General features: G+C 44.2%; 20 protein-coding genes across 21 annotated transcripts; 6 read left to right on the top strand and 14 right to left on the bottom strand.

The window, feature by feature from the left end:
• On the top strand, positions 4,429-7,584 carry LOC8055256. The gene is made up of 2 exons (XM_002458595.2): positions 4,429-4,816; positions 6,144-7,584. Exons 1-2 carry the CDS (start codon positions 4,762-4,764, stop codon positions 7,109-7,111), a joined length of 1,023 nt encoding a protein of 340 aa, XP_002458640.1. The 5' UTR covers positions 4,429-4,761; the 3' UTR covers positions 7,112-7,584.
• LOC8055254 (DNA-(apurinic or apyrimidinic site) lyase, chloroplastic) lies at positions 8,340-18,252 on the bottom strand. Its single transcript, XM_021457365.1, has 18 exons — positions 18,090-18,252; positions 17,442-17,598; positions 17,269-17,366; positions 17,104-17,183; positions 16,490-16,729; positions 16,150-16,406; positions 15,892-16,002; positions 14,934-15,071; positions 14,805-14,852; positions 13,876-13,956; positions 13,260-13,419; positions 11,033-11,379; positions 10,747-10,854; positions 10,445-10,582; positions 10,308-10,355; positions 10,028-10,108; positions 8,960-9,113; positions 8,340-8,777 (listed from the first exon to the last, which is right to left on the bottom strand). Exons 1-18 carry the CDS (start codon positions 18,131-18,133, stop codon positions 8,656-8,658), a joined length of 2,412 nt encoding a protein of 803 aa, XP_021313040.1. The 5' UTR covers positions 18,134-18,252; the 3' UTR covers positions 8,340-8,655.
• On the bottom strand, positions 20,904-22,099 carry LOC8055253. Its single transcript, XM_002456447.2, has one exon. It carries the CDS (start codon positions 21,940-21,942, stop codon positions 21,085-21,087), a length of 858 nt encoding a protein of 285 aa, XP_002456492.1. The 5' UTR covers positions 21,943-22,099; the 3' UTR covers positions 20,904-21,084.
• Positions 23,476-24,159, bottom strand: LOC8055252. Its single transcript, XM_002456446.2, has 2 exons — positions 23,784-24,159; positions 23,476-23,685 (listed from the first exon to the last, which is right to left on the bottom strand). The coding sequence occupies exons 1-2, from the start codon at positions 24,094-24,096 to the stop codon at positions 23,663-23,665; spliced, it is 336 nt and encodes a 111-aa protein (XP_002456491.1). The 5' UTR covers positions 24,097-24,159; the 3' UTR covers positions 23,476-23,662.
• On the bottom strand, positions 31,117-31,534 carry LOC8055251 (non-specific lipid transfer protein-like 1). The gene is made up of 2 exons (XM_002456445.2): positions 31,237-31,534; positions 31,117-31,145 (listed from the first exon to the last, which is right to left on the bottom strand). Exons 1-2 carry the CDS (start codon positions 31,532-31,534, stop codon positions 31,117-31,119), a joined length of 327 nt encoding a protein of 108 aa, XP_002456490.2.
• Positions 32,188-36,684, bottom strand: LOC8055250 (probable inactive purple acid phosphatase 27). Its single transcript, XM_002456444.2, has 13 exons — positions 36,090-36,684; positions 35,850-35,937; positions 35,025-35,294; positions 34,796-34,904; positions 34,576-34,693; positions 34,254-34,386; positions 33,979-34,166; positions 33,687-33,873; positions 33,535-33,602; positions 33,271-33,364; positions 32,962-33,153; positions 32,709-32,789; positions 32,188-32,535 (listed from the first exon to the last, which is right to left on the bottom strand). Exons 1-13 carry the CDS (start codon positions 36,395-36,397, stop codon positions 32,440-32,442), a joined length of 1,932 nt encoding a protein of 643 aa, XP_002456489.1. The 5' UTR covers positions 36,398-36,684; the 3' UTR covers positions 32,188-32,439.
• Positions 38,231-44,832, bottom strand: LOC110433403 (probable inactive purple acid phosphatase 27). Its single transcript, XM_021455430.1, has 13 exons — positions 44,068-44,832; positions 43,863-43,950; positions 41,214-41,483; positions 40,996-41,104; positions 40,764-40,881; positions 40,550-40,682; positions 40,163-40,350; positions 39,861-40,047; positions 39,701-39,768; positions 39,289-39,382; positions 38,980-39,168; positions 38,712-38,792; positions 38,231-38,498 (listed from the first exon to the last, which is right to left on the bottom strand). The coding sequence occupies exons 1-13, from the start codon at positions 44,538-44,540 to the stop codon at positions 38,406-38,408; spliced, it is 2,091 nt and encodes a 696-aa protein (XP_021311105.1). The 5' UTR covers positions 44,541-44,832; the 3' UTR covers positions 38,231-38,405.
• On the bottom strand, positions 46,994-49,077 carry LOC8082398 (pentatricopeptide repeat-containing protein At1g33350). The gene has a single exon (XM_002456443.2). It carries the CDS (start codon positions 48,995-48,997, stop codon positions 47,228-47,230), a length of 1,770 nt encoding a protein of 589 aa, XP_002456488.1. The 5' UTR covers positions 48,998-49,077; the 3' UTR covers positions 46,994-47,227.
• LOC8082397 (protein MICRORCHIDIA 6) lies at positions 51,484-57,190 on the top strand. Its single transcript, XM_021457320.1, has 18 exons — positions 51,484-51,632; positions 52,546-52,922; positions 53,017-53,091; positions 53,178-53,212; positions 53,327-53,408; positions 53,646-53,735; positions 53,821-53,896; positions 53,982-54,060; positions 54,141-54,275; positions 54,553-54,651; positions 54,942-55,043; positions 55,115-55,261; positions 55,376-55,468; positions 55,568-55,731; positions 55,852-56,320; positions 56,431-56,507; positions 56,613-56,655; positions 56,771-57,190. Exons 2-18 carry the CDS (start codon positions 52,577-52,579, stop codon positions 56,870-56,872), a joined length of 2,214 nt encoding a protein of 737 aa, XP_021312995.1. The 5' UTR covers positions 51,484-51,632; positions 52,546-52,576; the 3' UTR covers positions 56,873-57,190.
• LOC8055249 lies at positions 57,472-58,998 on the top strand. The gene has a single exon (XM_002458593.2). It carries the CDS (start codon positions 57,758-57,760, stop codon positions 58,739-58,741), a length of 984 nt encoding a protein of 327 aa, XP_002458638.1. The 5' UTR covers positions 57,472-57,757; the 3' UTR covers positions 58,742-58,998.
• LOC8055248 (phosphoglycerate kinase, chloroplastic) lies at positions 60,738-66,774 on the bottom strand. The gene is made up of 2 exons (XM_021457321.1): positions 66,337-66,774; positions 60,738-62,765 (listed from the first exon to the last, which is right to left on the bottom strand). The coding sequence occupies exons 1-2, from the start codon at positions 66,772-66,774 to the stop codon at positions 62,517-62,519; spliced, it is 687 nt and encodes a 228-aa protein (XP_021312996.1). The 3' UTR covers positions 60,738-62,516.
• On the bottom strand, positions 75,665-78,166 carry LOC8082396 (metacaspase-5). The gene is made up of 2 exons (XM_002456441.2): positions 77,622-78,166; positions 75,665-76,811 (listed from the first exon to the last, which is right to left on the bottom strand). Exons 1-2 carry the CDS (start codon positions 77,971-77,973, stop codon positions 75,904-75,906), a joined length of 1,260 nt encoding a protein of 419 aa, XP_002456486.1. The 5' UTR covers positions 77,974-78,166; the 3' UTR covers positions 75,665-75,903.
• Positions 88,583-91,436, bottom strand: LOC8055246. Its single transcript, XM_021457894.1, has 5 exons — positions 90,698-91,436; positions 90,548-90,605; positions 90,358-90,441; positions 90,062-90,197; positions 88,583-89,122 (listed from the first exon to the last, which is right to left on the bottom strand). The coding sequence occupies exons 1-5, from the start codon at positions 91,302-91,304 to the stop codon at positions 88,850-88,852; spliced, it is 1,158 nt and encodes a 385-aa protein (XP_021313569.1). The 5' UTR covers positions 91,305-91,436; the 3' UTR covers positions 88,583-88,849.
• On the bottom strand, positions 96,039-100,056 carry LOC8082395 (probable disease resistance protein At1g61300). The gene is made up of 2 exons (XM_002456438.2): positions 99,464-100,056; positions 96,039-99,154 (listed from the first exon to the last, which is right to left on the bottom strand). Exon 2 carries the CDS (start codon positions 99,139-99,141, stop codon positions 96,448-96,450), a length of 2,694 nt encoding a protein of 897 aa, XP_002456483.1. The 5' UTR covers positions 99,142-99,154; positions 99,464-100,056; the 3' UTR covers positions 96,039-96,447.
• LOC8055244 (disease resistance RPP13-like protein 4) lies at positions 102,167-106,445 on the top strand. 2 transcript variants are annotated; one of them, XM_021457099.1, is made up of 3 exons: positions 102,724-103,796; positions 103,897-103,984; positions 104,172-106,445. In XM_021457099.1, the coding sequence occupies exon 3, from the start codon at positions 104,190-104,192 to the stop codon at positions 106,056-106,058; it is 1,869 nt and encodes a 622-aa protein (XP_021312774.1). In that variant the 5' UTR covers positions 102,724-103,796; positions 103,897-103,984; positions 104,172-104,189; the 3' UTR covers positions 106,059-106,445. The 2 variants fall into 2 exon arrangements, with proteins under 2 accessions (XP_002458636.1, XP_021312774.1); XM_002458591.2 differs by lacking the exons at positions 102,724-103,796; positions 103,897-103,984 and adding an exon at positions 102,167-102,338.
• Positions 106,574-108,206, bottom strand: LOC8082394 (probable disease resistance protein At5g45440). The gene has a single exon (XM_002456437.2). The coding sequence runs from the start codon at positions 108,105-108,107 to the stop codon at positions 106,869-106,871; it is 1,239 nt and encodes a 412-aa protein (XP_002456482.1). The 5' UTR covers positions 108,108-108,206; the 3' UTR covers positions 106,574-106,868.
• On the top strand, positions 108,285-110,764 carry LOC8082393. The gene is made up of 2 exons (XM_002458590.2): positions 108,285-108,791; positions 108,931-110,764. Exons 1-2 carry the CDS (start codon positions 108,411-108,413, stop codon positions 110,626-110,628), a joined length of 2,079 nt encoding a protein of 692 aa, XP_002458635.1. The 5' UTR covers positions 108,285-108,410; the 3' UTR covers positions 110,629-110,764.
• Positions 110,913-112,290, top strand: LOC8055243. Its single transcript, XM_002458589.2, has one exon. The coding sequence runs from the start codon at positions 111,012-111,014 to the stop codon at positions 111,726-111,728; it is 717 nt and encodes a 238-aa protein (XP_002458634.2). The 5' UTR covers positions 110,913-111,011; the 3' UTR covers positions 111,729-112,290.
• Positions 114,929-116,156, bottom strand: LOC110433355. Its single transcript, XM_021455274.1, has one exon. It carries the CDS (start codon positions 115,965-115,967, stop codon positions 115,389-115,391), a length of 579 nt encoding a protein of 192 aa, XP_021310949.1. The 5' UTR covers positions 115,968-116,156; the 3' UTR covers positions 114,929-115,388.
• Positions 116,294-119,281, bottom strand: LOC8082392 (protein CHLOROPLAST ENHANCING STRESS TOLERANCE, chloroplastic). The gene is made up of 6 exons (XM_021455273.1): positions 118,902-119,281; positions 118,774-118,818; positions 118,336-118,449; positions 117,288-117,368; positions 116,802-116,975; positions 116,294-116,650 (listed from the first exon to the last, which is right to left on the bottom strand). Exons 1-6 carry the CDS (start codon positions 119,211-119,213, stop codon positions 116,561-116,563), a joined length of 816 nt encoding a protein of 271 aa, XP_021310948.1. The 5' UTR covers positions 119,214-119,281; the 3' UTR covers positions 116,294-116,560.

Below are 124,332 nucleotides of genomic sequence, written 5' to 3'. Positions count from 1 at the left end.
GAAATCGGATGTCTCCGAGAGACGAGTTCGAACCTGAAATGCTGAAACAGATCAGCGTGTGTATTTGTGGGCACCTTGTGTGATAGACTGATAGACGGGCGACACCGTTTCGCTCTTGCCCGTGTAACTGGGCCCTACAGTAACAGGCCTAATTATCCCACGAGTTGGGCGGCTAATCTGGGCCACGGCCTCACACATTTCATGAAGTGTGCAGAATTACACAACCCCTGTGGCTCTGTGCCTACTCCTGTAGCTATTTTCAAACACACATTTGCCGCAAGACTTTTTATAACTATAAACAAGGCCCTGGTCTATAGCCTAGCCGTGTGGGCAAATTCGTGCCAGCGGCGTAGTCACGTCTGTCCAGGTACTATCCCCTTTCAAAAAGAGAGAAATCTAACTGTCGAGTACTATCCCTTTTTGGGAGAAATAGCCCTAGCGGCGCAGCTGAAGCACGGACCCAAATCTTTATACGTTCAAGTAGGTGTTTAGATGCTTTCTAAATTTTTTAGTCTACAAGACACATGACACAGGTCCCCAAACAAGTTTACACAGTTTTAGGCTCTTTACAGCCAAGTTTACAAACCCCTGTTTAGATCCATTCTTCCAAAAAGTGCTCATTTCTCAAAAATTTTGGCTATTTGGCTGCATCTAAACAGGCCCTCAGCAAGAAACCTCTCTACGTTCTTGTAGCGCTCGATTGAGCGAGCACAGTACTCGCTCAAAGCAAGTATAATAGCAAGCTAAATAATGAGGGGAGAAAAGAGAAGAAACGAGCTTACAGCTGGGTTAGATATAAGAATAAAAAAAATTATGAAAGAAACGGGTGAAACTTGTATTAATAATGAAGAACTTAGAGCATCTCCAAGAGCCTTTCTAAATCTCACTTTCTAAATTATCATTTGGAGAGTCATTTGCATAAAAATCGTTTTCTATATTTTTTTACTTTCCAACAGTTTTGCTAAATCTCATGCGCACTCTAGAGAGTCATTCTTGTCTTCTATATTTGGCTAGCGAAAAACCCGGAATAGACAATGGCTATATTTGGATGACCATTTAGAGAAGCTGTTGGAGGGTAGTTTTTCACCAAAATTGCTATTCCTAGCATTTAGGAAGAATATACAAAGTCTCTTGGACATGCTCTAAGGTCTTAATTCCCTAGGTGAAAAGTTGTTAGATACTTTAGCACTTTCATTTGTATTTACTAATTATTGTCTAACGTGAACTATCTAAGCTTAAAAGATTCGTCTCGTAAATTATAAATAAACTATGTAATTAATTATTTTTAAATCTATATCTAATGTTATATACATGCATCTAAAGATTTGATATGATGAAAATTTTTTAAATCTTTTTTGAAATTAAATAAGGGCTAACTGTTACATACTCCCTTTATTCTAAAATAGAAGTTAGCCTTTTTTAACTTTGAAGGTATATAAAAGAATAATAATTATAATATATAATTAGTCGCACGGAACGCTGCCTACGTCGCGTACAATTCCAGTCCATGGACAGGCTATTTTGGGCCTTGTTTAGTTCCTCAAGTATTTTGCAAAAAATCCAAAAACCCAAAATCTTGAGCAGCCTACCAAAACTCTAACACCAAATGTTTTTGGTTTTGGTGTTTACTTCCCAAAAATTTTTGCAAAATTTTTTAGATTTTCTATCACATCAAATCTTGCGGCACATGTATAAAGCATTAAATATAGATAAAAAATAACTAATTGCATAGTTTATATGTAATTTGCGAGATGAATCTTTTGAGCCTAATTATTCTATTATTGGATAATTTTTGTCAAATACAAACGAAAGTGCTACAGTGTCCATTTTGCAAAAAAATTTGGAACTAAACAAGGGCCAAAATATTTTGGGCATGTTTACTTCCAAAATGCAAAATAGCAAAAATTTTTGCATTTTGTCCAAAATATTTTGGAACTAAACAAGGCCTTGGTCTACGGCGGTGAGAGGGTCGGCGACGAATGGGCGGCCGACAGGCTATGCTGGGAAGCGCGCAGGCTCTCTGGCTCTGCCCGCCGGGTCCGGTCCGAGCGTCGGCTGCCCCTCTCTTCGTACCACAGCAGTCGGGCAAGTACCACAAGTTCTCATCGCTGTCGCCCAGTCGACATCGCCTCCTGCTTTATCGGGTGGCGCGCACGCGATTATCCATGGCTTCTTCCTTTTCCTTCTTTCAGCCCTGTCTGATGTGGCGCTATATTAATGAAGAAAGAGATGATAAGAGTTTTATAGAAGTAGAGAGAGTTTCATCCCTATAAAACTCCTATGCACTGTTTTCAAAATATTGATGTGTTGGAAACTGTGACATGAAACTCCCATTGAAGATGGCCTCAAGATTTTTGACTTTCGGTTTCAGGGGAGGGGACTGCGTGTTGTTTTATTTCTTTTAAAAAATTTAAAAGTGGTTAGTTCATCACACTGTGCTGCATTAATTCTCTTCGAGTACTTGCGGCTTCGTCGTGGAGACTTTTTTTTTTTTGACAAGGTCGTCGTGGAGACTTGAGCAGTTCTCATCATGTCAACAAACAAACCTGTCATTCTCACAGAAAGTGTCATTTTTCTATTTTCTAAAACATTAAATATCTTCAACTTTAACAATATATATAAAATTTTAATATTTGTGTTGTATACTTAATATATTTAGATAAATCATTAAATTTATTTTATAATATAATTATTTAAGATACAAATATTATTAATAATTTTTATAAATCTCTAGCTAAATTTAACAATTTTTTATCTATATAAAAGCAATATTTTTTAGACGGGGAAGTATCACTCTAGAAGCAGAAACAACACATGAAGCAACCTTGCGAACCTCTAATGTTATACGATAGAAATAATAGAGCACTTACAATGCAAGAAAACTGTTAGTAGTTTCTATACCATAGAACATCATACCAAGAAAAAAAAAGAAATTATCTTTCTCAATATGAAATTCTCAATAACATAATTATAGAGTTATATCATAGAAACTATGTTTGCTCTCCTAACATAGCTACGATAGTTTCTTGTCCATTAATATCTATGAAGATCTTATTTCTTAGTTAGACTTGATTTCTTAGATTTTTTTCTCTCTCTCTACTAAATCACTTGCCATATGAATAAATTACTGGAGTGACCTTAGTTGTGTGAAACATATAGACCCACGTAGGCCACATAGCAACTGTACATTTTGTCGTACCTCTGCTCGCCCACAGATAGTGACGGACGTGGGCTGTCGCGTAGCATCTATTTGTTTGATTTAATGTTTATGTATAAGTTTTTTTATGTTATTACTATTATTCTTAAGTTTTAAGTAAATACAGATATTATATTATATATATTTTAATTATTTGGCTCATGAGCAAAGTTAGCTTATTATTTTAACGAACCAAGTCGAATCTAGCTCGTTATCTAACACTACTCATGTCCTAGTCCCAACAACTATCTAAACGCCACCTCATGAATGCAAAAGTTTTCATAGCTTCTCGATAGCATTTAATTACATAAGGTAAATAACCAATTGAGCGTACTGAGTTTTATCCGTGCTAAACTCATCTCTTCTTTTTTTTTAAAAAAAAATAATATCATGTCATAAAAAACTTGCACGACCCCATGTTATGCACGTAGACTCCACGCCGCCACACATGACGATGCTATGCTTGACCCGTTTGGTTTAGCTCCACCAGATCCAAGAGTTATTTTGTACCAAATGAAATAAAATGAAACAGGTGAGGAGCTTTTTTAAAACATGCTCTCAAACGAGTGGACGAGGGATGGAGCCGAAATTATAGCTTCTCTTAGATCTCAACTGTTCCGGTGGATCTTGCACGGGATTACATGAGAGCGTGTTTTAAAGAATTCTGCATGGTTTATCGGAACAACTTTAACTCCACCTATAGAACTATTTATGAAGCTAAAGTAAAAAGATAGTTTCACTAGTGAAATAGAATTGCGTCAAATGAGATCTAATATATTAGTTACTCTCTCTATTCTAAATTATAATAAATTACAAGATATTTTATTTTTTTAGAGAAGTACATTTTTCGATACAATTAAGGCCTTGTTTAGTTCGTAAAAACTTTTGAAAAACAACACTGTAGCACTTTCATTTTTATTTAACAAATATTATAACTAAGTTTAAAAGATTCGTCTCGCGATCTACAGATGAACTGTGCAATTAGTTTTTGTTTTCATATATATTTAATGTATCATGCATGTGTCGCAAGATTCGATGTGACGGGGAATTTTGAAAAAATTTTGGGAACTAAACAAGGCCTAACATTATGTGTAAATACAGAAAAAAAATTAAGTAGGTAAAGAAGATGTCAAAACAGAACCGTCAAACGGAGGCGGACGGAAGCAGCACATGGAGAAAATCCCAGCGCCAGAGCTTTCGGCGGCGGTACACGGCTACACGCCCGCCTGTTCCGGCAAAAACGTGCGGACGCACAATAAAAATCCCAGCTTTTCCTCCCGCCCCTCGGCGCCGGCCGCGAGCGAAACCAACAACGCCACCCAAACCGGCAAACCGCCTCCTCCCCCTCCCGCGGGCCTTTCGCCGCTCGCCTGACTCGTTCGCGTTCCCACTCCACGCCGACTTAACCGGGCGCGCCGTATCCGGTGGGCGGCAGCTTGCGCCGTTCGGGTCGCGTCCGCGCGCGCTGGGGGTGGAGGGGAGGGAGGGAGTCCGGGCGCCTTTTCTCGCGTGTTCCGCCGTGGGTTGGGCTGACGGAGGAGAGGAGAGGTCCGCAGCGGCCGTCCATGGCGGAGAGGCGGCCGATCTACAGAGAGCCCCGGCGGCCGCCGCGCTCTCAGGGTACGTTCCTCGATCGCTGCCCGTCCTGTTTCTGGTTTGGGCGGGTTAGATTGGTTGCGCCGTTCCTCGGCTCCCTGATTTTGTCGAGTGGTTTCTTTTGGATTTTTCACAGTTTCACATGTAAATGTGTCTGGAATTCCGGGTTGGGTAGCGAATCCGAAATCCCCCTCTTTCTTTTGATCCGAGTGTCCCTGCCCAAAATGCCAATGCTGGCGAGCAGAGACAGTCCGCGAACAGTTGGCTCTCGTGTCACGGTGTCAGTATTTGATGCCGTTTCTGGTGATGCGTTCGTGTGGGTGGCACTTGCGGCTTTGCTTCTCTCTCTTGAAAATGACGTGCGAGGTACCAACTGTCTTCAGGAAACTCACATCGAACTCGAATGCACTGAGTCATTCCATTTACGTGTGCCACCTGCACCGCCTTCAATCCAGAAAAAAACTAACCTGTATGCCTTTTCGCGTGCGAATGATATATTCTTCTAATTCCCTGGTAGTAATCTTGATCAGTTTATGTGCTTGATCATTACATCTTCTGTAAAGGAGAACCTATTCCATTTTAGCAAGAATGCTTATATGACATAATAGCACACTTTACTAGCAATTTTGGAGACCATTTGGTGAATGACATTGAAACAGCTTGGTGAGTATTTAAACCGGACGATGGTCAACGGTCATCTGTACACCTACGCTCCCTGCCAGAGCGTGAGTAGGAAATACTTTTAAATATTTAAAACAATAATTTCTTGCCTGACTTTGAAATTCAGGAAAGGTGCTAAGTTTGATGTGTTATGATTTTGTGCACATCTATGGGTATGTGGGACCATGTTAGTTACCATACAGAACACACAATTTATGCTTAAATTCATGGAAGTTTCTTAGCTTACTTTGATATCTATGACTGACCTAAGCTGAACCTGTACTCAGTTTTCCATATAACCCGTAATCTCTATTTGATGCTTTACAAATAAGAACTACATAATTGTTGTGTGTTTTTTTCATCATAAGTTTGTCTGTTTCAATATTTTGCTAGCATTTAAACGAAGTATCCCTTGATTTTTCCTATCACGCAGACAAATTACTGCTAGCTGTTTCTCTGACAGCTACTTATTTTGTTCTGTTATCTGCTGTTGCCCCATTCCTATTATTGTGTTTCTTCTTATCAGTCTTCTTGTTGTAGTGTTTCTTCTGAATTCTGATTGGTATTCATATTCATATACAGAGATAACCGCCAGTATTTTGGTGAAATAAGTCTAGGAGCAAACAGAGGTTCTTTTTCTCCGCATACATTAGTTTTATGTACTCACTAAGTACAGTTTTTGTTATTTCAGGCAGTGGAAATTTCTCAGTTCCATTGTGGGAAAAGAAATTTTGCACTGATGCTTGTGCTATCCCCTGGGCTAAACTGTGTGAGACCAAGAGATTGATGTCTCTGTACAAAAGTGTGGTTGATTGGGATGACTCAGCTGCATTAGAAGCCTTCAATGATGCAAAGGCACGCTTCTGTGCTGTATATCATGGTCAACATTATGATATCCCTTTGCCTGACCCAAACATGTTTATCGATATAGTCAACCCAGATGAATATGTTGATCCTGAATTGGTGGCTGATCTGGAGAAGTCACGTCGCCGTGTTCCCAGAAAAGATAATGGTGTTCCTGATGTCTGGGACTCTTTTATTTTCTCTGATAAGCCTGTTCCAGTTACAGGATGGGGTGACACGGAGACCAGCTTCACTCATGGCCAGCAGCTCTCTGTAAACTGGGACAATCAGTTGAAACACTCAGTTGAATCAAATCATAAGCAGATGTCGGGAAATTGGGATTATTCTGTCAAGCAACCTGCTCAAACAATTGGTCAGCAAAACTCAGGGAACTGGGAAGTGTATGAGGAACAGCAGGATCAAACCAGCAGCCGGGGGGAGCAGACGAATCCTTGCATTACCAGCTGGATCATGAGGGATGGCTCCCAGGATGCTTGGAAGCATGATTACGGCTGGGGTCCTGCAGCTATTCAGACCGATCCATGGGACAACCATCAAGGTAGCTATGAGGTGCCTGACAGCCAGGGTGTATCATATGGACACTGGACTCACTGGAGAGGGCGAAATAATGACTTGGGTAGAAGAAACACTAGGAATAGAGGAGGCCCCATCAGCTCGAAGCCAATGAAATCAAAGTACCAAACGGATGAACACAATGGTGCAAACAATGGTTGGAGGAACTGCCGAGTAAGGAATGATATGCATTATTACTCCTATGAGCAGGCTGATTATACCAAGCAGTCACTAGCTATGTGAGTAAGAAGCTAAGGGGCTTACGGCATTGAGAGAAGATGGCAAGATCCCCTCTGCCGCCCACTACGCTTTGGAGGTGTCAGTAGTTGTACACCAACAATGGTAATGGTGGACATCTTCAGATGAGGTAGAGTAGAGTTAGTAGATCATCTGTAGGTTATGTTCCCCCTACCAGTAGATCATCTGTGGGTTATGTTCCCCCTACCCCTAGTCCCACTTAAGCTGCTGTAGATAGTACTAATTATCAGGCTAATAATTGTTTTGTTTAGCCATTAGCGGCCGTTGTTTGTGTATATATCTGTTTCCATATCTGTAGTTTTGGTTTACTGGCTACTTTGCAGCTTTAGTGTTGCAGCAGTGAGAATAAGGATGGTACCTTACTGATTTGTATGTTGGTGTCGAAATGGCACGAGTAGAAGCTTATATCCTCTACATGGCTACATTGCTTCCTGGTATTGTGATTTTCTCCTTGTACCTATTTCCTGTGGCTCTGTGTTCTGAAGAAACGGCCATGTTCAACGCCTGCATATTATGTAGTTTAATTGAGAAGCTGCAGTCGTATTTAAGTATAATAAGATGCTGTGTCCCTCACATGCTATGCTTCAGTTTTACTTTTTTTTTTCTCGAACACCTATCGGTTTTAGTTGAATTAGTCGTTTCTAAGGTATCGGGAGAGCATTAAATTATGCCAATTTTTTTTTACTACTAGCTTAAAGTTTTGGGTTAAACTGTTCAGTTCATGGAATTTAGATAGGGTTTGTCTGCAATGCCAAAGCTGTGCGCTCGTTTGTCTTTGATGTTATTGTATACAGCAGGCAGAAAACGTCATTCCATAGGAAAGCAGTGTAATCTGTGTGCCCAGCAGGCAGCCAATCCACTTCAACACATGTGGATTGAGAGAAATACATGCACATCCAAACAAGAGTTGTCAGTAATGTGGACTAAGGCTTTGTTTAGATGCGAAAAGATTTTGGATTTCTCTACTGTAGCACTTTCGTTTGTTTATGTCAAATATTGTCTAATCATAGACTAATTAGGATCAAAAGATTCGTCTCACGATTTACAGTTAAACTGTAGAATTAATTTTTATTTTCATCTATATTTAATGTTTCATGCATGTGTCGAAAGATTCAATGTGACTGAGAATCTTAAACAAGGCCTGAGCAGACCCTTCGTCTGGTGGTCATGAATACGGGTAAATGCAAGCTAGACATGCATAGGAGAACAAAGATAGTTCCTTCGCAAACACTCTAAATTCAAGATGCCAAATTGTGAATGTAAAACGATGTGTTATTCGGTCGGTTGCATTCACGAGGTATAAGAACATCAGCTAATAATTGCTCTAGGCTACTTTTAACTTCACGAACACAACGTGAATAGGCGATCCACTACCTCCACAGACCACAGGAGACCACGCGAAGTACCACCACCTGAGTTTGAATAGTTTTCAGCCTACATAAGCAAAATCTTTCTACAAATCTTTTTATTTAGGACGACGCTTAAACTTCATGCTTCAGTTGTCAAATAGCTGAGAGATGCATCAGTGTCTACAACTTAAGCACAAGGCCAATTGGACTGTGATCGCTGAGCGATACATCTGGCAGAGTGTAGGAATCATGGACCTTGTCGGCAATAGACTCTGACGCAAGAAAGTAATCCAGTCTCCAGCCTGTTAAAATTTAGAACAAAAGGTAAAACATCATTCTACATTTCCAGCAAAGAACAAAAACGCTACTTAAAGAGGAGATAGTTTTATTACTACTAGTAGTAGGCTGCTCAAAATAATTACGATTGATAGTGTCACCCCAAAATAATGAGGCTTAGGGACTGCTTTCAAAACACTACACATACCTTTGTTGGTAATGCGCTGGTTTTCACCCCAGAAAGTGTAGGCCACAGCATTCGGGTGTTGTTTACGGAATGTATCAATAAGACCTTCGCTAGAGAAGTTCTCCTCAAATGACTCCCTCTCTTCAACTGTGAAACCTGCAGCCTCGGTTTTTGCCTGAACAAAAAGATTTGAAATGAGTTATCCACCTAAAGGCTACAGCAAGGGACTGGTGCAACAAGAAAGCAAACTGGAAAAGTGGAAAGTAAATGGGAACTTATAGACTGTTAGGAACAGATATTATCCTAGAGCAAACAGGAGCCTTCCTTTGTTTAACTTTTAGCAACAGTGCATATTCAATATCAAGCTATGGAGAACTGACAAGTTCAAGGCTATGTTTTCATGTCAGGTTCTGGATATGCGTAGTATATCTTTCAGAGTTCACTGTTATTTTTCCTTGTCTTTGCTGAAAAAGATTATAAGCTTTGTGTACCTATGATTCTATGAAACATAGTACTGGCATGCTCATGGCAGATCTCAAAGTATTTCCTAGCACCGATATATATATAAAGTATTTCCTAGCACATTAAAAAAGTTATATTGTAACCCTAACAAGGGAATATGTCAATAAACACCTTTTAGTTTCGCAGAAATTTTCTCAGAATGAGAAACCATACGTGTCAGAGGACCAAAAAAAAAGGAACAATGTTCACAAGGACTTAAAAGGCAATTATGTTTCATATCTAATTGTTCTTTTAGTAGAGAACAATATTTAGACACGACACAGTAGAACATCCTAAACAAAAACTTGTTTCTAACTACAGCATGGTATACCTGCCTGTCATGTTCTGTAGAGGATAACAGCTCTTAAAGTATGTGCTATAAACAGGAGGCATATCTCAAAATGTTAAAAAAAGCCGTAATTCCCCTTAAAAAAATTGACACCTAACAATGTACATATATGATAGATCCACAAAAAAATCCACTGGTCTTTTATGGTATCTTGTCATTGAGAACTATGAAAACAGAACAGTAACATGTGCAAACGTTTGCACAATATTCCTAAGGAAAGGGTGAGCAAATACACTTACTTGAGGATTGTGAATGTCAATACTTTCGCGAGCACAGTTTAGATCCCCAGCAACAATTACTGGTTTGGAAGATTCCAGTTTCTGCAGACCAAAAGCGCATCTCAGTTGCACTTTGCAAAGTTATATTTGAAGGGACAAATTGTGAAAGGTGGAGTACAAGCCATGGTGTAGAACAACACATAATAATAAGAATAAAAAGCACAGTACAATTCCTCAATTGACATAAAAAATAACAATGGGTGATACTAAATAAGGACATTGGAAAGCTAAGTGGATGCACCTTTATGAAGTCGCTAAAGCATGGATCCCACTCATTGACCCTGTAATTCTGAAGACCAAGAGGCAATAAAACAAACTTAGATATGCTAAGCAATTGCAGTACAACATAAATGAATATAAAGGAAGAATAGATTTTACCAGTCTACGTAAACCACGGCCAGAATTTGGGACATAAGCATTGACCAAGTAAAAATCATCAAACTCCAAGGTAATAAGCCTGCCCTCCTGATCATGCTCTGGTACACCAAGCCCGTATTGGACTGAGATTGGTTGTACCTGTTAATGCATACGGAAGAACATGGAAAGTGAGGTTAGATATACTATGTATCAACTGATGGTATTCAGATCAAAAGATTTATTGCGACGCTGCTTCCCACTGACTTTTTAGTCAGTACAAAACGGAGGTGCTGGGCATTAACCACAGCAAGAAGAGAACATACCCGTGATATCACAGCAGTTCCTGAATAACCAAGCCTTGCAACACTGCATGACCAATAGGTGTAATCATATTCAGGTACCAGGTTCTTAAAAAGGTCAACATTGCGCTCCTGAAAAGAGAATGAAAACCTGGTCATGACACTGATATGTGCATCATAACGAAAGGTCAACATATCATGGTATACTGGATTATGGAGAAACCCCATGTATTTAAATCAAAGTAACCCACTGCCCAGGGTGAAGCTGTATATAAGAGCGAGTAGCAATGGAAATACCAAAACAACTTACCTGCAAGTGTGTCTCTTGAAGACACAAGACGTCAAAGTTCTCTCTGCCAACCAATTCATCTGCAGAAAACCCTGACTGCACAATAGTTTGAAGTCCATTAACGTTCCAGGACAGAATCTTCATACAATTGGTATCAGTGCCAAGTGGCGGAGGTCTCATTGTCCTTGGATTATAAGCAACCCATTGCGGTCGTCTCTCTTGGTGGGTAAGGCGAGTCCAGGGCTCAGACTTCCGGGCAGGGTAACCACGCTGAGAAGATGTGGATCCCATGTTCGCCGCAGACCTCTGGGCAGGGTAACCACCATGCTGAGACGATGTGGTGCTCATGTTCGCCGCGGCAGACACGACTGCAGAAACAGGAGTTCAGGAACCTTGGAATTGACAAGGCACACAGATAAAACCAAGAATGTAGGTGACAGTTGATCAGGAACATTATAAATCTGACATCAAGAAGTGAATCTATCTAAGCAGAAGAATCCCGAAGCAGAAGGCAAACTCAACTTCATATGCAGAACAAAGGTGTGCTTCTGCTACTACCGGGTTCCCAATTGACCAAACACAACCCCATAGATAAAATCCCAACCGTCCATAGGTGGCATCAGTGGCGAGGCCGCGGGCAAAGGCGGCGGCGCCGCCCAGACGTTGCAGACAGGGCAGCGCGGCGAGATGGCTGCCACGGAACATGCTCAGGCCTGCGGCGCGCATGCTCATGGTCATGGTTGTGGGCGCAGGCGCGAGTCCTACGGCGGGCGTCTGCGCGAGAGAGTCCGGCAGCGGGTGTTCGCGCGCGCAGGGTCGCGAGCGGTGGCGGTCCTGGGCCTGAGGGAGGCACAGTTGCCGGGGACGGGAGAGGCAAGCAGCACAGTCGATCGGGCTAGAAAGAAAATCCATCGCCATCGTTTCCCATCTAGAATTCACGGAACTTGGGAAGCAAGCAAGCAATGCGCATAGAGAGAGAGAGAGAGAGAGAGAGAGAGAGACGCACCCACAGGCGGGGAGATTGGTACAGAGGCCCGCCGCCTTGCCTTGCCGATGATGCCGTCGAGCAGGTGATTTCTTTCTTTTTGATCACCAGGTGATTTCTTTCTGGTTTTGTAAAACCCGCAGGGGAACCTATGGGGGATCTTGGCGAAAGTGGCTCGCGGATATTTGTAGGCGCGTCTCTCTCTCGCCGGAGGCCTGGAACGGACTCAATTTTTGGCCCCTGCCTTGCTGGCTACTCTTGGAGAGATCTGTTCAACAAGAGTACACGCCTCGATGCCATGTCGGTTAGCGGGCATCCTCTGATTTGTCTCTGTTTGGTGGACCCGTGTTAAAAAAGTGCTGGTTAATTGTGACGCTGAGCTAGTTTTAGCAGAACATGCCACAGGCCCACAAGTAATACTTCGTTCCAGTCCTAGGTTACGTCCAAGAACAGTTTCGGCTATGCGTGAAACTGCATCACAGTTTATCTGATGCCATCAGCGGCACAACACATGGCAGGATAGCTTAATGAGCTCAACAGGTTAAGGTTAGTATCCTAAACCAGACAATGATCTTTCCCTGCTGCTCATACTGAGCTGCACAACTGCAGCACAAGATATGAACCATATCTACGTACATCACAAAAGGTGCAGCATCACTAACAGTAGTCGTCCACGAGACACTAATGGATATTCCAATCTGCTCAGTGCATTACAAAGCCTAACTGTTTCACTAATAGTCTGATACAAAAATCACTGATCCTGCCACGGATCTGCACGAACCAAAAAAAAACCCTCAGGAATAAGCATCGCTGTCTGAGAATTACGGCACAGGCTTCAGATTGAATGTTTGGCATAGCCTGTGATACAGCCTACAGCTTCAGTACGAGGCCAAGGGGGCTGTGATCACTGGCAGAGATGTCCGGAAGAATGTATGAATCATGCACTTTTTCAGCGATTGATTCCGACACAAGAAAGTAATCCAGACGCCAACCTTCGATCCACAATGAACAAATCAAAAGAGCAAGTGAAATGGTAAGCGTGATCTTCAGTTACGTTGGAACAACAAATGAATATAGCAATTTTGGCACTCAGAAAACCATGCTAAATTACAGAAGCTTCCATGTGTTGTGGCACAAATTCCTAAAATCCTAGGTATGTTTGTAAGTGGCACATAATCTTAAGGGTGCGTATGAAACAGCACATAAAGTCATAAACACACAATAACAGGTGGCAAAGCCCATATCACCGGTCATAGTACATACCTTTGTTTGTCTTCCGGGCATTATGCCTGTACCCCCAGTAACTATAGGCAACAACACTAGGATGCTGTTTCCGAAACGTATCAACAAACCCTTTGGACAAAAAATTGGTCTCAAATGATTCTCTTTCCTCGTTTGTGAAGCCTGCACTTTTACGGTTTCCCTGGAAAAAAAAGAATTGAAAATGGCTTAAGACCACGTAGAAAAGATAGGTGAAGCAGCTAAAGCAAAACTGGTAACTGGCAACATTTGTCACATATTCCAATCCAATGGAGGCACCAAGTATATACATACATATAGATGAGCAACACGGAGTACAGGTTGCTCAAAAAAACAGCACCATGGCAATGCAATGTAAGGTATCTGTCTCTCACTACTTGGGCAATAATTTGCTTCACTCTTCAAGCTTTCTAATTAAACCGGATAGGAACTCTCAGATCTAACATCTAAAAACAAGGGTCTAAAACCAAGGCCAAATTTCTCTGTAATTCTACTTTATTACAAGGATCATGATGTTTGTAGCATAAAACAAATAGCCAAATATAGGACACAATTAAGTGTAAGACTACAAATTTACAATACATTCAGCACAGAAGAATTCAAACAAATGGTTACTCACGGCAGGGTCATGTATATCAATCTCCTGGTGCGCACAATTAAGGTCACCGGTTAGTATGACAGGCTTCGATTTCTCCAATTCCTGCGCAATTATAAGAGATGTGTATGGTCATATCAGAACTTAGCAACACGAGATCTAAAAAATAATTTGTTGTTAGCTGTGCAACGATCACTACTGAAGCCTGTAAATGAAGGAGGTGAATTTGTGTGAGTAGCATGTGGTGTCTTTTTGCACAGGACAACAGCCATGAAGAATACTAGGGTTTAGAACTTTAGATGGTCATTACTTTGGTAACTAGGAAAACACAAGAATTAGATGGCCATTACTATGAAAAAGTACACTTGGGGTTTTCAAAAATCCCCTGATTTGAAAGGGAATATTTCAATATGCTAGTTTGATTGGTAAAGGGCAAAGAAAAATAAAAGGATATTGATGATAGACAACAAAGAAAAGAGGATGTGCCCTAAAATAGACCCAAAATTAATGTATTAAAATATTTAAAACTGCCACTCTAATTAAATTTGGACATCTTGATACATATTTTATGGGTCTGCCCCTAATTAGAACCTTTGTTTCAATCTTAGTTCTTACTAAGGCTTTGTTATGTGCAAATTTATACAAGGAGACCCATCATTCAAAAGAGTGTTTGGATGAAGTGATTGCTCTAGAAATTTTTAGGTTTAGTCCAACCTGTGCTAAATCCTATGTATTTGAAATTTTGGATCCAAATCCCCCATATCAAAATAACCTAGAAAAAATAGAATCAATGCAATGAAAAAATGACATGAACAAAATGCACACAAAATTAGTTACGTACTTCTGTTTCAGTAAAGACATACTTAACGCTTTGACAGAAGAAGAGGAATAGACAATAAGTAGCATGAGCAAGCTACTTCAAAATAATAATTGGAGTAAAATAAGAGACATACTTTCATGTAGTTACCAAGGGATGGATCCCACTCTGTGACCCTGTAAGTCTGCACAGAAATACATGCTCATGGACTTCAGACTGTAACCTCAGATGATTTATACTAGAAAGAAAAATACTAATTATTTACCAATCTTTTTAGACCATCACCAGAGTTTGGTACATAAGCAGTTAACAGGTAGAAGTCATCGAACTCTACAGTCACAACCCTCCCTTCAGTATCATGGTCTGGTATACCAAGCCCATACTTGATCGAGAGTGGTTTGACCTACAGGCAACACATGACACATGATGAACAGAAAGAAAATATAAAACACAAAAATGTTCACAAAAATCTTGCAGGATGCTAGCATATCCTGCTGATCAAGAAGTTTATGCTTAAGGCTACCATTTAACAAATTGGAGGAGAAGAAGGTTAACAATGATCAAGCCAGGGCCCAGGACCCAGGATCACAATATACAATAAATATATTTGTGTAGTATTGAACTAAATATCAGAAGAAATCGAACAGTGGTTAATCAGGTTGCAATATAGCCCAAGGGAAGAGGAAAGTAATAGTGATTAATCATATATCTTAAATGTTTCTTTCCTTTTTTATTAAAGTATATCTCAGTGAAGCTTGCTTTAGTGTGGGTGGCACAAATTTCTTTCTAGCCATGGCTTAGTGTGAGTGGGGTGTGTTGGGAAGGTTTATTCTGGCCACTCCCATTTGTAAGACTCCTTTTTCTTAAATAAAATGACACACAGCTCTCCTGCATTGTTCGAGAAAAAAAACAGTGAAGCTTGCTTTAGATTTCAGAAATGGAAAACCCAGAAATCTCAAAATTGAAGAGACATAGGTGTGATGGTTCCTAGGTGAGGGAGCGCATCATGGCACTTTGCTCCTTCTTTCCATTTCTTTCAGGTTTCTGTGCAGTTGCTTCTAAAGAAATAAAACATAACAAACCAATAGGTGTTCTCCTTCTTTCCATTTCTTTCAGGTTTCTGTGCAGTTGTAAAGAAATAAAATAGAACAAACCAATAGGTTTTCATAGGTGTTCTGTTTCTACTAGTTACATGTATGAGGCATTGGGTAGGTGGTGCCTACTCTTGAAATTATTGCAGTGCCAGAATAGCCAAGCTTTGACACACTGCAAGTAAAGAAACTATTTGTGTAGCCATCAAGCAAAGTGTCTTTAATAACTTCAACATCCTTCTCCTGCCCAGAACAAAGCAAATATAGTGAATTTACTGTCAGCGAATAATTTAGAAAGGATAGAATGTGCAATGTTAGCAAAATTATCTTGTCATTAACATTTTTTAGGATAACTCCAAATGAACTTAGCAAAAATAACTAAGATTTTGCCTGCATTTTTGTCTCTTGTAAGCATAGCACATCAAAGTCCTCCCTCTGTGCTAATTGCTGCACAGAGAAGCCTCTTGATTTGAGCAATGCTTTCAATCCATTGACATTCCATGACATAATCTTCAGAGCACGTGTATCCTTGCTAAGAGGTGGAGGCCTCATAGTCTTAGGGTTGTATGGAATCCAGCCAGCTTGTGGTTTCTTATGCACGAGTACAGTCCAAGGCTCTGAATCGTCATTAGGAACAGCACCTTGGACTGTGTGGTAGAGTAACAAACAGTTAGCCAAGGGGAAAGTGATCTTTCAACAGCAATAAAGATAAATAAACAAATGTGCATACCGACAAATGTTTCCTTCTGGACAATAGTCTTACTTAGCTTGACATTAGTCACAGAATTCTCCTCAAGGGTGGTACTCTTGCTTGACTTTTGTTTTGTTCTACTTCTTTTCTTGCTAGGTGTTTCAGAAATAATCTCAGAACTTTCTAGTTTTTGTTCAATCACAACAGAAGCACCACTTTTTCTTTTTAAAGGTATCTCCGAGGGGCTAACCAGCTCAATGGATGACTTTCCCTCGTCACCTGTGGAAAGAAACCAAGTTTCTGGCTATTAATAAGCTTCATCAAACACTATTTAAACAAGGACATACATGCGTGACTATGGTCTATAAAGGATCCATCCATGCCCCTGTATTCCCTGTTCCTGCACCATAAAACCTTGCTACGTCGATAGCGAAGCCATGAGAGCTTGAAGATCTCATGCAAGCAAAATTTTCAGAATTGACATATTTGGTTCACTATTTCACTAGCTAACGACATTGTAAGTTTGGGGCAAATCTGACCAAAGTCTTATCTTACTGCTGCAAAGGGCATAATGAATGAAACTAAAGAGTTCTAACACAAAAAAACAAGGATTTAGTTCAAAGCTACTACTACAAGTCTGAACTAACACATACCATTTGCTTCCACGCCCAGAGAATTCATCAAGGCTGATACTAAATCTTTCTTGGTACCTTTCACAGAAACACCCATCCTCCTTCAAGATTTTAGTGCACAAAGAGTTAAAAGAACACATCAATTATCACCAATGGACAAGAAGGGAAGAGTGACGAAGTTTAAACCTCGTGAGCTCCCTGAGCTCCTTGACAGTCATTGATTGGAGCTGGCTAGGGTTGCTCCTCACACTCTCTATCTCCAAATCACTTTCAGCAGCATCTTCCTAGGATCCAAACAGAATGGTATGAAACAAAACTACAGCAGTCGCCTAGTATGAGCACAAGGGAAACAGACTAACCTTCTCTATGACTGGCTGCTCATCTTTGTTGACCTCACTGTTCTTAGAGGCAGCTCTACGCGAATATGTAGCCCGCATTCTGTCCCTCGTGGTGATGAGATTCACTAGTGCAGGTACTCTTGAACTGAAATTCGCACTTCGAAGCCCACAGGTACACCTATTTATAAAAAGATAAGCCAATGTTTAACATCTACCGATGGAGAATTCCAAGCTAAACGATTCTTGTGACAATGAATCCAGGTATGAGGTAGCTGTGGACAAAAATCCTCTTACACTGTTGGAAAATTTCTAGGTTGGCATAGGATTTGGGTTTCACATCATGTGCAAATGAGTTTGAGCTAAAGTAATCATTCCTTCCTTAAAGAAAAAGCCTTAAGCGCACCCGCGCTTGTGACATATGTTCCCCAACCATTTTTTGACAAATTACATAATCCACATCAACGACGCTGTTGACAGTTGAAAGCGCGCAATAAAAGTTCGCGGCCAAACCCTCGATGGGCTCTTCCCCCTCATTGAGGGCCCTTGGATGGCGAAGAATCGAATCGACGCAGTAACGCAGACCAGATGGGATGAACCGACTCGAAGGTAGAAAATGCGCCATAGGAGAGGAGAGGGCAAGAGAGGGTGGGAGGAGGATGGGCACCGTACTGGTAGAGGCGGAGAAGGGAGGCGCCGCGCAGCAGCAGCGGCATCGGTCGGCGAGCAAGTGCGCGGAGACGCCGCGACGTGGAGCGGTAAAAGGAGTGCGCTGCGCTCGGCTCGGCGTGAGGGAATGGGCTGTGGCCTGTGGCCTGTGGCACCTGGGTGGCCGGCCGTGCGGGCGAGCCGGCGAGGGCGACTCATATGCGGCGCGTTTTGGCGTGGTATGGCCTGCTCTGCCGCACTCCTATCCCGCCCGGCCTGGCAAGCCCAGCACTGTAGTTCTGCTTGGTTGGTAGCCGTGCAACATTATACACCTTGAGATCACTAAGGCCTTGTTTAGTTCTCAACAATTTTTTTTTAAAAAAAAATTCCCTATTAGATCAAATTTTATGGCGCATCGAGTATTAAATGTAAATAAAAATAATAATTAATTATACAATTTGTCGGTAATTTATAAGACTAGCAAATATGCACGTGCGGCACGCACGTGTTTATTAAAAACACCATTACACAATTAATATTATGCTAGAAAGACTAAATCATCAGCTTCAATGAGATTCAGACTCCATAAAATTCTATTCCTGATTTCTTCTTAATGTATATATCAATAAAAATAACAATAAAAATCAATAGTGTCTATAAGAAGGATAAAAATATTTTTCTATATATATGAGCAAAGAACACTACCCAATTAGCAATATAACGAAGATTGGATAAGAATAAAAAAATACCTAACCTTCACCTAGTCGTGCTTTATTAATTTGATGACGAAGCGATCGATATATAATTTGATAAAATCATTTTCTAGTTATGTGTACCAAGATTCATGAATCCACAACACTCTTCATAAACAATTGTGACTTGATTGACCTAGTACTCGTAGACAGTCTACAAAATTATCATCATCAACGATTAGGATCAACTGGGCGGTTGTGGTCTCTTCCTTCAAGATTAGGAATATTAACCTAAATCCAAACATCATGATCGGGAAGTTCTGTTCGCGTCGCTTTGGTTGACGATTGGAACTCCCGACTTTAGACTCCCATTTCCCAAGTGCAAACCCTAGCTATTGTCGGTTGAGTGTGTGGTGGCCTTTGCAGAAAGGCCATTGTCCGCGAACATGGTGTTGAGCGTGTCCGCATAGGCCGCCACGTGGTGGGCTGCTAGCGACGAGCGACTTGTGCACGGAGCTTGTAGCGTCGAGGCATCGACAAGAGCCAAGTACCCACAACCTACGTGCAAATTGTAGTTGGGCTGTTGAGGTATCAATTTGATTTATTTGAAAGCTTTTCTGTTTTCTTTGCCTGTTTTGTTAATTTAAATTAGATTTTTTAGTCTATTTGTTAATTTAAATTATATTTTTTTTGTACCAGAAGCTAAAAAAATGATTTAACAATTTATAATTATTTCTTTTATAACACAAAAACAATTAGCAAATCATCACATACTTCACAATGGATAATCCATACCGGCCGCTCGCCAAATACGTGTACATACGTAGTTGTGTGTTCTCGTGCACCTATCATGTGCGTGTGCCGTCCATGTATACTTGATACGTGTGATCCCGAATACACGCTGCCCTGCCGGGGACGGAGATGGACAGATGGTGACGCATGTATGTAAACGATTCTCGTGGGAGCATTTCAGTTGTAAGTAGATGGAGTTACATGAGACATACACGAGATGTTATACGAGTCCTACACAGGATGACGTGGGAGCATTTTAGTTGTAAGTAGATAGAGTTACATGAGACATACACGAGATGTTATACGAGTCCTACACAGGATGACGTGAGATTGAGTCTTAGATTGAGAGGAGTCTTACATCTTATATATGTAAGATCTTAAATAACATAGGGCTTATATAGCATGTCAATTAGATCGAACGGTTATTATGAAGGGAGAGCCTCCTCAAAAACTCGCTCTTTTATAGTGTGATGATGATGATATGATAAATTTTTTAAGCCTATATCCATAATTAGACAATATTTATCAAACACAAACGAAAGTACTACAATGTCCATTTTTACAAAAAAAAGTTTAGAACTAAACAAAGCCTAAAGATAATCTTTTGAGCCTAAGTCTATGATTAGACAATATTTGTAAAATATAAACGAAAATACTATAGTGTCCATTTTGTAAATTTTTTTTAAAAAACTAAACAAGGCCTAAAGACATTTGAGATTGTTGATTGGGCCATAAGTGGGACAGACAGTTTTCTCATGATCTAATCCAAACAGCTTGGTTTAGAACCTTAGAAGTTAGATTGCTTGGTTCAGGACCAAACAAGGTCTTGTTCGGTTGGCCGTAATAAGGACCGATGTTAAAAATATATACTGATATTATGAAAAAAAAAACACTCGTAAAATTCTAGCTGATGCTGATAAGTTCGGGAACGGTGCCAAGTCTATCTTCACTCCCGACATTCATCAAGAACTCAAAATACTTCCCTCCTTAAAACTTTGCCTTAAACTCTGTTTCAGTCGATCCGTTCACGACTTCACGTCAATATGGAATATACACCGCCGATAAACTCAGGCCTTCTTTACTCCCATCTCGAAACATCAAATCTTTAAATCTTTAGATATAGAGTATGAAATATAAATAAAAATAAAAACTAATTACACAATTTAGTCAGAATTGACAAAATAAATTTTTTGAGTCTAATTAGTCCAAACAATAATTACTCTAAATAAACAAAAATGCTACAGTGGGCAAGATGGTGCAAAGGCCAGCGTAATCTGACAATCAACACAGAAACACAATTTTCCTCGAAGAAGTATATGAACAATTACAAGATGAAAGCATTACTAAACGGGGAAACAACAAAGGAGAGTCTTTATTTTCACAAACAAAGGAGAGTTCGGTTGTGGATTCGTTGCACTGCCTACTTCTACTCTAATGTTAAAAAAACAAAAAAAAAAATCTACTCTACTCTGCTTCTATGAAGCGGAGTTCTCATTCGACCGTGTGCACGAGATCGTCGAAGAAGCACGTGCATTCTACAGGAGGAAGTGCTGCAGGTATCGGAGCCCCTCGTCGGCGCACACGTACCGACACTCGCACATCACTCCGAGCCTCACCTTCTCCACCACCTTCTCCTCCCCAGCCAGCTCCACGACCACCTCCGCGTCCAGCTTCGCGCCGCCGCAGCCGGGCGCGGGCAGCCTCGCGGCGACCCCCGCCTCACCTCTGCCGCCGAAGGCGACGGCGCCCGCCGCCCTTGCCGCCGGCACCTTGGCGTCCATCATCAGGACCGCCGCCGCCGCCGCCGCCGCGGGTTCCTCTTCCTCCTCCCCGCGGCCGCGGCGCGCCGTCGTCGTCCGCACCGCCGTCCACCTGACGCGCCACTCCCCCGCCCCGATCGCCGCGTTCCGGTCGCTCAGGTCGACCGCGAACAGGAACAGCCCCGCGGAGTTCTTGACATGGGCGGGGGCGGCCGCCCTGTCCGCGGCGACCAGGAAGGACAGCGTGCTCCCGCCGCCGGCCGTGACGATGTCGACGGCGAAGGAGACGTCCGCGAGTGCGAGGCGCGGGGCCGGGAGCGCGCGGCAGCGGACGGACGCGGAGCGGAACAGCTTGAACAGGCGTCGGTGCGGGGACGAGGAGCACCGCCGGTCGTCGCCGCTGCTTTCGGTGTGGGGAAGGAGGCCCAGCGCGGAGGGGAAGTGCTGCGCGCACAGCCGCGCCCAGAGGTAGTCCGCGGCGAAGGCGGCGTGCCACGAGGTGGACACGCAGGAGGCCGCCGCGAGGGACGCGGCGTCGAGGAGCGGCGCGACGAGGGGGAGCGCCTCCCACGGGGGTGGCGACGGCGGCGCGCGCCGCGCCGGCATTGCTCTCGCCTCGCCGTCGCCGTGCATCTCACAGATTGGGTGGGTGGTTGGCGGAGCTCGTATTCGTAAGCAGCTCGGTGTTCTCGCGGTCTCGCCTTTCACTTTACGTGATTGATCCGTGCGCGTCACTGCGCAGTTTATTAGCGTTCAGCGAGAAGCCGAGAGCGTACGGACGCCGGAGTACGGCAAGGGATGCGGCCATGCGGGGAAGGAACGGGTTGCAACGGGAGAAGGCTGCGCGGAGCGCGGGGCGGTGTGTGCGCGCGGGTGGAGCACACGTGCCCGGGAAGGATCACGGTGGCGCGGCGTGCGCGAGGCGCGTGGCGCGCGAGGAGATGCCTTCGAACGGAGCGCGTCGAGAGAGCGGTGTACGCTGACAAGTACTCCACGCTGTTTTGCAGCCGAGTGATCATGCACAGCTCACCGGGGCATTCGGTTCCGTAATTGGGTCCTTACGGAAATTCGGTTTCTCGAAAAAGAGATGAAATTAGATTTCTCGAAAAATAGATAGGAATCGGTTTTTTTAAAAAAATTGATACCGAGAAAATTCGGTTTCGAAAAAATAGGTACCGACTAGTTCTTTTTAAAAATCGGTGCCGAGAAATACTTTCGGATCTTATGAACATATAATAGCAAGTACAAAAGCTAGTTTTGATATAATTTGAAAATAATTCTTAAAAATAATAGTATCAAATACATCTATATACAAGTCCACAAAATTATATGAGTAGAGTACCATATGTATAAAATATAATAGATTAAAATAGTGCTATTAATAATATAACTACACTTAAACTCAGCACATTTTGGTAAATTCGGTTCCTTATCTCAGTAAATTTGGTTCCTGGAAATTAGAAACCAAACAAGGTACAAAAATTCGGTTTTGGTACTTTCGATTTGGTTCTCGGTATTTTCGGTTTAATTCTCGGTTTTCGGTATTTTGTGCCCAGACTGATGCACAGTATAGCACTTTGAGCGTCTACGATGGTTACCAGATAACTGGTTTAGAAAAAATTGTATTCGTCGTCAAAGAGAAAGATCAAATAGCAAATGGCTTCTAAATAGTTAAATCTAGTACAATTTCTCAAAAACTTCTCTTTCTCAGTTTCCACTATAATATTTATTTTTTATTATTTCTATATCTTATTTATTTAGCTATTTGAAAATTGTATTGTAAATGTCCTTGGAGAGTTTTATTCGCCCTCCTTCCTAGCCTCGAGCCCTCAAGCAAGATGTAACCAACGCGCCGACCCACATGTGAAACAACAACAGCGCGGTGAAGTATGCATACCTATCGAGTGTAGCAGTATGTAGCAATATTGGTTATTAATATGGAACATTAGGACAATCTAAACTCAAATTTAATTTTCTCTGTTGTATCGAGTGAACTTGTAAAATTATTTTTCTTCCCCATATTTTTCTTGGCTTTGGGATTACATCTGTGCCCCGAATAAATTTGTGCGGTTTTTACACATATAAGGATGATATAAAAAAACTTATATTTCCTAATTTATTTTTTCTGTTCCTACTCGTGGAAAATATGGTTCGCAAATCAGTTCCTGAGCAATCATGAATTTTGTGGGGAAGGCTTTATTATTAGCTCAGAATATTTTCGATACATCAATGGAGCTCTTACACCTTATATTAGTCTCAACATGACCTCATATTGTACATCCATCGGAAGGTAGATCAGCTATGGCTGTTGAGATCTAAGGACTACGTCCAGCACTTCCCTCTTGTGATCCGTTCATTTTCTAGGAACCTTGTAGCCTGCAAAAAAATCAAATTAAAAGAAATACCATGGATAGTCACATATAAAGTTCACAATTTACACTATACTTCTATAAATAAACACATAAAACACTTACTTCCACACTGGAAGCCATGCTCAAATGGCCTCTTACATTGCTCAGCAACATACACAACCTTCTCCATGCACACGACCTTCTCAATCTCCTTGGTGACCTTGGCGCACAGGCAAGGAACATTTACCTTCTTGATGACACCACAACAACCATCTGAAGGAGGGACCTTTGGATTCGTTGGAAACATCACGTACCGCTTGCATTCAGTTATCAGGCTTTGGAGGTCATTATCACAACCTCCATCAGCCTGAGAGCCTACGACGGATATGGCTACTATAGAAGAGAGGACTAAGAACAAGCTCGGAAGTTTTGCCATGTTTGCTAGTTCTTGGGTAGCCTATTGAAGGTTACTGAAAGAACTGTATTGTGATATGAGTGATTTTAGAGTACCTGGGTTTATATAGACGTGGTCAGGGAGGGTCACCCAACTTTGTGTCAACTTTATGCCGCACACTCGATATATTGGTATGGTGCTGAGTCAAACTATATGGACAAATGTTAATATTTATGTTGCATGTTATACAAGTGTCAAAATTAGTGTTGCATGTGAGGCAGGTGTCATTTTGATATTATATGCTATACAATACATGTGTCCATCTAGAGTTGCATGTGAGACAAGTGTCAAAACTAGTGCTAGTATATAGACAAGTGTAAACAACTAGGGATTCCATATTTACAAGTGTTAAAGATCAATGATGACATGTAGAAAAGTTGTTCAGGTGAAAACAGAAGTAAGACATAAATGAAAAATAAATGTAATGCAAGAGAGACTGCACATCGACAACCACATATTTCATTAATTTGTTTTGAGTACGGAATATGAATCCAAATATAACAAATGCTAATATTAAAATGGAGACAGTGGCACTTCACAATATTTTGGACTCCAAGTGTTTGCTTGCATACATTTGTTTTGAGTGTGGAATTTGAATTAGAGAAAGAGCTACGCATAATATCTTTTGGATAACGAAAGATATACTTCAGACTAGAGATACGACCATAGGTGATGATCTTCTTTCATCAAAGGTTATAAAGAATTTGGGTTTTTGCTAAATGTTAATCAAATTTGTTGCCAAAAAAGCAAAAAAAAAAACTAAGCAAAATTGAATTTGGTTAATCGATTATTGCAATATGTATTATACGTGTACAAGAGATAATACAACAACATCAATGCATTGAAAACCACCCAACAAGAAATGCATCATGCAATAAAAGAAATTAAAATCAACAAAAAATGTTTCTAACAAATAAAGTCACTTGGATATACATTTGAATATACAAATTAGCATAATTTTACTATTTGATGTAGTAGCACAAAGAAATTTGGTTAAATCAATTAATTCGGTTTACATCATTTTAAAACTGAATAAATCACCAATCACTGAACAACACCAAAGTCTTCGTTGAATAGACCACGACAATTTTGGTTCAATGGATTTTTCGACTAAATTTGTTCGATTAATCGGTTTCAGTTATATTTTGCCCACCCTAATCAAAGGAACAAATATCGATATGTAATAACTCTGGATAATCTAAAGTAAAGTGGGAATCTTGATCAACATAGAACATTTTCTCTTTGGTTTAACAAGAGAATTTGTAAAAATTTATTTCCTTCCTCGTATTTTCTTGGCTTTAGGATATTATTGTAGTGCCCAAAACACCTTTGTGTGTTTTTATGTAATCAAGATAAAAAAACTTATGTCTTCTGATTTACACTACATTTGTGTAATATATCCACATAGAACACATAGTTCCACACTAGATGTTGTGCTCAAATTACTTGCATTACCCGACAATAAACACAACCTTCTCCATGCCTATCGCCTTATTAATCTCCTTGGTCACCTTGAAGCATAGACAAGGAATATTTGACTTCTTAACAACATCACAACAACCATCTAAAGGAGGAGTCTTTGAGTTCGCTGGAGGCATACATTTGTTTTATGCTTGGAAGGACATTCTTGCAGCTTTCATTGGACCTTGTGCCTATGATGGACATGGAAATGAGCATTGTGTGGGAGGAAGTGGAGGAGACCATAGGGGAGGGAGCGGAGGCAATCGAGGGTCATGACCCAGAGAAAGAGAGAGGAATGGGTGTTTGAAGGGTCGAGATGGCGGACTAGAGGGGGGGTGAATAGTCCTTTCTAAAACTTATTACGCCGGCTAACCGAAACGAATGTGGAATTAAAACTATCGGTCTAGCCAAGACTACACCCCTCTATCTAAGTTCTTTAGCACCTTGAAAAGATCCTAAACAAGCAAGCAAGGTGCTACCTTAGCAAGAGCTCACCTAATCAATTCTAGAAGCAAGGTCACACAAACCTATGCAACTAGTACTTTGCAAACCGTGGAAGCTCCTACTCAAACTAGTGAGGCAAAGCGCATAAAGCCTAAGCTCACTAGCAGGCTCAATAACAAGGCAACTAATGCCAAATTAGAGAGCGCAACTTACTTAGCTACACAAACTAAGTAATGTGACTAACAAGGTTACACAAACCAAATTAGTCACGCAAGGGAACTACTTCTAGCTACACAAGCAAGAAGGTAACTAGAAAGCTACACAAGCTAACTAATTACAAGAGAAACTACACAAGCACAATTATATGAATGTAAGAACAAGCTTGTGTTAGGGACTTGCAAACCAACGGGAAGAACAAATGTTGACACGATGATTTTCTCCCGAGGTTCACTTGGTTGCCACCAAGCTACGTCCCCGTTGTGTCGACCAACACTTGGTGGTTCGGCGGCTAAGAGGTGTTACACGAACCTCGTCCTCACTAGGACACCGCAAGAACCTACCCACAAGTGAGGTAGCTCAATGACACACACGATCCAATAGAGTTGCTCTTCGCGATCCCCGCGGGGTGAGCACCGTACCCCTCAATCTCTTCTCCGGAGCACCGCACAATCTCCTTGCGTGCTTCGACGGAGTCACAAGCCACCAAGCCGTCTAGGAGGTGGCAACCTCCAAGAGTAACAAGCACCACCGGCTTGCAACTCGAACACCTAGTGCCACTCGATGCAATCTCTCAATGCAACGCACTAGAAACGCTCACTCACACAATCGGATGATCACTATCAAGCATATGTGAGTTAGAGGCTTCACTAGCACTCCCCAAGCATGGACACTAAGTCCCAAGGGTGCTCAGCACCAGCCAAGGCTGGCCACCACTTCTATTTATAGCCCCAAGGGCTAAACTAGCCGTTGCCCCTTCACTGGGCAAAAAAACGTGGGCACCGGACGCTCACAGGGAGCCACCGGACACTCCACACCTAGCGTCCGGTGCTCAGCTGACCGCCACGTGTCACTAGCCGTTTGAACTCGACCGTTGCCGCCAACGGCTACTGCGCACGCGCGCCTGCACAGCACCACCGGACGCTCTGCAAGTCCACACCGGACGGTCCGGTGCTCACCGGACTCGTGCGCAGAGAGGGTGTCAAACTCGCGACCTCACCGGACGCAAGCCACCGGACGCACCCTGAGCGTCCGGTGCTCACCGGACTCACTCCGGTGCGTCCGGTGCACACCTGCACCACAGACACCACACCGGACGCTCTGGACCAGCGTCCGGTGCCTCTGCACTCAGCGTCCGGTGAGTGTTTCTCAGCGCAATAGAAAATATACACTTAATTTTCTCAAAAGCGCCGAATCCCGCCTCGCAAGCTCGGCGGGAGGGAGAGAGATACCCACACCTCTCTCAACCCTAGGAACACCACCTCCTTTGTAAATGTGCCAACACCACCATGTGCAAGTGTGTTAGCATTTTCACAAACAATTTTCCAAAGGAGTTAGCCTCTCAAACTTGCCACGCCACTCGATCCTAACACGAATGCAAAGTTAGATCGCTCAAGTGGCACTAGATGACCGATATGCAAACAAGTTTGCCCCTCTTGATAGTACGGCCATCTATCCTAAATCCGGTCATAAACTTCTCTACACACCTATGACCGGTGAAATTAAAAAGCCCTAGGTTATACCTTTGCCTTGCGCTTTCCATTTCATCTCCTCCAATGTTGATGCAACACATGCACCAACCAATCACCAAATGATATGATCCACTTCATATCATCATGTGACCGTATTGGTTCATCGATCTTGACCTCACTTGCTCTTCACCGTTGCCTCGGTCCATCGGCACCAAGTCTTGCTCAAGCTTCACCGTCACACGCGGTCCCTCGCTTCAAAGCCTCCGACTTGCCCTTCACTTCTTGCAACCGGTCCATCAAGTCAAGCCTCATCTTGATCTTCTCCACCTTGGTCACATGACTCCATGTCATGTCTCATATGCAATGAGCTCCTCCATCATCACATCATCACCTGTGGACTAATCTCCTGTGTATCTCACATAAACACTATTAGTCCACCTAAGTTGTCACTCAATTACCAAAACCAAACAAGGACCTTTCAGTGTTAGGCTGATAGGATAGGAATTAGCAGGGGTGTATGAGGAGATAAGGTTTTTTTTTAAAAATAGTGTTATAACGTCCGCCTTAGTGCATTTTTGGACTTCTATTTTACATCCGACATTCACCTCGTGGGAGATGTTGGCATGCTAAGATTTTTCTCCACCATTTTTCTATGTATATGGTTCTACAATTTTCATATTGGTAAGTTACATACAAAGGGAAATATCTATATTCGTTGGCAGATTTTTAGTTTTTCTTTCAATTACACGTCTATTGAACTTTCCTATTGATGTGGGCAAAAAATTTTATCCAAAGGTGTAGGTTTCTCCTACTATCTATTTTGAGATTATTTCTACAATCCATGGGATATATCACATAAACAACCGACTCTAACCTTGCATGTAACAAATTCTAGACGCGAATTAAGTGGATGTCACCAGACATCAATTACACGATATGCACGATATGGCATTACCAATCTATCCGAATCCAATTCATTGTTCACATTCTACTCCTACCATGAAACCTTAAAGAAACTAACATAACATTCAAATGGTAAATTGTGAAATCAAGTGGACTATTTGGGCTAAAGATTAAGTGGATCTAGAGAAGGGGACTATAGAATTGACGCCATTGGGGGAATTCTTGAGATCGAGTGGAAGAACAACAAGAAAGGAGGAGGGATAATGGGTTGTGTCACGCGCAGTATAAGGCTATGCCATAGCTTTTTTCTTAATAGAATGATACACAACTCCCATGCATGTTATAGAGAGGATGTCATATGACACCAAAGGATACGGTGTAACACAACTGTATTGTGCATTAATACCACATCATTGGTCAAGAACTTGCTAGTGTGGTCATATCAGTCATGCCACATGCATTGGCATTATCCATTTGCCGCATCAATCTATGATGCGTGACGAAAAGGATTGGTTCTTGGGTACCTAGTTTGGGAGTTGTTGTGATTATATTAATTTTTTGGTCTATCTTTTTTAGGAAGACATGATTATGTTATCTTTGTAGTATTTTATTCCTTAGAGAGATACCATGCATGTATTATTTGATTGAGCTATTTATTTTTTATATAATTATAGCCCACTTTGAAAAAGAACATTTTGGATATATGTTTGGCATAACCCCTCTCTTACTCCTCATTCTTCATGAGAAGTGATTATTTGGAAGAAAATAATTATGTGGCTAGGAGTGATTCTTTTGAATTCTCTTAGGGGCTATTTGGATCCTTCCATTTGGAAGAATTGAAATCTACTTAATAAATTAGGCTAGTTAGCTTGGAATTTGACATTCCACCACTTTCCAAAGTTCACATATAAGTCTATCTTAAATTCATAGGGTGGAAGATGAAAATTGATTCTATAGATCATCATTCTATGTTTCTACTTTGCAACTTATAACACACTTTACAACTTGCTCCTCTATGTTAGAAATACAACACATAGGTATCTTTCTTGTATAGCCGACAATAATATATAAACATAATCTATATACAACCATATTAGCTTAACTAATATGTGTCTAAATTGTGATTTTCAAAATGAATTGAATTCCAATGATCCAAACGGGATCAAGATAATTCTAAATAGAAAGTTACTCTATATGTGAAATGAATTAGAAGAAAGCTACTTTTAGCTCACAACCTCCTAATTTATTTTAGAGAAACTTCACATAATCATCAAATGATCATTTATCTGCAAGATACTATTCAAAAGAGATCCTCCTAGATTCAGCTCTATTCGACAATGCTCCATGTAGTATAAACCACACAGTCTGGTAGGGATGAGACAAGAATCACTTCTCCATTTACATTAGGAGCTGGGAGCTAAGGCTTTGTTTGGCATAGCATCAAGGGTTGATTCTCTACTGAATCCAACAGGAGCTCTGCAAAACAGTTTTTTAGAGAGAAGTGATTCTCTGATGATTTAGTAAGTGATTCTCTAAAATAAACTAATAGGTTGGAAGTTAAAACAAGTAGCTTCTCCTAATTCTCTATCGTGATTTTGAGAGTTTATGCTAAAAATCAAAGAAAACCACTTTTAGCCACAGAATCACTTCTCTTAGAGAATTAGCTTCCATAGAGAATCATAATCAAATGGAGCTCTACCAAACATGCATTAAGAAACTGCTCCCTGTTGTTCTCTATTTAATCATCACCGGAATCACTCTAAGTCAATTCAAACCAGCTCTCTACTCTGCTTCACATAATTGAGCTTTACCAAACAGGCCTTAAAAAGCTCCTCCGAGATAGCTCACAAACATCCCCACGCGTTGCAATGGGACACACAACTTGTTGAGTGATCATTTGTACAACATGTGGCTTGGAGATTTATTAAACAATCACATCATGGTTTCAATTCGTCTCAAAATCGATTGTGTTCTGCGCCTAAGCGTGTGCTGCTCTAACTCATATGGTTACAAGAGGCATATAGAATTCCTTGTTCGGTTGGCTGATAAGCCATGACAAAAAGTACTGTTGACTGATTTGTTATGAGAGAAAAACACTGCTGAAGGACTGGCAAATACGGTGAACGAAGATTGTTATGAGAGAAAAACACTGCTGCTCTAAATCGTAAGTCGCACCGTTTTTGGATACACTACTCAAAGTCGTAGGGCTCGAGAGAGATTGGTTCTGGCGATGATGGAACAATAAACCTTCCTCTCTTTATAATACTACAAATTAGAAATAGAGTAGAGAAGAGAAGGAGAGTAGATAAATAGAGGGCCAGGATCACTTCATACATATATATCATAATATAATACAAGTAAATGCAACATACAAACTTATTTAGGAGACAGTCTGACATACAGACCAAAGTCTCTTCGCCGAAGGTACAGAGGATGTACACACCACCGATGTTCAGGTAGGGACGAAATAGCACCGATGTTCGTCATCTGGATCGATACACGAGCATTAAGCAAGCGCGCCAGGAACGTGATAGCCTTCAAAAAAAAAACAAGCACAATAATCTCAAGTCAGATGTGGAATATAAGCTTTTTACTGTTATTACACACAGTAGGCTAGGCTACTTACTTCCGCACTGGGAGCCAGGCTTGAGGGGCCTCCCGCAGTAGCTGGCGACGTAGACGACCTTGTCCATGGAGATGAGCGTCTCCACCGTCGGGGTGACCTTGGAGCAGAGGCACGGTATGTTCGCCCCCTGGATGACGCCGCAGCAGGCCGCCGACGGCGGGATCTTGGGATCATCCGGGAAGCGAACGTAGTCCTGGCAGTTGGTTATCAGGTCATTCAGGTCCTGGTTGCAGTCGCCCGTCGGCGGGTCCTCGGCCGTCGTCGTCGTCGTCGCCGGCCTCGCCGCCGCCGCGGCCATTGCAAGGCCAAGCAGAACCATGCACGCGACGAACAGCCTTGCCATGTTTCTGGTTGCTACGGGCCGGCGCGCTGCTGCTGCTGCTACCGCCGCTAGTGTAAGTTTTGTAACTGCTGTGGCCTGCACTAGCTTTGCGTGTGGTTTTGCGGGATGGAAGACTCGGTTTATATAGGCATCATCGTATATGCCTTTTGTTTACCGCAGGTTCAGCCGTCCTGCCACGGCAAAGCACAGGTCGGAGGTACATAGAAAAATCGTCAGAGCTGATGATCACGCTTGACTCAAGTCTGGACGCGCTATAATACGCACAAAAAAAAGTACTAATTGGCGTCTAGATGATGGAAGATCTGCTATATTTACAAGGCGTGTGTCGATTCCTCCACTGAATTCCGGTTCAATTCAGGGACCTGGAGACATGATGTAGCTTTCGCTTAATTTTCGTTGTCAGCGCAGCTGGACAGTCGAACTGTGTTGGCGTATATTATGCAGAGCTTAGATGTTGCCGTAATGTTTTAGCATACTTGATGTCGAAAAAAATTTTATTAGTTCCCTACTTTCAATGATTGCGAACTGAGCAAAGGTCAGCTGGTTAAGTTCCTTACAATGGAACATGCCTATCGGATTCGAGTCATCAACGTTGTGCTCATATTTATTCTCGTGCTAATCGGAGAGGCACCTGTGATGAGTTTGTGTCTATATATGTAAGTGGATGCGTGTATACTGAGGTACGTCAAAATAAAATGTTTCAGTAAATTATAACTGTGGCGAAAAAAAAGAGAGAGTTAAAGTGTATTGTAACTGTGCCACGGTGACGATCAGTCCATGAATTGTGTAATTCAGCTCCATTTTTTATAGCATAACAAAAATATAAGTAGCTCCAGTTCCATCTTTTCCATAAACTGCAGCTATGGTTGAACTGGCTGGTTCCGTAGCCTCCTTGCCGGATCTGGCTTCACAATTCTAAATTGGTCCAGAATCTCCATAGTATTTGAGCTTACAAACTGAAGAAAACAGAGTAACAATTGTTCAGAGAGAAATGCCAAAATGGGGATCTTTCGGAATTTTCTGGATTTTTCGTTATTCAATGCCACTTGAATCTCCAAAGTACTATTTCAGTCAAACATGTGAGAAGATAGAAAACATTGAGAAAAGGAAAGGAAATACAAAAACTGACCTGAACCAGCATATCACCTCTTGTGGCATGCACCCTGGCATACCCGAACTCTGAAACTCTTGATAAGCTCCACTTGTTCAACTGATTATTTGAAAATCAAGGCAAGATTGTTAACAAGCATGTATAGTATTGGATATCAATTTATAGTTATAAACTTAAAACTATCTCTCAAATCTCAATGTTCACTGAATAATTATTACAAGAAATCTCATGTATATCATACTTTTTAAAGACTTGTTACTATAATTCTTACCACAATCTTAGGGAACTTGTCCAAGCTAAACCCTCCAGCTCCAACGATGGCATGAACAGGCGCAGTATATTTGCTGTTGTCATAAGTATCAATTCGACTTGCATCCTTCTTTGGCTCGCCTTTGCATATGCTCCGGTATACTGCACAAGTCCTCTCATAGTTGTGTACATGGCCAAAGAAAACCAAATCCACCTACTCACCCAAAAACCAAAACATGATACTATGGTTAGCATATTCAGATCAGCTGGCCATTTCTTTTCATACCAGCCTGATGTAGTTAAGTTTCAGTTTTCAAGTGTGATTTCTTACCTGGTACTTGAGTAAGAGTGGCTCAACAGAGGCCACAAAAATTGGATCTACATTAGCTGGTATTCCGACATGGGATGAATACATCGGTCTATGCCTGCAATTTTCATTGAAGTATGGTGATGGGTATCTGAATAGCACATATTACCGATTCAAGAGAAACAAAGTATAAAACGAAAGAACCTAAGTTTGTAATTTTACTGGGTGGCATGATCCGTCCATAGCCAAGCTACTTCAAAACAAACATGCTTATGTAACGAAACTCACCCAATGAAAATTACCCATGGTGTCCTCGATCTATTGACTGATGACAAATCTTGATTCATCCATTTGTGCTATTCAAACAATAAAATTTTCAGAGACAATACATACATTTCTAAGTCTGAACAATACATGAAAAGTTCCAATTGACTGTATACCTGCTCCGACATCTCTGACCACTTATGCTCAGTTGACATCACGACGAAGTGAATGCTCCCTTGCTCAATTGAATACCATGGCTTATCCTTACTGACAGCTGGCATGTGGAAATATGACTCATATGCAACTCCACATTCACCACCTGAATCTGGGGTCACATATACAGAACCAGACTCTGCATAATCCCTGAGGCAGACAACGCAAGTTCATGGTCAATGATGGTGCATTTGAAGATGCAAATCAACTCCTCAGATTACATTGCAAACTTAAGATTTTAATATTAGCAGTTACCTTTCGTGATTACCAATAGCGGTCATGTAGGGGACTCGAGAAGCGACTGGTGCTATGAGGTTTAGGAAGAAGTCCCATTCAACCAGAAAGCCCGTAGCATAGCTTATGTCTCCTATGTGGAAGACTGAATCGACCTTTCCTGTCTGAATTTCTTTAGCCACTGCCTTGGCCAAAGAAATCGATCCAGGCTGCAAAACGCTTGCCGTGAGAGTTACTACTGAACACAAAACCCAGAGTTAAGCGATTCTGTTTTTCAAGGCAACATTTTGGTCTACCTGAATGTAGTGTTCCACTGATGGGTCCAGCGGAGCCTTCCCCATATCACCATAGATCACAAATGATGTCTCGTCTGAGCCTGCAGCTGGTGGCATTCTGAATTTGTTTGTGCTACTCCAACCCACAGAATCACTGCACAAGCACAAACTCAATATCTGTGTGAACACATGAAACATCCATCTCCTTTGGTTGCCAGAATGTTACTGCAGAACTGGCTGACATTTTAAAGTCATAAACCTTACTAACACCCATGGCATTTTCTAATTCTGAAGCGTTGCTGATCAGTTGTTTGCAAGGATCTTAGTCACAAGAGGACTTTACCTTCCGTAGCGGTAGGTGTAGGACTGAGAAGGCTGGAGGCCGGTCATGACGGCCGTGTGAATGTAGCCAGGGTCATGCCACCCGAAATCCTTGGCAGGGCTTGGTAACAAGGGGCTACCTGCACGGAGATAAGTTTGCCGAAGCAATTCCAGAATCAAACACTGTCACATTTCCCTCAGTAACATCTGCTCTCTAAGATAAACGAACGATCACGACTTACTGCACATATCATTCTGCGTGAACGTTGCCACTTGAGAAGTAGCAGACTTGCCCACTCCGTACTGAACCTGCTGCGGCCTCCGGTCGCCGCTCACCCAGGTAAGCCTCATCTAGCAACACCCAATGCATGCTTCCAGCGCTCAGATACAGTTGCCGTAAAGCTGTTGCTTTTGCAGAAAATCACCAGTAGAATGAACGAAGAAACAACGGTGGGACTGCTCAGTGCTCACCGATGTTGCCGTGGAGTCGGTGCTGGAGAGGTGGCCGTAGAGCGGGCTGGCGGGGTTGGCGAACCGCAGCGCGCCGGACCGCTGGAGGACGCACGGCGTCCGGAAACCGCCGGAGAAGAGCACGAACTCGACATCGGTGCGGAAGTTGACGACGTGGAAGGTGAGCGTGGCGGCGCAGGTGCGGACGCTGCAGGCGCCCGACGCGTCGCGCTTCTGGCATGCCGCGGTCTTGCAGCCCAAGTAGCCAGGGTCGTGCCTCAGGTACTGGGCCTGCGCAACCCCCGGTAAGAGGACCGCGTCAAAATAAGCTCAGACTCAGTTCGGCCCGAAACTTGGCGTCTTTAGCGGCCCATGCATACTTTGGCCCATTATTTGGGACGGCTTTGAGCAACGATGATTCTACTACTAGTAGTACTAGATAGAGTAGCACTTTCTAAGCTCCAATTACACAGCTTGCCCATTTGAACCATGCAACGCACGTGATGCATGTGATGACAATGTATCCATACGGATGACCAATGTTTGCACGCTAGCTAAGGCTTGCTTCATTCATGATATGGATGCCCATTCTTGTGAGACATGTTGCATTGGGCTGGTACCGAAAAATTAATGTCGCTATGATCAAAATACTTAACCAACTAGAGATGCCTTTTCGTAAACTCAGCAACCTCTTAATGAAGAGAACGACTTGAACATGGCAGAAAGAAGTTTGTATAGCAATTATTGGTGGCAAACTAGTACCCTACGTAGGCGTGGATGAACCAGCAAAAAAAACACAGAAGGGTACGGTGAAGCAAGCAGCCGTGCATGCAATGCGAAACTTGCCTTGACAGGGTAGTGGCACAGAAGCGGGAGATGCGCTAGATCGCCGGTCTGGACGTAGTTTTCACCACTCAAACGGCATCTGGAGACACTGCATGCGCAATTGCGCATGCACCAATTCACGGAGAGATCAGAGAGACGATCCGTTCATCCGTTATCAAGTAAATAAATAAACGATCGAAACATCAGCTAGCAGTCAGCTAAAAACAATATTTTGCTAACTTCTTTGTTTTCTAAAATTACCTGGAGTAGTTGGAAGGCGTGATCATGGCGACCCAGTCATCGGCATCGGGCCTGAGGACGCCGGCCACGGTCACCCTGACGAACGCCTCGTCGGGGAGCGGCGCCCCGCCGGTGCTCACGCTGATCGCCAGGTACGGGCTCGGTTTGGAGCACACGCCCAGACTCCTCCGGTTCACCGTCCTGAACTCCGACTTCCCTGCGAAGCTCTCGTGCAGCATCTCCGGCGGCGGCGGCGTCCAGCTCGACACGGCGGTGCAGAGGCCGAGGAACACAAGCAACAACGCGACGCCGGAGCCGGAGAGACCCATCGCAACGTACGCACGCGTCTGGCTACGGCCGCGCACACAAAATGTGCCTCAAGCTAAGATGATTATATTATATATAAGCACCGGGAGGAGCTGATGGATCGAAGGAGGCGCGAGTGCGGCTCGGCGTTTAGGAGACTATTAGGACCACACCAACACTGACATGGGTGTCTTCCCTCTCCCACAGTTACAGGCTTAAAGCTTATATATACCTATGTATGTATATTTAATAATAAATACTCCTAATATAAGACTATTATATTCGTGGGGATATAGCTTTGACTGGATATAAAAGAAAAAAATATATATACTAGAAGTTGTATCTTCATTGCCATTTATAGCTTTGACTCGATAAACTATCTTAACATTGATTAACTTTATAAAAAATATTAACATCATTTATGACATTAAATAAATACATTATAAAAATATATTCAATTATATATCTAGTGATATACTAATTTAATGTCATACATATTAGTTTTTCTTTTCTATGAATTTTGTTAAACTTAAAGTAGTTTGAGTCAGAACAATTCTAAAAGTTGATTTACGTTGAAAAGGGTGTAGAGCCGTGGCGGAACTAGGTGCAACTTTAAGAAGGGGCTAATTTTACCTCATGTAGATCAAATTGTACACATATGCTAGAGCAAATAATCACTAATCATAAATTTGCTGCTAATTAATACTATAAAAACCCAACAAAAATATCAAATAGACTATTAAGTACAGATTATCATTTATAAGTCACATTTAATATTTGTATGTCATATAGCAAATAATTTTGCAGATGAGTATGAAAATTAGAAGAAAAAAGAAGCATTGAACAATGATTATTAGCCTATATAACTACAAAGTATTGAACAATGATTATTAGCCTATATATTAAGTAGTGCTTAGGGGGGCCAAGGCCCAGGTTGGCCTGGCCTGAGCCCCGCCAGTGGTGTAGAGCATGCATGTGGACAATTCTTTCACAAAGGTCACAAAAAATAATTAACTTTGGAAAGCAAGAAACAACAACATAATATTGCGCATTATATAATTCATTTCTGCATATCAATTGAATGGTATCCATAGGGTGTCACACTTGCACTTTTGATATTGGAGTGTGATATTAGGAGTACGTAGTTAATTTTCGAAGGGTCCATATATACACACGGGTATTTTACCCTCTCGAGTCTCGACACCTAAACTGCTTCAGTGGCTATATTTTACTGGCCTTTGAGATTCCTTCAGAGTAAACAATATTATAAGAATTAAAGATTAATATTCTCTAGAGATTAGCATCGTTACCCCATTCTAAAATCTTACCCTAAGCTTTACGATGGACCCTAAACGATATTTATGCAAGTTTTAAATAACTGCTTATGACATCTTAATACTTAAGACTATGGATTAATGATATCTTAGTACTTAAGACTATGGTTTCTGACCTAGAATTCTTATTTTTAAAACTACAAAAGAAATGCTAATAAAATATGTAATAAGCACAAGACTTTCAAATTACCTTGAGGATAAAAATTTTTCAACAAGTAATAATATTAAAAATATGTAATTTAATATAATTTTTTTGATGTAGTAAACACAAGATATGTAATTTAAAAATATATAATAAGCACAATAGTTTCAACTTAACTTGAGGATAAAAATATGTAATTTAAAAAGAGATTTAAAATAAAACCAGATAGAGACTACAAAGTATCTATTATGACTATTGTGTTCGGAAATGAACAAAGGAAAAAAATATGCAATTTAATATAAGTATTTTTTTATTAGTCAAATGTATTAAGCATTAAATAACACTTATGTCTCCTTTCACATGCTGACGGACTAAGGGACTAATTTAAAAGGACCATCTATTGATGTAATGTTGTAGATACACAGTTATCTGTAGAATATACAATAATATATTCTTTAGCACCTATTTACAGTATACAAAAACAAATAGTATTCTTCTTCCAAAAAAGGGAGAATATGTCCCGTTAAATCTTCTTTCTGTTGTGAGCAGCAGCTATTATTGAAGTATCAGGCTCGGTGTCTTGTTTACCGAAGCTCCCTTCACAATCCTAAATTGGTCTCGTACCTCCATCGAACTTGAGTTTACAAACTGAATAAAAAAAGGTTAACAATTATTCAGACTTCAATGCAAATGCAGAACCATTTAAAAACACTAAAGTGGTGTTTCTTATTTTTTTCAACATTTTCTGGGAGTTAGTTGAGTTAACACTCAACTGTGGCACTTTCTTTACCAACGATATTGGGAGTACTTTTAAATATGCTAAAATAGAGGGACGGAAACACAACACCTGGATGAACTCACCTGAACCAGCATATCGGTTCTTGTAGCATGCACCTTGCCATAGCCAAACTCCGAAACCCTTGATAAGCTCCAGGCCTCCCCCTAAATATTTGGACAATGGGAAAATAATATTAACGAGCATATATCAACATCATTCAAGATAATCAATTCCAAATCTTCTCTCGATTCCTAACATTAACTGAATCATTGTTAACACCCTACAACTTCAAGATTCTGCAGTGCCTGCTCTGAACATACAAGCCTGGTTAATTGTTACCATGACTCTTACATTGTTAGGGAAGCTGTCCAAGGTGAACCCTCCTGCTCCAGCAATGACATGAACAGGTGCGGTATAGTTGCTGTTGTCATAGACGTCAATTCCGTTTTTGTCCTTCGTTGGCATGCCTTTGCAATCGCCCTGGTATACCGCACAGGTCCTCTCATAGTTGTGTACATGGCCGAAGAAAACCAAATCCACCTACTCACCGCAGAACCAAATATGTCAGTATGTCACTATAAGCACCATATGGTCATTTTTCTCAGGAATAATGTGGTGCGGTCCATTCTAACTTTTCGAATTTTTAGTGTGATTTCTTACCTGGTAGTTGAACAGGAGTGGCTCAACAGAGGCAACAAAGTTGGAATCCACGTTGGGCAGTATACCACCATGGGAGGAATACATCGGTCTATGCCTGCAATGGTCAGCGAAATGCCAACTGTTATTTCTTGTATCTTGCAGAACAGATTCCAGAATCCAGAGTACAACATAAATAATCCCAGAAGAAAAGGTCCAGTCTCATGCTGCAGCCTTTCTTTCCCCACCTGATCAGTCTTTGGGGTAAAGTTAATTTTGCCCTTAAGGGCATATGCCCTCACTCTCTCACCCATTGGATTCGCTTTGAGAAGTGTGCAAACACACATCCCAATGCAAAACTGCTTTGCGATGTGTGTTTGCACACTCCAGTCTTTGGCCAGGCTATTGTCGGGAGAGAAATGAGTAAGTCACTCACCCAATGAAGATCACCCATGGTGTTCTTGATCTATCAACCGATGACAAATCTTCGTCCATCCAATTATACTGCTCAAACAACAAAGTTTTTTTTTCAGAAAAGGTTTTTGTGTTTCCAAGACTTAAAATCAGAAGTAGAAAATGTACAGATAAGATCATGCCTGCTCTGACTTCTCCGACCACTCATGCTCGGTGGACATCACAAGGAAGTGAACGGTCCCTTGCTCTATAGAATACCATGGCTTATCCTTACTGACAGCAGGCATGGGGAAGTATGATTCGTAGGCGACTCCACATTCACCCCCTGAATCAGGAGTCACATACACGGATGCAGAGTTCGCATAATCCCTGAGGAGGACAATAAGACATCACCAGTTCATGGTAGCATATTTCTGTCACCGTGTAAATTCACTATTGCTAAAAATTGCACTGGAAGTGCAAGATTCTGAATAAAGAAAGTCACCTTTCGTGATTACCAATAGCTGTCATGTAGGACACTTGAGAAGCGAGTGGCGTGATGAGGTGAAGGAAGAAGTCCCACTCGACCAGGAAGCCTGTGGCGTAACTGATGTCTCCTATATGGAAAATGGAGTCCACGTTTCCTGTTTGGATCTCTTTAGCCACTGCCTTGGTCACAGAAATTGATCCAGGCTGCAAAGGTGTCCCATGACCATTAGAACCAGACCCAGTTAATATTTTCCCAGACTTACTACAACCATAACATGGCATACAAGAATGTACAGACTTCGCAGAAAAGATCCAGCCTCAGAGCAGTTTGCGTCAACACTGTATTTTGATCTACCTTATCCCCTTTATTGATTAAAATAAACAGCAGATCCTGCCAGATTACCTGAATGTAGTGTTCAACTGACGGGTCCAGTGGAGCCTTCCCCATATCACCATAGATCACAAAGGATAGCTCATCTGAACCAGCAGCTGGTGGAGTTTTGAACTTAACTCTGTCACTCCAGCCCACAGAATCACTGCACAAATACGAAAGCCACTAATTGCATATCATTTTTTTTTCAAGGATCTTAGCCATGTTTGGAGAATTCAATATCTACCTTCCGTAGCGGTAAGTGTAGGACTGAGATGGCTGGAGCCCAGTCATGACAGCCGAGTGGATGTAGCCGGGGTCATGCCAGCCGAAATCCTTGGCAGGGCTCGGCAGCACGGGGACGCCTGCACGCAGGCAATTTTGTCCGAGGAAACGCCGAATCAGACACGGCGACATGACATTTCATTCTACAGTTCCATTCTCCGAGGATAATAAGGTATAACATATGGATTACTCACTGCACATATCATCCTGCGTGAACGTTGCGACTTCAGAAGTAGATGACTTTCCGTCTCCATACTGCACTTGCTGCGGATTCCCGTCTCCACTCACCCAGGTAAGCTTCATCTGCGACAATAAACGCCCAGGAGGTAAGGGTGCTGTTCAGCTGTTGCAGAGAGCAACGGTGGTGAGTCGAATCGAATGGTGGATTCCTGGAATTGATGGCTCTGCTCACCGAGGTCGCCTTGGAGTCGGTGCTGGAGAGGTGGCCGTAGAGCGGGCTGGCCGGGTTGGCGAACCGGAGCGCGCCGGACCGCTTGAGGAGGCATGGCGTCTTGAAGCCGCCGGAGAAGAGCACGAACTCGACATCGGTACGGAAGTTGACGACGTGGAAGGTGAGCGTGGCGGCGCAGGTGCGGGCCTTGCAGGCGCCGGACGCGTCGCGCTTCCCGCACCCCGCGTTCTTGCAGCCCATGTACCCGGGGTCGCTTGTCAGGTACTGGGACTGCACTTCAGTGTGAGGAAGGTACGAAGCTGAGTATATTATGGGAAAAAAATCCATTCGATCTCTACAAAACTTTTCGGAAGGTCGATTCAACTCTTTTTTTTGAAACGTTATTTCACTCCTTAACACAGTTTTTTTAAAACTTTTTTGAAAGAAAAATTTTGATAATGATTTATGGATCCAAAATAATTTATTATGAAATACATTTCATAATGAATCTAATGATATTTATTTAATATTATAAATATTAATACTTTTCTTTATCTATATAATTAATCGAACATATAGGATACTAAACCGTGACATTATAGTGCTAGAATTGTATACTTTTCATGAACGATGGGAGTATTAAATAAGATCAAATTGTGGTTACATGAAATTTGTGTTGTCGTCGAAGTCAATTGAACTTCTACATAGTCAGGGTTAGACTTATTACCAGATAATATGATAAGCTAGAGCATGATTTTGAGAAATTTGAAGTTGATATCATATCTTTCTAATCTAAAACAAATTGTCTAAAAATTTAGAAACTTTGAATGCGTAGTTTTTTTTTCTAAAAACCATTTAGATATTTTTAAATTGTATCTATAGCCTTTTTGATAAAAGCTGATCTGCCTAAATTATCAACCTAGTCCGATTTAGCTCCATTAAAATTATGATGACGTGGCGTCAAGTAAGATGATTGACGTAACGTCACATTGGCCAGATAGTTGTCAAAACCATGTGGGGAGCAAATTAGGATAGTTCGGTAATGCTCTACTTAAGACGTCCGGAACGGACAGACGCCTCTTTCCCGCACCTACCTGTTCCTTTCGGTCTCTTCCCGTAACCGCTCGTTCCTTCCGCTCCCTTTCTGCACTGTGGCATCTCCATGCCCATGTGCCACAACGCTTCTCTAAAAAGCCACACCTCCGCCCCCACGTGTGTCGTCCAAGTTGTACGCCTCGTTGCTTCCCTCTCCCTCCTCCTGCTCCAGTGTGGAGGTGGCTTCGGCGCGAGCGCGAGCTGTGATCTAGGCTCCTTTCTCTTCTCCGGGCGGTCACCTCCGGCCTCAACTTTGGTGCGGGGATGAGCGCGACTTCGACATGGTCGCAGATCCAGCGGCTCCTTCACCGACACCGGCGTCCTACTCCAACCACCTCGGGCAGCTCCTTCACCAACCTTGGTGGCGCCCCTCCCCTCACACCGGCATCCTCCCCTGCCGGGAGCCCCCAATGCCCACAGATCTGTCGGCCCATGGTGCTCCCTGCGCTAGGGATTTCTCTCCCACCATATGTTGCAATTGTATATTTCAATTGTTTCAAAAGGTTCAAAGGTAAGTTGAAGTTGAATTATATGGATGTTGTAAAAGTAGATCAGAGGATGTTGTATATGTTGCAATTATTTTCAGAGGCATGTTGCAATAGGATGTTTCAAGTTGCAAGTGTTCTTTTTTTGGATGTTGCATATGTGTTTCACATATGTTGCAAGTACATATTCTACATGTTTCATTTCTTTGAGATGTATGTTGCACTCGAGTTTCATATTGCACATGTTTCAAGTTGTTTTGAGAGTCAGGGGCCATCGAGAAGTAGGGAGCGGCGAGATGGTGGACATGGCATGTGGCATGCTTGGAGGCCATCGTCGGGGGGCACGATGGGGTGGGGGTACTCCTACAGGGGCAAGGCGAACGAATGGGGATGGGATTGGGATGAGGTGGAGTTGTGGGGCAAGGTGGGAGCATGTCGGGTGTGCGAGAGGTGTCCTGATGGAAGCTAAGCTCATGTGCGTGTGTGTGGGGAGCGGAAGGGTTGCAGGCGAGTGCACAGACAAGGTAGCAGCACGAGCGTCCGGACGCGAGCACCTGGGTCGGACGTCCGGACGCTAGCACTACCGTTTTAGAAGTTGGGGTAGGTAAAAAAACGTTTTTCAATTGAGGGAAGCAAATTATACTTTGCCGACAAAATTTGGAGGAGATCAAACGGATTTTTTTTTCCAAGAGTTATTCCTGGATCAGAATTGGGCTTAAGAGGCCCTAGGCCCAATAGATGGGAACGGCCATAAAGATCATGTGCAAGGTATTTACGAGTTTGCCGATTTTCGGAAGGAAAAAAAAAGTTTGCCTGTTTGAACCATGCACGCACCAGCCACCAGGCACGGATTTTCTATCACGTTATATCTTTTATATGTCGTTGTCAATACTTTGTTAAGCTATCACATGTCTTCTCATAAACTCAGCAACCTATTAAAAAGGACAAATCTTTGTACTTGAACTGACAGGAGGAAGAGGTTCATTTGCAAAGCAATTCGCAACCACTAGTACTGTCATCAGTAGCTTCTTATAAGGAGTAAGGAGCAGGCAACGAGTATACAAAAACGAAATCTGGAGAACAAGCTCACCTTTACAGGGTAGTGGCAGAGAAGCGGGAGATTCGCCAGGTCGCCGGTCTCCACGTAGTTCACTCCACTCAGAGGACATCCAGCAACGCTGCGCGCGTGCACGCATCATTGCATCACAATGCAATAAGTTGATGCATCGGAGAGAAGAGAACGATGGATCCACGAGAACATGCAAATGCAACGATGAAATCAAAATCGGCCGTACCTGGAGTTGGAAGGCGTGATCATGGCGACCCAGTCGGAGGCGTCGGGCTTGAGGACGCCGGAGACGGTGACCTGGAGGAACGCCTCGTCGGGGATCGCCGCCCCGGCCCCGGCCCCGGCCCCGGCCCCGCCGGTGATGCTGACATTGATGGCCAGGTAGGGGCTCGGGTTGAGGCACGAGTCGAGCTCCTTCCGGTTCACCGTCCTGAACTCCGACTTGCCCGCGTAGCTCTCGTGCATCGTCGTCGTCGTCTCCGGCGCCGGCAGAGGCGCGGCGGCCGCCGAGCACGAGACGGCGGCGGCGCAGTACAGGCCGATGAGCGCGAGCAGCACGGGGAGCAGCGGGGAGCTGCTGGAGCTGGAGCATTGCTGGAAGAAACCCATCGCGACCGACTGCGTCCGGCCGGCCGCGCGTGTGGTGGGCGTGTGGGTGTGGCTTCGTCGTGCGGCCGCGCGCCGCGCGCGAAAAAACATGGAGTGCCTGGAGCGGCCGGCCGGAGAAAGGTTATATGCCGGGCCCGGACGGCACCGGCGGCACCGTCACGTCTCTGCTCATCTTGGCCCGTGTGGACGGCAATTAGCAAGACGTCGCGGTGGACGCATCTCGCAGCGGGAGCGGAGGCACACACACAGAGATCGATGAGAACGCGGTGGGAACGGGCGGAGCTGCCGATTCCTCTCCTTGTGCCGCCCGGCGTCGCGATCGCGATCAGTCACCACTCACCAGAGAGCCGTGCTTATATATACACGAACCAAGTTACGCCAGCCAGCTATGCCCTTTGCTCGCCGTCTGACGGCGAGCGACATAAATGGTGACCGGTGAGACAAGACAACGGTAAAGAGGGTTCGATTTGTGCACACACAGACAGCGTTCATTGTGTGTGGTTTAATGGTGACCGACTGGTAAGTAGTGCACGATGAGCCATGAGGGGCCATCTGTGCGTGTGCGCTTTCGGATGCCACAACGTCTCAACCGAACGCGCAGGCGGAGGGCGGATCGCCGAGAGAACAAGTGCACGTACGGCCGGTGCGTGGCGGCGAAACGAGCCGAGAGAGGACGACCAGAGGCGCATTAATTTGTCGTCACGACAGGCGGTAGTTTTCAGATGGGGACGATTGAAGGCGGAGTACGCGTTGGCTAGCGGATTCACCGGGGTTTGGCACGGCTCGACGATCCTGCAGAATATGCTTCTCCGCGCGAGCAGAGCAGGATCCGCTCGGCGGTGCAAAAACCCATAAATCTTACAGGTCATGTACGCACACGAATTCTCATATACGCACACGCTTCGATCTCTCGGATTCTCGGGATATTTCAAGCATGAATGATGCTGAAAACAACTTGCAGGTATTATGGGATCCAAATTAAAACATGACTTAGCGTGAACGCTGTCCACCGGTACATATCAACCGAGAGGAGCTGATGTACAGTACAGGCGCAGAACAACACCAGGGCGTCACGCCATCGTGCAGTCAAGCTACTGTGATTTATTATCCAAAGGGAATCAGCGACTGATAAGTCTAATTTTCGTATCAGTATGATTCATACTGTATGAACAGAGATCAGAGAGAACTGGCCAGCCACGTTGCCGTGGTCGCATTAGTTAATCATTAGAGAGCTGCGACTGCACCGCATTCTCTTGGGACAGGGGGTATAAGATTTTGGGGGGTAAACCATCAAACATGTCTGAGCAAGTTTCCTCATCAGTCCAGTAATCGAACGGGTTCAGGACAAGTTTCAGGTTGTCATAAATTTTCAGGTCATGTTCCGATGGAATCAAGTTTCCATCGAAGTAAAGTGACAGTTAACACAGATTTCAAACAATTCAAGCAACATTTTCGTTTCATAAAAATAATAATAATTCAAGCAACAGGAGGAAAATGCCTTTATCCAAACTCTTGAAGTAATAAATCCTATAAATTCCAATAATAATCCTGTGCCCAAACAACTCCATACAGGTTCTCAGGCTTCTTACAGGGCTACACCGAAAAGACTGCCCCCAAAGCACGAGGAAACCTCAAGAAATATTTATCTCTTCATATGTGTAGATATACTGATGATTGTTTTTTCTGCTGAGATGAGCGGAACTGCCCATGAACAAAAAAAGGCCCGAGAGGCCAATGCTGATTCTCGATCACAAAGAAAGAGAAAGACGTCCTCAACTTACATCTGCTACTGAGAACGCTTCTGATACATACAACGACTAAGGGCCTGTTTGGCAGGACTCCTATGCTTTTTACTTAAAAAACGGCTTCTCCAGAAAAACGTTTGGCAGTACTCCTCCGGAGGAGCCAGAGCCGGAACCGAAGAGGAGCCCTGCGAAGCAGGCCCTAAGTACAGAAAAGAGAATTCCAGGTTACCAATGTACTGTACAAAGCAATTTCCAGTACCAGTAAGCACATACGACGATCTTTTTTTTTTTTGAGGGTCAACGGGGGGGAGGCGATCCCCACCTGCAACCAATACCATAGTCCAATAAAAGGCAGTGGCAGAGATGGCACCAGGACAGAAGTATTACTGACGCTGGAGCTGGAAACTGTTAGCAACAAAACCATGTCAATATAATTTATTGACAATAGCTGAAGCTACGTGCCTGAGCATGGTCGTGCATAAAAAACAATAGTGGGAGCTGAATCCAAATTTTACTTACTTTCCTTTGAGTATTCTTTTGAAGAACATATCAGCAACATGAAATTTCAAGCTCAAATTTCATCTATCAACTTCAGTTTAATAAGAGTGAAACCCAGATCACAGAACTGCGACTGCAAAAAGTGCATTTGAACTTCAAAGTCATCCAGATGCCAAGGAATTCAATAATGAGCTGGGCTTGCTTAAATAAATTCGAGTGTTTATTCGTATGCACACCTAAATCCTTCTTCCAATATTTCTGTGTATCAATCATCCCACTGGGCCATAGAAGTACAATCCATCTCAATATAATTCCAAAATTCGAGTGGAAGTTTGTATTCATCTTGTTAATTTCCACTTTTGGGTTACAACAAACAACAAGCAGACCTGTCCTATGAATACCTCCACAATGAAACAAATCAAAGAGTCTTGTGTTCACTATTTCTGCCAAATATTTAGAAGTATGGAACCAAGTTAAGAATCAACTGACTGCAGCAGACAAACCCTTTTTTTTTTGGAACAAAAGCTTCACTACTTAGGATAGTTCATTACAATCGGACTGCAGGCATCGCTGCAGGAAGCTTGGGGGGGAGAACCAAACATGAGAATCTAGAGAAGAAGACGCAAAACGGGCACATGTGTGCGCTACAGAATTTGCCTCCCGTCTTACATGAATCAACTCGAAAGAAGTGAAGGCTGAAACTATCTCTTCTATCTCCTTCAGGATTGCTGCAATTTCGGACCGTTGCCTGGTCCTATTCTTCCACAGCGCCACCACTTCTCGAGCATCAGTCTCCCCGATGATGTGTTCCATGGTTCCTTGTGGAATCAGACGCAAACCATCTCGAATCGCCTCCGCTTCAGCTATCAATACCGAGCCCACAGGGCCCAGCCACCGGGCTGATGCCGCACAGAAGTTGCCGCTGCTATCACGGACCACGGCCCCGGCTGCTCCAGTACCGCGATCCTGCAGGAAGGCTCCATCAGAGTTGATCTTCAGCATACCTGGAGCCGGAGGACTCCATCGTGTTGACAGTGGCCTTGTGTTCTTCCACACATCACGCTTCTCCACCAGCCTCATAATCTTCAACACGTCATCCCACTGTCCACCCATAGCATAAAGGTCAGATATCAATGTATACAATCCAGCGTTTTCATCAGATATCTCCAGTGCCAATACTTTCTCCATCCCCTTGACGGCGATCTCAAAATTCTTGAACTTCTTGCATGCCACCAACAATGATGTCCATATGATGACATTTGGTTCCACTTTCATGGTTTTGATAACCTCATAAGCATCCTCCAACAACCCTGCCTTCGCATAGAGATCAACAATGCATCCATAATGATGTATATTTGGCTCAAGTCGATATCTGTCAACCATAAGCTTAAATAGCTCCCTCCCTTTCTCCACCATCCCAGCATTCACACATGCGCTGAGCACAGCTGTAAATGTCATCTCATTTGGTTGCACTCTTCTTTGACACATTTCCTCAAACAGACGAACAGCCTCGGTGTTGCGTAATTGTGAACTCATACCACAAATCATAATTGTCCAGTGTACAACATTCCTTTTAGTCATCCGAGCAAACACACGGGTAGCATAGTCAATGTTGTTGGTCTTGGTGTAGCAATCAATGAGTGCCGTTCCGAGGTGCATACTGGCAGGGATGGAGTGGCGTACAGCATAACCGTGAATGTCCCTGCAGAACAGCGGTAGAAAGCCAGCTGATGCGCAGGACGTGAGGAAGGTGGCGAGCATGGCACAATCCACAGCAATATCGGTGGTGAATGTCATCGTACGGAAGAATGCAAGCCCATCAGCGAGGTGACCATTGGAGAAATAGCAAGCGAGCATGGTGGACCAAGACACAACGTCTTTGTCGGGGATGCCATCGAAGAATGTGCGCGCAGAATCAAGGTCAGAGGAGCGGCACAGTGACGCAAGCATGACGTTGAGGACGTAGAGGTTGCAGGCGGTGGAGGGTATTTGATCGAACAGTTGGTGGGCAGCGGACGGGGAGAGGAGCGAGTAGGAGCGAAGGAGCGAGGAGGCGACGTGGGGGTAGGCGAGGAGGTTGGACCTGAGTAGGTGGCCGTGGAAATGGGTGAGGAGTGGGATAGAAGAAGCGGCGGAGAGCGGCTTCAGGGTGAACACGGCGGCGCGCCAGGCGAAGTAGGATGGTTCCGACGGGCGGAGCCGGAGGCGGAGGAGGGAATAGAGGCGGAGTGCCGAGTACGGGCAGGACGCGCCGCGGAGGGCGCTGAGGATGTCGCCGGCGGCGAGGTGGCGAGTAAGGGACATGGGTGAGACAGCAGTGGCGCGGCGCGGCGCCCGCGCCGGAGCCGCCGCGGCGTGTCCGGATTGGACGTCAGGGCAGGCGGGAATCGTGGCGGTTGCCAGTGGCTCGGCCCAGCGTTGGCATTGGGTCGGGACGGTAGGGCCGCATGTGGGCCGCCCAGTCGACAAGGCCACATTGCTGCAGAAGAGAGGCCCGTTTAGTCCTCTTCTTATATGGACAACGATTGTCAGTTCATCTCCCAGCGGAGTTTCAGTCGATCTCTACCGAATTTCGGTCTCCGAGTCAGATACGAAATACGTGTCCTTGCTGTACAAGATTTGTCAAATCTAGATGGGAATTTGAAGTATATATAGGGGTAATAAGCCATAAAAGCATAAAACAACCTGGACATGCCAAGGAGAGTGAAATATATATGGTATAGTTGACATCCATATCAAGGAAACTAACTGGACTGGCTTTCTTGGTAATTAAGTTTTCTTCATGTGGGATGGACTTGGACTCTGCTTGTCCCATCAAATTCTTGTAGATATTTTTTCTGCAGGCTTGATACTAATTCTAATTAGTATAGGACTCCCAACAGATCTATATTTAGTTCCTACCAAAAAAAGATCTAGAGGTGGTTTCCTAGCCTATAAATATGCAACTTGGGTTCCCTGGTGCCCTTCCTTTACATGTTAGCAGGTTCTAGGGTTTTGTTTTGTCATTGCCATCAAGGTGAAGTGCCAAAAGCAAATTGGCATTGAAGGAGTAATCATATCAAGAACCCTAGAAACCTTGGGGTTGTTTGATTGATCCATATCAAAAGTAAGATCTGCAGTTGGAAGGCAAGAAGAAAAAGATCTCTGGTCATACCAAGACCATTCAAAACCTTGGAGCCCTTTCTTTTATCTGATCTATCAATCTATACCAAACTACAGTTGGGAGGCAACTAGGAAAGATCAAGACTTGACTGCATTCCAGAGGTAAGATTATTATTATTTTTGGTAGAGTGTGTTTGCCTTTTTATCTCTCCTGTTCTTGAAAGACATGATTTGGCTGTGTTCCTTCTTCATTGCTTCTCTCTGTCTTCCATCCTCAAGTTGAGACATGATTTGGCTGTGTTCCTTCTTCATGTTTGATTCTCTCTGTCTTCCATCCTCAAGTTAATCTATATTTAGGACCCTTCCCCTTCTCTAGGATCTCTGTATTTTCAACTGTTCTTTATGCATGTTGCATGGACGGTTGCTTTCTTGTTTGTTCCTTGCCACGGTGAGGCCATCAGGGATTCAGGGTTGAGTGGCGCTCCGCGTTTGGAGGTCGAGCGGGCGGATGCTTGAATGATTTTTGTTTTAACCAATGCATTAACCATGCTAACTGAATGGATAAATATCTAAAATCTAATTCATTTGTCATTTTTTTGGTTCATCCATTTTATCACGTACCTAGACATATTATTATACTGTATGTATCTAGATCTATTGTAAAATAGATGTCTCAAAAATTCAAAACGATTTATAACTTGGAACCGTGGGAGTAATTAGTAAATTGTGATCAAATTATTCGTGAAGATGGTCTCTAATGTAAAATAATAATAATAATAATAATAATAATAATAATAATAATAATAATAATAATAATAATAATAATAATAATAATAATAATAATAATAATAATAATAATAATAATAATAATAATAATAATAATAATAATAATAATAATAATAATAATAAATCTCTAGGCTTTGGGTTTCTTTCCTTTCTCGTGCTGCAGTAGTACCCTGCCATTTTCCATCCTATCATGAGGTACTGTAGCACTGAATCTATGTGACATACGACTTAGCTTTTGCTATTGTTTCGGTTTTCAGTTTAGAATGGCTAAAAGATTGGAGCCTATGCATTGGGTGCTGATCGAGTTGCTGACGACGCTTAGCTGGACTCTAAATACTTGTTTAGATCCAAAAACTTTTTGAATTCGACATTGTAGTACTTTCATTTGTATTTGTAATTATTATTTAATTATGGACTAAATAGGCTTAAAAGATTTATCTTGCAAATTATAAACAAATTGTACAATTAGTTATTTTTAATCTATATTTAGTGCTCAATGCATATGCCGCAAGATTTGATGTGACGAAGATTCTTGAAAAGTTTTTGGTTTTTTGGTGCAACTAGGCTTTATTAAGCAGCTAGGAAATGAAGTTTGGGACTCTCTTACTTAAATGCTCAATGATGTAGCATTCACTCTCTCACACACACAGAGAGCCCACTTAAAAGTTTATAGATATATATGTCCTAGCTAATAAATAAATAATATTATTAAAATGTTAGCTTTATCTCTCTTTATTCCCTTTATTTAGGCTTTATTTAGATGTTGTAGGACACATGCAGTTAGATTGTAATTACATGATTTACAGGTAGACAATTTTTGACTTTTATCTTAGTGACCAACAGGGGGTAAAAAGGGAAATCTATATATTTATCCTAGTGCTCCTCCTTTAAGACTATTTCTCTCTTTTCCTCTTCCTTTTCCTCTTCTTCAACTCCAGCGAGAGATCGGATCGTACCATCACCACCTTCGATCGTGTTTAGCCCTCTTATCCAACTCCGACGATATCCGATACCATCTCTCCCTCTTCGGCGACTCCTCGCCTACGACAAGGTTAGTGTTTTAATTTAAGTTTTGGGTTAGGGTTAGGGTTAAGGTTAGAGATTAGGATTCACAATACCCGAGATTCAAGGAGAAGGGAAGAGAAGTTCCACCTAGTCGTGATGGCCATTGAGGGGGAGAGGTTTCAAGGCTAGGCGTGCCGCGAGCTAGCTGCAAGACTGCAATAGAACATCCATGGGGCACAAGCACAATCAGATGCGTGGTAGCGGAGCTATGTCTCACCAAGTGAATGGGTAAATTTGTTGTTAGCGGTGGTTACGAATTAAGCAGATTAAGGAAAATTTGGTGATGGAAGTGGAGCGATTGTAGGAAGAGGAGACGAACAAGAAGGATAAGTCATAGATCCCAATAGGTTGCCATGGTTATTCATGGGACAAAAAGAAGAATACTTCCCCTTTAGTCTATGGCTAGAAACTCGATTGTATTCTTTCTTATTTTCTTTTTCTCTTTCTTTTTTCTTAGCTTTATTCGCTTTGTATTGTTGCTTTGTTTTTTAATGAAATTTCTTTAGCGTGTTGTACCTCTCTTGTTTGCCAAAAAAGTCTAATATAAAGGGCTAAATAGTGTTGAGAAATAATGAATGGCTTATTTGGATTTTGATACTTTGTCCTTGCTGCAATTGACAAGCTCTAAATGGCTTATGTGAGTTGCTGATATTATTTTGATTTTATTTTTCTTCACCTTTTGTGAATTTTCTTTGTATGGAACACTTCTGCCAATACTATGCTAGCTTTCTAAATTTTCTCTGATTTTTTAAGAAATTAAGAATCCATTGTTGTTTTTCCCTAAATGTCATAGTTGTGATGTATCTCTTGGCATTCTCGATTTTACCATACCTATAGGTTTGCAACCGCACCACGTGTGAATGTCCTCACTAATTGCTTCTACTGTTTCTCTTGAACAGCAACTGTCTTGAGGAAGTGCCGACAGACCACATGGACGCGGAGAGAGACATCAAGCCCTTCGTCTCCCCTATCGTGGCCACCACCATCCAGCGGAGCCTCCACGGCCCCCGCGCTTATCAGCCAACAATATTGTCATTCGAGTGCGGTGGCACTCAAGTGTTACCGCAAATTCAGCCTCAAGCGGTATGTGTCCTGAACCAGGCCGCTTCGGAGCTATCGGGTGGTGTTAGCGACCGGTCCATTAGCGCCGACGAGGCACTCGAGGGTACCTCGGCTTGTCGGCCTTTCTGTGCTCCACCACCACGGTTGAGTAGGAAGTTCTGGGGCGCTGGCGATTATGGTGCAGCGGCGGGGAGGTCTGCCCCACAGCCTCTGGGTATGTCTAACGCTGAAGGTTTTCATGCGAATTCTATTAATTTTTTATAGTATACCTCCTACACTCAATGTTGATCACTTTGCCTTCCTTGTAGGTCTTCAGAATCGCATGTGCGTCCATCCTGAATTTCTCCACTCCAACGCGACTTCACATAAATGGCCGTTTGGAGGTACGCTTTTGTGTTGTTTTAGACTTTTTTCTACTATAATCTTAATTATTATTGCATTGTACCTTATTCTATTTGCTTTGTTACAGCTATAGCCGAGTTGTTGGACAATGCAGTGGATGAGGTAATTGAACACATTTATTATTTTTTTTTAAAAAATTAAACAGATTTACTGTTAAGCCATATACTTTGGTTATTCATAGTTAAATGTGTGACCGGATTATTTTTGGTCAAACAGATAGAAACCGGTGGTGCTACAACGATATTGTTGGATAAAGTCATCGACAAACGGAACGGATCACCAGCTTTACTAATTCAAGGTTCTGATTGTTATATTATAATTAATGTGATACCATTATTTTAAGTGATATTTGATTGGATTAATAATAAACTAAGATACAAACTTATAAACTTCACGGTTTATTATGGAGTTTGTAGGAACTAGAGAGTTTGCTCTTGCTTGCACTATAATGAAGCTTCTTTTAAAAAATTCACCAAATATGGTACATGTATGAATTTGAAACTGACGGAGTGCATAATTTCCGGTTACCATTCAGATGATGGTGGAGGCATGGATCCTGATTCTTTGAGGCGGTGCATGAGCTTTGGATTTTCAGAGAAACAATCAGGGTCTTCGATTGGACAATGTATTGCCAACGTTTTGTTTTATAATCTGCAAGTCATCCCCTGAAACCCATTGTCTAACATTTTGGCATTTATCACTTTGATTAGATGGAAATGGATTTAAGACTAGCACAATGCGGCTTGGGGCAGATGCTATTGTTTTCACTCGTTGCACTAAGAGCAGGTACCATATAACCTCACTTAAATTTCTTTCCTTTTGTGAACCACTTTTTCAATTGAAATAATGCCAAGTTATTACTTGTTTTCAGTGGGCCTACACAATCCATTGGTCTCCTCTCTTACACTTTCTTGGTGGAAACTGGACGTACAGATGTTGTAATTCCTATGGTATGCTATGTGATTTTTTTTATTTGTTTGGCATTGGCATCACTTCCCTTGTTTCTGATGATACATTTTTCTCTTCTTAGGTGGATTATAAATGCAATCTAATGAAAGGACAAACTCAACGACTAGAGCATCATGGTCCGGAGCAATTCTCCTCAAATTTGTCAGTGTTGTTGAAATGGTCCCCTTTTGCAACAGAAGAAGAGCTTATGCAGAATGTATGCTAGACCTTCCATCCGTTTGAAGTCTAGAGATACAATGTTTTGTTTACTCTAAGAAAACTCTAGGTTATAAAACTGACAAACTTAGACTTGAAGGTATAAGCTGGATAAATTACTTTCCATATAAATACATGACAACCATGTTTGAAAAACATTTAAAATAGTAAAATTCAACAGTTTGATGTAGCTACTACAACCTCATTTTAGTATTTGTTAGTAATATATAGGTTATTTAAAATGCTAATGGTTGTTCCACTCTATGGTTGATGAACAGTTCTGCGACATTGGTCCACATGGCACCAAGATTATAGTGTTCAATCTATGGTCCAATGGTGACGGTAATTTGGAGCTCGACTTTGACACGAATCCGGAGGTAAGCATCGAATATACCACTTCAATGATTTAACATGATTATTGTTTTTGTTGTTAAAGTAACATCCTTAACTCTGATGATTACGTCTATTGGAATACTATTGCCAACAATGTAAAACCGATCTTATAAATTTTGTTGTGTTTCGTTGTTTGTTTTTTTCAATAAATAGGAATTTATTTTCTTTGTAGTTGTTTATGCATGTTGTATACTGTCAGAGTGCGTCCTGACAGATTTTTGGTGTTCCCTGCTGGGTTTCTCATCAAAGTTCTTGCTGTTTGCTTGTATTTCAGGATATTATGATTAGTGGAGCGCCAAATCCAGAAGAAATTAGTAACTCTGTAAAAAGGGCTAATGAGAACCATTTGGCAAATCGACTACGCTATTCTCTTAGGGTGAGTATCATATAGTTTAACACTCCTGCACAATACCAGTGACTTGGTTGCTGACATATAGTATTCTGCAGGTCTATACTTCTGTGTTGTATCTGCAGCTACCAGATTACTTTAGGATCATACTTCGAGGGCAAGAAGTTAAGCGTCATCGCATTGCCGCTGACCTAATATATCTTGAATGCATCAGTTATAAACCCCAAATTTGCGGAATAAAAGAGGTTTTCCTTGCTTTATCGTTTCTTAGCCTCACCATTTAACTTGTTGGTTTACTCTTTACTGTATATTAAGAGTTCCGTACTCATGTTCTTGTTTCTCCTTTTTGATTGACTCAGGCTGAGGTTCTTACAACTATTGGATTCTTAAAAGGTGCCCCAACTATTAGCGTGCACGGATTTAATATCTATCACAAAAATCGCCTTATTTTGGTGAGCTCCGTGACCCCTTGCATTGATTCACTTTGCTTATAAGGATGCATACACACAAAACAAATTGACACGATTATCTTTGTCTAAAATGTACTGCAGCCATTTCATAGAGTTCTGAGTAGTGCGAGCAGCAAAGGTAGAAGCGTCTCTGGAGTATTGGAGGTAGACTTCATCAAGCCCACTCATGACAAACAGGACTTTGAGAAGTCACAGCTGTTTCAGAGGCTGATCAACCGCCTGAAGGAAATGACTAACGAGTACTGGTAAGTTCCAGGTTCTTGATACCTGTTCCTCCCAATTTCCAAAATCTATCTATTAGCACCAATTCTTATTTCGCCTCAAATATATATATATCACCATGTAAATGTCTCCATTTTTCTCAGGGATATTTACAGTGAAAAGATTGGATACGTGAAACCGCCACGCGTGAGTGCAGCTCCCACTCCTCCACTTCTTCTTCCTCCTCCTCCTCCAGTAATGCTGCCGATAGCAAATGGCGCCGCTGAACCATCAAAGAGGAGTGCACCTGCTCCTGCTCCTGCTCCGACGCAACCCTTGAGATCGCACGGCAGCTATGTGAATGCAGTTCCAATCGCCTTTGCGCCGCCTGGTTTCCACTCAGCACCTGTCAAAAGAGATGCTGTTGCACCAGGAGCGCCTACGGGCTACTCCTTGTCCTCGCCAAAAGCGCAGGTCATGCAAGTCATCAACCAGACAAGATCTCCATCAATGGCGTCTGGCACGGACTCGTTAGAGACAAGAAAAAGGAGGAACGACGATGCTACCATGACGGTTGCGTCTAAAAAGAAGGCTATGCAGGATTTGGTTGGCAGCAGCTCCGCTACTAATCAGGTTAGCACAGACAACCTTGCTGTTCGTCCATGTTAGTAGCTTGTTGGTGCACGTACTTAAGTACTTTTGCCGCCTTGATTGTTATGCATTGATTTCTCTGGACAAAACAGGTATCTCAGTATATGGGAGAGCGAGAGCTGAAGGAATTTAACTTTTTGAAGTTAGAGAACCAGATGCTCCGTGAAGAGTGAGCCTAACAATCTTTGCTTTGGTGTCATCCTATATACTAGTGATTTTGGCAAAGCTTCTGAATACCGATGTTTTATGTTGTAATTTTTTTTTCTGTATGTAGGTGCGCAGAATTTGAGATGACAGTGAAGGAACTACGGCTCAAGGTAAATTCTCTGCCCACCCTGTACAGTCGTGATGATCATTAGATCAGAGCACATATAAGAATGCATCTTCACTGGACTACGAGTCTGACGAGCCTGAACTCCTTGTGCCGAACAGGAACAGAATCTACGGCTCGAGCTTGAGAAGGCGCAGGAGCAATTCAAGAGCCTACTGAACGAATACGTTTCGTTGTCAGCTGTGCCAAAACAGAAACGATAGGCATCGTCGCTTCTGAAGCCACCGGCCACGGCGGCTTGTGCGCTCGTGCTAGCCAGAGAGCCGAAGGCTAGCAAGCAAGCAGTGATGCTTTTGGACGGCCGGCCGGTGTAGACATAGCGCGAAAGGCCTGTGTACCCAAAGCTCCCAGAAACTCTTTGGTTTCTTCTCCCGTGTCCAGAGTAACTAGACCCTGTCAGATTTTTTTTTAAAAAAAGAAGAGAAGTCTTCTTTTCTGTGTGACAAGAAGTTCTAGTAGTATATGGGAAATTGAGAAACTGAGATGTAAAATGGAAGGAAAAATGTACTGTACCATGTTAATTTTCTGTAGACATTGGTTACGGTATGTAGCCCAGGAAGGCACGGCACGCTCGTGGTTTCCTAATGCGGTTTCAGTCTTTCAGATTTCAGATACTTCGTGTCGAAGTCACCCGCGGGCCGCGGCCTCTTCAAGCCTCAAACTCCAGTCCACTTCTAACCGGGCCCACGGGTCTAACGCATAGCGACGCATCCACGTGAGGCACGCCGCCGACGCGCGCCCGGTCCCGATCTGTCTGTCTCTAGGCTAGATCACCGCTGCCCGCCCGCCCGCCGGCTGGCCGCACTCACTCGACACGCGGTTCGCCACGGCCATTCCACGGCGGATCCCCCACCCAACTTCTGCTGCGCGCAGCGCCGCGGCCCCCCTTTCCTAGCCCCGATTCCACCGGCCGAGCCTTCCTCCACCACCAGCCGCGGCATACCCGCGGACCCGCCTCGCGCTCGCGCGTGAACCCCCCCGAACTCCGCCAAATTCCCCCAAACCCGGGCCGCAAGTCCTCGCCAAATCGCCCCCAAATCAACCGGAGCCGAGGCCGACACAAAGCCGCGCAAGCGCAACCCGCGGCGATGGAGCTGGCGTCGACGGACCTCGCAGCGCTGGGCGCGGCGGACCTGGTGCGCGTCTCGGCGTCGATCCCGCGCGCGGCTCCGCGCACCTTCGCGCTGCTCACCGCCTGCCTCGTCTTCCCGCTCTCCTTCGCCGTGCTGGCGCACTCCCTCTTCACCCACCCCATCCTGCGCCGCATCCAGGGCGCCACCCACAACGAGCTCGCGCAGTGGCTCAGGCTCTTCGCCTACCAGTTCCTCTACCTCATCGTCCTCTTCACCTTCTCCCTCCTCTCCACCGCCGCCGCCGTCTTCACCGTCGCCTCGCTCTACGCCGCCAAGCCGGCCTCCATCTCCGCCTCGCTCACCGCGCTGCCCCCCATCCTGCCCCGCCTCCTCCGCACTTTCCTCTGGGTCTCCCTCCTCATGCTTGCCTACCACCTCGTCTTCGCGCTCACCGTCCTCCTGCTCCTCATCGTCTTCATCCCCAACGCGTCCGAGTCCGCCGCGCCGCCCTCCCTCTCCTTCGTCCTCTTCCTCATCGTCGTCGTCTTCGTCTTCCTCGGGATCCACGTCTACATCTCCGCGCTGTGGCACCTCGCCAGCGTCATCTCCGTGCTCGAGCCGCTCTGCGGGCTCGCCGCCATGGCCAAGAGCAAGCAGCTGCTCCAGGGCCGCACCGGCACTGCGGCCACGCTCGTCGTCTCCTACTTCGCGGTCTGCGGCGTCACCTCGTTGCTATTCCGTGCTGCTGTCGTTAAGGGGCGCGCCGAGGAGGGGAGCTTTGGCCTGGCCTTGCCCGGTCGCCTGCTTGTCGGCGCCGTGCTGGTGTGCGTTCTTGTCTGTGTCAATTTGCTGGGACTGCTCGTGCAGAGCGTCTTCTACTACGCCTGCAAGGCCTTCCACAACCAGCAGATTGACCGGACTGCATTGTATGAGCACCTTGGAGGGTATCTTGGGGAGTACGTGCCACTCAAGAGCAATATCCAGATGGAGAACCTTTGAGATTGGAGCATAGGGCAAGGGTAAGCTGCTCACCTCATTGCTTCATACTAGCTGTTTCCTGTGGATCTTTCTCAAAACATGAGTATGGTTTACAAGGAGCTATCTGGTCTTGTTATTTCTAGTACCCTGTAGTAGTTTATAATCTGTATAAGTTAAAATGCGCAGTATGGAACCAATCTATATGGAATGGAACAGAGATGCATGAACAAGGTTGCCTTTAGTCTCACAAACTGTGTTCTTGTTTATCGTTGCTTTCCTATGAGTCATGCTATTGTTCGTGACTGTGATTCATGATTTAGAGATTGAGGGTTAACATGCACTGACGCACAACTGGTTTGCTCTCTGCTAATGTGAGACTTGATTCTGCTCTGTGGGATGTCCATCCCTTCCGTGATCCATACCGTTTGGTAAAAAATTGCGTTATAGATGCCCATTGTTACTCTAGACAATTTCTGTACATCAAAATCACGAGTTTCCCATTAGGCTTCCTATATATACCTCATGTGTTTGGAATGTTTTGAACATGCTAGCAGAATCCATATTAGTTCATTCTATTGGGAAAATGATTGTACTATCGACTCTTGATCTGTTGATTGCTTGGTTGAACTACAACATCCTGGTATAATGATCCTTTCTTGGGCAAAATTTACTTATCTGTGATTTCCAACCCATGACCATGGCAAGTGTCGCCATGATCTGCAGTATCAGAGCCGCCACCACATCGGGCAAGCCGCATGATGTTTGTTCCTCTTTCCCTTCACAAAACAGTGTGGCATGGGGCTGCACAGGCTTGGCACATGCCGGTGGCGACTGTGCTGGAGTCGAAGAGGGGCGAGAGGGAGAAGGGCGAGGAGAGTGATAGTTGGGATTGGTTGGGGAGATGCAAATTTGAGGGGGGATAAGGGACATATTGGTGGGAAAAGATTGAGGGAGAGCTATTGAGCATCGATGTAGCTAAGAAAAAGACTTCTATCCTCCAATATAACAGTTTTATGAGAAAGCTAAGAACAATACTTATCTCTGGGAATATAACAGTCGTCTGGGATAGTGGGAACATCGTTTGTAGCTATTTTGCTGCTTTTGCCTCATTTTTGCGTATGTTGCTGAAACTTCTGATGAGACATTTGTTGATGCCAAGTCGGAATGCATTATGCTGTGTGACGTGATAAGTGATAACTGTAAAGTAAAGTGGTCATGTAGCCAACTAGCCGTCTTGCGTTTGCAGTTTCTTCTTGCTGTTGAACATCTGATGTAAAACGAGTGTGCTCCTCTTTTTTTTTCCTGTGTATTCCTCTGCTGAACCTCGTTATCTACTAGTGGTTTCTGGTGTATTCCTGATACTGACTGCTGCTGTGTTGGACTGCTGGCCATGGGTTGTGCCTGAGGTTGTGCCGCGCCTGTGACTGCTTATAGATTCATTTTCCCCTTTCTATTGAGCATCTTTGTATATGACTCTTGAGTCTAAGCACGGAGGTGCACTTGTTCTTTGGGAACTGTTTTCGCAATTTTTTGTATTGTGCTTTCCATGATTTAATATAATCCAGGCCTTATAAAAAAGCATAGTTAACACCCAAAAGAGTGTGTTTCTTGTTTTTTTAAAAACAAGCAATTTTAAGTTTAGGGTCCGTTTGGTAGGGATCTAGATTTTTCTAGAAACGTTTTGTATCCAGATTCTCTCTAGAAACATTTCATTGTTGAAATAGGAATCACTTGGTAAGAATCAGTGAAACTTTTGCCTATTGATCTAAATTCTCCTTGAAATGAACTAGAATCACTGCAAAACACCTATTTGACTGATTTTTATTCCTAGTACAAAAACGAGAGACATTATGTTTCTGTCACCAACAGTATTTTTTGACATAGTTTATCAGCTAAACAAACAATGTGAGGTGCTTGATGGTTGGGATGGCATCGCAGATGCGGGTGTCGCCGGTGATGTTTTGGCTATGGTCGAGGGCAGGTTCGGCTAGCTGAAAAAAAAAGCTGACACTGATGCTGTTTTGCTATGAGAGAAGTAGTTAAAGTTGAAAACAGACGGGATAAATCCCGTTTCGTCCGCAACCGTATACTGTATTTTTCCGTTCGTTTTCGTTATTTACGGGATAAACGGAAACGGGACCGAAAACGGGACGGATTAAAACGGGGGCGGGATCGAAAACGGTAGAGCGTTTGTCCGTCCGTATTTGCGGAATCCCGTTTTTTACCGGGATATCCCGTTTTCTATCCCGTTTTTCATAAAAACGGAAAAGTAGCCTAAATAGTCCCTAAGCCCAATATGGCCCAAAATGTCTCTTGTCTTATGCGATGTATGGATAATTCATATTTGTTTGTGTGAATTGTGATCTATGGACTATGAATATGTTCTTATGCGATGTATGGATAATTTATATTTGTGTGAATTATGATCTATGGACTATGGATATGTGGTATTGTATTAATGTGGTTGCTAGTCACTGATCAGTGCATATTTGATATTTGGTATTGCATTTTGGTGTATTTGCGCTATCATATGCGGCTTACATGTTCCGGTTTAAATTTTCGCTTACCGCTCGTTTCCGTCTATTTTTCGATCGTATTTACCCGTTTTCGTATTACGTTTATCCCGCTACCGTTTTCGCTTCCGGTTGTCCGGCTTCCGCTTCCGTTTTCGTCTAAAAATGTAACATCCCTGATGTTACGAACACTAAAAATGGATCATGTCATCATAAGCATTGCAAAGCATATTTGTTAAGCACATTATTATGCATCAACTTAAAATAAGTTTATTTTGGTTGATTGTGCTTAGGGAATTAAAGTGTGTTTATCTGGTGAAGTGATGCTCATGATGGTTGTTTAATCCCTAGTTAAGGAGGGTGGTAAGGAAATAGCTAAGGAAAAAACCCTAATTTCAAACATAGTTTTTACCCCCTTTTGTGTAACTTAAAAACTAAGCAAAATTTGGGGATGAGTTCAAAAGAAAAGTTGTAGATCTTGTCAAGGTGTACAACTTTGCTGTTTTGAGTTTTTGAAGTTTCAGTACAAAATTCAAAGTAATTTTGAAAATACAGATTTCCAGAAATTGTCCCTTTTTCCAATTTTAATCCCTAATTCAAAACCTATTTGGAATTTTGAAAAGTGATCAAAATGAAAGTTGTAGGGCTCATCAAAATGAACAACTTTTATTTTGGGAGTTTTTCAAGTTGTTGAGAAAAATCAAAAGTAATTTTGAAATTTCTTTCTGCCCCAATTTAAATTGGAATTTTTCCCCAAATTGGGATTTTGAAATTCAAACTGTTTTGCCAAATTCACACTTTTCCACTCAGATTTAGCTTTGGTCACCAAAAGGAGTTTTGTAGCTTGTAAAATTCTGCACAACTTCCATTTTGGTGGAATTTTGTCTTCAGTTTAAAATTTGGGCGAATTTTGCAAAACCACAAAACTAGTTGGATAAAGCTCCCTACAGTGACCCGATGAGGATCAGGGGCTCCTCTGTCCCGCCGGCCGCAGAGCGGGCAGAGCCGCGCGCGCGTCCTGTCGCCACGCAGCTGCTTGCCGGCCGCGTCACCGCGCGACGTGGACGTCCGCGACCCCTTCGCCTCGTCCTCTTGAGCGCCCCGCGACCGACGTCGAGTTTCTTCATTTCTGCGACCGAAAACGCCACGCCGATGGAATTCATCTCGCTCCTCCCACCTCAGCCCCGTTGTTGTTTTCCTCTGCTCCGCAGCATCCTTGAGCATCGTCTAAGCCAGCTAATACTCTCTTCCCTCGTCGGACTCGGCCGTGAGCCGGTTTTCCGTCATAGAGCTCCGCCATGGCCGTCATGGGAGCCTGCGCACGTGGCCAGGAGGCCATAAACCTTCTCCGGCCAAGCCACACACACCAGCGCGAGCGCACGAGCCTCAGGATGCTCCCCAACGCTTTCCCTCGCTGCCATCAAGTGTCCATCGGCCGGAAATGAGGTTTTCTCCGACATCCTCTGCTCTGGATTCGCGACCAGGGACTTCGCGCGGCAATTTGAAGTTCTCCAGGGGTCTTTCTGCACAGACTGTGACTCAGGTGAATAGTGCTATAAGGACTTGTTTGTAGATGTTTTGTTGAATGTTTGAAAATTCATATCTGCAGTTTGGCAACTCCAATTTTGGTGAACCAAATTTTGTTGTGCTCCTTGAGATGTCTAGTTTTTATTAAAAATATGAAACTGACCATGTTTTGTAGTAAAATAATTAGTTATGATTTATGCCTTTTAATTATGTTTAAAAAGGAGAAATTCATATCTAATCCTGTGTAGCTCCTATGGGCCTGAAATTTTTATGGTGTTTTTATGATGCTATGTGAGTGTTACAGTAAAAATTTCATGTTCAGTGGATGATATATGGTTAAGTTATTAATTTATCTTGTTTAGTGCTTATTAAATAGTTTACAATTAAACTAAAAATAAATAAATGTAAAATACAGTTCCTCTGCCTTTATATGAGGTTGTTATATCATATAGATACACAATTTAGCTATGTGTTTGTAGAAAATGTTGAGTTTCTTATTTATCTTGCTGTTACATGCTTTCTTGTGATGGAAATTTATCTTTTTCATGGAAATTGCTATACTTATACAAATGGTATGAAATTTCTACAGTAGACTTTGGAGAACATATATGAGTTGCTGTAATTTTCTCAGAAGTTACTGTGTAATTTTGATATATGGTTATTACTTTGTCTATTTACCTAAATAAATTAATAAAGGCATGAAAGGAATTTATTTAGGGATGATCATGATGTTTTCTAGTATCTATTTGATGTATTTCAACTATTGGTGAGCTGGGTTTTGCTCAGGTCCAAGTTTGAAACATAAATGAAATGTTATTTGTCTATAATTAAATTATTAGTGATTTCTGGACAGTTTCTGGAACCTTATGAATTGCTCTAGGTAGATAATAATGGATGTGAAACTTGTCTATAACAAAGTTGTATATAATTCATGTATCTATCTGGTGTTAAATTTTGGTGGCATTTGGCCCTATAGTTTCTGAGTTATGCCTGTTTAAATTTAAGTTTCAGAAATGGTTCCTCTCTGTCAAATTCTGGATCAGTTTCTGTAGTTGTGCAATTTCAACCTACTAAACTTATGAATCATGCTTTCATGATAAAAGATGAATTGTAGTAATTTTCATAAGCTTTCCAAAATGTTATGGATCATGAATTTTGATAATCTAGAACTCTGGTTATAGATGTATGAAGCTTAATGTCTGATTCTGTCCAAAGTCTGGACAGAATTGTTTATTCATGCTATTTGACCATTTTATCTTTTAAATCAGTTCTTGAAGATAATAACAAAGTTGTAGAAAATTATCTAAGCTTTCCAGAAAGTCTAATATCACCTTTATTAGATGTTTGGATCTCTAATTAGGGTTGAATGAAGTTGTGTATATGCTGTTGTCTTGGTTATGTGTGCAAATAGAGTTGTTTGTTTTTAGCTAGCCTTTTCTTAAATAATGAGTTGCTTAATTTCCAAATTAGAATTTGAGTGCTTTTGGGATTGTGTGATGACCTAAGGTCATTAACATTAATGACCTTTAGCACTTAATTATTGTTTGATGTTAATACTTAATTACTGCCATTAATATTTAATTAAGAATTGATTAAAAGAAATAGAAAACCTAATCATTTTAGGTTTTGTTTGATCTTTGGGATTGATTGACAACCAGTGGTTGCTTAGCATGATATGTTCCCTGGTTATAGATTATTTCATATAAATGATCTTTGTTGCCTGATAGCTACACAACCTTGCTTAATGAAGATGATAAAATTTGCTTAGTAGTAATCTATGCTTTGTTCACTAAGTTAGTTTGTTTCTCTACCATGAAGGTAAGTTGTACTCGAGGTAGTTATGTTTGTTGTTATCATCCAAGAACATGTAACCTGTCTTTATCATGCCATGAGTATATCATAATCATGCATATGCACTTTTACGTATAGAATACGCTCCGGAAGAATCTGATCCTCAGTGGGTTGCTTCCGAGTTTGTGGATCCATCTGGTTTTGCTGAGTTGTCGGACTTCCCTTCCGGCCAAGGCAAGCCCCGGACATTAAACCCTATCCTTGTATTTTCATAAAGTTATTTATATCACTTGAGTTAATATGATGCATTAGGTGAATAGGAGTTGAGTGAATCCTATTTGCTGCATTATCTACCTTGATGATTTCCATATTAACCTTGATACCTGTTTTATGAAAATACTTAGTATGCTTAGTCCTGCTTATTAGATAAGTTTTCAAATGAGAAAGTTTGAAGGGTTGTTGTGGAATACTTTTAAGGTCAATAATGTTCAACTTGAGACCGGTCGGTGGACTTGCTTTAAGAATGGAGTCTTAAAGTAGTGTCTCCAACTGTGTCGATTAAGGACCGTACCGTTGATTGGCCTGTTGTGATTGAGACCTTTGAGTACAGCCCACATGCGGCGGTAAGCCTTACCTATAGCTATTCCGATACCTGAGAACGGCTAACCGCGTACTGGGAGTGGAAAGATGGCGAGAGTAGCGTGTACCCACCTTACGGATCTGAGATGACCGGGAAACATCTAGATTGGCTGTAGGATGGTGGTGTACTGTACTCTCGGGTGACGCTGGACCCGTTCTTGTATGGGAGGATCTATAGAAAAGGTTGACATATGCAAGATTAAGTTCTACATATGTCGTGTGGTACTGAATCCCCAGCTGGGTTTAATCGATTCGAATCGCCGTGTTTCCTCGGATATGGAGCCTCAATCCTCGTACCATCATCGTAGTAATAAGTGAATCTTTGGTAAGAGAAAGATGTGGTATTCTTATGCAAGTTTGATAATAGTTTTGGTTAGTCATAAATGATGATCTTGAGTTAAAACTTGAAAGTAGGTTTTACTCTTAGTAAGCTTTTATGCAAAAGAAATGCTTTGATCTTGCTAAAGCTTTACCTTAAATCCCTATAGCCTGCATACCTGAGTTTTCACCTCTTTTCTAGTCGGTTAAGTCTTGTTGAGTACTTTTGTACTCAGGGTTTTATAACCCCTGTTGCAGGTGCTGACTTAGACTGCTAATGGAGGTCATGTCGGTGGGCGCGACATGATTTATCCACCTCTTCTACCTTAGAAGCTTCACCTAGAATGCTTCCGCTACTCTACACACCTTTTGGAAATTTAGTTAAGTTTATACTTCATCATATGTTGTAAATTAAGTTATAAATCTTCCGCACTCTGATGTAAGTTATTTTTGTAACAAATGTTGTAATGTTGTGGTAACTCCATGTTGGTCCTGTACGAGTTAAAATGTGGATGATTCGGGGTCCTCCGAGGACACCCGACAGACTTCTTGAGTCATTTGGAACTCGCGCACGCCGATCAGAAGTCTTTGAGACAATGATGGGTGCATGTGGGCCACTTAATTCAGGAGGTTCTGCCACTGCGACTTCACTACGTCTGAATCCGCAGCTAATATATGTACCAGTCATTCAGTCACTACGTCTGAATCAACAGCTAATACATGTATCAGTCACTCAGTTTTATGGATTTGATCGAACCAATTTGAGTTTGATGCACACTCAATATGGGAAACATATGCGCGGATAACACCATAGTAATCGAGGCTTACCAGATGACTGACGAGGATGACCCTGGCGCCGTTGTTAATGAGGTGCTTGATGGTTGGGATGGCGGCACGGACGCGGGTGTCGTCGGTGATGTTCTGGCTGTCGTCGAGGGGCACGTTGAGGTCGGCACGCACGAGGACGCGTTTCCCCTCGAGGTCCGCTGCGGCGAGATCGCCCACGCTCTTCTTCTTGGCCATCGTCGCCGCGGCGCGCGTCCCGCGCCCGGCCGACGGCGCAGAGCGGCGGCGCGAAGCAACGTGGACCGCCAGCCGCGGGTCGGCGCCAGCGCCCAGGGAAACGGAGCCCAGAGACCGCTCCGGCGGGCACGCGGCGGCGAGGCCCGCTCGGCGTAGCGTCGCGCCGGGGCCGGCCGAGGCCACGGCCCGGCGGACCGCCGGGCGAGCCAGGGACAAAGAGGCCGGCGCTAACGCCGACGCCATTAACAATCAAGGCCGTGGCAGGCGTGAAGCTGGAGAGAGAGGGTTTTGTGGAGCCAGGGAAATGCCGTGAATGAAGGTGAAGGGATCTTCGCTGATCGCCGACACGTGAATGTTTCGCCAACGGCGAAGGAGGCGGCAGGCAGCCAGGCACATAGCCAAGGCCAAGCCGGCCGAGGGGAAAGTGGGAGACTGGTCTGGAAGTCGTAAAAAGGGAGAGAGAGAGAGAGTTTTACCTATATTGTTATTATAAAAGTTTTTTTGCGAGACCCATTGTTATTATAAAAGTTTTATCACAAACTATTAACTGCTTGATCCAAACGAGGCCTATATTTATAATAATAGTACTAGGATTGAGAACATGTACTTCCATATTCTGTGACAATGTTTCTGTCATTCTTAGTACTTCTTTGGTACTGTTCCTCAGTTCTCACTATCCATGACTATAATGAACTAACAAGCTGTTTATCAGGTCCAAACATTTGGCTCTATGGCAAAGAAGGAGAAAATTGCCTGAGCAGGTATTATGCCAACCTATTATGTTAATACTTCGTATTTTTTACTAAATTGCTTGTTCATGCAAAAACTTATTATTATCGTTATCACAGGTCCGGCTATGCCTAGATCGACAAGAATTTGTCAGAGCACAAATTTTATCAAGGAAAATCAGTACTAGAGTATTTGACGCAGATCCATTAAAGGAAAAAAAAGAAACCAAAGAAAGGTGACATGTTCAGGATGCTCCTGCAGATATTCCTTGTCTAGTTTCAAACACTTTTCGGTTTTCGGAACTATAGCACTTTCGTTTTTATTTGATAAACATTATCTAATTATAGAGTAACTAGGCTTAAAAGATTCATCTCGTGATTTACAGGTAAACTGTGCAATTAGTTTTTATTTTCGTTTATATTTAATACTCCATACATGTGCCGCAAGATTCGATGTGATGGAGAATCTTAAAAAATTTTTGGTTTTTTGGTGAACTAAACAAGGCATGTCATGGTACACATTTATAGGGGCTCGGGTTTCGATAATCTTTGATTTACCACACCTCAAACCTTTGTAAACAAACTTTTATTTCTGCTTAATGAAATCATACCTCAATACGCTCTCGAAAAAAATATTGGAGCCAATCACAATTATTCATTGTCTCTTCAGAGATATTACTCTCACAACAATGATTACTTGGAAATTTGTCGTTGTTACAAGGCTATTTATGATATTCCAGCAGTAAAAGAGGATCTTGGATACCGGTACTCTCTCTCTCTCAACATGTGTATATAGACTCTCTGACACCCAATCCACCAACCCCTCAATTATCTGACTACCTTAATTCCTTTGCAGATTTGTAGGGCCTTGTTTAGTTTCGGAAGAAAAAAATTTCGGTATACTGTAACATTTTCGTTTGTTTGTGTTAATTATTGTCTAATTATGAACTAACTAGGCTCAAAAGATTTGTCTCGTCAATTCCGACAATAGTGTTTTTCTCTTACAACAAATCAGCCAACAGTATTTTCTGCCATAACTTATCAGCCAAGTAGTCTATATACATAGGACCTACATAAATAGTCCATAGTTATTATTATTTGCTCACAATGTTCAGCCAACTAGTAGTAGTCCATAAAGTGGGTTCCACTAGAGATTAAAAATTATTCTTTCCGACTATCTCATGTATCATGACAAGAGAGAGAGCATGGAGAGAGAAAATAATATTTCTTTATTGCTTATGGGTAATCTATAGGGCTATGGGTACTTTTGTTATAGACTGCTATATGGATTACCTCCACAATGTATCAGCTAGCTAATAGATAGTGTTTTATTTCTTATATGAACTACTTTACTACTACATTGTGGTTGCTCTAGCACTGCTACCACCAATAACTACTACCTCCTCTTTCTTCTACTCCTACAATATATTTTACTCATAGCATGTGTTTGCTACCCTCTTACTACCTTTCATTGTGGACGTCCTAAGAGCTGCTGGCCTGCTGCTCGGGGCTTGCCATCGTCGCTGCGCGCTATGAGGCAAGGAGGCGGCATCAGGCCAAGTGAGGCAATGGTAGCGCGGTGGCGAGACACAACATCGCTTGGATGATCTAAAAACGCTGCTCACTTTTGAACAGTCCGATCAAAATCCAATGCCGAACACATAGCAAGGTAAGAAGCAAAATCTCATGGTGCAAATTTCGTTCTTGTAGATAGACTAGAAAAGGAGGCAACGTGGAAAGAAGAGAGCCGAACGCATGGCAAGGTAAGAAGCAAGATCTCACGGTGCAGATTTCGTCCTTGTAGAGAAGATTAGATATAACAGCATCTGCTAGCAATTTAGCAACTAAAAAGCAAAATGTTTTTTTTTCGAATTTTCCAGTCAAATCCGGAGCTCGCTGGAGAAGGAGATACAGGGCCCCACATTGATCTTAGGAGCATATCTGCTAATCTGAATATATAAATGACGAGATGTTGTTTATTGAAGTATTTTACTCAAAAGTTTCTGCCGAATATGTGTAAATCGTATTCGTTTTTTTGTGTGATAATAAAAGGAAAGCCATGTGCATTGCACGCTGGATTCAACAATTGTTACACAAGCAGCACGTTCGCGAGTGTTAGCCCTCGATAGTATGGTTCAGTCACGGTCAGATTAACAGATCAGGAAACGAGATTTTTTTTTTCTTTTCGAGAAATTAAATAAACGAGAAATCTAAATGCCATAAACAGGCCGTGTACACCATCGATATGTCAGCCCACGGGCTGACGGGCCCCCTGCTTCTCCTTCAGCCCGAACACCAGCCAAGCTTGCGCTGGTGCTTAGCGTCGATGAGCGAAATCTTGGCCCTCATTTGTGCTTCAATTAGGCCTTGTTTAGTTCCCAATTTTTTTCAAGATTCCCCGTCACATCGAATTTTACGGCACATACATAAAGTATTAAATATAGATAAAAAATAATTAATTACGCAGTTTATCTGTAATCTACGAGACGAATGTTTTGAACCTAGTTAGTCTATGATTGGATAATAATTGTCAAATAAAAACGAAAGTGTTACAATAGCCAAATCCAAAAAAAATTAAACAAGGTGTTTGGGACTGCTCTGCTCCACGTTTTTTTAGCTTCGCTCCATGTTTTTTAGCTAAACAGTTTCAGCTTCACGCACTTAGTTCGAGAAAAAGAGTTGGAGTTGTGAGAGCACCTAAAGAGATATTCCACAAACTCTAGTTTTTTATGGAGCTACTCCACGATAGAGTTTGTGGAGCAGAGTTTGTTGAGCAGTCCAAACACGCCTAATGCTAGCAAATGCACCAGCTCCCCTCAAAAAATAAAAATAAAAAATGCACCAGCTGTTTTCTCAAAATAATAATAAAAAAAGAGCAAATGCACCAGCTCACTTGCCATCTGTCGTTCGTCACAGCAATAAACCCAGGTTCACAAGGGCGGGTCATTCTTGTTATATATAGCCTATAGGGGGACAGGGGGTTGGCACATCGGCGGCGTTTCCTGCAGAGTGGAGAACGATAGATCGAGGACAGCCATGGCGAACGACAGTCTCCGAGCGTTCCTGGTCCTCCTCGTCGCGAAGGTCTGCTTCCTCGTGGCGATGGCGGCGTCGGCGGTGCAGGGGAGGCCTGGGCCTGCGCCGATGGTCCTGGGGTCGGTTCCGGCGTGCTGCCTCTCCCACCCCGAGTGCTGCTACGACGTTGCCAGCCCTCCGGGTGATCTAGCGTGATCAGGGTGACGGTGATTGTTGTTTCGATGCCCGTAGTGAGCGAAATCTGTTTCTGTGTGGTCTAGCGTGATCAGGGTGACGGAGAATGTTTGTTTCGATGCCCGTAATGTGAGCTAGTTTTGTTTCTGGCTCCGTCATTGTACTGATGATCGCTTGCGTAATAAAATGGGAGTTATGAGTATGGTTTCAGGTCAGGTTATGTGCCTATAATGTTCGATTCTTTCAGATCGTTTTGCCGAGGGAGATAAACAACATTGTGGTTCAGTTATTCTGAAGATTTTGTTGCTCGTTGTGCCGAGGGAGATACAACGATGTTGTTCAGTTATTCTGAACATTTTGTTTAGATAGAGAAGCTCACATGCAGTGGAGTCCGTATTTGCATATTGCAAAGTACTAGTCTTTTCGGTTGCATTGCTGCTGGTAGTTTTTATTGGTTTTTATTTCTTTCCTTCTTTGGCTATCTTTTTGTATTATTTTCTGTCATATTAATAGATGTGTACTTGTGCGGTCGTGCGATACGTTTCAGAAATAAAAAAGTCAGAACCTCCACAAGAATTTGCAATCTGTGATTCGAAATGTAATATAGAAAAAAGAGTAAAGTTTAGGGACTATTTGGAGCGTGAGGAAAAAAAAATCTCTTTACCTACATTTTTCTATGAAATCGAACTGATTTCTATGAAATTCCTGCACCATTTTTGTAAAATTCCTGTGTTTCAAACAAGCCGAACTACAAGTCTATATAACCAAGATCCACATTGTATGCTCTCCAAATTTTCAGATCTGTTGCCAATGAACTCCCCATGGCCGTTCATCTCTGTATACATGGTCATAGATAGAATCAAGTAACGCTAATATGATCAAGTGACACTTGTGTTCATACTAAGGACCTACTATTTGATATAGCTTATAAGTTACTTATGACCACAACAAATTGAAACTAGAAGCCAAACGACACGTTTTAAGCCTTTCTGGCCATGCTTTTTTCCGATAGCCCCATATGTACTAAAATGCAAAAAAGACTAGCTTATTTTAGCCACACTTGTTCTCCGTTTGTGCAGCTTCACAAGGAAGCGCTTCACATACGTGTTCGCTTGTCTTATAAGCCGTATTTTTTCTGTCAGCCAACAATATTTTTCTCTCACGATAAATCAGCGAACAATATTTTCAACCATAACATTTCAGACCATCGAACGAGTTAGCTGCTACTAGTTAGCTAGCTAACTATTAGTTTGTTTAGCTCAACTAGTAAGATAGATGTTAGTTATTACATATTAGCTAACAATTAGCTATACTACTAGTTAGACCCTATTTAGATCGAAAGAAACTAATTTACTAATTATATCAGCTAGCTATTAATTGCTTGATCCAAGCAGGGTATAATTATAGTAGTTGAGCTAAGACCCTATTGGATCCATTAGATGCTATTAGTTAATCTAGCTCATAGCTAATATTAGCTAGCTAACTATTAGCTGCTATTAGAGCAACTCCAACCATTATGCAAATAGACTTGGCATTTACCAAAATGCATAAAACTCTAAAAAAAACCCTCCAACGTTATGTATTTAGACTTTGTATTTTACATAGCTATGCATTTGGAGGGGGAAACTTGGCATATATGCCAAAGGAGTCCGGCTATGCAAATAGAGATCACGGGATTCTCGGTTCCACCTCGCGGGCTTTTTTCTTCCCTTCGCGCGGTTTCCCTTCGCGCCGCCACCACTTCGCGCGATAGGAGAAGCATCGCGCGTCCTCCTTTGCCAGCTTCGCACGCGCGTTTGGATGAAGCAGCGCACAATAGGACGACGCAACGCATGATAGGACGAATCTACGACGCCTTCCTCATCAACGCCGGCTAGGCTTGCTCATTCTGAATCTGAAGAATTAAAAACAAAAGGTCAGCACATTGACATAACAAAACAAATACTATGAATTAATGTAATGTCCAAAACAACAACCTCCGACGGAATAAATCTGGACCGTACGTCGGATTCGGCGCCAAATAATCTTGATACATCCTCCGGTGGCCGCCTACTCTATTACGAAAAATAACAGCGTGTCCAGGGATCGAACCACCATGGCTTCGTTTTTTTTTTTTGCAAAAACGTGCGCACAATACAAGCAGCAGTCATCATGTTGTAGGCCTCGTCATCCGAAGAGTCGTCAAGCAATTGATTTCGGCGACGTGATCTTGAAGCCCGCAACTGATAACAACTGTGCAGCTCAGTACATCGAACAAAGACCACATGAATTGGATCAAGATATTCGGCTACGAAGTTCAAACCTTGGCGATGCGCTGTGCAATACGGCTAGATCCATTCTCCGGTACCCTCGATCCCATGTTGGCTTCACGAAATTCTGCTGCTCGCGAGCTGCAACGGCTTGACTGATGGCGGCGACCTGCCTTGACGACGAACTGATGGCGGCGACCGCAAACTGATAGGGAACAAGACCTGATGGAGATCGGTACTGGAGCCAAGGGGCGAACCTGTACGACGACGAACTGATGGCCAACAGACGACAAACTGGTACGGTGAACGGGAACTAACGGAACGGGAGATCGGTACTGCGATCGGTACTGTGAACGGGAACGACGAACTGCGCAGCTCACGATCGGTACTGCGCGGCTGTTTGGCGCGGAAATTGGTGAACGGGAGACGACGACGGGCTGTTTGGCGCGGGATCGATTGGCCGCGCGGGAAGGAGTGCCGCGAAACAAAATTTCTGGGAAAAAAAAGATGATGGACTTGACATTTTGCATGACGGTTGGAGATCACCCGATTTTAGCATTGCCATTTTCATTTGGGGGTTTGCAATTTGCCTAAATGCATAACTTCAAATGCATAATGGTTGGAGATGTTCTTAGCTAGTTTGGCTCAACTAGTAAGACAGTTACGTTGTTAGTTAGGTATGAGCTAACAATTAAATTATTAGTTGGACTCTATTTGGATCCAAGTGATGAGACAGGACCTAAATATAGTAGTATTAGATATATGTTCAAAAAAATAACAGCATTAGATATAAGAGCATCTAGCAAATAAAAGGCAAAATGGTTTTGTGAATTTCCCTGGTCAAATCTGGTGCGCACTGGAGATACAGGGCTCCTAGCATCTCCAAGAGTATCTTATTTTGTCCTCCCAAAAACATATAGTTTTGCAACTCTTAAAAGGATATTGAGAGAAAAAAAAGACCATCTCCAAGAGTTTTCAATAATGCACTCCTAAAACTTTGGAAGACAATTTTACATCAGGAATCATATACTATTTCTAAATTACCGTAACCACTTTTATATACTCTTTATCTCTCGTACATTTGCATTAGAAACCCTTTCATACTGTCTATTTTTTTCAACACCCTTTTACTTTTAGATTGACCGAGAAGACGGTGCGGGGAAGAGCCGATGCACGCAAGAAAGGGCACACATATTTTTATGCAAGATGTCAGTATATTTGCCAATTACCAAAATATGAAATATATATATATATATATATATATATATATATATATATATATATATATATATATATATATATATATATATATATATATATATATATATATATATATATATATATATAGGGTACTCTTGGAGATGAATTTTTCTTCTTTTCCTAAAAAAAAATAGATGGAGAAGGGACATAGGGTACTCGATGCTCTATCTGCTAATCTGAATATATAAATGGCGAGATGTTATTTATTGAAGTATATTTTACTCAAAAGTTCTTGCCAAATGTGTATATCATATTAGTTTCTGTGTGATAATAGAAGGAAGCCATGTGCAGTGCACGTTGGATTCAACAATTGTTAGATAAACATGCAGCACGTTCGCTAGTGTTAGCTAGCCCTCGATAATTAATATGGTTCAGTCACGGTCAGATTAACTGACAAGGAAACCAGAAATCTACATAAACAGACCATGTACACCACCGATATATCGGCCCACGGGCTGACGGCCCCCTCCTCCTTCAGCCCGAACACGGACCAGCCGAGGTGAGTAGGTGACGCAGGGCGCAGGAGCTTTGCCACATTCGATGCCACTCATTTGTGTGCTTCAATGTTAGCAAATGCACGAGCTCATTTGCCATCTGTGATCTGTCGTTCGTCACAGCAAGAAACCCAGCTTCACAAAGGGTGGCTCATTCTTATTATATAGGGTTGGTAGCCATTCCCAAGTTTCACTGTGGTGACACAGCTCGGTAAACCGGCAGCAAGGATCGGAGAACGTTTCAGTGCGAGCCGTTGAGATCGCCCTCCATAGTTTCTGGGACTTGATCATGGTTCAGACAAACCACCACAGCGGTAAGCTGGCTAGGCCCAGTCATATCCCTGCAACTCATTTTGCCGAGATACAACTATGTGGTTCAGATACTCTGAAGATTCTTTTGCTCGTTTCGCCAAGGCCCGAGAGATACAACGATGTGGTTCAGTTATCCTGAAGATTTTGTTTAGGTAAAGAAGTTCACATGCAGTGGAATCCATATTTGCAGATATATTGCAAAGTAGTCCTTTCGGTTGCTGCTGGTAGCTTTTATTTGTTTTTCTTTTCTTTCCTGCTTTGGCTATCTTGGTACCTGTGCAGTTGTGCGGTTTGTTTGAGAGAAAAAAGTCAGGATTTCCACAAGAATTTGCAATCTGTGATTTGAAGTAATAATATAATATAGAGCAAGAGTAAATTTTAGGGCCTGTTTGGAACGCGAGAAAAAAAAACCTTGTCCCTACGTTTTTACTGTGAAATTAAACTGATTCCCGTGAAATACCTGTACAATTCCTGTGTTCCAAATAGGCCCTTACAATAAACTACAAGTCCATATAACCAAGATACACATTGTATGGTCTCCAATTTTACAAATCTGTTGCCAATGAACTCCTTTGCCTTTCATCTCTGCATACAGGGTTTGCTAGAAATACTGAAATAGTAACAATTAATGGTTTTATTACAGGACAAAGTACAAACATAATTGAAGTTAGGAAGCAAACAAAAATCAGCCTCAGGCATATGAAGTCTTATTAACTTAGCATGACAAATAAAACATAGGACATGAGAAATAGTATCGCAATGGCCTCCATAAATGAGAAACAGTAGGCGTAATGGCCTCCATACACAAAGCTGGAACACAACTGAAAGTAGACAAGCAGACTAGAACCATAACAATTGATATAAACTAAGTTTACTGGGATGACGGAATGTAGGAAAACTGATATATTTAGAGCAGCTTGCAGGTTGGTATAGCTCATGATACAGGTGTGTATATTGTTCATATATAGAAACATTTCTCAAAGTTATTTCAATATTGACATACTCAAACAACGCTGATACAATATAACTGTAACGTACAAGGGGAGAAAAACTTCAACCTCTGGTGCACCGATCAACACAAAAGGAGGGAGGAAAGTAATAGCTGTAACAATCCAAGTTTTAGCATATGAAAGCGACATGAACATGCTCATCGCTGCAGTATAGCCCAGGCTGTTGAGTGTACCCTTGCTTGGACAGCAGCTCACGTGCTTTCATCACGAGATCCTTATTTGTCACCTTCCCGTGCTTGCCTTCAAGAATGGTCTGGATAGCATTGCTTAGAGCACCAAATGAGACACCCTGCGGTGTGGTAGCATCCGCTGATGTTTGGTTAGTCTGGCACCCACTGATCAGAATGCCATTGTTTGGTGCCCAGGCCTTAGTCCCGGCATACACCTCGTCAACACTGTGAACCTCTTGATCTAATGCTGGCTTGAAAGCCTCTTCCTCATTCCCTTCAAGCTTAGCCTTCAAGAACTCCTGTGCGAGGGCACCAACCATGCCCAGGACACCACCACCACTGCCATGCTCACCTGATTCGCCCTGGTGGAACTTTCCGAGCATGACCTTCATGAACTTCTTGATCTTTGGGCTGGCATCATCGCCAAAGATGTTGAACAGCGTCATCCGGATTGAACCCACATCAATGTCATCCTTCCCAGTTTGCTCCTTGAGCATCTCTATCAGGGTAGAGAGTGGAAGGGAGCGGTTTTTGGTGTGGCCATCTCCAGTTGGCTGTGCGTAAGCATCGTCCTCGTCATCACCCCCATGGCGGCTATGAGGGATGTGAATCCCCTCAGACTCTAACAAATCACGGGCAGTCTCTTTGAGAAATGACCGGAAGCCGCTGCCAGAACCAGAATGAGGACGCTCATCAGGTTCACGGGACTGGGTCTTATTCTGCCTGGTGCTATTACCTATCTGCTCCTTAGCACTGTCCAGCAGGCCACCACTATGGCATGAGTCAGAGACGATGGTGAACAGGCAGCCCTCAGGGACCTTCTGCACGAGTTCCCTGAAGTCCTGATCTGCAGATTAAAAGAAGTTAGAACTTTTATGCTGAACTTTGTCCATGAAAAAACTTGAATTTCATCATCCTTCTGTAAAGACATTTGACCTTTGCAATCAAGAAATGTTCAGATATACTTGGATGGAACTAAATGATTCACTAGACTACAAAACCTTCATTGCTAATTGCTAATTAAGTTATCTGAGTAACCTATGTAACTGATTCGTTGCCATTTGCTACCATGTTTCCAAATGAAAACCCATTTGATAAACAAATTTGCATACTCAAAATCGTGCTAGCTGTTTTTACTAGTTATTATCACTGAGCTATGTAATCCAACTCTAAGATATAACCCTCTACACATTTTAACATACTCTATGAAATTGCTTTACACGCCAATAACACCATAAGAAAAGCAGTCATATACTCCTATCCAAACTGTTCCAGAATCGACCTGTGTGACTGTGTCCCAGACATATCTGAAATTCAATCAGATAGTATAACCACTAAAGATATTGTCAGATCAGACTTATACAAAGTTCCCGCTGTGCAAAACTAGCAAATGGAGAAGCCTAATCATCAATCTTAAGCACATGCTTCCAGATCACAGGATAACAAAACTAAAGTGATGTCAAGTTGTCAACTATTTGGATTGGAGCAAATCCGCGAACAGATCCACATCAGGTAGGTGTTGACCAATTGCTTCCACGCTTAGATTCACATCTCAAGGCATCAGACTAAATGCCGATCCTATCATTTTTACCATTTCCAGAGTGGTACGGCAATAGAAAGAAGAGGAGAAGAAGGTCAATGGATCCCCCGATCGCACCTGTGATGAGGTTCATGTCGCAGGGCACGATGCACTCATCGTACCCGGTGTCGTCGTTCTGCCCCGTCTCGGCGGGCAGCCGCGTGCCGTGCCCGCTGTAGTGGAAGAAGAGGAAGTCCCCGGGGCGGGCGTCCCCGACGAGGCGGGCGAGGGCGCGGCGGATGTTGGCCCCCGTGGGCTGCGGCGCGGAGCGGTCGGCGTCGGTGAGGACCCGGATGTCGGCCTCGTCGAAGCCGAATCGGTCGATGAGGCAGCGGCGCATGCGGTCGACGTCGTTGTAGCAGCCCTTGAGCTCGGCCTTGGTGCCCGGGTAGTTGATGCCCACAAGCAGCGCGAGCTTGCGGCCGCCCATCGTGTGTCGCGCCTGCGTGGATCGCTGCTACCCTGGTGGCGGTGGGTCGTCGCCGGCGGGGGGGTGGCCGGAGTTGTAGTGGACGCGGATTCGTCGGGCGGTGGTCGGGGAAACGTCCGTGTCTGTGTCGATTGGCCTTTTGCGTTTCTGATCTGAATCGTGGGGACTCGGGATTGGTGCGGGTGCGCCGGGTGGCAATATTTCGCCGCGTCCATTGGATTGTCATTGTCGGTTACTTGGCTCCCGTCAGCGCGTCGATGACTCGATGCAGATTTTTACCTGCCAGTCAGATGATGGGGTAGCTCAAAAACAAGCTTGCATTTTTTTTTTGTGTCGGCAGTACACAACTTGTACTAGCTTGGTCGTAGTACAACCACATCCAATGGCCCAATCTCATCCATTTTTAAGGCCTTGTTTAGTTTCCAAAATTTTTCAAGATTTCCCGTCACATCGAATCTTACGACATATGTATGAAACATTAAATATAGACAAAAATAAAAACTAATTACACAGTTTGCCTGTAAATCGCGAGACGAATCTTTTGACCCTAGTTAGTCTATTATTAGACAATATTTGCCACAAACAAACGAAAGTGCTACAGTAACGAAATCCAAAATTTTTCACCAACTAAACCAGGCCTTAGACATCGAACCTGTACTTTATTATCAATAAAGAAATGATGACTGAATTGTGGAGCTTCTGAGATGGGAAAGCAGTAGATTCATGGTTACGGTGATTTGTGAAGTTCAGAGTTCAGCGGGTGATTGTGTCAGCAACCCTGCTCCGACTGCACCTAGACACAACGGCGACAAGAACATCGACGTCCACACTCAAGTGCACGACGTCACCCAGGAAAGCTTCAATGTGCCAGAAGCCAGGCGTGGCACCAGGAAACGGAGGCCCAGTACAAGAATCCAGGGTCCAGAGTGGAAGTAGAAGCCAGCTGTAAGAGAGTGCCGTGAGCCGGTAGCTTAAGGCTCTGTTTAGTTCGCAAAAATTTTCAAGATGTCCCCATCACATCAAATCTTTGGTCGCATGCATGGAGCATTAAATATAGACGAAAATAAAAACTAACTGCACAGTTTACCTGTAATTTATGAGATGAATCTTTTGAGTCTAGTTACTCCGTGATTAGACAATGTTTGTCAAATAAAAACAAAATACTACCGTTGCCAAAAACAGAAATTTTTGCAAACTAAACAAGGCCACTGGTTGGCTAGGAGAGAAGGGATATGGGAAAAACAAGAACAACTCTGTAATATTATTGCCACTCCTCTGTTCTACGAGATTCATCTGAACCTATCCTTGTTGTTGTGCTTCCTATCTTGTTCTAATCTGTTTCACAGCTTACATCTAGTATCAAAGCAGTCTATCCTTTCCGCTCTCCTTCTGTTTATCCTGTGCGTTTCGTTGATCGGTTGCAACAGCCCCGGGTTCGAGATTGGATCGAGTTGCTCGATCTTTGATCTCTGTAATTCCCAGCACGCCACTGGTCCGATTCACAATCTACCCTGGAGTACACTTCCCAGCGCACTCCACCACCGCCGCCGCCGCCGCCACACCCCTACTACACGCGCTTCGCTCGCCGACGCGGCGCGATGAATCCTGATTCGAAGATGCTGCTCGACGAGATGCACCGGCTGTTCTAGGAGTCTGACCGCAAGTGGGATGCACGTTTCGCGGATGCGGACCGCAAGTGGGACGCGCGTTTCGCGGAATGCAGCCGTGATCTGGAGCAGCGTCTCGGCGACATTGACGAATCCATCATCAAGCGTTTCTCCGATGCCGACGACGCCCTCACCACGCGCTTCGCCGAGTCCGACCTCAACTGGGAGCGGCGCATCACTGATTCGGAGATCCGCCAAGCGGAGCTCGTCGTTGCGGCTAAGCTGCGACAGGAGGCGCGCCTCACCGCCGTCGTCAAGGCCACCGGATCTCTGGAGTCCTGGCGCCAGGAGTCTGAGAGAGCGGTGGATGATCTCAAGTTGAAGATGAGCAAGCTCACGAAGTACATGGATCGCTCCGTCATCGACAACCCCTCTGCGTCGATTGGCGTGATCTCATCGGCTCCATCGTCTGTTGAGCACGCCGCCGCACACATACCTGCGGACTACTCGGCTGCTCGGCCCAGCGGGCACGGCGTCCTTCCGACTACACGGGTGGATGGACTTGGGGAAATTTTCTCCCAAATCCATTCCCCGGCCAATGGTATGCATGTCAACCCGCAACATCCCTTACCTGTTCATGCGTTCCATTCCAACAATGTCATCTACGAGGAAAACCAACCAAATTCCCATCGCTTACCCAAATTCAATTTCCCTACCTATGATGGCGACACTACTAAATTGTGGATTTCCCAAGCCGAGGATTATTTTGATATGTATGGAGTTCCACCACGGTTGTGGGTCAGAGTTGCCGGTATGCACTTTAATGGTGCTGCCAAGCGCTGGATTCAGTCCTTAGACCGCCCAAGTCACCTAATACCTTGGACTGAATTTTGTCAGCTCCTACTGGATCGCTTTGCACGCAACCAGCACGAAACCTTCCTTCGTCAAATGTTTCACATCTCCCAATCTACAACTGTCATTGATTATGTGGAACGTTTCTCCTCTCTAGTTGATCAACTGAAAGCCTACACTAAAACTCCAGATATGCATACCCATGTTACTCGCTTTATCGATGGTCTTCGCTCTGACATTCGTGTTGTTGTTGCTATGCAACGTCCACCGAACCTCGATACTGCGTATTCGTTGGCATTGTTGCAGGAGGAGGTGTCGGCGCCGCCGCCCAAGAGTGAAGTTCTGAAGGGTTGTTAAACTTTTTTTGAACGAAAGGGTTGTTAAACTTGCTGCAGAAAGTTGATGTAGATGGCTAATGTCTGAAGTCTGAACTGAAGCACCGGCTTGATTCTGCAGTGAATACCGTACTTATCCTGACTGATTGCCCACTGTACATGGCTACTTGCCAGATGCGATTGCGTGATGGCAAATTCACAACTGACCATGGATACTGGTATCGCCAAGCAACTCATCATGGACACTGGCATCGCCAAGCAAGGCAAAATCAAGTATCGACTCTGACTCCTGAATGCATCTGGGCCTGGGGGACTACTCATTCAGCTTTGACTTGATCTCGTTATTTTTTTTCTTAATACTTGCCTTCAATTTGGATTTTTATTTTTTGAAACAAATTGCCCAAAAACCATATATTGTCTTATTTCAGTAATATAATCACCACATTCGCCCATAACATGTAGGAATTTTTACACTAATCAAGAAACCCACGACGGTGGATTCTTGTAATGATCTAGCGGTTTAGATTAAAGGAAAAAGGTTCATGCCTAATGCAAAAAGAGAAAAACAAGTTTACAATAATAATAATAATTAAGAAAAACAAGAGTCTGTATACAAAACATATATAGCATGTTCGCTGATTTCTTGTGAGAGAAAAACACTGCTGAATGGTTGACAGATTCGACAGATAATCTCAAGAGAACAATCTTGAGTAAATAAATTATGTTTTGAAATACCTAAGTAAAGGTAAGTGTAAATTAAAATTATGAAAACTTAATAGTTTAATCTCAAATATAAATTGGGATGAAGAAAATGCATAAATAAATAGTCCATATAAATTATAATTAGTAAATACCTAAATTAATTTACCAAACAAAATTGTAGTTTTATTTCCATATGTTGGAGAAAGCACCTAAATAGAAAAGTTATTGTATTACGATTAGTAAAAAGTTTTGAAATACAGCTCCCTCTCTTGCACTCATAAGGGCTAAAATCTATCACATTGGTCGTATAAATATTGTAATAGTTTAGACCTATCAAAAGCTAAAAGATATTTAAATAAACCAAGAATCCAATACATGTCTTGGCACGTCCATAAAATAATACTGTAGAACTCAACCAATGTTATAACAACTAGGTTTGCAATGGTAATAAAAACAAGAAAATCACAAAGAAATGTCTTAGAGAAATTAGCTCATGCACGCGAGCTATACGAGCTGATAAGTGACACCAATGAATTGGCACGCCCATAAAAATCACCCAAGAACCTCTTATTCCTTATATATGGCTACTTCCCCGCCATATGCTCTACAGTCTACACCTTGCTTGCCATTCAGCTTGTCCTCTCTCGCTGTATCCGTAAGCACCTTGCTATTTCCTGTGTTCCTGGCTGAAAAGTTTTGGTCTCACCATCAATGTCAACGAAGGTTAAATAACCAAATATAATGTGTCAGTTCCAACGATCAAGGCTCAGACTTTCATGGTAGTGTCCTATGGAATGAACATTATTTGTCCCTGAAGATTATGACTCGATCACAAAAGGCATATCGGCTTTGATATCTTATTATGTGTAACTGGTCCATCAATACCCCAATTCACATGCATGAGAAGCTCATGGGCAATGCAACGGATGTTGTTCGGCCTTTTTTTATTATACACTACTACAGAAATGAACTTCCGTGACATTGCTACTGTTCATTTCGTGGCGGGAGTTTTTTTTGCCCGCTGCTGTAAATCGTGCGATTTACCGCAATGGACACTTTTAATTAACCGCGACGGACACTTTTGCCCGCTACGCTAAATCGATTTACCATAGCGGACATCTTAATATGTCCGTCACGGAAAATATATATTTTCCGTGACGGACATATCAAGATGCCCGTTGCGGTAGTGTCTGTCACAGTAAATTTCGAAGCCCAAATATATAAGGTCTCTACCTGCTACTGCTGCTAGCGGTGATTATTCAATTTAGTGCCTCACGGCTTGCTGCAGGCGGTGGTGGTGGCGGCCCCACTGTTCCTGGGCGACGACGGCGAGGCGCTGACGGAGGCCGTGGCGGAGCTGCTGAGCCCCGTGGGTCTGCTCCTCCTCCTCCCCGTCTTCGGCGGGTCCCTCGACGCCGTCCACCGCGTGAGAGGCTCCCCCATTGGCGTCGCCTTCATGCTCCTCCTCATCCTCGCCTTGCTCTACTACCACTCCTCGCTCTGCCCACCTCCTTGGGCGGCGCGGATGGAGCACGGCGGTGCGGATGGAGCCCGGATCCACAGCGGGGAAGGCGCCAAGACGTGGATCCCCCTTTGTATCGACATGAGGTACGCCACTGCTCCTCCTCCTCCTCCCGTCTCCCTCTCTTTTTTCACTCATCTCACTGTTCTTCCTTCTCTCTTCCCAGATCTGGTGAAGGAGCCGCCACGAGCCAGATTTGAGAAGGTGGATTAGAGTAGATCCATGGACGACGACCGCGACAACCCTGGACCGGCGGCGCTAGGGTTTCCCTGGCGGCGGCGGCAACAACCTGGATGGGCTCAGCGGGCCTGTCCAGTTTTTTTTTTGTTTTTTTAAATCATTAACCGCGACGGGCAACATAAGGTGCCCGCTGCGGTTAATGGGATTAACCACAGCGAACACCTTATGTTGCTGAAAGGTCCAAAAGGCTAGAGGGGGGTGAATAGCCTATTTAAAATTTCTACAAACTTCACTAAGCAAGTGAGTTAGTAAAACAAATGGCGAAGCAATTCTAGCACTAGCTCAACTAAGTTATGCAAGCCACCTATACAAACTAGTTCAAAGCTAAACACTAAAGCACAACAACAAGAGAAGGCTAGTTACACTCCTAAACAAGAAGACTAAACTAAACAAGCTAAACAATTAGCAAGGTATACAAGTAAGTAAGGAGTGGAGAGTGATTGTTATACCAACGTTGTAGAGTAGAGATATACCCAATCAATCACTCACAATCACAAGAGAATCCTCGGCAAGAGATGACACAAGATTTTTTACCGAGGTTCACTTGCTTCCCGGCAAGCTACTCCTCGTTGTGGTGATACACCCACTTGATGGATCACGAGCTAATTGGCAATCCAAAGCCAAACCCTCAACGGGTGCCGCACATCCACTCACAAGATGGGGATCCTCCAAGCCACGAGCAATCCACTAGAGTAGCCAATTGCGATCTCCCGTGGGGAAGGCTCAAGAACCCCTCACAAATCACTTGGTGAGGCTCGAAACAATCTCCAATCACGAGCTCAACACCACCGCTGCTCCAAGCCGTCTAGGGCGTCGGGAAACACCCAAGAGTAACAAGAAATCCGCAGCAAACTCAAGAATCAAGTGCCACTAAATGCAACTCTCAAAGCAATGCACTTGAATCTCACTCAATCTCACTAGGATTAGCAATCAAGCAAGGAGATGAGTGGAGGGAGTGTTCTCTAGCTCAAGGTATGCCTCAAGTATTCAAAAGTGCAAGAGAGAACCCCCCAAAGCCGGCCACCAACTATTTATAAGCCCCTCAAAGAAACTAGCCGTTGGCCACTTTCACTGGGCTGAAAACGGGGGCACCGGACGCTACTAAGTGATCACCGGACGCTCGACCCCCAGCGTCCGGTGCTCAGGGATAGGCCACGTGTCCTTTTTGAAATTCGCGTGTCAGGCTCTAACGGCTACCTGCAACACACCGGACGCTCTATAAATCCACACCGGACTCATGCGCAGAGAGTTTGTCAAACTCGCGACCTCACCGGGCGCTGGGCACCGGGCGGTCCGGTGCTCACCGGACTCGTGCGCAGAGAGGGTTGCAAAAACCCCTCACACCGGACGCTAACCACCGGACGCTACCAGAGTGCGTCCGGTGCTCAACCCTAGCAGAGTCAAGCTCTGACAGCACACCGGACTCTGAGGACAGCGTCCGGTGCCTACGCACTCAGCGTCCGGTGAGTGTTTCTCAGTAAGAAAACACTCCCGCGACTTATCCAAATTTCCTACCGGCGCAATAGAAAATATACACTTATTTTTCTCAAACGCGCCGAATCCCGCCTCGCAAGCTCGGCGGGAGGGAGAGAGGAACCCACACCCCTCTCAACCCTAGGAACTCCACCTCCTTTGTAAATGTGCCAACACCAACAGGTGTCCACCACCAAAGTGCACGTGTGTTAGCTTTTCACAAACATTTTCCCAAAGGAGTTAAGTTAGCACTTTACTAGATCCTAATGCATATGCTCAAGATATGGACATAGTAGCACTTGATTCGAGAGATGACCGTGATTTCCCCTCTTGATAGTCGGCTATCTATCCTAAACCCGGTCAATCACTTCTCTACTCATCTTAGACCGGCAAAAATGAAACCCTATGTTTATACCTTTGCCTTGTTCACTTTCTCCCTTGTCCGTCATCATGATCTCCACATCATGCTTCATCTCTTTGTAATCATGTGGCCACCTTTCCATGCCACCATGTACCTTCATCACATGTGTTGCTATGCCTAACTCAAATCACTTAAACACAAGGCATTAGCAACTTGGTGTCATTAATTACCAAAACCAAACTTGGGCTTTCAGTTGCCCGCTGCGGTAATTTCATTTTCCGCAGCGGACACAGGCGCCCGCTACGGTGAGGCCACGATTAACCGTGACCTCCCGCTGCGGTAAAGGTAAAGTGCCCGTTACGGTTAAACAGTTGTGTAGTAGTGATATTATTACAAGAAGCTAGAGTCATAAGAAAAAAACCATGGTCACAAAATAGCCGAGTGGCATGGGTAGTAGGCCTAAGATCAACAACTCACTTGCATCAATGATGATCCTAGGGTGTGTTTTTGAGGACTTAAGACACCAATGAGTGTTAGTGTGATGATAGGGCCAAACAACAACGCTAAGTGGCTCTAGTAGACACACATAAGTAACTTTATGATAAATATTGTGATGTTTTAGGTTAAAAAAGCAACTATGGATCGACAAGATAATCTACAAGATGACATAATCTAAATCTATAAGAGGACTAAGAAACTTTAAGTTTATGAAAGATTTGGATAATGTAGTTATTGGGGAATGGAGCTCACATAGAGAAAACTAAATGACACATTGATTTGGCCTTGCCCTCGGCAGAAATTGCATAGTCACGAGAGAGAAGTGCAAAAAAAAAAGCAAGAGGAGAGGAGGAATAAAATGGCTTCAAGCCAAAAAAAAAGTAGACAATAGCTAGCTCATGTTGATAGATTAAGTTGGGTGGAAGTGATGATAATGAAAATCAAACAAACTTTTTCTTTGATAAAAATTATGTAAAAAGCCTTTAAGTAGGGTAGAACAACGTCAAAAGATGGCGTGAATAACAACTAACAGCAATAGTACAAAGACCTAACAATTTGAAATGGACCGTGGCGACTAGCCATACAGAGCAACGACTTGCATGGTGTGGAACAATGTCGCAAGATGGCGCAAGCTGGAACGATGGCTTGCTGCAAGACAATGTTTCTTTATTCGTCGGCCAATCTTGAGGTCGCTTCTCTAATGGTGGTGGAGGTTTGGCCTTTGGTTGTTACGTGAGTTTGTTAGAGGGATATTCTAATGGTGGTAGAGGGAGATTCTAGTTGGATAGTATAGTAGGAACAAAAGTGTCCATAAATGGTAAATGTTTTGGGAGAGTGCCTTCGTGAAGTAGACAGTAGCTATATGAAGCTCATGTTGATAAATTAAGTTGGGTGGAAGTGATGATAATGAAAATCAAACAAATAAGCAAACTATTTGATAAAAGTTATGTAAAAAGCCTTTTTAAGTAGGGACCTAACAATTTGCAGTGGGGCGTGGCAATTATCCATGCAGAACAACAGTTTGCATGGTGCGGAACAACACCCCTACTCCCAAGATGGTCCTAGCTGGAGCGACATCGGCTTCCTGCAAGATGATGTTTCTTTATTCGTCGGACAATCTTGATGTGGCCTCTCTAATGGTAGTAGAGGTTTGGGTTTTGGTTGTCGAGGTGAGTTTGTCAGAGGGATATTCTAATGGTGGTAGAGGGAGATTCTAGGTGGATGGCAGTATAGTAGGAACAAGAGTGCTGCTTCCAGCTTGCTGCAGTCTGTAGGCACTGCGCGAGCAGTGCAGATGAACCTTCCATGACCATGAGAATCAGAAATACTAAAGAGCTGAGCTAGACAGCAGCAAGCTCATTTGAATTTGCACAAGTTCCTGAAAGTACCAAAGACGGGAATTTGGGCACGGGCAGACTTGTCATTTGTCAAAGAATAAATTCCAAGGTAGATAGACGGATGAGCGCAGCCTATCCATTACTCATCACCCGTATATGATCTGATACCCGAAATACAAAGCAAGACGACGTCAACTCCAGTGGTTGCAATCCAAGTATGGACCAAAAAAGTCGCCGCACACGCCACAGCGGCATCATCACAGCACATTCCAATCCAAGTAAGAATCAAAACCAAACAACTTGGTGGTCCTTGCTCTCTTCCTATAGTGAGATCGTAATCCTTGGGAAAACAATGTCATTCTCGCTATATCAATCATATATCGCTTTGTGATAGATCGACCAGTCACATGAAACCGGAGGTTATCATATCGTTGCCGCCGTCATAAACGATGCAAATTAAAAGCACCAACCAGATATATAAGCAGGCACCAAACGGCAAACGGGCAGGGCAGCAACATTGGCGCGCACAAACAAAGCCGCGCGCGCACTACGCACACGCACATGCAGAGATTCTCAGCTCGCGGGCGGAGGGGAGAGGGAGATCCGCTGCGCATGCAACGCACGCACGGAACCAAACGACTCGAGAAAGATTGCTCATCCACTCCACGAAGGAAAGATTGTTCATCGACCGACGAATAAAGGGGCGCTGGAAGCATCGCATCGCACCAGACGAACTCGATCTCTTGCTCATCGACTCCACGAAAAGAAGATTTATATTGTTCATCGACCGACCAAGGGGCACGGGTGCAGGAGACATCTCGCATCTCTCACCAGGCGAACACGTACACGGCACATCCCTTTCTGCTTGTTTTCTCGCTGCCCGCCTGTCTGCCAATACAGTGTAGAGTAGCGCACACGAAGTCGTCACACGCGTAACGCCACGAGCACGAGCGCCAGTACGTCACGTCCTAACGTGCCATTATTTCCGCCTGCTAGTGCTAGCGGCCGGTCATGAATCATGATGCATGGAAGATGATGGGCGGACGGCGACGGACGGACGACTCATCGCAGCTGGCCCGGCCGGCCGGCCGGGGAGGTGGCTGGCACGGTCGATATGGGGTCCGGTCCGTCCTCCCATTTCGCTAGCAGCACACACAGACACAGCGCGAGGATTGAAGAAAAGTGCGCGAGGTGCGGCCAGTGCAGGCCGGGTCACATGCATGCCATGCGCCGGCAAAGCAAGCGGGCGAGGTCCTTTACTTTCCTTCCCCTCTCCCCCTAGTCTGTCTCTCTCTTGCACATGCGTCTGCCTGCAACACCACATGGCCTGCTGCCGCGAGTGAGAGTGCTGTTATTATCGCACTTTAATCAGAGCCAAGCCACATGCAGGTAGCCCACACGGCGGGGCTTCTCCGGCCGGCCCTAATCATCATCTTCATCATCCTTCTCCTAGCTCATCCATCCCTATCTGCGCAGGCTAGCTTGTTGAGACTTGAGAGCACATACAAAAGCCTTGGCGTGCAGCTGCAAAGCTAGCTAGCTAGCACGGCACGTGCACGGTGCACACACCTACCGCCTCATGAACAATATATGACTGCACGTCTGCACTGCATCTATTGATACAAAGCTGCTGTAGTGGTGGTACTCACGTCACGTGCTACTTAAGGCCAGAGGGGGCATCATGCAATTCACAGCAAGCAAGCTCATTAATTGGCTAATTAGGGGGGAGCCGCCGTAATTAATCTACACAAGCACACACTCGATCATCATACACACTTGCAAACCAGCACACTCTCTTTTGTATACTACTACTGCTACTACTGCTACTAGAGGCTATATCTCACTCTTTTCCTTAATTTCTCCTCTTGGTTGGTCGATCGGTTGTTCCTTAGATAAGTTTCTTCTTCTCTCCCTTGTGTCTCTCTCTCGGTGGTGGTCAGCAGAATCAGTTAAACGCGGGTGGCAGCGGCGGCGGAGGAGCAGACGCGGTGGCGCGGGCACGAGACGAGGTGGTCGTTGGTGAGCCCGACGGCCTGCATGAAGGAGTGGATGACAGTGGGGCCGACGAAGCGGAAGCCGCGCCGGACCATGTCCTTGCTGATGGACTCCGACTTGGACGTCTTCACGGGGATCTTCCGGCTGTACTTGTAGCTCGGCGACAGCGGCTTGTTGTTCACGAACGCCCACACGTACTTGTCCAGCGACCCAAAGTCCCTCCGCAACTGCAAACGGGATTGGAGAACACCATCATCGTCAGATTAATCATATTCTTCTGCATGCCATGTAGTGTGTACTCCGTATATACACATGCTGATAATAGATTAGTTTAGTTGGTGGCAGCTACTGACTGACATAAGTACTTACACTACATGAGGTATAGTACTTGATTGGGTGGTTAGTGGGAACCAGCGGCTAACAGTCCCGTTTTGGAAAACGGAACCTTGTCCGCGATAGATTGGTGTGCAATACTGTACTCTCTATCGGAGACGACTGATGGATATCATTTCGTGAGAATGTGAAGCAAAGCTTAAACTAAAGGCATGACGATGAAACAAGTACGATTAGCATCTTTTCCTGCTCCCAAAATGCGCATTAGGAAGGGCTCAGTCTTTTTGGCTGTGTCCAGCTGCTTTACGACGCCGACGCACTTGCTCTGCTCCGCATCGCCAGAGTGCATGGTCACCTTTAAAGGCCGGAACGCCGGATGCCACCTGCTTCCGCTTCGTATCCATTCATTATTTCATTCATTGAGCTGTCTACCAATCCAATCAGGGGGTTCAGTTCAGGGATTCTGTTACACTTCGCTTTCAGTTGCTAACTGGTTTCATTTCATAATTCATTACTATACGCCTTCATTCATTGACCGCCCTCCTTTCATCTTTCGGTTAAGCTTCGGTTGCGAGATGGTACTGGAACTACAACTACCATCTTATCAGATGAGGTCCAACCGATGGAAAAACACTACCAACTTGTACCAAAACACAACACGTCGGTTTTGGCCGGCTCATTTTCAGAGCATTCTAACCCTAACTCACTACGTGGATTTCCGTCAGTAGCTAGCTAACGATTATACGTATGCAGGAAAAGAGCTACTCCTTTCCAGTTCAAGTGAAAACATGTCCAGTGACAGTCTCGCTCAATTGTGGTGAAGCTCAGGGTACCTCGAGAATCCGGCAGGCGTTGTTGACGGTTCCTCTGACGGTGCCCAAATCCAGCCCGTAGTCGGCGCTCAGCGACGCCATCTGCTTCTCGGTGTACTTGGCGACCGCGTCCACGCTGAAGCCGGAGAATGCCTCCCTGTTTGTGACCAGACAGTCATTCAGGCAAATACAGACCGAAATCAGCACAGATGCTGTTTCACGAAAACGTAGCAGTTGATTAACATCTTTAGTGGCAGCGCAGTAACAACAACAAACTACTACTACTACAGTAGGGTGCTTGTTGCTCTGTTCCCCACCTGTAGACGTGTCTTTTCTTGAGGATGGAAGTCCAGTCGGCCCCGACTTGCACGCCAGACAGTGTGAGCATCTCGAATAGCAACCTGTCATTTTTTTTTTCATTTCAGTGCCACCATATACATGTGAGTAAAAACTGTTGCCGCGAGCTAGCATCAGCAGCTTGTGATCAGGGATAGAATGGCGGCTTACTCGTCGTCGTGCACGGGCACTCCCCACTCCTCGTCGTGGTACGCGACATACAGCGGGTCTGCACGCCGCAGGACACCACAAGAATAGTAGCTCACGTTAGCGCACAGCACAATCGTGTCAAATAGCAACATGTCTTGTGCTTTTGCTTACCAGAGTAGGGCGTGATGAAGCTGCAGCGCTTCTCGTCGTGGCCGGTGGGTGAGGCGGGGACGGCAGGGTCGGCGGCGGCCGTGGCAGTGGCGGTGGCGGTGGCGCCGACTCGGCCCTCCACCCGGGAGAAAGACGCGGTGCGGCCGTAGTGCGCGATCCGCATCTTGCGCTGCGCCTGCGCCTGCGCGGCGTGCTCCCGCTGCGCCGCGGCGATGCTCCCGGCCGCGGCTGGCTCGAACGCCTCCAGCGCCGCGAACGTCACCACGGGCAGCACGGCGCCGGGCTTCCTGCTGGCCTTGGCGGACCTGCTCTTCTCCGCGGCGCCTGCCGCCTTGGTCGTCGCCCTCGCCGGCGTCGTAGGAGGCAGCAGAGAGGCCGCCGCGGTCGCCGCCGCACGGGTGTTCTCGGGCGGCGCCGTGGCGCGGGCGGCGGCGGTGGCATTGTTGTTGTTGTCGTAGGAAGCCGGCATGGAGAGCGACTTCTGCAGGGACTTCTTGAGCGGGCGGGCGGCGTCCGGCGCCGCCGCCACGCGGTTGCCCGCCGGCTGCAGCACCGGGCGGCCGTCGATCTGGGCCACGCCCGCCGACTTGACGTTGGAGTTGCACATCCTGCCTGCTTGGCTGTCTTCCTTCCTCCTCCTTCTTGGCTCCGGCGGTTGGCTCTTGGCTGGCTGGTTCTCAAGTGGTTCTGCTGCAGGTGGTGCGAGCTGTGAGCGTCCGTCTGATGAATGAGGCGGGAGGCGAGGCGGTTATATAGGCGAGGCGCGCGCGAGGAGGCCGGGAAAGGAAGAGGAAGGTGGTGGGGCCGGTAGGTAGGGACAGGTGGCGTCACAACTCACAGGTGCCGCGTATCGTATGCGTGCACTCGTGACTCGCCATTGGAGTTGCGACTTCGGAGCCGAGCTCAGCTCGTGGCACCTGCAGCGACTGTACTAACTACCGCGAGGCTGCTGTTGATCTTTACCTTTCCCGTTGGATCGAACGGGCGAGGGTCGCTGGTTGGTCGGTACTTACTCGGTAGGGAGAGGGACGCTCAGCTGGGCTGTCAATCAAAGCCCGGCCTGGCCGGGAACGTCAATGGGGCGGTAGGAAACGCAGCGCACGTACCAACGGACAGACAGCGAGTGCGGATTGCCGAGTGAAACACTGCTGGTTCTGGTCCCTTGAAAATGGGCAACGCGAGTAGGAAAAAAAGAGGCCCATTCGTGAACAGTCCAAGTCCACGGACAGCGACTTTTGCTGGTGGTAAAGAGACTTATCGCGAGGAACAGTGAGTGATAGTAGAACTTTCAGGCAAACCACCGAGCGTCCGTGCCCGTGTGCGTTGTGTTGTGTCAGTCGAAAATGCAGGTAACGGGACGGGACTACTAGGTCGTGCGAGATATGAAATGTGATAGGATCCGGTGCTTTTTGGTGGTTAGTGCTCGCACTCAATCACAATTCTAGCTTTGCCTCAGAATGTGGATGTACATGTGCCATACTCTAAAGAAACAGCGAAGAGATAATTGATTCCCGACCGACCAAATGAAACAGATGCAAATTCGCTCAACCTCAGACTGCCGACCATTCCAAGAGATACCTTAACCGCCATTTTTTTAAAAAAAAATAAAGGTAGTATACCTCTCAACTGCTTAACGTACGTGTGGTGTGGAGAACCAACTTGATTGAATGAATGAATGAATGAATGACAACATATATATAGTAGGGAAATCAGTAATCTCAGCTGCTAGCTAGCTAATCGAGTCCAAACCACTCCAACTTGTTGGTTGAGCCTACTGCCTACCGTACGTGGCATATGATTTTTTTGACTGCGCTCTGACAACAAGCAAACGCCCCCTCGACCGGATCGACTAGTCCGTACGTGGCTCACATGGGCAAGCGCGTACGCGTACGGTGTACCGCCGTGACATGACAATAATAAGAGATGTCCTGTAGCAGTATTCACGAGCGGGGTCCGGGTCGGGGTCGGGGTCGGGGTCGCGGTTGGATCCAGGAAGCATCCGTATCTTACTGGAATGGCTACTGGCATAGTACCTATACGTATGATTGCGGCGGTGGTCAGCCTGCAGCAGGTCCGACAAAGGAGGCGAGCAGGCATAGCCGTGGCACGCGCCTGGCTGTGTAGTGTGGGGGAGAAGAAAGGGATGGCCGGCCGGTGGCCGGCGGCCGGCGAGGCAGGCCAGGCCCGCCGGCCCCTGCCCACCACCACGTTCTCCCCGCCCCCGGCGCCCCCCTCTTTCGAGCTGGCAAGGAATCTTGTGCTCATTCCCTCCCTCTGCTCCGTCCAACTCCAATCCCCCTCTTTCCAGTCCGTTTCCGTCGAGCTACTCCATCATCATGCATGCACGATCATCATCGCGCGTTAATGCACGGTTCCCGTCGCATAATGGAAGCGCTGTCCTGTATTAATGGACTACTGGCCGTTGCATTGCATGCAGCTCGTCTAAAATCTAGTCTCCCGTGCTGCTGCCGTTGCCGTTGCCGTTGCAAGTGGTCTCAATCACAGCAGTTGTGATGGGGGACAAATCATTGAGCGCCGTGGCGTGGCGAGGCGCGGCGCGCGAGCTGAGGGGCATTACGCGCGAGCTGCTCTGGGTGGGACGGGGAGAGACACGGCACGGCTACGGCAGGCAAGGCAACCGACGCATCGGCCCGGAATCCGCTTTTAGTTTACTTGCGCGCGTGTAGGTTGGCCAGGCCAGCGATGGATCGCCGTGCTTGTCATGATACGGCGCGCACATGCGTGGGTTCCGCCGGATAAAAGCCCGTGTCGCCGTCGTCGGCTACCGCATCCATCGCTCGTGTTCGTGTCGCGGCCGGGGATATCGTACGGGGCTGCTGTATTATTGCGGTGGTTTTGGGCGCTTGCCCGCGGGGTGAACTGGAGCGATGATGCGCCAAATCTGGTGGTTGCAACAAAGTTCCTTTTGCGGATGCGGTTTTCTGCTTCTTCGTGCGCTGTCCGATCGATCTCCGGTTGCTGCGGATACGTTGTTGAGTTCTCAGTTGTGCCATGCGTACCAATAGGATATGGTGTTACTGTGGCAGCACGATTCGATCGGTTCTCCGAATTGGCACCTCCCAACGGCAGCCGGATAAACAAGGCCATGGTCTCGGCAGTCAGGCAGCAGAGGTGCTGTCACTGTTAGGAAAAAATAAAAGCAGAAAACGTTAATGCGCGCGCGATGTGTGTGATCTGCAGCGGCACCGTTGATCGATCGATCATTCGATCTCGGGTGTCGGAGAGGTGCCCAGACGGAGATCCAAAATCCAATGGAACAGGGGGTGCATGCAATGCATGGACATGAACCTTATGGGACGGCAGGGTCGCCATGCGTTGCTTTGCCCTACCACAATAAGGGCAGGGCAGGCAAATGATGGAGTGGATACTGCTGTGTATGTGTACCGTGTGTGTGTGTGTGTGTGTGTGTGTGTGTGTGTGTGTGTGTGTGTGTGTGTGTGTGTGTGTGTGTGTGTGTGTGTGTGTGTGTGTGTGTGTGTGTGTATCCATATCCATCGCAGCGGTGTCTGCTCATGGGTTGCACGAACCTGATCCGACCTGAACGCAGGTGCCATCGCCCCCGATGGCGAGGTTCGGACCGCCGACGAGTCCCTACAGGTTAAGCTATGATGAGAAAATCCATTCACGCTGCTTGCATGATTTTTGAACTTTAAAGCCCACCCAATGCATGGTTCCTTGGCCACTTGCCAGGAATATGGAGGGGATCATGCATGCATACATGAACATGACTGCCCCGGGGGCCGGGGAACTGTGCATGCGACCAGGATAGCAGATGCATAACGATATTGTCAGTGCACCGGTCGTTTTCAGAGGCACTGTTCCATGCCCTCTTTTCGATGGGTTTCGATCTTCGGCCTTAGTACTTGCGTTCGTTCTGTGCAGTGGAACGGATCTCCAGCACACACACGACTTTGGTCAAACACAGTTCTGAATGCCTGCACACACTGGCCATGAAGTATTGTCAGAGTGCAGCACTTGCGCATGTAACACACAGCATGGGCAAGCGCAGCCACTCGGCAGGCACTTGGCAAAGGCAAATGTCTAGCACAGCGCGCAAAATCGTACACGAGCTTTGCAACCACCGAATCGCACGGGTCCACGAGCGCAGGGAACACAGGAACACGAGGGACCGATTGGCCTTTACCAATCATCATTTCGTCAGTAGTCAGTACCACACACACAAGAGGGCTTTGGATGCACAATTGCACAAAGCGGCAACAATCATGCATGGCCTGGCCTGGCGGGGCTGGCTGGCCGCACCGCAACGAGCCAACAGCAACGGCTGTGAACAAGAGCTTTGCATTGGCGTCGCTACTCCGTGTCCGTGTCCGTGTCCGCGCACGCCTGGGCCTGGGCTCGCCGCATGCATCGGATCAGAGTAACATCCATCCATCTCTACTGGACCATCGTTCGTCCTGCGCGCGCTGCACTAAAAACCGCCGGTTTCACCCCGTCAGGCGTCAGCAGATCCAGAAGAAACACCGGCACGATCGTTTTCTTTCGGTACAGGCACGAGGTGGTGGCGCCTGGCGCGCGCATAAATCTGCGCAACCAACTGGATTCGGCCGAGCCGGGGCGGGGCGGGGCGGGGGCGATGGAGGCGACCGCACCCGCAGCGCACCGGTGAGGTGGGAGACATGGCATGTGCAGCCGCCCCCGGCACGTCCATTATTTGGATGCCAATCTCGCAGGAAAGCGCCGGGAGCCCACGGGGCTCGGGGGCGCGCCCACTGCCGATGGAGGCTAGCTGCCGCGTGAAAGAGCCGTGGGGGCCGGGCGGGCGGTCGCGGTCGCGGCCGTGGCCAGGCACATGAGCGTCCTGGGTTGGGCGTGTGCGCCGGCCGGCCGGTCGATCGCTTGCGCTGCTGGCTGGATGTTGGGTTGGAGAGGGTGCGGGGTGGATGATGCGGCGTCAATTTTTTGGGCAGAGGTTGGGACGGATGGGCCGTCCGGCCGGCCGGCCGGCCGGCGTGCCACGCGGGGGGGATGGACCAATGGGTGCCAGGTTGGTGGATCGCACAGCCCCTTGAATAGCGCCTGGTGCCAGGGAGCTGGGGCGACGGCGAGGCAGCAGCGTACTGTACCTAGCCTGGTCCATGTCTGGAGCTTCATATCAAGGTAGATGAAATGAAATGATTCGGTTTTGCACTTTGGATTCACCGCAATACCATGTCACTGCGAAGATCGGATAGGCGTTGTGTTTGGTTGTTTTATTTCATCAGAGCTTAGCTCACTGCAGTAGTCTGGTTTTTTTATTTATTTACCTGGTGCAGTGGTGCAACTGAGATGAGAAGCCATATAAGTATGTGACACATTCAGATAATCAGATCTCAAATAAGTTAACAGACCTACAGTAAGGAGCAAATGAACAGGACAACCTGGAATGTACGTTTGAACCTGTCTGCCCTGATCAATCCATTCAGGTGAACAAAGTGCAGTAGAAATATCCGCAAAAGCAGCTTGCACCGTGAATCTAGGACGCGCCTCATCTTGTTCAGTGTGGAACAAACACAGAATAAATGAATAACTGCTAAACCTTGTCCAATTATTAGCGTGCTGGGCCAAACTGAATTTGCTTCGTGTTGTTACAGACTTCAGGTACAACCACATAGCTGGCTTCAGTACAAAATGAATTCAGAAAATTGTAGTAACCGTGTACCAACCACTAGTTCACGACGCATAGGAAGGTCAAACCAAAATGCAGCAGAAACACATGAAGATTTCATCATTCATCCCTCAGTTGCAATATGAGGTAGCAAGGGCCTCCAGTTTCTGAACAGCAACCAACGCTTAATGGTTTCGTCATCCCATATTAAACTGTCCCACCACAACTGTTCTCCGATAGTAATCACAAATGGGCTGTTTTCATTCACGCCAACTGGGATTTTCCGCAGTTTTGTGCAGCCTCTCACCTTGAGGTTCTTCAGAGATGGCAAGACTCCACTACAGACAGAGGTTAGCTCAGGAAGCTCCCACAGCTGCAGCGATTGCAACCTAGGAAGAGTGTCCTCCCCCAAGGCCGAGTTGTCAAACACCCTCTCCAAAATGTCACAAAATCTTATACTCAATGTTTCAAGGTTTGGAAAGTGTAGTACCGAAGGAAAGAGGCATATGAGATTTGGACAGCAGTCGAACAGCAAGTGCTTCAGACAACTGAAACTGGTCACACCTTCCACTCCTTTGCAGAATGATGACAAATTTTCCATGTTGGAGATCCATAAACTGTGCAAGTTGCCCATCGCAGACAACGCCTGGACTACCTCTGCTGTCAGAAAACTCTCTAGGTGGTCACAATTTTCCACCCAGAGTTCTCTTACCGCTTCCATACTACTAAAATTCAGATCAGAAGATTGGGTGGTCATTGCTAATTTCTTTAATGATATCAGCTCAGCATGACCGAGAATACCATCAAGATCAGATGGAACACCAATAGTACCATTTATTTCCAGGTATCTATTGGGCTCGTTGGAATGTGCAAAGCGCTTTGTCCTAAAGTATGAATTCTGAAAGGTGGAATCCTTCTTCATTGCTTGAACATCAGTGTCCATGGTTTGGCAATCCATCGAACAGGAGATGACAATCTGAAACTTCCGAAAACAGTTAAGCCACAGCGGAGAGTCCTTTTTCAAGCAATTAAAGAAATAGGCATCACTGGCATAAACACATGTAGTACCACGTCCACCCATGTTAGCATCAAGTGATACTTCTAAGCCATGCATATTGAACAAATTGAACGTCAGTCCACATGGTAACCACAACATGTCCATCAAATCTGCTAGATCTTCGACATTGCCAAGCCACAGATTCTGTACAGCACCACTTTTTGACACCCCATAAGGTAGGTCAGACCGCAGAAATGGGCACCCCTGTAGATTTAGGTGGCGAAGCTCCATAGATACTGGAATTGAGGTCAAGAAAGTGATGGAAGTTGCAGAAAGGTCAAGGACCTTGAGCAAAACCATATGATCAAATGACCCTGATCCTACACTCTTCAGGGAACCAGAACCTGAAGCATCCAGTACCTCCAGCCGCACCAATGGAGTTATGTGTCGAATTTCCTTTAAATAATCACAACCAATCAGCAATAACATTCTTAGCCTAGTCAAACGAGAGATGGAAAGCGGCAGCACTTGGATTCGTGTAAATGACAGGTCTAGTATCCCTAATAGTCCCATGTGGCAAAAGAATTCTTCCGACATAGCTCTCAAAAGACAGTTTCCTCTTAAAAGTAATGATGAAATAAACGAGCAACTCGGGCTTCCATAAAGGCATTCCATTTCAGTATCCATTAACAAAACTCTTCTGCTAGACTTGGCAAGATGCTCTAATCTGATACTAATAGGATTGCTAACATGCCAGTCATGCTGCTCATTGTAACCATTATCCTTTCCATATCTTGACACAGTCTCCCTGATCACATCATGCATACGTATATGACCATTATCGTCCAAATATACCATACCATGCTTTATGAGGACATCAAGAATTTCCTTGCCAATATGGTTAGCCTCATCAAAACCAATATTTTTATGGAGTAGACCATCCATTATCCAGTACCAGATTAACTCTTTGACTGCAATCCCTTGATGTTCCGGGAAGAGTAAGCAGTACAGCAAGCAGTGTCGCACATTATCGCTAGGAAGGTGATGGTATCCAAATTTCACCATGCGCTCCATGGTGTGGAATACTGATATATGGGCTCCCAGGGCGACATGCGCTTTTGCGACCAACTCATCGAATGCCTCTTGTGTAGGTGCATCACACAGAACCCCAGCCAATAGTACGATTGTGAGTGGCATGCCAAAACAGTAGCTGATTAAGTCATGTGCAAAACAGATATCTTTTCCAATCTTCTCACGCAGCAGGTCATATGATTCTTCATAAGTGAGAGGTTGTGGCATTAAAACTATATCTGGCTCCATGGCTGACTCTCCCCTCCCAGTTCTGGTAGTCACAATGATTTTTGAGCCAAGACTTTGCTGTTGAGGGCGGGGAACTCCCAGACACTCTAAGATACTTTCTTCAGTGAAATAAGCATTATCAAGAACAAGGAGGAATTTCCGTTTTGTGAGATGTTCCTTGATTATGGCCTTAGTTCTTTCTATGGACAAGTTATATCCTTTGTTGCATGAAAGAGACGCTGCAATCTTGTTGATACACTGTCTCATGCTACAATTCATTGACAATGGAACCCAGACATACTCTTCAAAGAGATTCGAAGTCATTGCTGCCCGGTATGCAGCCTTTGCAGCCCATGTCTTTCCAGAGCCACCAATACCTTGGATGACAATTACTCCAACATCTGGACGAACAAGCAGCCTGAGCATATCTTGGAAAGAAATCGACTGAACAGGAATTAGATTCTGCACGCTTAGAAATCGGGTTGTCTGCCTTGGCCTCCAAAAGCAACAGTAGGACGCCATTATGGTGCTTGTCCTGTTTTTTTTTCAGATGTATTTCCTGAGTTAGTCTGGTCAAGCTGCCAAGTGCCAATACGTGCACTTGCATGGAGGACAACTACAAGTATAATAGAATCACACACCCCCTACTGATATTTGTTACAGGAACTTGTTGGGTATGGGGCTATGGGCGTATGGCATATTCTCCATTTAGATAAGTATCTTTTGCATGATGCATCTCTAATTTCAGGGGGTAAAAGTAATGTGGTAAATTGCTATAGAGAGCACAGTATATTAACATGGCACAGATCAGAAACCAAAATTCAGAAAAAGAAAAAGCACTCACCTGCTGTCTCGTGCGGCTCAAAGATGTGGCAGATGAGCACTCGCAGGTCGCAGCGAGGCCGGCTTCAGTGACTTCAGTGGCTTGCGCCCTAGGGTGGCAGGCGGCAGCCGTGGAATGGGAGAGATGCAGGAATTGAGGAACGCTAGCAACGAGCATTCGAGCAATGTCCACCTCGAAGGCTCGAACCCGCCAAATTTTGGTAAGGCGTGGGCTCGCCTGTCGCCTGGAGAAAGGCGGACGCGGTATTGTGAACGTGAAGGGGAGACCTTGACCCCTGTTTGTGATGAGGTATAGACAGTTGGGTAGAAAATGTGGTGACTGGTGCAGAGACGCCCACATCGCCAATCCGTCAAACACCTTGCCCGCACGGCCGCAACGGCGACTTGACCCTCTGACTCAAGAGTCGTCGGCAATGGAGGAGCCCCTTTGTCCTTCTCCTACGACTACTCCAGCAAGCTTCAACGTCACTGGAGTAGGTGGAGAGCGGCGGTCGCACCAGGACCAGCAGCGGCTTCGACTACTTCAGCTGGTAGTCCTGGCAGTACCGCGGTAGCCATTCGATTCGACGCATTGTCTAGGGCTCTAGGCCCTCGTACTTGTAGCTAAGCGGCTCCACCTCCCGCTAGTTTGAGGAAATTTTTGTATTTATCTATTATAGTATTTTTGTTTTATTTAATAACTAGTATTTAATAATAAATAAATTAGCCTCAAAAAATTCGTATCATAAATTCTATATAAACTGTGTAATTATTTATTTTTATCTATATTTAATATTCTATACATGCTTTCAAAAATTTAATATGATGAGACAAAAAAAATTAAAACTAAATAAGGCCTATGTCACTCTCCACTCATGACTAATGACTCGTGAGGGTCATTATGTTAGTCAGTTGTGCACCGTTTTTCTTTAACTGCTCTGACGGCTCTGTTGCTGGCAAAGTCACCGATCTTATTTTTCATGGCTGTGATTTTCCATCAAAATAAGGTGGATACTCAAGGTTAATAGGTAGAGTCAGGTAGCCTATTCTAGGCCAACTCGGTGGAAAATCTCTTTTCTCCCACGCCCCAACGATGTTTCTGCTTTGTGCCCCAGCGAGAAATTTTAAGATTTAACCCTGGATTCGCAAGTCTCTCAACATTTAACATTCAATTCATAAGTCATATTTAACCTTGCACTTGCAATTTTTTTTAGTTTGAGAAATTATGAAGGATTTTCATCATGCCTTATTTCCAATATCTCTTCTCAATCTAGAGGGCATACGAAAAGACCAAAATACTCCTACCTCCTTATCCTCTTCCTACAACTGAACACACAATCATTCATGTTTCTCCTTCGTGCAAGTTGTCATGATAGGAGGCTGCCCATGGCCCCCTCTGCTGCCCAGGTCCCGAGTGCCTACCACCCTTATCTGGCTCGACGACTGAGATCTATAGCAACCGCCATCGCCACAGCATCTAGCTTGGAGCGAGCAGTTGAAAAGACGTGTCTCTTCACTGTGGCGTAATTCTTCACATGTTGATTACCAATTCAATCACAAGACCGTCATTTGGACACGAGCAATTTCTTGGAGTATCACAAGCTATTGAGTAAAATTTGACCAAATATGTTAGATTTGTGTAAAATTTAAACTTTGAGAGCATGAGAACCGTTGGAGCGGGCCAGCCACGAAGATGTCAGTGAGAAAAGTCTTGGCCACTTGATAAGAGAGGAGGACAGTATCGGCATTTTTTATGTCCTAAATAGTGTAAAGAGATATTAAAAATAAAAGAAATGAGTGAAATCCTTTATAATCTTTAAAAGGATTCGCAGGTGCATTTTTTTTTTACAAAAGAGCTTCACGAGCGTCCTTTACGGCCATACCACCACAGCGACCGCTCCAAACTAAATTCGCTATTACATGACTCCAAATATTGAATTTTTCTATAATAAGTCTCTTAACATTTGCTTATCTCAAATAAGACTCCAAACAATTACAATCAGCTCTAATGATATTTTGTTTCTTTTTAATCTCTTTTGTTATCTAAAAATACATGTATTTTATATAACAAAAGAGATTAAAAAAGAAACATAATATTATTAGAGTTGATTGTAATTATTTGAAGTTTTATTTAGAAGAAACAAATATTTAAAGTGCTATTACGAAGAAATCCAACGTTTGGAGTTAGGCCGTGTTTAGATGCACCCAAAAATCTAAAACTTTATAAGATTCTTCATCATATCGAATTTTGCGGTACATGAGTTTAAATGCACTCAAAAGATAACAAATTGCACAGTTTGCCTGTAAATCACGAGACGACTCTTTTAAATCTGGGTACTCCATAATTAGACAATGTTTATCAAATAAAAACGAAAGTACTACGATATCAAAATCCAAAAAGTTTTTTATCTAAACAAAGCCTTAGAGCATCTCCAAGAGACTAGCTAAAATTATATTCTAAATTACAAGATTTAGCCATTGTGTAAAATAAAAAACTCACTCAAAGCATAGAGTTCCACAACAGCCTTTGTATAGGATAGCTAGTGAGGACGACATGCTATATATGACAAGCGAAAGTTTAGGAATAGCAAACTTGCTATTTTAGCAAACCAGATAGCACATCTGTTGGAGTTTAACTTTTGCTTTAAAAATGTAAAAATAGCCTAGACAATATTGATAGCATATCTGTTGGAGTTGCTGTTAGCCAATTTGTCAGCTCAACTACCCCGAGCCCACCGAGCCTTTCTCGTATCTCCATCACCAACGAGCTGTCGAAGAGCACCTTCAGGGAGCCTTGGTCTTGCGGGTGCGAGGCCCAGCGCGAAGAGGGGTCGCTCCGCGCCTGTGATGCTCGGTTGGCCCTCGCGTCTGCGCCAACCCTCCTGTGAAGTCCTTTGGTGAGTTCGGTCTTTCCTGCTCTCGGTCTCTAGGGTCGCTCCGGATTCCTTTCTTTATCCGACGAGACTAGAGAAATTCCCGTTTCATGATAGTGAGCAGGAGCGTCGTATTTTCTTGCAGAAAAATCCGGATTACTATGGTATAGCCTCAGCCACTCTTCGAGTAATCCAAACTTTGGAGTTTACAGAGATATATTGTTAGGTGTATGTATTAGTATCTTGATTTTTGTATTTTATGGCCTTATGGTGGTACTTTGGTAGACTTGCTGTTGTGAATTTTGCCTCTACAGATTGGTCAATTTTCAAATTAAACTGTAAATAAATATTTTACTGTGCTGTTTTTTTTTTTTTTTTGGGGGGGGGGGGGAGCTAGTGGATTTGTCTCCGCAATTGTGCGGCCAGATCCAAAATACAATGTACTCACTATCTAACTCTAATATGCACAATTAATTTGAAATATAGCCATATTTGTGCAATGCAATTGTGATACAGTTTCTGAATCTAGTTACCAAAATAAGCATTCTAATTCTAGGATGACACATACTCACGTAGTTTGATGGTCGATGTTGTCAAGAATTCTAAATCCAAATTTATACTGAATGATTGAACTACATTGGTCAATTTAGTTCCAGAACCAGAACTGCCCATGCATTCTTTTCTGTAATTATCGTAGGAATTTCTAGGCCCACGTGGTGAACTCTGAACTTATACTTTCTCACAACCTGAGACGAAATTTTGCGAAATTTGCATTCCATTTTATTAGAGTGCACAACACTGGCACCTGTGCAAAACACCAGGGCTTCTGCTTCGTGTCTTTATGGAAAACCCAGGCTCTGCTGTTTTTGTGCATAACAGATCACTTTCTCATGGGTAGACAAACTAACAGTAATCAAGATAAACTCGTTTGTAAGAACAACATATTCATAAAACGACCCAACCTGTACTCTGATTTTAACAGTCACATTCCTATGGTTTCTTCACTGTGACAACTGCCCGCTCTGCGGTTGGCTTGCTCTTACAACACCTGGTGCTCACATATGGCATGTATTGTGTACGTGGGTAGACAACTGCTGAATTTGCATGTTTGTATGCTCCCTGAGACTTTGGTTGCCTCATTAATAGTTGGATGGCATAATGCAAATATGTGAAGCTTCCAGTTGGTGCTTAGCCAGGGAACTCTCTGTATTAGTTGGAACTGCAATTTGGGAATAATCAGTTACTTCTCCACCCGGCCATGTGGTCTGCCTGGTTGGGCTTATATGGTGCAGCTTGCACATGTAATCTCTATCTCCTTATTAATATATGCTGGTCAGAATCCGGATCTTTAAAGAAAAAACAGCTGCCAATAAATTATTTTTATCTAGTATTCTAGTGCGACTCCTTCAAGTGATAATAGATTTGGTGCAGAATGGATCACTGCTAAGTTAATGTCTGCACTCTGGTCTATAAACTTCCACTGTAAGTAACTAGGCCCATTGGATTCAATAGACACTGGCATCTCTTATGTTATTTGCTAAAATAACACAATAATACACTTTTTTTTTACCACAAATAGCAGGAGCTCTGCCTATTAATTAAGGGAAAGAAATTTATGTACAAAATGGGTTTGAGCCCAAACACAACAGCAACAGCACAAAGAGCGAGTGGTAAGTCAAAGGGGCGAACCACGGGACACAAAAGGCCATAGAAGTTTGTTTCAAGTGTATAGGATAACAGGTTGCAGAAACAAAAGGAAGCAGCTATATTCAGAACATGCATTGCAAAAAGGAAATTTTCTACATATGTTGTTGAACCCAACACATCAATTTTTCATTTTCATTGTCTTCCTTGCAGGTGACTGCTAAAACCACCATGTCGCAGGAGCGGACATTGGATGAAGTTGTTTCTCCATTTCTAATGCAACTGGAAAGGGCAAGAGTTGTTCCTTTGGGTCCAGATGAGGATAGTTCACATTCAGATATTGTACTTCTGTTTGAAAATATCAAAAAAGAAGCCTGCGAAGTCAAAGATATACTCCTGCGAGTGTCTAAATGGGAAAATGAGATAATAAATGACTTTGGAGGAATAGCTCGACATTTGGATGAAATCATAGAAGAAGGCAACCAGCTCAATTCAATACGTTCCACACTCCAACTTGTAAACACTGAGATGTCCAAGTTAAAAGATCGTATGCAACTTCCTCTCCATGTTCCCATGATCAAGCCAATAGCTCCCACAACCTTGCCATCATATGTACCCTCCAAATGGGTTCATGCAAAAGTTTCAGAGCAGTGGAAAAGGCTAGAGGTTGAGAGGAAAATCCTTGAGAGCTCAACCATGTCTAACTTGCAGGTTAGCTATGATAATCTTGATCTGCAGCTGAAGTTGTGCTTGTTATGCTTCTCTGTCTTCCCAGAAAATTCCATCGTCAGCAAGAGGGCCATGATCCATTGGTGGATTGGCGAGGGGTTAGTAGAAGCCACAAGAAGTCAGACAGCCGAAGATGTTGGACAGGCATGCTTTGAGAAGCTGATTGCTCTAGAGATGATTGAACCGGTGTATCAGAAATGCAGGTATGGGGTCAACCAATGCAAGTTACACCCTTGGATTCGGCGTATGTTAATTAAAGTTGCAAAGCAAGCACGGTTTTTTGAATTTGATTCAGATGGCAATGCAACATGGGACTCTTCAGCTACTCACCGTGCCTGTCTAATTGAAGAGCACCAACAGAAAATTGATGTGGCGTCACTCAGAAACCTTCTAACAATATTTAATGTGAATGAGCAATACCTACAATTTGAGAAGGGTTGGTTCTCGGATTTGCGGAAAATTGCAGTTCTCCAACTAGGAAGGTGGCACAACTTACGTCGACACCATATTGAGGTTGACAGTACTGAATTTTTAGAAGGACTGCAGTTATCCAATCAATTGAAATATCTTTGTCTGAGAGGCATCTCTAGAATCATTGAACTTCCTGCTTCCATTGGTGGACTCTCAAATCTCAGAATCTTGGACCTTCATGCCTGTCACAACCTTGAGATACTGAGTGCTAGCATCACGTCTCTTCAGATGCTCACCCACCTTGATGTGTCAGAGTGTTACTTGCTGGAAGGCATGCCAAGGGGTATTGGCTTGCTTACTGAACTCCAAGTGCTGAAAGGGTTTGTCATTGGTGGTTCAACTGGCAACTACAATTGTCGGGTAGCAGAGTTGGCTAGGCTGGACAAATTGAAGAAGCTGACCATATATATTGGAAGCAAAGTTACAGTGACAGAAGATGAACTGAATGAACTTGAGAACATCAAAGGCCTTTGCGTGCTGAAAATTACATGGGCTGTATCACTTTCAAATAAAGAACGAGTCCATCAAACTTCTGATTCTACACCATTGCTAACTTCACTCTCCCTACCTCTAAATCTCGAAAAGCTAGACCTGTGCTGCTTCCCTGGAGAGAAGATACCAGATTGGTTTAGTCCGAGTAAGCTGTTGAGACTGAAGAGACTCTATTTCACTGGAGGAATGCTAAGAACTTTTGGCAACAAAAACATGTCAGAGGTGTGGAGCGTTGAGGTTTTGCGCCTGAAATTCTTGAATGATTTATCAGTACAATGGACCCAGGTGCATGACATATTTCCAAAACTGACCTTTCTGGAGGTATTCAGATGTAGGAAGCTAGAATCCTTCCCTTGTGATAAGGATGGGGTGTGGATGAACCATGATACGAAGGATATCAGAAAGTAGAAGGCAGGAATGAATCAATTGAGCTTCCACTGTTACTTTTGCTGTGTAACTAGCTTTGTCTCAACACGTGGACGACAACTGGATCCCGAATGTACACCATAGATGATGTACATCACGACTGTCATCAGTCGACCTTGACTCCGTGCCTCATAGTCATATCGAAATTGGAGTTATTTTGAGAGCTGTCACTTGGTGGTGCAATGTTCAACATGTTTTCATCATGGGAGGTTATGCTTGCCTGTAGCTTTGCTGTTCCACGTCATGTATCTTGTCTGTGGTTGTTTTTCCTTGTGTTGTGTTGCTTTGTTGGTGTTTCTGTCTCGCCCCTGCTATGTACCTCTGGGACTTGCTCCAATAATGTAACCTTCCATTCCTGGCTTGCTGGTATATGTGGAAATATATTCAGGTGGGGAGCCGTTGACTCGTAAAAAAAAATCCATTAAAAAGAATGCAGCCCAAGCAATAATCAGGGCAATGTTACAGGACTGAAATTTGAGCAAGTCTTACTCTGTGTTTGTGCATACAACCCCTTTTTCTGCTATGTTTATGCTATGACAGTACAAAGCATTCTTCCCACATTCCAAATGGGCGAGGAATTTCATATGAATCAGTTCAATTTCATAGGAAAAATACAGGAACACGGAATTTTGTCCGCATTCCAGACAGGTGAGGATTCTTGAAGTCACTATTCACTACTCCCTCCGTTGCAAATTATAAGTCGCCAACGGAGGGAGTATTACCGGATAAGCTACAAATGGATCTACCACATGTCACATGTATGTGTTGCCTGTTTCGGACTTCCGCCGTTAACTAGCTAGCAGTGATGATATGGTCACTCTTGCCGAGTTCCTGGCTAGTAGATGTCGATGCAGGAGGCGAAACGCTGCTGGTTGCGAAGATGTCTCCCATAGTTTTTGCTGCCGATGGAAGCCCGCCACAGGTCTCAAGGATCTCCTGTTTCATATTGTTAACAGTGGCAAGATCGACCGTCTTTTTCTCCTGGGACTGGGACTGGGAAAGAGCATCCGTGAAAATTGCCCAGCAGCTCTCACTGTCGGCCAATGGCCGCACACGGTACAAGCAGCTCTTCCCCACCATCGCCTCTGCCGCCTGCTCCAGCCGGCTGGTGACGACCACCAGGCCACCTCTCTCTTTGGGCAGTGCGAACGCGAGGCGTTCCGACCAGTCGTCGGTTCTCCGCGGGGCGTTCTGGCGGCCAACAACGTCAGCGTACCAGCTGTCGATGTGCCACACGTCGTCGAACACTATGAGGTACCTCTTCCCCTTGAGCTGTTCGTGGACGGCGATCACCAGCTCCGCCAGGCTATCGCTGCCGTCTATGGACAGGATGGCATCCTCCTCGTGTCCAAGCGCCATGAGCATGCCCTGCAAAACCTCCTTGCGCCTGTCTGCTCCAGCAGAGGCGGTGCGCGACATGCACATCCATATCCTGGGGAAGAAGCGGCCTTTAGCGCGCGGGCTGCTGAACAGGAGCTGCGCGAGCGCGGTCTTCCCGATGCCGCCCATGCCGACGATGCCAACGCCGTTAAGCCTCCCCGCGCCGCACTCCCCGAACGCCATGGACTCCAGCTCCGCGAGCTGCTGGTCGAACCCGTGGATCCTGCTCCGTTCGAGCCAAGACGTCGTCCAGCGGTCCAACCCGGCGGCGGCGTCCTCCTCCTCCTGCGACGCCGCAGCATTGCCACCGGAGTCGTGCTCGACGCACTCGAGGACTCTGCGCCTGACCGCGGTCACCCTCTTCTTGGTCTTGGGGAAGCACCAAGCGTCGGACTGGGCAAAGCACCACCGCAACCGCTGCTGATTAGGTCGGTTGGCGAGCCTACGGCACTCGGCGAGCAAGTCGTTGAGTTCGTAGAGGCACTCCCGGAGCTCATCGGCGTTGGCGGCAGAAACGGCCGCCTTCTGCAGCTCGGCCCTCATGCCGTGGAATTGGGCGCGGAAAGGGAGCTCCGCCTCTGCGTCCGCTGCCTCCTCGGTGAAGCTGTCCACGAACTTCTTCACAAGAAACTGGACGACTTCCACGGCCATCGACGACGTCGGCCTTTCTCTTCAGCTTCTTGAGTGAGGCTTGTAGAGAGACTAGAGAGGAGACGATTATTCAGCCGTTTCTTCGGACAAGCGCCGAGAATAGCGACTTGAGGCCGTAGCAGCTCAATCCAGTGGGCGCAAAACGCGTAGCCAGTAAAACGGAGACTGACTCAGGACAAGCCATGGCCACATCGGCGGTCGCCGGTTAGTCACCGCTCACTCGTGTTGACCCCAGAGACGACTTGCTCGGGGGGAAAAAAACAGGCAAAGGACGGAGGCAGACACAGCAATCAAGAATCAACAATGGATGCGAACTGGACATACTTGTTGGCAACATGGAACGAGTGGGAGATCCGCATGCTTGTGCTCACCAGCCTCGCCCTCCAGGTGTTCCTCCTCTTCTCCGCCGGCATCCGCAAGCGTAACGTCTCCGCCGTGCTGAGCCTGCTTCTATGGCTGGCCTACCTGCTCGCGGACTCCATCGCCATCTACGCGCTCGGGTACCTCTCCCAGACGCGCGTGTCCAAGGGCGACGACCCACAGTCCTTCGAGCGCACCCACCGCATCCAGGCCTTCTGGGCACCGTTCCTCCTCCTCCACCTCGGCGGCCAGGACACCATCACCGCCTTCTCCACCGAAGACAACGAGCTCTGGAAGCGCCACCTGCTCAGCCTCCTCACCCAGGTACGCGACGGGCCATGCCGCATGCGTGCTTGTGCTCCCAAAATATTTGTGCCCTGCGCCTGCCGGCCCTGCCCCTGGCCGGAAGGCTCAAGCTAACGAGGTTTCCGTCTCTTGGAACGTACGCCTAAATGCCTAATAGGTTGCCCTCGCCGTGTATGTCTTCACCAAGTCGCACCCTGGCACCAACGTCCTAGCCCCCGCCGCGTTCATGTTCTTGAGTGGTATCGTCAAGTACGCCGAGAGGACATGGGCGCTCAAGTGCGCGAGCATGGACAATCTGCGCAGCAGCATGGTCACGACGCCGGATCCGGGCCCCAACTACGCCAAGTTCATGGAGGAGTACCGGTTCACGCGCGAGGCAGGGCTCGACGCGGAGATCGTCATCGAGCAGGAGCGGCGCGCGGAGGCTGCCGCCGCCGTGACCGTGGCCGTCGCAGAGGAGAGCGTGCCCTACACGACGGTGATCACCGAAGCGAGCCACTTCTTTGTCATCTTCAAGCGACTCTTCGTCAACCTCATCCTCAGCTTCCAGGAGCGCACCCGGAGCCAGGGCACGTTCCTGCGGCTCACGCCAGAGCAGGCGTACAAGATCATCGAGATCGAGCTGTCGCTCATGTACGACACGCTTCACTCCAAAGCGGCGGTGATACACACCTGGTACGGCCGCGTGTTCCGGTGTCTGACGCTCCTCTCGACGTCGACGGCCTGCATCCTCTTCAACTTGCTTGGCAAGGGTACACACAAATCATACAGCCGCATCGATGTCTGCATCACTAACATCTTGTTTGGAGGAGCGCTTTGCTTGGAGGTGTATGCCATTGGGATGATGCTTATATCCTACTGGACATATGCCGCTCTGCAAGACTGCAACTGCCGGTCACTGGGCAGCCTGATATTCCGGAGCATTCGGTATTTCCGGCCTGAAAGCCGGGCGAAGTGGTCCAATTTGATGGCCCAGCACAATCTCATCAGCTTCTGCCTCCTGGACAAACCAACCATGCTCACCAAGGTTTTGAGCGTCCTCGGGCTCAAAGCACACTGTGACAGCTGGCTGTACATCCGGCACATCGACGTGTCATTGGAGCTCAAGGTCTTGGTCTTCAGGGAGCTCAAGGATAAGACGGTGGGCATCGTGGACGCCGAGAGGTACCGCAAGTTCAGCAACCACAGGGGCCAGTGGGCTCTGCAGTGCAAGGGCTACTACAAGGAGCTCGGCTGGAGCGTCGAGGTGGAGTTCGACGAGAGCATCCTCCTCTGGCACATAGCCACAGACCTCTGCTTCCACTCAGAGTCAGAGGATGGCGGCGGCGACCACGCCGCCAAGACGATCTCTCATTACGTCGATATCAGCCGGGCGATATCCAACTACATGCTATTCCTGCTCGTCGCGCGCCCCTTCATGCTGACCGCCGGCATCGGGCAGATCCGGTTCGGCGACACCTGCGCGGAGGCCAAGAACTTCTTCGATCGGGCAGAGATGGCGCGCCCAGACGCGAGGGCCGCGGCGAGGATGGTGCTCGACGTGAACGCCGAGATCGCGCCGAGGGACGTCAAGGGCGACCGGAGCAAGTCCGTGCTGTTCGACGCGTGCCGGCTGGCCAAGTCGCTGCTGGAGCTGCAGCCGCACAAGCGGTGGCGCGTCATCCGCGTGGTGTGGGTGGAGATGCTCTGCTACGCCGCGAACAAGTGCCGGAGCAACTTCCACGCCAAGCAGCTCAGCGCCGGCGGCGAGCTGCTCACGGTCGTTTGGTTCCTGATGGCGCACTTTGGGGTGGGCGAGCAGTATAGGATTGAGGCGGGGCATGCAAGAGCTAAACTAATTGTAGAGAAGAACTGAGATTGCAAAATGTTGGGTTCGTGAGTGGTGTTGAAATTTATGCAATTACTGTACGCGCATATATTGGAAAAGGTCTTGCAATTTGTAAAAGTGAAATTTTCACTGAGAAGGCAATGCACCAGAAATGGTAGCACTAGTTCAGAGGCGGTATGACTGGTGAAATCCACAAGGCAATACACCCAAATCGAGTCAACGATCCAAATCCAGGCTAAATGCAATGCAGTTATCCATTGGATGCCAACTCCCAACGACTAACTCGAATCGGAAAGACATGAACCACACTATGTCCCCACCCACTCGCCGTCCAGTCCAGCGGCATGGTCCTCCACCACGGCCACGATCATCATCGCATATAGACCCACTTCGGCACTTCCCCCGCGCCCATGCATCAAGGTGCTGGCATTCGTATCGTATCTCGGGTCAAAGCGGCAAGCACTCAGCACCAGGCCATGTCCGGAGCGGCGCCCGACGCCGAGTCCGGCCGAGAGGGCTTCACCTGCAGCGCGCTGCTCATGTGCCTCTACCTGCCGGGCCTCTCCAAGAAGAAGCCGGTGGAGGCGATCAGCACGAGCCCGCCGACAGCAGAGACGGCACCGGCACCGGCACCGGACCAGCCTGCCGAGCAGCAAGAGTCCCCGTATGCGCCGCCGAGCCGTGCCGCGTCGCTGGACAAGTCTGAGTGCGCGTCGCTCTACTCCCGCAACAACATCGTCTTCGACTTCATCGTGGAGGAAGGGGACCAGGCGCAGGCGGCGATCCATGGGTACTGCCCGTCGCCGTGCTTCGACCTGCCCGTGGAGCTGATAAGGGCCGGCGAGCGCTTTGGCGTCGTCGCCGCTGACAGCGAGGCGACGACGCCGGTCACGGCCACGTTCGTGTTCGACGACGGCCAGGGAAGGGGCGCTTTGAAGAAGATGGCGTCGTGCCTGGCACCCGGGACCGACGGCAGCAGCGGGCCGCCGCATCTCGCGAGGTTCTTGTCTGCGTCCGGTCGTTCTAGCGCGCCGCGGCCTCTCGTGACGCCTTCCCGTGACGCGCCGCAGGGTGAATCGGTGATGGTGCCCGCCTGCAATGCAACGAGTGGCGGCAGCCTGTCGTGACAGCGTCGTACGTGCGACGGCTGCTTGACGCTGCACGCATGATTAGTCCATTTATCCGTGTATTGCTGAATGAAACCGACATTGTCATTTTCATGTTCCAAATGCTCGGTATTTTTCTCGTTATAGTGTCACGGGCAAAGGATAACAGAACGAAGAGCACTATACAAATCACGCTACAGATACCTGATTCACAAATTAACTAGTTCGAGAAACTTGCCACACATTCATATTAGTAGATTGAAATCATACCTCACCCAAAGAATTCCAGAAGCAGATGAAGCGAAGCACGGCATGTTTCGCCGGACAAGGAACGAACAAAGCCGGGCCGGTGCACCAGCACTCGTGACCGGGAGCCGGCCGTCCCCAAGCAAAGCGTCTCAGCCGTGCGCGTCCTCATGTCGAACACCTCGCAGTGCTGATGAGGGCAGTCCCTGCGGCGAGTGCACCCGTCAAGGGTCATGTACATCTCCTGGCTGAAATAGATGCGGTCGCCTCGCGCGCCGCGGTACCGGGACGACGGACGGGACGGACATGGAAGACGATCCCTCTGTGGACCAGCAGAAGCGTCCCCACGCGACTCCACCAGGTAGAAGAACGCGCTGCTGCCGGACGCCATGGCTCTGCTGGCTCCGCCGGCCACGCGTAGCGGTGGCCCGGATAGCAGTTGGGCGCGTGTGACCTTGAGCGTGCCGTCGTCATCTTTCCTCGACGTCGCAGGCGCAGATGTGAGGAAACGTATTCCTGCTGAATAGGTAGAGCTTGCTGTTGTGGAAGACGATGTCGCTTTTCGACCACATTCATTGTAGGACGACCCGTAAACAACCGCTTACAGAAATCTGATCTCATGTTTACCAAGCAATACCCTGCATCCTCTGCTCAACTACCCTGCCCTAGATTTGGAGTGCTCATAAACGAAGACGTAGACGCCGGCGACGACGGGAAGGAGAACGACGACGACGACGACGACGAGTCCCGTGGCGTCACCCGGGACGACAGGGATCGGCTTTGAGATCGACCCCAGTGCTTGAACGAAGCCGACCCATCATCGCGCGACATAGGAGCATCGACTGTAATGCCGCGTGGTAGAGAGGTTGGGGTTTTGCTGTATGCGCTCAACGACAACAAAAGGTTTGGTCTTGGTAACGAAAAAACAGTTTCTTTGTTGCGATCTATTCCCTATTTTTACGGGAGAAATGTTTCTTTTTTACAGTTTTGTTATATATATATCATGCCCGGATTAGAAAACTTCCCTCTACGCGCTCCAAATTTTGTTATACCATGTCAAAAGAAAAAAAAATTAGGGTCATCTAGATTAAAGGTGTTGTAATAATTTTCATCAAAAAAGGTGTTGTAATAAGAATATAGATTGAAGGTGTTATAATAAGAATATGAAATAGTCTTTCTTCACCCCCTGAATTTATAGTTACACCAATCCTAATTAGAAATTACAGCAAATAATCACCATAACTTGTACAGGTTGAGTATAAATCCAACATAAAAACCTGCAGTAACAATGACTATAATTAGGATGTGGGAGAAAAGATTTTCACCAAATATGCATGCTATTTAGAAAGAAGAAAAAGAAAAGAAAATAATAATGTGTGTGAGAGAGGAGGTAATCCCTTTTTCACTTTTAGTAGAAAAAATACAATATACTGTATATATGCTGAATTTAAAAAATAATATGATGCCGGCTGCTGGTGGAACAATTTCCAAAAACCATGCACTAGGAAAACGGTTTTATTTTTGCAATAGAAAAATATTTTTCTCATGAAAATTGTTTATAGTAACAGCTAAAATCAAGCACAACCTCCATTACGAGCTAGACTGGTTCCACTATACACTCTTAACACATAACATTGTTTTCATAGCAATTGATATATTGTAGGAGAAATCGCTGATTAAATTACACCTCCAAGGATTTCTCTAAATCCTAATCGTTCGCCTACTAAAACTGAACAAAGGGAACAGACGTAGTGTAGCAAATGCTATTGGATCCTGCATTGTGCTTCTATAGACACTAAACTGATGCTGGTTTCTCTGTTTGTCGTGATACATATAGAGCTAATCACAAGACCCAGGGCAATTGCAACCTCGTTAGCCTATGAGCATCTCAGATGCACAGCGTGCCTGAACAAAGATTTGCATAGAGCAAAATCCACCGCCGGTCCCTGAACTTGGCTGGCGATGTCATCTAGGTCCCTAAACTTCTAAAATGATATCTATAAGTCCATAAACTTGACAGATGGTGTCATCTAGATCCCTGAACTTTCAAGATAATCACCACATGTCCCTAAACTTGGCCGATGATGTCATTCCAGTCTCTGAACTTTTAAGATGATGACTGCAGGTCCCTAAACTTGGCAAGCAGTATCATCCTTGTCCAAATATGATCTAACCTACTCTATAAGCTGTTATGTGTCAATTAATTAAGCATTATTTATCTAATATTTATCATGAAAATATAAATTATATAAAATAACTTATATCAACAAAAAATAAATTAAAGTGTTAAAATAATTTACACCAACAAATATATTAGGTTTAAATTGAAGTATAAAAATAGTAAAATTAATTAAATATTTATGTATCATTGATAGTATTACAAAATAATATTAAACTTCCTATATATAGTATTAAAAGTTTTCTCTATTAGAAGTTTCTTCTAATTTTAGTATTATTTTTAAAATTTTAATAGTATTATTATAGAAGTAACTTTCTCTGTTATTAATACTATCACATTATTATTAAATATTTTAATACCATAATACTACTATTAAAAGTTTTAGTACTATAATACTACTATTAAAGGTTAAATTTTCTCTTTATTAATACTGTGACATTATTATTAAATATTTTAATACCGTAATACTACTATTAAAGTTTTAATACTATAATACTACTATTAAATGTTACTTCTATAATAACATTATTAAATGTTTTAAAATAATACTAAAATTAGCAGTAACTTTTAATAGAGAAAACTTTTAATACTATAGGAATTTTAATATTATTTTGTAATACTATCAATGATACATAAATATTTAATTATTTTTACTATTTTTATACTTTAGTTTAAACCTAATATATTTGTTATTGTAAATAAGTTTAATACTTTAATTTGTTTTTATTCATGTAAATTATTTTTATATAATTTATATTTTTCCTGATAAATATGAGATAAATAATGTTTGATTAATTGACATATGTTGGATTCACGTTAGCTTATACAGTAGGTTAGACTATGTTTGGATAGGGATGATACCGCTTGCTAAGTTTAGAGGCTTGTGGTGATCACTTTGAAAGTTCAGGAACTAGAATGACATCACCGGCCAAGTTTAGGGACCTGTGGTGATTACATTGAAAGTTCAGGGATTTAGATGACACAGTTTGCCAAGTTTATAGACTCACATATATCACTTTAGAAGTTTAGGGACCTAGATGACACCGCCGGCCAAGTTTAAGGACCGGCGGTGGATTTTACTCATTTGCATAAGTTGAAGTAATCACCATACCCATGAGGCCATGACAATTGCAACCTCGTTATTAGCCTACAACGTGCATATCAGATACACTACACGGCAAGAAAAAGAAGACGACGACATGCATACACGAAGTTAATTACGAACACCAAAAGCACAACGCATAGCGTAGCTAGTTTCAAGATCTCGGCGACGAAGGATTCGAGAAAACCGGCGGCGCGGGGAAGCTAAAGTCGAAGTCCGGGATCTCAGGCACGATCTTCTTGGCGCTCCGGCCACGGCTGCCGTCGAAGACGAACGCCGCCGTGACCGGCGACTCCGTGTCGACGCTGCTGATCCTCAGCAGCTCCAGCGGCAGGTCGAAGTACGCCGACACCTCCTCTTCCTGCTCGCCCGCGTCCGTGCGCTCCTCGAACACGGTGCCCGAGGACGACGACGAGCTGTACTTGAACCTCTCCATGGAGGCCACCTTTGACACCGTGCTCGGACGGTCCCCGGCTGGCCCGGCGGCCGTGCTCGCCCGGCCGGTGTCGGCCTCGCTCAGGCTCATGGACTGCTGCTGCCGCAACGGCCGCCTCCTGGACAAGCCCGGCAGGTGCATGCACAGGACACCGCACCAGAAGCCGTCCCCGGCGATCTTGTCCTGCCGCGCCTTCCGGTAGTTGATCGACGACGCGTTGCTCGAGAGGTCGGTGACCGATGAAACGGAGCGGAATCCTTCTGTTTTGATGAAGGAAGAAGCATCTTGTTGGCTCATGGCACCAGGAAAAGTGAGCTTGCCGGAGGTCTCTAGTTGTGCGTCCGGGAGAAGGAGAAGGAAAACACATGGAATGGGCTTCAAGAAATGGTGGAGAGCACATCAGGGGTCGTTCGTGTGGTGGTATATTGTCTCCAAGCCATGCAGTGTCGGTGTCGGTGGGCTGTTCGGTTGACTTCTCATGATATCAGCTGTCTACAAAACTGTATCAGCTGTTTCCTTGGATGGGCAGGTCATTGGTGTATTACATTATCAGCTAGTACATGACATCGTTGACTATGTGTTCGTGCCTCCTACTAAGTTACAGGACTTTGAATAAAACCCAGTCAAATCAAAAACTTCTTTTATTCAAATACATTCTTCATTAAAAAAACAACAAGTTATATTTTACACATTTAAAAAAAATATCTTGAAGACTTATTCCAAAATTTGGAATTTCACATCTATACAACTTGTCATATCTTTGCACCCCTTGGTGTAAGCTGGAAAAATTGAGTAAAAAATATTACTGATTAACTAGCCTTGCAACTCAGACTGACAAGAAGGCAACATCTCACATTCTCACTCAAGAACGGGAGGAGCACAGGGGTTTACTACTGCAGAGAATTGTAGAAAAGAATTAGGACAACTGAGATTCCAATAATAACAGGGAAGGCTGTCAACAGATACAGAGCACCATATCCCTGCAGAACAAAATAAAAGCGTTGTTAAAACAAGCGGTATAAGAAAATTAAGGTATGAGCATTTCGATGAAAGTTGTTCTGTTTGCTTGTTTTACCCATAATAATCATGAGTACAACAAAATTTGTTGGAGTATTTCAAAAGCAAACTTACCACTGCAGATGGCACTTCAGTTTCATCATCATCCTCCTCTTCGCCATCTATGTCAGCAGCAGAGTCCCAGTCAAGGTTAAGTCTTTTAGCAGCTGTCTCAGGATCGATGCCAGTATCTGTGGCTTTTGCATAGACAGATTTCCCAGGTTTGCTCTTCTTTTTTGGAGCTTCTATCTGCACAATGGATTTGAAAACGGAAACTCAATGTTATAGTATGGTTCTACTTAAAATGTTCGGTAGAGACACAGAGAGAAACAATCCAGTAAAATACAGTTCTACTTAAGAGAGAGAGAGAGAGAGAGAGAGTGCAGTACTCAAGAAAATGTTGAAAGATAAAAAAAATCTAAATAAAATGACGGCGACAATGAAGTATGTGTGAAACAATCCTAGACTGTAGACTCAGGTGAAATGACATTAGTGGACTCTTGCTGCCTTGCTGGTAATGCAGTGTGGCAGAAGGAGAAGAATTGAGTTCTCACTATTTACCTCAATGTCTGGCCATTCTGACATCTCCTTGGCAAGCAATTGAAGTGCAACACGATTCTCTGGAATCCTTCCTTCGTTAACCTATATATGCAAGCAGGGCATTAGTGACTCAAGGTATTTGCAAGGAATTACATTGTCATCATTATGTGATCTGACCAATTAGCAGCTAACACAGGTGCAATTCATGCGAAGTGTCACATTGGCACGTTAGCAGTAAGTATGAAGGTGAAAAATGTATCAGTACTTTATTTTTAAAAATTTGGGCTCTACAAATCTAGTATCATTATGCCTCTCTTGAGAACCAAGACAACAAACTTTGTAACAATATGGCTACTGTTTCCATATGAATCTGTTATTTGCAGCTAAAAACAAGCAGCATCTTGTTTTTTTTCTGTGATTTATTTCAGGGTGGGCCTTGTATAATTCTTTCCTCAGTTTTGTTTAGCCTGGGTGGGGGGGGGGGGGGTGTAACTCTTCTCTATTGATGAAATTGGCACTGTCACATGCTAGTTTGTTCAAAAATATATTTCAGGGTGGGAGCAGATATCATAATGTATCATCTATTAAGCAGTTGATTCTATCCACAATACAAATTTGATATGATTAACTAAATTTTAAGGAAAAAATAGGGAGATAAAATAGATAGGGTATAGCTCATCCATGGAGCAAAATTATAAAAATGGAGGCAGAGTTTTATAGCAAACTATCTCATGTTATCTTTTGACTTTGCACTATCATTCAAAATGATATGTGGAAAGAAAGACAACATGGCTTGCATGACACAGTGAAAGGGAATACTTAAGCTTTCTGCTCCAGATTATTATTTATATACACCTACAACATTAGACTATGAGGTAGCATTTTTAGTTTAATTTCAGTGGACCATTACATTGCACCTAGAATACATAAAATATTTTGCCAGTGGTCAAGCTGGATGATGATGCCAGTAAGCAATCCACAATATTCACTGACAGAAAGTATAGTAAATTCACTTTCAAGAGACTCAGCACGACTCCAGGTAGCATAATCCGGGGAAACGGCGATGTACCTCAGCCAAAGCGTCCGCTAGATCATCCCTAGTAATTTCATCAGGATCCTCTATCCCGAGTGTTCTCTTCCTTTCTATATCTCTAGGGTCCTCAATCATGATGGTAAGCTTAACCTGTGAATGTGACGCAGCAACAGAAGTAGCAATATAGTGTCAGTTTTTTTATCAGCAACACGGAACATGCAGCCCTATAAAGTTTGGAAAGTGTAACGCAGCTAGAACAAAAGATATGAACACCTTTATTTTAGCATATACAAGCTCAGTAGTCAGTACACAAGCGTAGGATAAGGCCCTTATCTGTCTATATCATAATATTGCCAACTGAATCACTCCAAACGTCTAAGTCATACTTGTTATTCTACTGACATGAATGCAACTAAGGCAATGTATTTTAATGCAAATGAGCACAAAAATCAAGCAAGAGAGCAGCTTGTTTACCTCGCCAAAAGTCATGTCCCTGTTCTTCTTCAGCAGTTCCAGTACCTAGCAATAGAGCCAAACGAAGGCAAAGTCAGTAAGCACTACTTGCAGTGGCGCAAAAGACACGAAGGCTGGAAGCAGCGGACCCTTTTGATTTCGCGGATGCTCTCCAGGTCCTCCGGGCTCGCCTCCGCCGGCTCGTCGGAAGTCGCGACTGTAGTTTCAGAGGCACTAGGCTCCTCCTGGTCGAGGGAAGCAGCTGCACCCCTGCGGCGCCGCCGGTGGAGCGGCCAGACACTGGGGACAGAGGGGCAGAGTGCATCGTGGCGGCGGTGACTGTGGGGGAAGAGACAAATGAGATGACTGGCAACTGCCCCTGCCGCCAGGAGCGATGGAGACGAGACGCGTTGGCGAGACGGCGAGGGAAGGGGAACGAGCGGTGGCGAGAGCAGCGCCATCGGGCTCCGGCCAGCGGCGGTGGCTGCTTATCTCTTCGGGTCGCGGCATCCCGGCCCGCGGCCGCATTGCACGGTTGAGAGGTGCGGCAGGCGCTGGTGGTTGCGCCGCGGGTCCCGGCCGGCAGTGTCACAACGGCACGGAAGCGGCTTTCTGTTCGATAGAGTTGGGCCTTCTTAATGGGCTTGTGGCTCAAATCGGCTTTTCGAGCCCAGTCCAAAATTAGGCTTCCTTTTGAGAACGGGCTTTCATGGGTAATATTGTTATCTTTCAATTTTAATTTTAAATGCTGTATTAGATCCACTAAAAAAGGCATATTAGAACGTGGAATCAGTATATGTAAATGCCTTTTTCGCGTTAACGATTGTTGGATGACGACAAACTTGAGAAGAGCAGCTCGTTTTGGATTGGGAAAAAAAAAGAGATCATTTTGGCGGAACAAAAGATTAGTCCGGCACGCTACGGCGGTGCTGAACTGACTGCACTCTGACTGCACTGCATTCGATTTCGTTTTAGTGACGCACTCTTATCAATAATTTTGTGTTCCATGTAGAATTACGAAAATTCACTTGAAAAATACTCTATTCGCTCCAAAAAAAATGTCATTCTCACTTCTCAATAAGTTAAAATTTTTTAATTTTAACCAATTTACAAGTATATGAGAAAAATATTAATATTTATGATGCATAATTAGAATCATTAGATGAATTCGTTGAATACATTTTTACAATAAACTATTCAGAGATATAAATATTGATAATATTTTCTATAAATCTACTCAAAATTAAGAAAGTTTGACCAACACAAACCTCATAGCACACTCTTTTCAGAACAAAGGGTGTGCTCACCATAATTAGGGCCTTGTTTAGTTTCCAAAAAATTTCAATAATCTCCATCACATTGAATCTTTAAACACATGTGTGGAGCATTAAATATAGATAAAAAAACTAATTATATAGTTTGCCTATAATTTGCGAGATGAATCTTTTGAGCCTAGTTAGTCCATAATTGGACAATAATTGTCAAATATAAACAAAGTGCTACAGTATCCAAAACCATAATTTTCCCCCAACTAAATAAGGCCTAGATTGTGACCATTTTATTTTTCTTTCATTTTTTTCTTTTTTAATTTTATACGTCTTAAATAGCACAACACTTTATCCTTTAATCTTAATATGTGCACATAGTAAAAATCTAGTACAATCATTTATGAGCGTTAAAAAATATCTTTTCTCACCTTTGATTCAATTCACACAAATCCAATGACAAAGTTAGTAGTTTGAAATTAACTCCTAAACTAAGTGCCAATTTGGGAGATTTATTTTTATAGTAATTTTATCTAAAGAAACATTAACATTATTTTCTATAAATATAGGTATTTTTAAAATGATATATATGGTTTAAAGTATAACTGTAGCTTTTTTGGATAAGTGAGTATGCTAGAAAAGTAGAAAGAAATCTCTACTTTATAGTTTTTGTTTACGTATGGTTCGAAAACGAATGATCTACAAGGTTAGAAATCAGTGGAGGAGAGAAAAGAAAAAAAATGTAGAGTTAGAGACGAGCGACACGGTGAGACCTGAGAGGTGGCCACGGAGAATCCTATCTCGGTCAAGGGGCTGCAAGCAGGCAGGCAGTCAAACCGGAGGCGGTGGACGATTAGTTTAAGCAGCGTGTGTCACGGACAGAAGGGGACACCTTCAACGCGATCCGTGCGCCAACGTATGTACTCCAACTAGCAACGTAATCCATGATGATTTTCTAGGCTGCAGCTAGCAACTTGCAACTTGTGGCTAGTCCACCTTAATCGCATAGCTTAACCAGGCTGAGTCCTGGTCCAAACAATTGTACATGCTTTTCATGGTGTTTGGTTTCCTCATTGGATGCCCAACTTAGGTCTTGTTTGGTTCCCCTTGCTAAATTTTAGTTAGCTAAACTTTAGTTATTTTAGTAGCTAAAGTTCTAAACACATTGACTAAAAGGAGCTAAAATAGTTTAGTTCCGTTGGTCACTCAAGAGTAGCTAAAATAATTTTAGCTAGCTAAAATTTAGCATAGAAAACCAAACAGAAACGGTGTGCAGATTGGTATAAAAATCAAATTGACATAAAAAATAGAAGTAGATTAAAATGTTGTCAAGCTGCACCAGAACTTCGAAGACAAAAGGGACTAAGATATGAAGTAACGTCGATCGGTGAATTAGAAAATCAACAAAAAAATTAAGATTCAACATAACTCGAAACAAAAGTACAGTTCAAACCGAACGTTGTCTTTTTAACAATTCACTTCGGGTATATTGAAAACTTATACATCTTTCATTACATTAGTACAATAGCATCTACTACTGCTAATGTCAAAGTAACTTTCATTACACCCACCATTAGTACGGGTTAGCAATTGTATATGGTTGACACTGACGAGGCATCTGCTCTCAGCTGCCACGCACGTGCGCACGTAGCACCCCTGTCCTAGATGAAGTCATCGCCAAAGCAAGTTCCTAATCAGGATTTTTACATGCACACCTTCATATATAATTACCAGCCTCCACTCGAAACTGAGCCAGTAACGTTGTAGTTACACACATCGATTATTTATTATTACCACGGCTTTTAACACGTGCTTAAAATATAAATACTTGAATTTATCCTAAATCAAAATATCTTGAATTTCAATAAAGTTATAGAAATAATAATAATACTTACGCATTCGACCAAGGAGCATCGTTGGCTCATAATGAAATGGTTTGACTTATGCTAAATTTGGAACTTACATATATTTTGAGAGTAATGAAGTAGCAACTTCGAGTTTCCTTTCATTCATACCGAGTTTCAGGTCAAACTCATCATCAAAGATGAGTTTTAGTACAATCTAATCAGTGGGTACATATGTAGGTTTCAGCAATCATAAATTATGTTCATTTTGTTAACGACTTGTATAAATGTAAAAAAAATAAAAAGTAAAAGGTTCATTAAAATTTGTATTAATATAGACAACAATAATTTATGGAATTTCTCATTTAGATAAGTGTATAGTACATTTAAATGCAAGATTATGATATATCTATATTGGCAACGTAATATAAGCATTTTATTTTTTTATTTTAAATATATTAATACATATGTTTTTTCGGCACTTATGCAGAAGTTTAGTAGATAACTATAAGTGGACTGTATATTGAGGTGGAGGAGAGAGAAGAACTGAGTTGTAAGTTGACTTAAACACAATAATCAAGAAACTTTGTAATAAGAGAAATAAGTACTACGTCATGTAATTAAAAAAAAAAGTACTACGTCATGTATTATTAATAGTGATGAATTAAATAAACAATATATATACGGTATTATTAACCTTGCTCTATACTTCTTTCCAGCTGTACGTGAATATTTCTATGCAAACAGCTTTCTTGACTGTGGTCAGAGCTTGGAAGAGAAAAGCCGGCGTGTGCCAATGCAAGCTTACGACTTTCAACGTGCAGGCATTATATAGACTGATTCCGCTTTTGAGTTTTACCCTAGGTCTAGTTTAGTTAAAAAAAAACTTTTCAAGATTTTCCGTCACATTAAATCTTGCGGCGTATATATAGAATATTAAATATAAATAAAAATAAAAACTAATTGCATAATTTTTCTGTAAATCGTGAGATGAATCTTTTAAGTCTAGTTACTTTATGATTGGACAATGTTTATCAAATAAAAACGAAAATACTATAGTATCGAAATTCAAAAAAAATTGCATCTAAACAAGGCCCTAGTCATTGATATTACCGTTGTCGCTTGACGGCTTGTGGCTCCATCCTTGACAGACAAGCTTTCCGTTACTGAAAAAGGCGTGCACGGGCAGCATGACCTTATCTGGAACAAAATCTATTCAATATTTAGGTAGTGCTATATAAGCAAAAAGTTTAATACATAGTATTTAACATGTTCTCTAACAATAGGACCTAAAAAAATTCTTTCTACAAATGGGTTTTCCAAAAGAAAGGATACTCATATTTAGATTTTATCTCTCATGCAACCAAAATAAGTCTCCCATATAAATATTGTGTTGGAGGATGATTTTAGATCTCCTACTACCCATTTTGGGTTTAGGATGGAGACAGTGTGATCTCTTTTTTTTTTGCGTGGCTTGAAGCTTTGCGCGTGCACATCAAGATTTTGGTTGCACAAATCTCTCGCAGACTTCGGCTCTCAAGGTAGCAATAATACAAATTGTCCCTTAGACGATTTAATAGCCGATGTCTTGCATGAAAAATAGACAAATACCCATGTCAAAGCATCTCAAATTTGATTACAATTATATAAAGTATTATAAACTTTCATAACATCAAATATATATACTATAAAAATATTATTTAATAGATAATCTAATAATACTTACTTGGTATCATAAATATTATTATTTTATTATATATTTTTTGTTATTTTATTTTTTTTAGATAGTTAAATCATCTCAAGTTTGACATGACCAAGAGTGGCTTTACAAAATTGTTGTTCTCATTGTGTGCTCTTAGAAAATTGCCATGTACATAGGCACATACTTTTCTATGAAATTTCCACTCCTTTTCTCCTTTCATTTTTCTTGCCACCTAGTGTTTGGCAGTAGGCACGGAGTCGGTCGGCGGCCGTGGCCATCTAGTGATGTCCAGAAGTCTAGCCTACTAGCTTAGAGCAAGTATTATAGTGGGCTGTAAGCTGGCTAAATACTGAGGTGGAGGAGAGAAGGGAGGAGAGAGAGGAAAAGCAGGCTGTAACCTTACAGCCAGTTTAGGCACAGGAACCAAGAAACTTTATGAGAGAGACAAGTGGACCATATATTTATAGTGAATAGTTTATTATTGTATGGGTGAGCTGTAAGAAGACTGCAAGAAACCTTGCTGGCAAGTAGGCTTATTATTAAACTTGCTCTTAAGGGCGTCGTGGCGACGGCGCTCACACGAGATTCCGATCGAAGTATGGCGCAAGACGGGTTAGCCTCTGGAACCGACATTTCGACTACCAATGATCCGTCTATGTAGGTTTGTTATTTTTTTCCTAGGGGCAAGGATGATCTTTTCCGGTGCTACGTGGTATCGATGACAATTTTGGAAAGCCCGAGATGTCGATGGACAAGGGACTCTCCAAAA

The sequence above is a fragment of the Sorghum bicolor genome, chromosome 3, assembly GCF_000003195.3.
Source record: "Sorghum bicolor cultivar BTx623 chromosome 3, Sorghum_bicolor_NCBIv3, whole genome shotgun sequence".
NCBI classification, from domain to species: Eukaryota; Viridiplantae; Streptophyta; class Magnoliopsida; order Poales; family Poaceae; genus Sorghum; species Sorghum bicolor.
The sequence above is the reverse complement of the archived record's forward strand: the minus strand, read 5'-3'. Positions and strand labels throughout refer to the sequence as shown.

Coding starts and splice junctions, on each gene's coding strand:
- LOC8082395 (XM_002456438.2), bottom strand. CDS start 99,141: ATGGCGTCCTACTGTTGCTTTTGGAGGCCAAGGCAGACAACCCGATTT.
- LOC8055248 (XM_021457321.1), bottom strand. CDS start 66,774: ATGGCGTCGGCGTTAGCGCCGGCCTCTTTGTCCCTGGCTCGCCCGGCG. Junction 62,766..66,336: donor TCATCCTCGTCAGTCATCTG/GTAAGCCTCGAT, acceptor CCTGAGTCACAG/TCTGTGCAGAAAGACCCCTG.
- LOC8055254 (XM_021457365.1), bottom strand. CDS start 18,133: ATGCCGCTGCTGCTGCGCGGCGCCTCCCTTCTCCGCCTCTACCA. Junction 16,407..16,489: donor CCAGAAGGAAACATTTGTCG/GTATGCACATTT, acceptor TCTACCACACAG/TCCAAGGTGCTGTTCCTAAT. Junction 10,583..10,746: donor GAACTGCTGTGATATCACGG/GTATGTTCTCTT, acceptor ATGCATTAACAG/GTACAACCAATCTCAGTCCA.
- LOC8082393 (XM_002458590.2), top strand. CDS start 108,411: ATGGATGCGAACTGGACATACTTGTTGGCAACATGGAACGAGTGGGAG. Junction 108,792..108,930: donor TGCTCAGCCTCCTCACCCAG/GTACGCGACGGG, acceptor AATGCCTAATAG/GTTGCCCTCGCCGTGTATGT.
- LOC8055251 (XM_002456445.2), bottom strand. CDS start 31,534: ATGGCCGCGGCGGCGGCGAGGCCGGCGACGACGACGACGACGGCCGAG. Junction 31,146..31,236: donor GCCTGGCTCCCAGTGCGGAA/GTAAGTAGCCTA, acceptor TTTTTTTTGAAG/GCTATCACGTTCCTGGCGCG.
- LOC8082398 (XM_002456443.2), bottom strand. CDS start 48,997: ATGTCCCTTACTCGCCACCTCGCCGCCGGCGACATCCTCAGCGCCCTC.
- LOC8055244 (XM_002458591.2), top strand. CDS start 104,190: ATGTCGCAGGAGCGGACATTGGATGAAGTTGTTTCTCCATTTCTAATG.
- LOC8082392 (XM_021455273.1), bottom strand. CDS start 119,213: ATGGCGCTGCTCTCGCCACCGCTCGTTCCCCTTCCCTCGCCGTCTCGC. Junction 117,369..118,335: donor TAGCGGACGCTTTGGCTGAG/GTACATCGCCGT, acceptor TTGCATATATAG/GTTAACGAAGGAAGGATTCC. Junction 116,976..117,287: donor CAGAATGGCCAGACATTGAG/GTAAATAGTGAG, acceptor TCCATTGTGCAG/ATAGAAGCTCCAAAAAAGAA.
- LOC110433403 (XM_021455430.1), bottom strand. CDS start 44,540: ATGTTTTTTCGCGCGCGGCGCGCGGCCGCACGACGAAGCCACACCCAC. Junction 39,383..39,700: donor CCATGGGTGATCTTCATTGG/GTGAGTGACTTA, acceptor TGACCATTGCAG/GCATAGACCGATGTATTCCT. Junction 38,499..38,711: donor GAACCGATATGCTGGTTCAG/GTGAGTTCATCC, acceptor TTTTTTATTCAG/TTTGTAAACTCAAGTTCGAT.
- LOC8055256 (XM_002458595.2), top strand. CDS start 4,762: ATGGCGGAGAGGCGGCCGATCTACAGAGAGCCCCGGCGGCCGCCGCGC. Junction 4,817..6,143: donor GCGGCCGCCGCGCTCTCAGG/GTACGTTCCTCG, acceptor TTGTTATTTCAG/GCAGTGGAAATTTCTCAGTT.
- LOC110433355 (XM_021455274.1), bottom strand. CDS start 115,967: ATGAGCCAACAAGATGCTTCTTCCTTCATCAAAACAGAAGGATTCCGC.
- LOC8055246 (XM_021457894.1), bottom strand. CDS start 91,304: ATGTGCAACTCCAACGTCAAGTCGGCGGGCGTGGCCCAGATCGACGGC. Junction 90,606..90,697: donor CTTCATCACGCCCTACTCTG/GTAAGCAAAAGC, acceptor TGCGGCGTGCAG/ACCCGCTGTATGTCGCGTAC. Junction 90,442..90,547: donor GTGCCCGTGCACGACGACGA/GTAAGCCGCCAT, acceptor AAAAAATGACAG/GTTGCTATTCGAGATGCTCA.
- LOC8055249 (XM_002458593.2), top strand. CDS start 57,758: ATGGAGCTGGCGTCGACGGACCTCGCAGCGCTGGGCGCGGCGGACCTG.
- LOC8082397 (XM_021457320.1), top strand. CDS start 52,577: ATGGACGCGGAGAGAGACATCAAGCCCTTCGTCTCCCCTATCGTGGCC. Junction 53,213..53,326: donor TGGACAATGCAGTGGATGAG/GTAATTGAACAC, acceptor TTGGTCAAACAG/ATAGAAACCGGTGGTGCTAC. Junction 54,652..54,941: donor ACTTTGACACGAATCCGGAG/GTAAGCATCGAA, acceptor CTTGTATTTCAG/GATATTATGATTAGTGGAGC.
- LOC8082396 (XM_002456441.2), bottom strand. CDS start 77,973: ATGGGCGGCCGCAAGCTCGCGCTGCTTGTGGGCATCAACTACCCGGGC. Junction 76,812..77,621: donor CGACATGAACCTCATCACAG/GTGCGATCGGGG, acceptor TTTAATCTGCAG/ATCAGGACTTCAGGGAACTC.
- LOC8055252 (XM_002456446.2), bottom strand. CDS start 24,096: ATGGCAAAACTTCCGAGCTTGTTCTTAGTCCTCTCTTCTATAGTAGCC. Junction 23,686..23,783: donor GCATGGCTTCCAGTGTGGAA/GTAAGTGTTTTA, acceptor ATTTTTTTGCAG/GCTACAAGGTTCCTAGAAAA.
- LOC8055250 (XM_002456444.2), bottom strand. CDS start 36,397: ATGGGTCTCTCCGGCTCCGGCGTCGCGTTGTTGCTTGTGTTCCTCGGC. Junction 33,603..33,686: donor GGTCAGAGATGTCGGAGCAG/GTATACAGTCAA, acceptor TTGTTTGAATAG/CACAAATGGATGAATCAAGA. Junction 32,790..32,961: donor ACAAGTTCCCTAAGATTGTG/GTAAGAATTATA, acceptor TCAAATAATCAG/TTGAACAAGTGGAGCTTATC.
- LOC8055253 (XM_002456447.2), bottom strand. CDS start 21,942: ATGCACGGCGACGGCGAGGCGAGAGCAATGCCGGCGCGGCGCGCGCCG.
- LOC8082394 (XM_002456437.2), bottom strand. CDS start 108,107: ATGGCCGTGGAAGTCGTCCAGTTTCTTGTGAAGAAGTTCGTGGACAGC.
- LOC8055243 (XM_002458589.2), top strand. CDS start 111,012: ATGCATCAAGGTGCTGGCATTCGTATCGTATCTCGGGTCAAAGCGGCA.